This window comes from Cryptomeria japonica, chromosome 6 (genome assembly GCF_030272615.1).
Source record: "Cryptomeria japonica chromosome 6, Sugi_1.0, whole genome shotgun sequence".
Lineage (NCBI taxonomy): Eukaryota > Viridiplantae > Streptophyta > Pinopsida > Cupressales > Cupressaceae > Cryptomeria > Cryptomeria japonica.
Genome location: NC_081410.1, coordinates 229,467,241 through 229,611,419, shown reverse-complemented (window position 1 = coordinate 229,611,419; position 144,179 = coordinate 229,467,241).

Genomic DNA, 144,179 nt, shown 5'->3' with positions numbered 1-144,179 from the left:
ACTAGAAAACTGCATACTCAAGTTATCATCTCCTCCAAAGATATTATCATCAACAAAAACTTCAACAATCAAGATGTTATCATTATCAATCTTAAAATATAGATTACTGTCAGCAAAACCTTTATTAAATCCTAATTTTATCAATTACTTAAATCCAATCTAGCATACTTGGCTCTAGGGGCTTGTTTCAATCCATAAAGAGATTTCTTCAGTTTGCATACCATGTCTTCGTCATCTGATAATGAAAACCCATCAGGTTGCTCAATGTAGACTTCTTCCTCAAGATCACCATTCATAAAAGATGACTTGACATCCATCTGATATACCTTGAAATCCTTATACGCAGCTTATGCAAGCAATAGTCTAACAAGTTCAAGTCTAGCTATAGGAGAAAAAGTCTCCTCATAATCAATCCCTTCCTTTTGTGAATATCCTTTACATACCAAACTTGCTTTATTTCTGACAACTTCACCTTCATTCAATTTTTTCTTGAATACCCATTTAGTACCAATCATATTCTTATCTTTAGGTCAAGGCACAAGTTCCCATGTGTTATTATTTTCAATCGGATTCAATTCTTCTTCCATAGCCCTTATCTAATTGTTATCTTTGCAAGCCTCAACAACATCTTTAGGTTCAATTTTGGAAATCAAACATACCTCTTCAGCAACTAGCCATCTTCTAGTCATCACACCTTTATTTTTATCACCAATAATCTATTTTTAGAGTGATTCAATCTTACATACCTCAAAGTCTTCTAATTATTTTGACTTTTAGGTTCATGTACCTCTCCACTAGTAGCAACAATATCTAGATTAACTATCTCTACCGGATCATTATTCTTGAATTCTTCAGTCTGAATAGGTGTTAGAACAATATTCTGACCATTATAATATCTACATGCTTTGATTTCTTTTCCACAGTTCTCATCAACGTTCACATTTGCACTTTTCACTATCTTTCTCAGTCTCCTATTATAGCAAGGGTAGGATTTTCTCTTTGTTGAATATCCCAAGAAGATTTCTTAATCACTTCTTGCATCAAAATTTCTTATATCCTCATCTCTCTTGATATAACACTTGCTACCAAAAATTATTAAATATCTCATAGTAGGAACATGACCAAACCATAGCTCATAAGGAGTCTTACCGGTATCACCTTTTATATGCACTCGGTTGAATGTGTAAACAAAAATCCTAACAACTTCTCTCCAATAGATCTTTGGAACATTCCCTTCAATAAACATAATCCTTGCAGCATTCGAGACAATTTTGTTCTTCCTTTCAACAACTCCATTTTGCTGTGGGGTTCTAGAAGCAAATAATTGTCTTCTAATCCCATGCTTCTCACAAAATAAATCAAACTCACTAGAACAAAATTCTCCTCCTCTGTCAGATCTCAGACATTTCACCTTCAAAACTATCTCAGTCTCAACCTTTGCTTTGAATATCTTGAATTTGTCCAATGCTTCTGATTTCTCCTTGAAAAAGACAACCCACATGATCCTAGAATAATCATGAATCAGTAACATAAAATATCTGTCACCTTGCACACTTCTAGTATTTGCAGGTACACATAGCTTAGTATGCACAAGATCTAGCAATCCATCAGCTATATATTGCTTACTCTTGAAAGAAATTCTTATTTGCTTACCCATTTGACATTCCTTACATACCAGATTAGCAGGCTTAACAATTTTAGGAAAATCTCTAACAACTTGTGTAGAATGATCTTAATCATTGAATCAAAATTAACATGACACATTCTCCTATTCTACAACCAACTTTCGTCAATCTGAGTAATCAAGCAAATTTTCTCACCAGCATTCAAATGAAAGATATTACCTTTAGTCTTAGTTCCAAATGCAATCTCTATACTAGAGGTATTTAGGATCTTGCATTTTCCATTCTTGAATTGTAAATCATAACCTTTTTCAACCATTTGTCCAACACTAAAAACATTATGCTTCACAAAACTTCAAAATACAAGACATCATCAGTGTTATGCTTACCATCAAAGGAAATATAACCTCTACCACAAATAACACAGGCTTTGTCATCTCCTAATCTCACTATTCCACCATCATATATTTTCATACTCACAAATTTTCCTTTATCACTGGTCATATGATGTGAACAACCACTGTCAATCACTCGTTCATCTTTCTGTTCAATTTTAGCAACTAAAGCTTTCTCCTCAATAGTGCAGCTTGTGGAATCAATAGGTACTAGTCCATCTTCTTTAATGGCAACAAACACAACTTCATCTCCTTCTAATTCTTCATCTATAACACCTTCATCAACAACATAATAATAGTTCTTCTAATGTTTATACTTCCAGTTAGACTTGTAAGTCTTATCATACTTCTCATGCTTCTCATATCTATCATTCCTATCATGCTTATCAAATTTATCATGCCTATCATATTTAGATATTCTCTCTGGGCATCTAGAAGAAAAATGTCCTATCTTATTGCAAGAGAAACATTTCAGAGGCAATTTTCCATCATACTTATCGACTCCTTTAGGTAATCTCCGAGCAATCAATACTTCAAGCTGAACCAATTATCTTTCTTGGTCTTCCATCTCTCTTTTCTCTCTTTCATATCTGTATATTTTGCATTCATCATGATCATACTTATGCTTTCTGGATACAAATGCTCTAAATCTTGTCTCAAACTTTCCATGTGATTCACCAAATTCGCTCAGTTCTAATGCAACAATCTCTCCAACCAACATATCTCTTGTTATAGTAGTTACACTCCGGATCTCATCAATAGAAACTACCTTATGTTTGTAAGTAGGAGGTAATGATCTCAACACCTTAGCAACAATTTCATCTTCTTCAAGGGTTCCACAGGCACATATGATACCTAGGACAAGTTCATTCACCTTAGCCATAAAGGATTTTATGTTCTCATGTTCTCCCATCTTTAGCATCTCATACTTCCCTTTCAAATTCTATAACTTTGACTTGTTTATCTCCTCCATACAGGGTCTCAAGCTTCTCCTAGATCTCATGTGTAGTCTAAAGTCCCATTATATTAGACATCTTTGAATCAATCAGGGTGCTCAACAATGCTTCTTTATCTCTAATGTTATGTTCAGCTTCCTTGATCTCGTCAGCAATAACCAGTCCATTCTGAGGAACATAATAGGCATTCTTTGTAATCTTCCAGTAATCTTCTCCAAGACATCTCAAGTGCACCTCCATCCAGTTCTTCCATATAGAATAGTTACTTCCATCAAATCTTAGACTCTCCTTCTTAAAGATAACACCTCTAGTTGTCATCTCGGATCTCCTCAAGCGATTAAGCTTCTTCTAGAGGATCTAGCTCTGATACCAATTGTTGGAAACAACAATGAAAGAAAACTAAGAAGGGGGGTGGGCGGGTGAATCATTTTTCACTAGATTAACAAACTTAATCACAAATACAAATATGATAAACTATAGCAACAAAAAAGATAAGCAAATTGATAGCACAACACACAATACCAAGATTTGACATGGAAAACCCAATTAAGGGAAAAACCATGGTAGGAATCTACACACAATAAGATGATACTCTGTAGTAGTATGTGAAAATGATTACAATGGGGAATGCATCAACATGCAGGTACACTTCCTAGAGCTCACAACTCAAGATACAATAACTCAAAAGGCTGCAACCCCAGGGAAGTCTCACTAACTTACAACAATATTTAGACTACAATCCAAAAGGAATAAATTGCAATAATAGCATCTGCAAATGCCTCTTGACAATTTTTGTTAAGCACATTTGTCTGCCCTACACCAATCTTTGCTCAATACACCATACCAAAATATGAATCCCTTTGTTCACACATACACCACTCTTTGATAATGTAGACACAACCTCTACACCCAAATTACATGACTGTATTGAACCTATTTATACAATTCATCAACCTTGACAACAAAGTCAACTAAACCCTCAATAACTCACAATTACAAAATTACATCATATGATACAAAGTTCGACCACCGGACCAATATAATTATATACATGATATAACATGGACCTAAACCAAATCTTCAAATACACAACACCACCAGAAATTGCATCAAGATCAACCACAACACACTACACCATCGAGAATACCGCATAACATGAAGAACATCACTGATTCAACAAAATCACCAAAAAATTGCACAATGATCAATGTGGATGATCAAAACAAATAGGAAACAATTAGGAAACACCAGCAAGCATGTTATAATCATTTGTAATAGCTACACCAACACCACTTATCAAATCTTCATCGATCAACATCTGAAACTCAAGAGCAATCAAACAACAACAACAATCATGAAGAAAGATAACTTGCAGAGCACCAAATCATGAACCATATAAAATTAAGATACACAAGATCATCCCAAAAAATCTCCCAAAAGCTTAGCTCAAGAGCTGATTACACCGAAATATATCGAAGGAAATACCAAAAATCTACAAAGTATTGATATGGAAAAACCAAAATGTAAACTGTATCATATGATATGATCAATTAAGCTTCCCGGATCATCAAAATCAATACAGAAAGATATAATGATAGTAGAAATTCTCCATTCACCAAACCATGATCCCAATAAATCATAGGAATATGTTGACATCAATGACAATGACATATCCTAGTAGCAGCAACGTCCAATAGTTGTATCCATTGATCTTTGAAAGGTAGCACATGCATTTATCAAACCAAATGGCATGCATCAATATGCAAAGGTCCCCCACTTAGTGGTGAATGTTGTCTTCATTCGGTCCTCATAGTTGACCAGCACCTAGTTGTAGCCCAAGAAGCCATCCAAGAATGACTTCATCTGCAACCCGTTGACAATATGAAGGACTTCATCATGGGAGGGCAATGGATAGTTATCCTTATGAGATACTTTGTTTAGATTGCAGAAATTCACACACGATTCACCATTCTTCTAGATGGGCACCAAGTTTTGCGACTCATGTCGAGTGCCTAATGAGAAAAATAATCTTCATAGTAAAGAGCTTCTACACATTTAAAAATGAGGGGTTCAATGAGAGGATTGATCAGGCATTGTTTCTGCTTGAAGGGCTTTGCAATGGGTTTCAAGTGAATCATGTGCGTGATGATGGAAGTGTCAAAAGTCTTCAAATCCTCATATTCCCAAGCTATGACATCTATAAATTCTTTCAAAATCTTTATGATTTCCTCCCTCTCAACTTCAATATAGGTTTTGCCGATGAAGACTATCATTTCTTGGCCTTTAGGGCCAATGTTATATGGTTCATATTTTTCAGCCTCTGACTCTGTACTCAACTTTTCTTTCACTCTAGGATCGAAGTCGAAGAGACATTCAAGAGTGACCATCCCTTTGGGAATGAAATTTGAGGTAAGGTTCATTATTCCTTCAACATCTTCATCACCATAAACTTCTTCTCTATCATCTTCATTTATGATATGGTCTTCAAAAGCTCCTTAATTTGCCAAGAAGGCCAAGACATGCTTGTCGTCTTCAAAAACTTGGAAATGTTTGATGTTGTCAGGCACTACGAGAGTGGGAACTAATTCAACCAAAAATATTTTGAGTGGTGACTCATTGACTGGTTCAAGAGTGCATTAGCAGTAGCTGCTAATGCATCTAGTATGAAGTTTTGAATGTGTGGTACCAAATGAATGTCAAAGGCATCAAAGTCCTAAATGAGGCTCCATACTCGATTTTAATAAGCTGTCAATCTCCTCTCATGACATGCATACTAGCTTCTTACTTGTTTAACAATGAGCTTTAAGTCTCCTTATACTCTAATGGCTTTGGCTCCTTTCCTATGGGCGAGTAGTAATTCTATTATCAAGGTTTTGTACTTAGTGACATTGTTGGTGCAGGTGAACTAGAGGTGGTATGAGGCAAAAAATGATCTACCTTTGGGGTTAGTAATCTCAACCCCTGCCTTATTGCCTTCCTTTGATCTAGAGCCTATTGTTCTAAAAAATGAGTAACCCAAGTTCACCTGCAATTTATCTATGAAATACTTCAGGACTTGGACAACATGAGAAGGATCTAAATCCTTCTACTCTTTAGGCTCTACAAAACCTAGGTGGGTGTACCTTTTATGCATAGAATTAGACCCATTACACACATATGACAACATCAATAGAAAGCAGATGAATCTCAAAAGGCTCAACAACAAGGAGGTTACTGCAGATGGGCTAGATCTACATTGACATCTCAACTAAATTGGAGCATGAGATAGGTGGAACATTACCATAGAACAAAAAATAAAAGATATTCTGATTTGATTTTAAAATTGGTGCTCTGACAATCCTTGAACATTACAAAAGACCAGTGCCTTATCCTGGGCATAGAGTCATGCATAAAACTGGAAGATAAATCTTAGATGCAAGCTACTTTCGACATTAAATTTTCATGTATTAATGCATTACATTAATACAATCCTCTGCTCTATCACAAAATCATACTTACATATCCAATATACACATTCAAAATCATTAATGCTAGGTTTCAGGATTTAAATCCTTCCTAGAAGAATACCCAAAAGACAAACATTACACTCTTAGAGAAGACTGAAAGAGACAAATCCAAATTATCCTTATAAGATGAAACTATATAAATCTAAATGCCATTTTGGAGACAATTTTGTGGAAACTCACACATGCTTTTCATATGTGTAAACCTGCAAACTGAAACAAAACCTACAACAAAGACAACACAGAAAACCCAAAAGAAACACATTGTCATTTGCAAAAAATAAAAAATGCCATCACTGGAACCTGCAATTTCGGATTTCTCCCTTCGAGAAAATTTCCAAAAAACTGGGAACACTCACAAATGAGAAGAAACTGAGAATATGAAGAAGAGGGAAAAGACCAAATTTGCATCACAAATTGCCAAGTGTCCTCTTTCCCCAACTGGAAAAAAAAATTTGCATCATGCTCGTGGAAACTACTCTCAAAATATTTGATATGTGTTGAAACTGATTGCAAAAACAAACTATTCATTCTGAGATCTTTCCAATGACATATAGCACTTGCATATATGGGTAAAAAATAACCTCTCAACCATTAATCTCTCTCTGCACAACAATCATTCAAATTTTGAATTTTAACACTATAGTCAAAATTTAACACGATAGTCAAACTATACATTTAACTTTGATTTTTCCCTTCTACTATGCATCCATCTGAGCCACGTGTCATAATCTGATTCACTTGGAATCCACCTGGGCACCACCTAACCTGCCACCTGATTGCCACACCCACCACTGAACCTAGGCTTGTCTTCCTACTTTGTCATTGAGATAGTCAAAACTATACATTTAACTTTGATTTTTCCCTTCTATTGTGCATCCATTCAAGCCATGTGTCATAATTTGATTCACCTGGAATCCACCTGGGCACCACCTAACCTACCACCTGATCGCCACACCCGCCACTAGACTTGGGCCAGCCTTGTCACTGAGAATCCATCCGAGCCACGTGTCACAATCTGATTCGCTTGGAATCCACCTGGACACCACCTAACCTGCCACTTGACCGCCACACCTGCCACTGGACCTGGGCCCACCTTGTCACTAAGATAGTCAGAACCATACACCACCTAACCTGCCACCTAATCGCCACACCCGCCACTGGACCTAAGCTCGCCTTGCCGCTGAGATAGTCAGAATTATACACCACCTAACCTGCCACCTGACCACCACACCCGCCACTGGACCTGGGCCCGCCTTGTCACTGAGATAGTCAGAACTATACACCACCTAACCTGCCACCTGACCACCACACCCGCCACTGAACTTGGGCCCGCCTTGTCACTGAGATAGTCATAACAATACACCACCTAACCAGCCACCTGACCGCCACACCTGCCACTGGACCCACCTTGTCGCTGAGATAGTCAGAACTATACATTTAACTTTGATTTTTCTCTTCTGCTATGCATCCATCTGAGTCACGTGTCACAATCTGATTAGCTTGGAATCCACCTAGGCACCACCTGACTGCCACCTAACCTTGAGCTGAACCCACCACTAGACCTAGGCCCACCTTGTCGCCGAGTCACAATAGGTAACTGTCAAGCAAATTTTCTTTGCGGTCCAGCGACCACCGTTGGATCATCTTCAACCTGATCGATGTTTGATCTCCATTTTGTTGGAGAATTTGGGCACCTCGAGATGCATGCATGTGCATGGGGTCCACTGGGCATTGAACTTTCTCTTCTTGCCTGCCAAAAGCCACTTTCTTTTGACACTTGATATACAAGTGTTCTTGTATTTAAAGATTATTACATTCCATCCCGCCATCAATGTGGGATAAAGGCTTTTGCATATTCCCCTTCTTTTTTCTGGTGCAACACTTGACCTTACACCCGCCAATTGAATTTATTTGAAGGTTCTAACCTTTCCCAACTAGCGCGTGTGGAGGATGCTGGTAATACACCTGCCCATTGCATTTGTTTGGAAATTTCAAATGCCTTTTAACCTTACCACACATAGAGGATGTTGGCCTTACATGCCAACTGCATTTGCTTAATAGTTTCTATGGTAACCACTCCACACAGGAAGGATTTGGAATTAAACTTGCCAACTGCTTTTGTTGAAACTTTCTTAAAGCCTTCACGCCACACTCCAACTCATGGCAGGGAGGACTGGCAAAGGTCGTGGAGTTTGGTTTTATGCCTGCCAACATACATTTGCCTGAAATTTTTTAAGCCTTCTCCACCATTTTCCACCTTGTCTGCCATGTAGGGGGGAGGTTGGCTTTGAGCTTGCCAATTGTAGTTTCTTGAAGGTTTCTAACATCATTTCAACTTCCACGCCATCTGCAGGGAGAAGAATGATTTGGCCATGCACCTGCCAATATGCATTCGCTGAAAGTTACTAAGCCTTTTCAACAACACCATTCCACATTCCACTTGCATTTATTTAAAACTTTGTAAAGCCTTTTCTACGCTATTCCCATGCAAGTAGGATTTCGCTTTAGGCGTGCCAATATGCATTTGCTTGAAATTAGTAACCCTTGCTCCATACCATGCACCTCACGTGCAGGCAGGGAAGACTTGGCCATGCACCATCTGCCACACAGAGGAAGGTTGGCTTTGGTCTTGCCAACTACATTTGCCGGAAGGTTTTTTATTGCCTTTCAACATCTCCACGTTCTCTTTCCACGCAACCCTTTCTCCTTCACTACTTCTATAGTGGAATCATCATCATAAACTTCTAATGGCTGGGGCATTGTTATTTTATTTCTTTCACATGCCTCTATTATGAGTGGCCTTCAATGCTAAGCATATAGTACCATTTGATTGCAAATTCTCTTCAGTTGCATTTAATTTTTTCCCATCCATATGTTCAAGAACAAAATTCTTTATATTAACATCAAGTTAAAACTCAAACCACCATTTATGGTCTAGTGAGAAGCTAGGGTCCATACCAATTAAATTAAATGTAATCACATACAATGGAAAAGAGATTTATTTTAATGATTCAAAGATCCAATCTCAAATAGAATATATAGGTAACACTGAAAAGCATGTCAAAACCATGATATCTTGTATGAATCTCACAACAGTTCAACACAACTTGACAATTAGATATCGACAAAAAGTATTTGAGATGCTTCCTGATGACCTTTGAAATGCCTCAGGACACCCTTCATATACCTTTGAAATTAATCAGCATAGTTTTATGATCACTGAAACTCAACTTGCAACTTTTAGGTGCTTGTGTCACATTTTCACATTTAAACCCAAAGAGGCATTTCAAAAACTGGTTAGAACACCTTTCTGGACTTCACAAACTGATAGGTGTGTACTTTGATATGTTAACTTTCATTCTGCAAAAAAATTCCTCATGACAAATCCTGGGTGGTGAGATATTAATGCACAAAGTTGATTAAATGGCTATGTCAGTATTTGAACCTAATAAAATCAATGTGCAGGGACTTCAAAGTGCCCTTACTAAAAATATCAAATGATCTCCGTAGATCTCCAAATCTTGGGCATAGACACCTTGAAGTACAGAGAAGACCATGGAATGTTCAATGTGACTGGGAAGCTATTAGGGTGTAAGATATAATCTCATGAAAATGGCAACTTTAACAGATGCAACAACGAAAGTGCAAAAAATTGAATAAAATGGCTCAAGAAACCATCTTGGAAAACTGATCAAACGGATTGGTAGGAGCTTCAAACTGGAAACATAGCTTGTCTTTCATACTAGCAGTACCCTAGAAGAAATATTCTGACATGAAATTCATCTGGGAATCTTTTACACATATGCAAAGTGGTGCTCTGACTAGCTGTTAAAATAGGGACTTATGCAAACAGTACAAACTGCAAATGGATTGAGCTTGCCAAACTGAGCAAATGGATTCATAGGGACTTGAAATTTGGCATGGAGGAACACCTATATGTATAGAATTCATGGGTATACTCCTTTTAACATGATAATCAACTGGTCATGAAATGCAAAGCCTCAAAGTAGGTCATTTGATAAAATATGCATTTGCACCTATGAACAACTTTCAGCTTACCCCTTGAAATGGGTACTTGATAAACTGATCTACACTGAAATATGAAAGTTGTAGAACACTGCATAGGCCAAATGAAAGGTATACAACAAATTTCCAAAGCTTTACCTCTTGATAATCAACTGGCTCCATTTTACATGCCCTCAAAGTAGGCATCTCAGGTTGATTCATTAGGTGGTCATTTGAAAGTGTAGATGCAAAATTTTGAAATGGGCCTCTCAAATTCCTCAAAAATTTACAAGTCCCAACAGTGGCTCTGACTGGGGAAGGTTGACTGCAAGATCAACACAAGAATCTAGATTCTTCGGTAGAGCAGACCATGCAAAAACATATCACTTCTCTTCTTCTCAAAAATAGGGGTTCCTTATTCTACCCAAACAACAAGGTTCCTTTATTGAAAACCACACAACCAAAAGCAAAGCGACTATATAAAATGTACAAACATACTTACAACTGATTATAACCTTGCTCCAAAAAAATCTTTGTACTTGCCTCTGTCAAAAATTTGATTCTTATCACCTGATATCATGATCCAAACAAATGAACCTTTTAACAACAACTGAGCATAATTCTCATAATCAACCCCTTTCATCTCATTACTACAATAGCTGGTGTGCACACCTTTTGCCTGATTTTGAACTTTATAGCCACACACTACTTCAACAAAAGTAAAATCAGTCAAATCACTATAAAGTCCTTCCCACAAGCTACCATACATTTCACTATTCCAATCAACTCTATCCTTTGCAATGGTATCATCATGTTGAATTTAAAAAATAAAACATTCATTTTCAACATTGTATTTCTCATCAGCACATGCCTTGTTATCATTTAGATTCATAGAGTGTGAGACATTAATAACCGATTGATGCAAACAAAGAATATAAACATTTTCTTCCAGATGTGGTACTTCACTATGCTGATCACACTTTATATTATCCTTGTTCATCAAACTCAATACATCAACATTCTCAATATCCCATTCATAAAAAAGAATGCATACCTCTGGATGAAACACATCCTCAGCTAAGTCTTTGTCATTCAGACTTACATCCACCTGAAAAATTCCATTTGTGGTCTGAATTAATCATCACACAGCCCATGCCTCTTATCTTCATCATGAAATAATTTTTCACAACACATGCTATTGCTATTGGCAACTTCATCAGCATCAGAAACTTGTTCAATACAAGGGGAAACTTCAGCATTTTCATCAATGACATCAGCACTATGAACATTTATATCAAAGGCAAAGAACTCCATATCTGGTTCAAGCATACCATCAACATTCACATCCTCTTCATGGTATGTCAAACCTTGAAAACATTCACATATAGGTTCATTTAAATTGAAAATGAAACATTATTTGCACTTTCACATATGTTTTTATCTTCAAAAATACTTTCATTTTCAGATTCATGACTGAGATACATAACTTGATCTCCTCTTATATCATCTTCACAAGATGAATAATAAGAATTCTCATAGGTTTCCTCAGCTGCATGACTGGCATTCATTTGCTGATCATAAGAAAATGAATAACTTGTGTCAAGATCACTCTTATTCTGAAATTAATCTTCATTGTTCATTTGTATATCTTCAAAGTGTTGAAAAATCAAACTCACTGTCCTCATGATCAACAACATCACTCCATTCAGAAACACATTCATCACTGGGTATGCTTGTATTGAGAACACCACTGGCATCATTCGCAATTTCATTTTCAGCTTTGTTCAACTCAATCAAATCCCGGCTTACATCATATTGCACATCCTTTTGTGATAAAATCATGAATCGATTGATAACTTCTTTATTTGAACACATTGTGTCATTATCATCCTCACTTGCATAATCAACAACACTTGGTGATACCTTAGTATTTAGTACTTCAACATCAAATACATTAGTAGTATGTAAAGATCAATGGTCATCACCGTCATTGTTTTCATTATCATTATCCCTGCCCGAGATGCATGATTAACTTCATAATTTGCAGCCACATAATCAGAATAATCGACATAAAAATCAAATGGTGCATATCCTTTATATATATCTATCTCTATAACAACATTATCACAAAACTTCCCACTGATCATTCCATCACTACTGTAAGAGACAACCAAAATTGACAACAAATATTCTTGACTCTCATTTAACTTTGAATCACATATATCAACAAGACCATTTTGAACAACAAAGCTTGACACACTGTGATAAATAATGTTTTTCTTAGCTTGACATTTACTTTCACCATTGAAGATGTTTTGACAAGAAGCAGCAGCAGACAAAAATTTCCTTGAGATCCCAAATTTTAAATTGTTTTCAATGTCCCTAGTCGTGTTAAAAGCTTCATGCAAAGTTTTGGGTTCCTTGTCTCTTAATAGGAAACTCATCTTCTTGTCAAAAGAACTCATGTAGATCTCCAAGCATGCTCCATCATTAAACTTATACTTGATGGAAATTTTAGACAATGTTTGTGAAAAATTGTTATTAAATGCCGATACCAATTCATCTTCCCTAATTTGTATGTACATGAATCCTCTCAGCACATCATAATCACTCACCTTTTCAACAAATTGAGTATAAAGTCAGTTGTTAGTTCATCCCATGAGGAAATACAATTTGCTGGCACAAAAGAGAACCAATCTCTTGCATCCTCTTTCAGTGACTAGACAAATAATTTCATGCACACATCTTCTTGACAAACTTCAAAATCTCCTATCAAGTCTGAAAATCTTTTTAAATGTTGACGTGTTGATTCTGATTTCTTCCCACTGAACGTTGGCAAATGCTTTCTAATTTCTATGGGTATAAGATTTGGGTAACCCAGAATATCTTTGAAATTTAGAGCAACATAATAGTTCATTTTAAAACTTCTCTTATAACATGGCTGTGACATTTCACTAGGCATGGCTATATGTGGAGGTGTACAAGGCTGAAAAACTTCACTACACATTTCTACTTACTCCCACAAATAATTATACAACCTTGAATAGAATAATGAAACACTTCAAACATATATCATCATATTGATCTATTCATAACATTGCTTGACACAAAGTTTCTCCAAATTTGCATAATACAACAGAACATATATGCTGAAAACTACAACAAAATAGTTATGCAAATAGACTTGTAATTCATCTTTTCCCTCTTTACTAGTGCTGTTCACTTAATGGGAAAACTATTTTACTCATTCAAATCTTCAAAAGAAATTATTCTGTATTGAAACTTCTGAAAGTACTTGGATATTTGCAGCTACTGTTCACTTTACTCCTGACTGAAGATATGAAGGGGACCTCCACATCTTAGGTTCATTCTTACATAGTCACCACCTCCCAAAGGAGGAATAAAATTTAAACCATTGATCTTCACTCTTAAACACTTTCAGATTTCTGGGTCATACCACACAACAGAATCACATAATATATTTTTTAAAATTTCACTACAATAAAATTTCCAAGATACACATTTTCAAATCTAAAAATCATTCTTAGGTTTTTTTAAACTTCTAAAACCCTTCCCCAAATGAATTTTGGCTAGACTCATGGGTTTGACTTGACAAAATTTTTACATCATTCTCCCCAGCAGAGTCACCATTTTTGTTGTTCTAAAAAATGAATAACCCAAGTTCACCTGCAATTTATTTATGAAATAGCCAATTTCAATCTATGAAATACTTCAGGACTTGGACAGCATGACAAGGATCTAAATCTTTCTACTCTTTAGGCTCTGCAAAATCTAGGTGGGTGTACCTTTGATGCGTAGAATTAGACCCATTACACACATATGGAAACATCAATAGAAAGCAGATGAATCTCAAAAGGCTCAACAACAAGGAGGTTACTGTAGATGGGCTAGATCTACATTGACATCTCAACTAAATTGGAGCATGAGATAGGTGGAACATTACCATAGAAAAAAAAGAAAAATATATTCTGATTTGATTTTAAAATTGGTGTTCTAACAATCCTTCAACATTACCAAAAACCAGTGCCTTATCCTGGCCATAGAGTCATGCATAAAACTGGAAGAGAAATCTCAAATGCAAGCTACTTTCGACATTGAATTTTTCATGTATTAATGTATTACATTAATACAATCCTCTACTCTATTACAAAATCATACTTACATATCCAATATACACATTCAAAATCATTAATGCTGGGTTTTAGGATTTAAATCCTTCCTAGAAGAATACGCAAAAGACAAACATTACACTCTCAGAGAAGACTGAAAGAGACAAATCCAAATTATCCTTGATAAGATGAAATTGTATAAATCTAAATGCCATTTTAGAGACAATTTTGTGGAAACTCACACATGCCTTGCATATGTATAAACCTGCAAACTGAAACAAAACCTACAACAAAGACAACATTGAAAACCCAAAAGAAACACACTGTCATTTGCCAAAACTGGAACCTGCAATTTCAGATTTCTCCCTTGGGGAAAATTTCCAAAAAACTAGGAAGCCTCACAAATGAGAAGAAACTGAGAATATGAAGAAGAGGGAAAAGACCAAATTTGCATCACAAATTGCCAAGTGTCATCTTTCCCCAACTGAAAAAAATCTTTGCATCATTCTCGTGGAAACTACTCTCAAAATATTTGATATGTGTTGAAACTGATTGCAGAAACGAACTCCTCATTTGGAGATCTTTCCAATGACATATAACACTTGCATATTTGGGTAAAAAATAACCCCTTAACCATTAATCTCTCTCTGCACAACAACCATTTAAATTTTGAATTTTAACACTATAGTCAAAACTATACATTTAAATTTGATTTTTCCCTTTTGCTATGCATCCATCCGAGCCACATGTCACAATCTGATTTGCTTGGAATCCACCTGGGTGCCACCTAACCTACCACCTGACCGCCACCTCACCTTGAGCTGAACTCGCCACTGGACCTGGGCCCGCCTTGTCACTGAGTCACGATGGGTAACTATCGAGCAACTTTTCTTTGCGGTCCAGCAACCACTGTTGGATCATGAACTATACATTTAACTTTGATTTTTCCCTTCTGTTGTGCATCCATCCGAGCCACGTGTCACAATCTGATTCATCTAGAATCCACCTGGGTGCCACCTAACCTGCCACCTGACCACCACCTCACCTTGAGATGAACCTGCCATTGGACCTAGGCCCGCCTTGTCACTGAGTCGCAATGGGTAACTGTCGAGCAAATTTTCTTTGCGGTCCAACGATCACCATTGGATCATCTTCAACCTGCTCGACCTTTAATCTCCATTTTGTTACAAAATTTGGGCATCTCAAGATATGTGCATGTGCATGGAGTCCATTGGGTGTTGAAATTTCTCTTCTTACCTACCAAAAGCCACTTTCTTTTGACACTTGATACATAAGTGTTCTTGTATTTAAAGATTATTACATTCTATCCCGCCATCAATGTGGGATAAAGGCTTTTGCATATTCCCCTTCTTTATTCTGGTACAACACTTGACCTTACACCTGCCAATTGAATTTGTTTGAAGGTTCTAACCTTTCCCAACTAGCGCGTGTGGAGGATGCTGGTAATACACCTATCCATTGCATTTGTTTGGAAATTTCAAATGCCTTTTAACCTTACCACACAGAGAGGATGTTGACCTTATGTGCCAATTGCATTTGCTTAATAGTTTCTATGGTAGCCACGCCATGTAGGAAGGATTTGGCATTAAACATTCCAATTGATTTTGCTGAAACTTTCTTAAAGCCTTCACGCCACACTCTAGCTCATGGCGAGGAGGATTGGCAAATGTCGTGGAGTTTGGTTTTACACCTACCAACATACATTTGCCTGAAAGTTTTTAAGCCTTCCCCACCATTTTCCACCTTGTCTGTCACGCAAGGGGGAGGTTTGCTTTGAGCCTACCAATTGCAGTCGCTTGAAGGTTTCTAATGCCATTTCAACTTCCATGCCATCTGTAGGGAGAAGAATGATTTGGCCATGCATTCGCTGAAAGTTACTGCCTTTTCAACAATGCCATTCCACATTACACTTGAATTTATTTGGAACTTTCTAAAGCCTTTTCTACGCTATTCCCACACAAGAGGGATTTGGCTTTAGGCATGCCAATATGCATTTGCTTGAAATTACTAACGCCTGCTCCATACCACGCACCTCATGCTCAGGTAGGGAAGACTTGGCCATGCACCATCTGCCATGTAGGGGAAGGTTGGCTTTGGGCCTACCACCTGCATTGGCCTGAAGGTTTTTTTATTGCCTTTCAACATATCCATGTTCTCTTTCCACGTAGCCCTTTCTCCTTCACTACTTCTACAACGAAATCATCATCATAGACTTCTAATGGCTGGGGCATTGTTATTTTATTTCTTTCACATGCCTCTATTATGAGTGGCCTTCAATGCTAAGCATATAGTACCATTTGATTGCAACTTCTCTTCAGTTGCATTTGATTTTTTCCCATCCATATGTTCAAGAATAAAACTCTTTATATTAACATCAGGCTGAAACTCAAACCACCATTTATGGTCCAGTGAGAAGCTAGGGTCCATACCAATTAAATTAAATGTAATCACATACAATGGCAAAAAGATTTATTTTCATGATTCAAAGATCCAATCTCAAATAGAATATATAGGTAAAATTGAAAAAGTATGTAAAAACCGCGATATCTTGTCTGAATCTCACAACAGTTCAACATAGCTTGACAATTAGATATTGACAACAAGTGTTTGAGATGCTTCCTAATAACCTTTGAAATGCCTTAGGACACCCTTCATATACCTCTGAAATTGATCGGCATAGTTTTATGATCACTGAAACTCAACTTGCAACTTTCAGGCGCTTGTGTCACATTTTCACATTTAAACCCAAAGAGGCATTTCAAAAACTGGTTAGAATACCTTTCTAGACTTCATAAACTGATAGGAATGTACTCTGATATGTTAAGTTTCATCCTACAAAACCATTCCTCATGACGAATCCCGAGTGGTGAGATATTAATGCACAAAGTTGATTAAATGGCTCCATCAACATCTGAACCTGATAAAATCAATGTGCAGGGACTTCAAAGTGTCCTTACTAAAAATATCAAATGATCTTTGTAGATCTCCAAATCTAGGGCATAGATACCTTGAAGTATGGAGAAGACCATGGAATATTCAGTCTAACTAGGAAGCTATTAGGGTGTAAGATATAAGCTCATGAAAATGGCAACTTTAACAGATGCAACAACGAAAGTGTAGGAAACTGAATTAAATGGCTCAATAAACCATCTTGGAAAACTGATCAAACGGATTGGTAGGAGCTTCAAACTGGAAAAATAGCTTGTCTTTCATACAAGAAGTACCCTGGAAGAAATATTCTGATATGACATTCATCTGGGCATCTTTTATACATATACAAAGTGGTGCTCTAACTAGCTGTTAAAACAGGGACTTATGCAAACAATACAAACTGCAAATGGATTCATAGGGACTTGAAATTTGGCATGAAGGCACACCTATATGTATAGAATTCAGGGGTATACTCCTTTTAAGATGAAAATAAACTGATTATGAAATGCAAATCCTCAAAGTAGGTCATTCGATAAAATCCGCATTTGCACCTATGAACAACTTTCAGCTTACCCCTTGAAAAGGGTACTTGATAAACTGATCTACACTGAAATCTGAAAGTTGTAGAACATTGTATAGGACAAATGAAAGGTGTGCAACAAGTTTCTAAAGCTTTACCTCTTGATAATCAACTGTCTCCATTTTACATGCACTCAAAGTAGGCCTCTCAGGTTGATTCATTAGGTGATCATTTGAAAGTGCAGATGCGAAATTTCAAAATGGGCCTCTCAAATTCCTCAAAAATTTATGAGTCCCAATAGTGGCTCTGACTGGGTATGGTTGATTACAAAGATCAACTCAAGAATCTAGAATCTTTGGTAGAGCAGACCACCCAAAAACATATCACTTCTCTTCTTCTCAAAAACATGGGTTCCTTATTCTACTCAAACAACAGGGCTCCTTTATTGAAAACCACACTACCAAAAGAAAAACGACTATACAAAATGTACAAACATACTTACAACTGATTATAACCTTGCTCCAAAAAATCTTTGTACTTGCCTCTGTAAAAAATTTGATTCTCATCACCTGATATCATGATCCAAACAAAGGCACCTTTTAACAATAACTAAGCATAATTCTTATAATCAACCCCTTTCATCTCATTTCTACAATAGCTAGTGTGCACACCTTTTGCCCGATTTTGAACTTTATAGCCACACACCTTCAACAAAAGTAAAATCATGAGACAAATCACTATAAAGGCCTTCCCACAAGCTGCCATACATTTCACTATCCCAATCAACTCTATCCTTTGCAAGGGTATCGTCATGCTTAATTTCAAAAATAAAACATTCATTTTCAACATTGTAGTTCTCATTAACACATGCATTGTTATCAATTAGATTCATAGAATGCGCGACATTAATAACTGATTGATGCAAACAAAGAATATAAACATTTTGGTCCAGATGTGGTACTTCACTATGCTGATCACACTTTATATTATCCTTGTTCACCAAACTCAATACATTAGCATTATCAATATCCCATTCATGGAAAAGAATGCATACCTTTGGCTGAAACAAATCCTCAGCTAAGTCTTTCTCATTTGAAAGTGCAGATGCAAAATTTCTAAATGGGCCTCTCAAATTCCTCAAAATTTTATGAGTCCCAACAGAGCCATCAAATTTTAGCAGCCAAATATTAGTGTTTGGATTGCATTTATTCAAGTCTTAGGCTTGACCAGAGTGGGAGAATGAGATGTAGTCTTCTGCTGACGTTGAACTGGAGGAGAGGCTTCTGGTGAGAGCAGTGTTAGAGGTTCTTCACAAGGGGCCAGTGTCTCATTGGATGTTGATGTCTCTTCTTCTAAACTATCATCTTCACTTGGGTGTTGGTGAGTTTCCATGGGGTGGATTCCTTGATCCGACTCAATCGTAGTTTCTCATTCCTCTATGGCAGTATCATAGTTCGTGTCACCAATGGGTTCAGATCCCATTATTTTTATGATTTCATTTTTGCAGGGGATGCAATATACCTTTGAGTTCTCATCACGATGAATTATAAATAATTTAGGTAACAAAAGATCTTCAAGATGGAGATCATTTCCCTAGAGACGCATTCCTTATTGCATCCTTGCAACAAATTTTCTGATTTTGGTGTGATGTTGAGACTCTTATTCTTGGGATGGATTAGCAGCAAGCATTGTAGTCAAGGTCATAATTTCATTTACTTTGTACACACCTGAGCTCACTTCTAGGTGAGCTACTTCATTGGTGGCCTCGTAATCAGTAATCATCTTCTTAAGTCTTCGTTCACTGTCGATTCAGACCTGATTATTGACTCCCTTCCATGAAAGCTATAGGTAAGTAAAACATTAGGAGAAATAGCCTCCTAGTTTCTTTGGCCAATCTCTACTCAACAACATTCCATAGACCTCATGAATATCAACCACTTGGATGTCGATGTATCGGGAGATTCAAGGATCAACAAAGAGTTGTATGTATACATCTTTGAATTCCCCAATCTCATTGACTTTAGTCTTATCCAGTTGGATGATCTTATTGTTGGTAAGAAAAGGATTGAGTCCAAACTTCTAACATATAGAGTATGGCATGACATTCCTTGAAGCATCGAAGTCTACTAAGCAATTGTGCAGGTTCTTACCGCAAATCTTGAGACTGAGGAGAAAAGGAGAGTTCTCAATGGTTTCAAGATGGTAAGCTGCATTGATGTCTCATGTCTCGACCATCTTTACTTTGTTGGCATTAGACTCTAATTCTTCCAATTTCTTTAAAAGTGCTTGCTTTTTCTTGGGACAATACAACAACACATCTATGAGGGACATGGTGGTGGTAGTTTTCTTCATCTCCTTGGTTACGTCATAGGGGTGTCTACCAATACATTCTCTATTCACCTCAACCTTATAATGTGCAGCTCAAGGGCCCTTAGGTGGTTGGGGATTGTTGTTTGCATTAGGGTTTGGAGGGACCTACCCATATTTAGACAAAGTTGGTTCGATTAGGGGTTCTCTAGTCTGGCTCCTCAAGTTGCAGGGGTTTCTATTAATTTGAAAAGCTTGGGCATCATATACTGGTGGCTCAGGATCTGCTTCAGCCTCTTCTCCAAAGAGGAAGGTATTTTATAGCATATCAGTGTTAATCTTATTTGGTTCATTAAGCTCTACTTGGCCTTTGGGTTGTGCATCAGCTTGAGCTATGTGGATTAATTTCTCCATTTGAGCATGGTTCACCTTGGAGTGCAATGCAGTGTCATGGAGTATACACCAGCTATTCATCAGGTTCGTGTTTGCCAAGTTGACACTTTTAACTTAGTTGGAGTTATTGCCCATGTCCAGATGGTCAAAAGGTACTCCACCATTATTTGGGCCGGTGTTCCATGGTCAGTTATAAGTCTTCTGATTGTATCTCTAGTTCTGACCCTATTGTTGGCAACTCCTTTGATTATTATAGGGTTGAGATTGATTTTGCACTACTAGAGGGTTCACTTTGAGGAGTCCAAACTCAGTAGTAACTTGATAGATCATCTTCTTAAGGGCCTCGACTTCTATGAAGAGATGATTAGTTTTCCCAAGTCAAGATGTTCTCGGCTCCTGATTCGCGACATCAGCGTTATTGACCCATTTATTCCATAAGGTTGCTCATTCATCTGACCGTGTGAGGTATTAAACCAAGGCAAGGTGGGTGTAGCTTGCAATTGCATTGCAAATTGTTGGGGTGCATACAATGAGACTGGATTCATCGTAGGTGCTCTAATGACTGTAGATGGTTTGGGTGTGAGAAGCTTATTATATCCTCATTACGATTGGCTCAAAGGGAGGTTGTGACAAATTCCTCTAGGGGTTTGGTTCAACTCTTGGTTCACCTTTAGAGCGAGGGCATTAACCTTAGCAAAAGTGTCATGGTTCTGCTACCCTACGGTTTGATTGATGAACATAGAAATCCAGGGATCAATTGCATGGAAATATTCTTCGAAGGCTACATATTGGGTAATTTGATATGGATCCCACAATCTCTTGTAGGATCTCTATAATTTGGTATTAAAGATAGTCAAAGGTTCATTGGGTAACTTTCCCAAGGAGGCAAATTGGTGATAAAGGTAGCAGGGTCTATGTAGACTCTGAGCTACAAAAGAAAGGCTTCTTCAAGGGAATTCCAACTGGTCATGGAGTTTGTAGGCATCGTAAGGTACCAGTGATACTCATTGTCTCCTAATGAATAGGGAAAGAGGCAACATACTACATCCTCATGTTGGATGTTGTTTCGTACCAAGGCATCTTTAAAGACCTCAATGTGTTCCTCCACCATCTTAGTGTTGGACACAATGGATCACTGAGAGGGGGGTGAATCAGTGATTTAAACTCTTTTTCTTTATCAAAGAGATACTGGTAAAGTAGAGGACAAGCTGAATGCTAACCGATAACTTAAACAATGCAGGTAGAGTGTGTGAAAGGACTAACTAAAACATTAACATCACACATGAACAAGAATACATCACACAACACCAGATATATACGAGGAAAACCCAATGTGGGAAAACCTCATTGAGAATAGTTGCTAGAGATCTTCTGCTCCAATCCAGCCTCACAATGAAACTCTAATTACAATATTTAGGGCACCAACCGAAGGAGCACCAACCCCATGATTTATGAGCACCAACTCAAAGGAGCATCAACCCCTGCATAAATTATAGGCTACAACCTAAAGGAGCCACAACCCCTGTACTAAGCTACAACTTAGTGAAAACATTATACAAATGAAATCACTATTGCAAATGAAAATTTGCAACCTTAAAATATACTCCTCTATCGGTTTCACCCTTACTGGTCTGTATTCTCTCAACCCTCTCTGCAACTTGACTTTGCTAGTCACCTTTCTCAATCCTCTCCCATAATGTCTTCCTCCTCTCAACTCTCAATAAATCACTCTTAATCAGACTCAGCTTCTGCCGGTTTGTCACCTTTGAGTTCAATGCACTCTCCATCGGTTGTTCCTTATACCGGTTTGCTTTGATTCTCCTTATAGATCTATGCTTCGCTCATACACACTTCAAGTGTTTTTCTCTTCGTCTCTCAGAAAATAATTTCACACTTGTCCTCTTACTGCAACAACAACTACAACAGTCTCAAGTCATCGTATTTAAACTTGAGCTTTCCCGCCAAGAAACAATTCAAACTCAGAGCGGTTAGGGTTTCCTTTGCCCGACACAATCAGCATGAGATCCGATCCAGCCTGTCTTAGATCGATCACCTATATACCAGAGATGCATCTGTACATGTTTTCTATAATCCAAAGAATAATTACTAAAGATAGCAATCTCGTACATGATTTTCTACCTTGAAATCTGTCGGCTCTTAAAAAGATCAATTATTTCCTTCTCAAGATCTTCTTGCAATCTAATTTCTTTGCTTTGATCCAAGCACCAAATAATCCCTGATCTTTCTTTGTTATTCTGTCTTCCTCGAGCCACATTAGTTAGTTACAATCCCGTGATTTTGGGTTGTATCATTAATGTTGACTAGCTATTTCAACAACCATGACAATGGAGGGCTTCACTGACCTCTGCACGTTTGCCACCTCAACTCCACATGACATCACAATGGTCAATCATTGAGCTCACTGACACATAGTCAGTTCATACTTGAACATTTAGCAAACTCATACTAGTACATGCCTTTACCGGTGAGACCTTCTTTTCCTGATAACTAGTAGCACATCTTCACCTCTAGTGATTTGTGATTACTTTAATAGTATGCCTCTTCATCATAAATAGGTAGCCAAACTCTAGACTGGTTATCACTCATCATTCACACACACACATGCATCTCACCTCATACCGGTGTAGTCATTGATAGTCTCAACAATTACTTGTCTTTCACCATACTGGTACAATCTTCTTCATACCAGATGACATACCTCTACCAGTAGCCTTCCTACAATACTAGTTGACACTAATGACAACTCAATTCCAACAATAGTTAGGTATGTTTGTCGTTGTGCCAAAAGCTTGAGCTATCAATGCCCGCTACAAACGCTAGATATACCCAAATCCACGGTAGGCAGGTTAAAGCCTTGTCATGAATCCGTTGGGCAAGTTGAACGCCTCACTGGCTGGGGAGGCAGGGAGACGACTTACAATCCCCCTCAATGAGACCAACAGGATTCGAACCCGTGACCAACAACTCTCATACTAGTTTGGTATGTTTGCCATTACACCAAAAAGTCAAGCTATCAATGCCCGCTACAAATGCCAGATATACCCAGATCCACGGGAGGTGGGAGAAAGCCTTGTCATGAATCTCAAGGGAAATTTGAATGCCTCACTGACTAGGGGAGCAGCAAGACGACTTACACTTATCTCCTCCAAACTCAAACTTCATATAGAATTTGTTAGTATTCTTGGGTAATTCATCAATTCAACCAGGAATGGCTCCCAGGGGTGATTGTGCCTGATTGAGAAATGCCACAGGTGGTGGCGATGGTGGAACTTAGTTCATGAAAGGTATTGCAATCAACTATGGACTTGGGATAAGTTCAGTAGGCGAGTTGACTAGAGGAGGTTGTTGGGAAGGGGTGTGTAGAAGATTTTCCTTTCCCTTGTCTTTTCGTTGTCTAGTGGGTGCTCCTAAATCAACGAACCTTTTGGGACTTGTAGAACTCCACAAAATTCTCTCAAACTTCTTAGGTGAGAAGAAAGAGATACACTCTAGTTTGGTTTTTCTTAGTTTTGACGGGGTTGAGGAGGAGGTGCGTGGGGTGCTTGATATCGTTGGGCCTGGTTTCTCTGTGCAATGAGTTTTCTTTGGGTGTTGACTTCTATGCATCTATCCTTCTATCATTCTTTGTCAAGGACTCCATGCATGTGCAACTCCTCTTACTCTTCTAGGCAAGGGAATACAATTCAGAGATGACTTCTTGCTGGTAACCTAGGTTTGGTTGTCGAAATGAGATGAGACCGTCCCCTGGAAGTACCATGTTAATGATTTGCAACAACTCACAATCTTCTGTCGAAGGTTCTCCTTCTAGCACCACTTTCTATTGATGGGCCTTTTATACTCACTTAACATGTAGGATTCATGAAGCGGAGCCTCTCTTAAAAAGAGCTAAGATTACGAAATCCCTGGTCCCCAAAGTCCTATTTTTTGGGTCACAATGATGTAAAGGTAACTCAAGGTTCATTTGACTTGTTCAATCAAGGTGGTATTGTTGGTTATAGAAGACACGTACATGAATTGCTTAGAAACAAAATGCAAAAGATATAAAGGGAACAAGGAGAGACAAAAATAACCATGCGAGTTCGTTAATCAAAGATGAGTACTTTCAAACAATCAGATGTTATCAATAACAAAATAGATAGCATCATGTGAATTTTCCATCCACATGTGAGGTCTACGATCTTACATGCAAATGGAGCTAATTAAACAACTTCACATACCGTAACAATAAAATCCATGAAATTCAAAACATTCATGTTATCTAAGATGAGAAGATATTAGATCATAGAAATACTAACTTTGTTCAACACAATTCATGGAACAGGTGATCCACAAAGCAACTTGCATTGATTACTTATGAAAGAATAATGGTATCAACGAGCACTGATACTTAGTAAGTTTAACAAAATTTGAAACTTAGAATGATGGAAATGAAAGTATTGCAAATAAAACCCTAAACTAGGGCCTCCAATTTTAATTTTTGGACCCTTGAAATGGCCTGATTAGTTTCATTTATAGTGCCATTCCCCCTATTTCCTAGGAATAAAACATACCTACAACCTAGTTACAAAATGGTGGGAGTTACAGTCAACATGAAAGTCACTGCCCTTGAACTCCACTCAGCTAGTGCTAAATGCATGTGAATCGAGAGTCCTCTTGAGGTGCAATTGTTTCTTGCAGTCTCCACATGTGCAGTGTCCTTTTGGAGGTGATGCTTGAGCATGACAGGTGTGACCCAGGAACTGTAGTTATCATCAAGGTTGCAACCTTTTCCTTTGTAGTAATAGGGATGAACTAATAGCCAACTTCTTGTTTGTCGCCTATTCATCTTGTAACTATGGTAGTTTCTCATGTAGCAGTCTATCGAAGCAGAAGGAGGATCAGACACATGCTCAATTTGGAACTTTGAAACCCTTAGAATTTCCTTAATCTTCTCCATCTTATCAACTATTTTATCCATTATTTGTGTGGTCTGGGAGCACTGGAACACCAAATACATATATTTATCCATAGTTGTAACATTGAATTCAGTAGTAGGTGAGAAGTAATCAGTTGCATATGCATACCATTGTCTAAGGACTGTTTCTTGGTGAAGCGTATCGGTCTGCATTAGGTTGATTCCATACTTGCCCAATAACTTTGTTATGTGTTTCTCGTACTGCTCTAGAAGATCAAAGAGGAGCGGGTGTTCCTTGAGCACCTTGGCTCTGCACTGATCTATCATCTCTACCTTTAGCTCCAAAATATCAACACATGATCATAGGTTGTTGATATCCTTTCCTCCTAACAAGTCTTCCTTTTCTATTACATCTTCACCTAGCCTCTTAATCCTCTTAAGTATTTTGGGTTGTTTTGAAAATTTATCAAGTTGTGCTTCCCATTGTTTGAAGCGGAGAATAAGTGCCTTTTCAATGAGTTGAGCATCTTCGTATATCTCCATGGTGTCTTGTAAAAACACCCTTACCTTGCTCAATTGGTCTTGTGTCCAAGTCTTTACCATGTTTACTACCTTCCTCATTTCATACAATGCTCTAACTTCTTCCTGTGGGAGAGTTGAGGTAGATGGTACAACATCATTAGACCTTGAATCCTATGGTCTCATCATTTCAACAAGCAACTATTTGTACTACCAGAATTGGGCTTTGAGCTCCTTATATTTATATTCCTTTTCTATTCTTGTCCCTATAAAGGCGGTAGCTGCATCTAAGGAAGTTATTTCCCCCCATTTGGTCTGCTTACCAAGGTTAACTTGAGAAATTTGATATTTTGGGGAGACTTGGTCACCTTCTTGTTCTTCTTGTGTTGGAGCAGCGATGCTAGCTACAACATCACCAGAGTCAATCCTTGAGAGATGATGGAGGGTTTTAACCCTTTTGGTTCTCCTAGGTGACTCAACAATTGCTTCTTGTAAGTTAATAATAGGAAGAATAACATTTTCTTTCTTTTGGAAACTAAAGCTTAACCATTGAGGCATAATAGAGTCCAACTGGTCACCTTGCATGGTGACTTGAGAAGTTACCGTATGGACTTTTAATTGTTGTTTTTGTTCCTCCTCCTCTTATTGTTCCTCATTTATATTGTGAGGCTACTCATGTGGCTATTGTTGCACAAGCTCTTCATGTTGTGGTGGAGGTTGTGAAATTTGTTGCGTGGGGTTTGCTTGAAGCACCTATTCATAACCTTCTTGTTGTTTCTTAGAAAACTCTTCCAACTTCTCACCCACTTCTTGTTCAAAAGATTCTTTATTAGTCTCATCTTGTTGTTTTTGTTGATCTCCTTCTAATTGCTCGAGGATCAATTCTTGGTCCTACGAAGTGAGTACCATCCGCTCATCATGTTCATCAACATCCATAGTTTCTTTATGGTTCCCATATACCTATGTTTTGGTAATTTCCACCTCTTGGCCTTTAGGTTCAATTGCATGTTCTTGAATATGTTGTTCACCTTGCGGGGCACTGAGCATCTGTTGCAATATTGTTCCTCCTGAAGCCTATTCAGAGGGGATTTGTCTCTACATTGTATGTTCCTTCTTCCTACGTGCAATCATAGAAATAGATTCATTATCTTCTTTGAATTTTGAATCAACATTGTGAATGACTACTCGTTTATGAGTTGGTTAGGCAACTATTTTAGTAGCTTGAGAGGAAGGGGCAGGTTGGCTATCTTTGCCTTGAGATGTACCTTCTTCGAGAGCAATACCAATGACGGGTGTGATAGGTGTAATGGAAGCCTGTGGTACGATGAGTAGCCCAATTGTTATACCCTGTTCAATATTTCTTTTGAGGAGCCGTGATTCCTTCATCTTGGCATCCAATTGTTTCATTAATTATTCCTTGCCTATGGTGGGGGCCATAATCTCTAGATCTATAGGAGTATTCTTTCTTGATTTAGATCTTGTTCTTCTCACACTCTTTGGTGGTCTTCGACTGGGGATTACCTATTGCCTTCCCCTTCTTCTTGTCCTTGGACATGCTAGGGTGGATCCTAAGACTCAACCATTGCCTCATTTTCTCAACCACCTTCTCAGTAGCACTACCAATATCTACCTTTTCTTGCTCTGACCACCTGATTGGAGAAAGGGGATTTTTGTCAACCATGGTTTCATCATAGGCCAGGTCGAGTATCACTCAATCATCTTTGAGCTCATTAGGGATATTGGTCTCCATCTTGAATTCCTTAATTTGGGGATTTGTCAGTCTATGGAACCCCCTTTTCCTTGCTTCAAACTTGACTTGCATGCCTGCCAAAAAATACTTTAATGCAGGTAGGTGACCATCATATGACATTGATATCATAGCTTTGAGTTTTCAAAATGGGTCATACCTTTTGTGGGCATAATAAAATTCCTTAAGGCTAAGAGCCCATAGCTCATGAATAGTTGTTTTGGAAGTTTGTATGCTATGTAACTTGTATTACTTAAGAGCAATTAGAAAAGTGACCCCATTTTTATGCTTGAGAGTAAAAAAGGATTGAAGCCCTACAATCTGCCTTGCATATTCAAGGATGATGATGTGGTTGTTGCAGTATCGTGGGAGAAGAAGGGGTTTTCTTGTGAATCCACTTACATAAATATAAGTGGAGCATTGGTTATGGAGGAAATTTTTTTCCCATTCTTGTATCATTTCCATGGCTTCAAGAGATAGTTGGTATCTAACATCACCTGTTAGTCTGCAAATTACCGCATAGATGAAAGAATTATTGATTTTTCTGAAGTAGAATTTTGCTTGCTGGATGGGTAGTTGAGTATAATACTCCCATACTCTCTTTTGTCTAGGTGCTTCCCCTAATCTACCACTTGTGTTTAATATAGGATAGATACCACTTCTGGCCACCATCCAAATTACATGCGAAGTCATGAAGAATTTCTTCATATCCAACACATTACACATTTTCTCGTGAATGTTATGTAACACAATTTGTGCCCAATCAAAGTATTCCTTCCTTATAAGGATCATGTGAATATAGTGGAACATCCATAAATGATAATGTCTGTAGACCTCTTTTCCAAAGGCTTGACTAGGCTAAGCAAGAAGGATAGGCATGTTAAAAAGGCCAAGAATGAATCGGGTCTTGGGAGATCACGATGACCACGAGGGGTCACCATGGGTGCTTAGGGTTACCATGCCTATAAATAGGAGGTTTGGATAGGGATCACCTCATTTGCATCCATCACTTTCATAAATTAAGGTGCGAAGTGAAGGAGAGAGGGAAAGCACTATAGCAGAGACATTGTAGAGCAATATCATAGATTTGAGTGACTCTAACGACACAAGTAGACAAAGGAGTATGGAGAGTCGGTGTATACCTTGTCACCTTTTTGATTTCATGCATCTATGACCTCAAAAATAGGTCTAGGATGTAGGTCACCAAAAATGTGGCACTAGGGAAAAAGCCAAAAATGCATATATGTCATGTCTTAGTGCATCTATGTCCAATTCTAGTACGTCTGTGTTAAAAATGCATATATGCAAAACTACGTTTTTGTCAAAAATGCATATAGGGTCAATAATGTTTTGTATGTGTCAAATGCTGGCACATTTTAGTTGCTAGAAAGTATGTGTCAAGGGTAATTAATTTTTTGATGCATATGTATCAAACAATGATGCATATATGTGTCAAATTGTGTTTATGCATGATCAAAATGCATTTTTGGTTTGCTAGCGTGTATGTGATAAACATTAGCTCATATATGGTCAAAATAGGGGCAAAGTGGGCTGTCACTATGATAAATAGAAATGACCAATAGGATAGACAGTCCAATTAATGTAATCTAGAAATTTCCCCATCAAGATAGATTGTAAAGCGACTGATGAAGCTGATAAAGCTAATGAAGTCATGAGATAATATTGACAAAGATTGACTGTAGCTGATAAGTTTTTGACACTAATGCAAATGTGTTTGTGATTGCATGCAAATTTAGTCCCTTTAGATTTGTGCAAGAGATTTCCTCAGACTCAAAGATTGAGACCACAATTATCAAAGGATGACCACTTGACATTGTTAGTTTTGCAATTGTGGCATCTGACCTTTATGCCCAAGATTCAAACGAATCTTGATTTGTTGTCTACACTAGCTAAGCAATGGTACAGTGTGCATTGTACCTTCCATTTTCCTACTGGGGAGATGTTTGTTACTTTGGAGGATGTCTATCAGATCTTTTGGATTCCTATCCATGGTGATTGGTTGTATATGTTTGAGAGGGTAGCGACATAGATGCTCTACATTGAGTGTTCAATTGTGAGGATTTGGAGGTCCATGACAGTCATATCAAATACAATGAGATGTATGAGGTGGGACTGATGAGAGTAATTTGAGCGATAGTTATTGGTGAAGTTATCAGTGAGTATATTTTTCTAGATCAGATGACCCATGTCATGTCCATTGGATGGGAAAAATCCATGGAGATGATGTTGACTTAGGGTGCTTGGTTTTCTTGGGGGATTTATTGCCCAATCTATACCATGATTTGCATCAGTTTGTGTGCTTGGGAGGTTGTGGCATTTCCATAGGGTTCACATTTTTGTAAATTTAAGCTTTCAAAGACATAGTAATGACCAATCCTATTTGCTACAAAGGATGTGGTACAAGCCAGCCCTATGTTTATATGTATAAAATGTTTGTTTCCCAGTCATGGCTTGGGAACATGGAGTACTGACATTGTGTGATAGATGATATTGATACAATGATCTGGTGATCATACTTGGACTGCAAGCCATGCGAGGAGGATTGCAGAGAGCTCCCATATTGTTTCCAAACTTAGTGTTTGATTGGCCATGCAACATACATTATTGAGAGGCACCTACTAGATAGCTTGGTGTCTCAATAGTTTGGTCAAGTACAAACACAATGACTTGAGTCCATAGAGTTTTATCGAACACGATGAGAGATTCCTTGCTAGGGACCCTGTTTATCCTTTGAGGTCATTGTGGCCGAGTTTCAGGCACTTATAAATGTACCATGCGATCCATGACTTGATGTGGTAGATATAGGGATGATAGTTTATTATGAGGCATATTTTTTAGCACATCCATTTCCACAACTCAGTTGGCCAAGAGAGACAATAACCCAATTGGAGGATGATACAGATGGGGAGAGGTTTGTGAGGAGATGGAGGAGGAGAGGGAGGGGGAGAAACTTTGAGGTAGATGATGAGAGTGATGGTGGTAGGGGAAAATAACTACCCAAGCTATCATAGGGGAGATGAGGATAGGGCCAATTAAAGCCACGAGTGAGATAGGTACAGGTACAAGTACTAGGGGTACAAGTAAAGGCATAGGTTTAGGCACCTCGGGTACATGTTCAGGCTATATCTCCCTAGGCTGAGAGGGAGGACGGATAGGGAGGAAATGTTGATAGATAGGACCAACCATAATAGGAATGGGAGTGGAAGGGCAGATATGAGCAGCCTAGAGGAGAAAATGGATATAGAATGGAGGAGCCAAATGATTGGAGCCTTGAAAGATCGCATTCATATTTTGGAGGACCAAGTACAATTATAGGTGGGATAGATTGCCTCCTTACAAGAGTAGGTACAGACAATTATGTCCAAGCAGGATGCACCGATAGATTGATACGACCAAGAAGAGGAGGCCATAGAGAGGGCAAGGACAATAGGTCAGGGCGATGTTACCTCAAGAATGTATTTTGTGTTTAGAGTGGCACAAGAGATCACATATTAGTGGAACCTATATGATTCTGTAGTACCAACTAACCAAAGAGAAGACAAATTTTCTATGATGCCTAAGGCAAGGAGCCAAGATCGAAGGTAGACATTTGAGAGTGGAGGGATGATGATGCCACCTAGAGCAGGGACTGCCATAGGTTGAGTGTAAGGAAATTTGCAGCCAACTTTATGAAAAATTCCACATAACCCATTTAAGATTTTAATCAAATTAACACATAGAAGCCATATGCAAAGAATAGACAAAATACCCATGAAAATGTGACACAAGATATATCCTGGGAAAACCCTCATGAGGGAAAAACCCAGCCTCCAAAAGAATCATCCACCATGTATTATCAACAATGCATCCATTACAATACAACTATGGAAAGCCTTCAAAAACCCAACCATAACCAATCACTCTATGTGACCAAGCATGAATCCACACATCCCATGCCATGCTTCCTCCTTCACAAATGCTAACCTGGCTAATTGACCAAACTAAACAACTATCCTTGTGGTTTATTTTATAAATACAAGCTCCCACAAAACCACTAAGTGGTATTACATCAAAACCATGTGACAATAAAATATAATATTTTTCCCACCTACCCTTGACCCACATTTAATATTGGGTACTTCATCACAATTACATTCCCCATTATTAAATAAATATAATATAATAATACCAATGTGTCATTTTGAAAGGAAATACAAGATCAAGGAAAGAAAAACAAAATCTAAGTAAGTTTATTGATGAAGTAAATGTTACCAAGAGAAATGCAAAAACCTCGGAGCAATCACCCAAATGTGAAGAAGGAGGCACAAGAACTTTTGAAAGGGAAAAATAAAAGAAAAACCCATTGTGATATTATGAATGAGGCAATGCCTAAAATAAGAGAGAGAGAGAGAGAGAGAGAGAGAGAGAGAGAGAGAGAGAGAGAGAGAGAGAGAGAGAGAGAGAGAGAGAGAGCATGAAGCTCTTTACAATAATGCCATAAAGAAGAAATGAGAGAGGAGACATCTCTTAAATAGAGATGAGAGGAGTTACAAAGTAACTCTGAAATCTATGAATGCCACCATTCATAAAATGTGTGTGCCATGTGTCCACATCCTCTTATGGAGGAAATCTAATATTCCTTAATAAAAGAAAATAAAAGAAATGACTTGTCCTCACACATGTACTAGAGGACAAATTACATCTAGGAATTCCAAAGGAATATCCTAAACTAAATACAAATAAACCTAAGCCAAGTAAAGATTAAATATTCTAACACCCCCCTTAAGCTTTACTTGGGGATTTTACATCAAACCCTTCAATGGGTTGCAATCCAAGATTTTGACAATGAAATTAGAACTTTTCTTTACAAAGTGGCTTGGTCAAAATATCTACAACTTGGTCTTCCCTCTTGCAATAGAGGAGTGAAACTTGCTTGTCTTCAATTTGTTCCCTAATAAAGTGGTGTTGGAGAGCAATGTGCTTTGTCCTTGCACGGAAAACTGGATTTTTAGCCAAGGCAATGGCACTTTGGTTGTCACAATACAATGGAGTTGGTTCGTGTTGAGGTAGACCCAAATCTTCAAGTAGTCTTCAAAGCCACAAGGCTTCTTTGCAAGCATTAGTGCATCCTTTGTACTCAACTTCAATGGATCCAAGAGAGGTAGATTGTTGCTTTTTACAATTCCAAGAAATTGCTCCTGAACCAACAAAAAAATAATAACCACAAGTAGATTTCCCATGATTGGGATCTCCACCTAGATCGGAATCAGTAAAACCGTTTAAAGTAAAATCAAAATTTGTATCATAAAACAAACCTACATTAATAGTTCCTTTAATATATCTTCAAATTCTTTTAGCAAGTTTAAAGTGTGTTTGTTTAGGTTTAGACATGAATCTTGAAACCAAAAAAACACTATAAGCAATATCCGGCCTAGTAAGAGTTAAATAATTCAAACTTCCAACTAATTATCTATACAAAGTAGGATCAACAAGAGGAGTTTGCATATCAAGCATTAACTTAGTGCCTAATTCAATAGGATTGAAACATGGTGAGCATCATTCATTTTAAATTTATCTATGAGACCTTGAGCATATTTACTTTGAGATAAGAAAATTCCTTTAGAGGTTTGCCAAATTTGCATTCCTAAGAAATAATGTAAAAGACTTGAATCAATCATTTGAAATTTTTGATTAATTTGAAACTTCATATTAGAAATCAAAGCATTGGAACTTGACGTAAGAATCAAATCATCTACATATAAGATAATAATGACAATATCATCTTCACTATGTTTAATATACACGTTAGGATAATTTTTACTTTTAATAAAGCCTTGAGAAAGAAAGAATGCATTAATCTTTGAATACCACTCCCTAGGAGATTTCTTTAATCCATAAATTGATTTCTTTAATTTACAAACTAAGTGTGCATTACCTTCTTTAATAAAACTAGGAGGTTGAGACATATAAATTTCCTCATGTAAATCACCATTAAGAAAAACACTTTTAACATCCATTTGGTGAACAGGCCAATTCACTCTAGAAGTTAAAGCAAGCACAAGTTTAATTGTAGGCATTTTAGGAATAGGGGTGAAAGTTTCAGTATAATCTAAGCCTTCAATTTGAGAAAAACCTCTAGCAACTAATCTAGCTTTAAGTTTACTAACTTGATTATTAGCATTCAATTTAGTTTTATAAAGCCACTTGCAAGAAACAAGATTTTTACCATGAGGCAAGGGAACTAAATCCCAAGTTTGGTTAGAAATTAAAATATCATATTCTTTCTTCATTGCTTTTTGCCAATGTGGTTGATTTTTAGCTTGATCAAATGTTTTAAGATCATTAGAATTCATAATAGTAGTCATTAAAGCATAATTACAATAATTAACCCTTCTAGCTTGAATTCTATCCATTCTAGCTAAGTATTCATCACTATCTTGAATTAAAAATTTAAACCATTTAGTTCTTTTAGAAGTAATGGATTCATCACTAGAAGAAGATTCATGAGGAGTAGAGTTATTATTATCATCATCACTATCAAACTAGAAGGAATAAAAAGATATGCATTAGGAGTAGGGTTAAGAGAAGGAGGTTGGTCCTCCACAAGAACAACTTTGCTTTGAGCAAGTTCATCATCCTCCACTTTAGAACAATCATGAAAGCCTTTTTTCTGCAATACAAACATCTCTTGCAACTTTTAACTTGTTAGTAATAGGATTGTAAACTCTACAACCTTTAGTATTTTCATCATAACCAATAAAAATAAAAGGAGAATATTTAGCATCTAATTTTTTTCTTTTCTCCTTAGCTTTGTGAACATAAGTTGTGGAACCAAAAAATTCTTAAATTCTGCAAATTGGGCTTTCTACCAGACCAAGCTTCCTCAGGAGTTTTATCCTTTAAGGCTTTGATAGGTGTTCTATTAATTAAATAAGTTTCACAAGCCATAGCTTCAACCCAAAACTTGTAATCCATATTTTTTGCATGCAATAAACATCTAGCCATTTCAACAATGGTCCTATGCTTCCATTCTGGCACACCATTTTGTTGTGGTGTATAAGGAATGGTAAGCTCATGTTTAATTCCAAAAGATTTCAAATAAGCATTAATGCATTATTGACATATTCTCTTCCATTGTCACTACAAAGAATCTTAATTTTAGAACCAAATTGCCTTTCTACAAATATATGAAATCCAGTAAACACATCAAGCACTTGATCCTTACTATGAAGGGAATATATCCATGTTCTCCTTGAAAAATCATCAAGAAAGTTAAGAGCATACCTTGAACCTTGGATGGAGGGATTCTCCATGGGACCCAAGAGATCACTATGAACTAGATGCAATGTAGTAAATGCCCTCCAAGATTGACCATGAGGAAAGGGTTCCCTATGCATCTTACCACTCATGCAACCATTGCAAACAATTTGAGAAGGAACAATAGTAGGCAATCCATCAACCATATTTTCTTTTTGCATCAATGAAATATAATCAGAATTGAGATGGCCAAGTCTTTCATGCCATATAGTAAAATCAACAGTAGTAAGCAAGGAATACTTTGTACGAGCAAATTCATAGAACTTGAATAAGTTATCACTATCCATTTTAGCAGTAGCAATAACATGAGTAATTTTTGGATCAATGATAAAACACATGCCCCTATAAAAGTTAATCTTATAATCTTGACAAAGTTTAGGAACTGAAAGCAAATTTGATTTTAATTCAGGAACATAAAGAACATCATGTAATTTCCCATTAGGGACATTCACATCACCAATAGCTTCAACTTTGCAACTATGATTATTAGCTAATTGAATAGGAATATTGGAAGTATCAGGATGCAAAGATTCAAAACATTCTTTATGAGAAGTAACAAGCTGAGATGCACCAGAATCAATAATCCACTCAAGTGGTTGAGAACCATTATAAGTACATGTAAATGCATGATGAGATGAATTACCATTATTATTACCTTTCTTATAATGAGGTTTATGTTGTTGATTATTTTGATTATTTTGGTTCATGGGCTTTTTACCATTTTGCTTCTTAAAACAATTATTAGTAATATGTCCATCTTTCCCACAATATGTGCAATGGGGTCTTGTTTGAGAATTATTCCTTTGATTATTGTACATATTATTATGAGAATTGTTATGATAGGATTTAGAATGAAATTGATAACTAGAAGATTTGTGATTATTATTATGATTATGATTATTATTATTAGATCTAAAATTATTATTATTATTTTGATTTTTAGACCAAAAAGAATGTTCACTACTTTTAAGAGTACCGAATTGAATTAATTTAGCTTCCTCTTGACGTAATAAATTATGAAAAATATCATAAGTTAATTGAGTAGCTAAACTAGGAATAGCAAGTTGAGCATAAATATTCGTAATGAATTGTTGAAATTGACAAAGAAGAGATTTTTTAAGAATAAGATGAATTAAACATAAATCAGCTAGCGTAACTCCTAAACCAGTTAATTGACTATTAATAGAATCAAACTTTAATAAGAATTCATCCATGGTTTTAAAATTCGTATACCTGAGATCTTAGAGTTGATCTTGAAGCTGAATTTTTCGGGATTCATTTGAGCTATCATAAGTTCTTTTTAAAATTTCCCAAGCTTCATATGCTTTTGTACAATTTCCAATTAGAACATACAAATCAAGAACCATTGAAATACCAATTAAACCAAGTGCATCCTCATTTTGAGCCTTCCACATGTCTTGGTCGGCTTGAAGAGCAGTTGTAGTGGGCTCAAAACTTTTATCAGTTGCAACATCCAAAAGGTGTTTGAAACGAAATATAAAAAAAAATGTGTTTTCCATGAATGATAATCATTACTATTTAACTTAATTTTAGGAATTAGAGTAGACATGATAGCAAAATAAACATGAACAAATAATGATTAGTTAAAAATAAAAAAAATTACCCCCTTTGATTAAATACGAAAAAAAACTCGATTAAAAATTGAACAAAATTTTAATAATTTAAAAAAAAATAACAACTTTGATAAAAAATTTTATAAAAAAATATTATCTTTAAATCTTGAATAACAAATTTAAATTTTTTCAAAAACTTTAATTTATTTAAAGAAAGTTTATATTATTAAAAAATTAACATTTAAATAAAAGAAAATTATTTATAATAACAAAAAACTTTATTTCAAAAAACTTTATATATTAAAAACTTTATTGAAAAAAAAATTCATTCACTTTTTAAATTTTTAATGTATTAAAAACTTTATAGACTTATCAAAGAAAGTTATTTTATACGAACTTTTTATCTTTTAATAGGAATGACTTTATAAAATTTTTAAATCTATTAATATACGAAATGATTAAGAACTTAAAACTTTTAATAAATTAAGAAACATTATAGTTAGAACGAAACAGAGATGATAGGATAGAAATATCAAAATAAATTGATACATTTAAAAGCATAGAGACGTTATGATGCAGAGGTGATAAAAAAAGATCGACTTGGATTGGAGAAGGAGAATTGCAGGTGCACAAAGACGTTACTTCTGTTCTCGCAATTAGATCTTTTCCAAAACTGATAAAATGGAGAACACTATCCAGCGTATGCTTATCAAGTTTGGTGTAGCTAGATTGGTAGCTAATTTGAGGCAAAATATGTCAAAGCTGTCGGAAATCACATCTCTTGTTCTGCTTGATATGGAAGAACTAGAAACTGTAGATTTAGGATATACCAGAAAATATGGATTGATATAATATTCACAAAACATGTGAAAGAGGGAAAATAAATTGAATGAACCTGCACTAACAAATGTTAGACTGCTCAAATTTTCTTGCAAAGATTGGGGCTTAAATGAAATACACAGAATGATTTAAGAAGATCAAATAATAGACGTTAAACTCATAATGATTTAAGAAGATCAAATATAATACAATAGAATATTAAACTTCTAGAATAAAAAAACCTACAATACACAAAACTGGAGAAAATAATATGAAAAATAGAGGTAGTTATTATACAAAGATCGATATGAAATTTTTTTAACAAAATCTTGCAGACATGATAAATGTTAGAAGTTGCAAACAAATCAGAGATGCAACTCAATAATAAAACCATTTTGGTGACAAGCCTTCGAAAACCACAACTTTAAAACATAAAGAAGAAACTTTGGTGGCAAGCCTTCCAAAGCTTATTTAAAAAAAAACAAAACTAGAATCTAAGAAGATTAAACTTGCAGGCAAACTTGTTAACAAGTTTGAAAAAAAAAATTAAAACTGAAACCAAAACCTGCACAATAGAAAATATTAGAGAAAGAACTTTTTCTCCTCTCAAGAATGCCTCCAAGAAGGTGAACTCAACATAATGGTAACCTTCATCAATCTCAACTTGAAACAAGGATTAGAAACCTGCTCTGATACCATGAAAGGAAATACAAGAGCAAGGAAAAAAAAACAAAATCCAAGTAAGTTTATTGATGAGGTAAATGTTACCAAGAGAAATGTAAAAACCTTGGAGCAATCACTCAAATGTGAAGAGGAGGTGTATGCGGGAAAAGTGGTTCGATGAAATGAATATTACGACTTCAAGACTAGTCCACACACCAATGGGACTCTTGGTGCAAGTTATGGAGCTATATGAAATAGCTCAACTTCCCAAGGGATGTTCCATTGTTCTCTATCTCACAAGACCCCTTAAGCCAATGCCTTTGCTCTCAGATCACTGAGCAAAGTGACTTAGGGATGACAATCATGAGAATGAGGGATGTTTGATCAATCTAACATGAGTGCAATCCTAATTTGCATGATATTAACAAAAGATGAACTAAACTAGCATGTATATGACGATAAGATGAAAGGATTAGTAAAAGAACTATCCTAAAATGATGCACTAGCTTAATATGATTATTATGATAAAGAGAAATACTTCTAAAATGCTTATTAGATTATTTCTATTCAAAGAGGGATTAAGATGCTTGATAAAAATGAGTATAGATTAGATGCATAAAACTTGGATGATAGAATGACAGAAGAATGACTCTATTTATAGGGAAAATAGGGCAATGAAGGGTCAAGATTGGATGATCCTATCAAGGGTCAGGATTGAAAGTTATCAATCCATGTTTACAATTCTCACCAATGAAATGGTGACAATCATCAACATAAGACTGCTTGAGAGGAGATGCAAAAAGCATTAAATGCTTGAGAAGACCTCATGGTTACCTTAGAAGGTAAGGGTTAAGGTTAGGTTAAGATTACCCATTGGATACAACTTTTACCCAAAGGATAAACTCTCATGCAAGGGTTAAAGGGATAACCAAGGTTAAGGCCATCAATGCTTGATGAGACCCTTGGGTTAGATGAGGGTTGAGTTAGGCAAAAAGTTTCCAACCATGTAAGAAGGTTGAGTTAACCATTAATGGTTTGGAAGACTTTGGAGGTTAAGTTGTTGAGGACATAAAGCCTTTAATGGTTATTGAAGACTTTAAGGGTTTGAGAAGTGACTTCCCTTTGCTTAGGGATGTGACAATATTTAGTAGATGGGTTAGGCTAATTTAGAAGTGATTAGAAGAATTTAGAAGAGGTTTTTAGAGAAGCAAGTGGGAGATGTAGGAGAATGCAAGTGGATAGAGAGTAATTTTAATTAAAATAAATTCTTTTATTTCAACAAAATAGATGCAAGTGGGGGGATTTAAATAAATTAGATTTATTTATTTGAAGTGAATAATTTAATTAAATGTAAATTTAATTAAAAAGAGTAGAAGGGGGTTTTAATTAAATAAAGTGTTTTATTTAATTAAATGATATGAAAGGCCTAGGTGAATTTAATTAAATAAATTTAATAACTTATTTAATCAAATATACGAATGTGAGTGCTTTAATTAAATTTAATTTAATTAAATAGAAGAATGAGAATAAAATGAACATTAAATATTTATTTAGGAAAGTGATCATTTTTATACGTCTATAGGAGGCACAAGAACTTTTGAAAGGGGAAAAGCAAAGAAAAACCCCTTGTGATATTATGAATGAGGCAATGCCTAAAATGAGAGAGAGAGAGAGAAGTTCTTTACAATAATGTCATTAAGAAGAAATGAGAGAGGAGACATCTCTTAAATAGAGATGAGAGGAGTTACAAAGTAACTCCCAAATCTATGAATGCCACCATTCATAAAATGTGTGTGCCATATGTCCACATCCTCTTATGGAGGAAATCTAACATTCCTTAATAAAGGACAATAAAAGAAATGACTTGTCCTCACACATGTACTAGAGGACAAATTACATGTAGTAATTTCAAATGAATATCCTAAACTATATACAAATAAACCTAAGCCAAGTAAAGATTAAATATTCTAACACATTTCAACTCATCAAGTGGTTACAAGAATATTCCAAGGGAATCTCTACATGTTGCACGTCCATCTAGGTGCGCCTAGGTGCAACAATACAATATGATACTACAATATAATTCCATGTCCACCTTACACAATAATAAAATAATACAACAATGAAATATTAGTATGGAAGGTGTACAACACCAATTTCCTAACACTGAGGAGGGGCCAAACCTTCATTACAAGCTTAGCGTCCGCATAGACCATCAAGGTTAGAGGGCGTGAGTTCCTCATAGCTTCTTCTGATCCAATATTGTATCAGTGTTCATTTTTGTATGATGATATAGGCACCTACAGGTGATTTTGTAGCCATTTCGAGATTTTGACATCATTGTAACATATCATGACACTATCATTATATTTTATATATGAGATGAGACCTATTTATGGCAATGGTTCTATGCATGTCTATATGTGATGATTTATGATGATTACTTATCATGTTTTTATGTATATTATATGATAGTTCTATGATGCTTTATGATTCTATGTGATGATATCATGATGATGCAGTTATTATATGTGATGTATTATGTATGTGATGTAGCTACGTTACTATGGTTATGTAATGTTATGATGAGATGATTTTATCTTATGATGCACTTATACATGATGATGTATGTTTATATATGATGGATACGTGATGCACTATGACTTATGTATGCCCCTATTTTGATTATGATGTATATCCTAAATTATGATGTCATTATGATGATGTTATGCATCTATGATGGCTATGTACTAATTTATGTGGATGCAGGATGCATGTGTATAATTATGAGATGATGTATGATACACAATACTAACAATGTGATGATGTTATATGTGATACATGACTTTATTTTTGTGTGTCATTATACTCAGTGAGATGATGTGTGGCTACATGGGATTAGGGATATGAGAGGATTAGGGTGTGAAAGGTAGAAGATATGAGAGTGGAATGAGTTTCTTGTGTGTTTATGATCATTGAGCTTATCATGGGAAATGTTTGTGACCATCCAAATATAGGTTCAACCTAGATAGTCACTGTATCATTTGCATGCAGATCAAATAGTCACAAACAAGGAATGTCTTGTTCACACTAGACCCATAAGTTCCTCATATCCTTGGACAAGTCATAGTGCTACTAAGAAACAATCCACAAGCAGCAAACAAGTGCCTTTGCCCCATCTTGGCCACTCTAGTCCGTAAACATCCTTGAGAAGCATAGGAAATATGACACCCCCCAAAAGTTAAAGAAAACCAAAGACTTAAAACTAATAGATACTAAAATCTTCATTTCACAGATGTTTCCTTCCACACATGTTAAAATGTTTGATATGGTCACAATGTTGTTATACTGATAAATGACAAATAGCATCGAAGAACCTATTAGAGTCATAGTTTTCCAAAAGATTGTGGTGCAAGGAACCTAATGCCCTTCATGCCTCCATGAGGCAAATTTTGGGTTTTGATTCACTTTTAGTGTTTCAATAGTGTTATAAGGTCTAAAGGACCATTTTAAATGTGTTTGTAGTGATTTGGAGTCTTAGAGAGTCTTTTGGGGTCAATTTTGTAAAAGTTACAAAATCTTAACAATGTTGTTGTAGGGATACCAAGAGTTGGTAAATGACTCCCAATGAAATTTTATCATTTTATTAAGGTCTACTAGACCTCTTTAAACATACGTGTAATGGTTTAGAGTCTTAGGAATTCATTGGAGGTCAATGATCATAAATCACAAAGTTTTACCACAAAAAGTTGTTAAGCAACTTTCATAGCAAATGTTGTCATTTTGTAAAAAAAGGTGGTTTTGGGTAGTTGGAGTTTGAAATATGGTTTGCAACTATTGGGGGGGATTCTTAGACATTTATTTAACCTTTCCCCATTGACCATGGGTTGATTGGATGTGATTTTTCTTGATTGAAGTAATAAAATCTATCTCTACTCTTCAATTCACATTTTTTTTCAGATTTTTATTGCTGCTCTTTTGTTTGGTACGACCTATACAGACGTGATGAGGGGTTGATCCTTATATGGTTGGAAACATAATTTAATTACAATTTTTTTTCATTCTTACCAGGTCAAAAGAAAAGGTTGAATCTTTCCAGTCACCCTGTTTAGAAACTAGGTTTTTCCAACGTAGAAGTCCTATTTTGAGACACATATTCCAAAACATCCATATCTTTGTTATACATATATTTTATAACTTCCAAATGGGTATCCAAAATAGGTTTTATATTTTAGATATGAGGTTTGGTTTTCATGTTATCACCATTTTATCAGTTTCAGAAATTGTTGGACATTGTTGCTGCTAGGATATGTTGTTGTCATTGATATCAACATATTACTGTGACTTATTGTTCTAGTGGTTGCAGATTAGTTTATTGGGATTTTGGTTTGATGTATGTAGTATTTAATGTATCGTTATATCTTTTTGTATTGTTTTTTGTGATATGGAATCTTAATTGATCATATCATATGATCCGGTTTACAGTTTGGTTTTTCTTATCAATGCTTTGCAGAGTTCGGTATTCCCTCTGGTATATTCCAGTATGATCAAATCTTGAGTTGAGTTTTTGGTAGATTGTTTAGGATGTTCTTGTGTATCTTCATTTTAGATGGTTCATTATTCAGTGCTCTGCAAGTTATCTTTCCTCATGGCAGTTGCCGATTGTTTGAGTGTTCTTGAGTTTTAGATCTTGATCGATGAAGATATGATAAGTGGTGTTGGTGCAGCTATTGTAGATGATTCTAATGTTATTGATAGTTTTTCCTAATTGTTTCCTATTTGTTTTGGTGGTCTGCATTGATCCTTGTATGCGTTTTTGGTGATTTTCATGATCCAGTGACATTCTTCATGTTATGCAGTATTCTTGGTGGTGTAGCATCTTGCGGTTGATCTTGGCATGATTTACGGTGGTGTTGCATGTTTGAGCATTTGATTTAGGTCCATTTTATATCATGTATATAATAATATTGGTCTGGTGGTTGATCTTTGTATCGTGTGATATAATTTTATAATTGTGAGTTGAGGGTTTGGTCAACTTTGTAGTCAAGGTTGATGAATTGTATAAATAGGTGGTTAAGTCATGTAAATTAGGTATCGATGTGGTGTCTACATCATCAGAAAGTGGTAAGGGTGCGAACAAGAGAATACATCCTTCAGTACTATGATTGAGCAGAGATTGGAGTGTTGCAAAGCAGACAAATGTGCTTAACCGGAACTGTCATCGGGCATTTGCAGATGCTATTCTTTCAGTTCATTTGATTCTGGATTGTTATTCGAATATTTTTTAAGTTAGTGAGACTTCCTTGTTAGGAAGTGAGCCTTCCCTGAGGGTTGTAGCCTTCTGGGTTATTATATTTTGAGCAGTGATCTCTAGGTAGCGAGCTTGAATGCATGTGCATTCCCCATTGTAATTATTTTCACATACTACTGCAGAGTATCATCTTATTGTGGGTAGGTTCCCACCGTGGTTTTTCCCTTGATCGGGTTTTTTGTGTCAAAATATTGGTGTATTGTGTTGTGGTATCAATTTTCTTATCTTTTTTGTTGCTGCAGTTAATCAAATTTGTAGTTAAGGTTAACTTTGTTAATCTGGTGAACACTAATTCACCCCCCCACCCCCCCCCCCCCCCCCCCAACCTCTCAATTTTCCTTCATTGTTGTTGGCAACAATTGGTATTAGAGCCTGATCCTCTGAAAGTAGCTTGACCACTTGAGGAAATCCAGGATGGAAAGTAGAGGTAATATTTTTAAGGAGAGTTTGAGATTTGATGGGAGTAACTATTCTATATGGAAGAACTGGATGGAGGTGCACTTGAGATGTCTTGGAGAGGATTACTGGAAGATCACAAAGGATGCTTGTTATGTTCCTTAGAATGGACCGATTACTACTGCTAAGATCAAGGCTGCTGAAAATAACATTAGAGATAAGGAAAAATTGATGAGTCATAATGGATTCTAAGATGACCAATGTGATGGGACTTCAGACTGCACATGAGATCTAAGAGAAGCTTGAGACCCTATATGAAGGAGATGAACAAGTCAAAGTTGCTATTGGTGAAGGAGCACCTAGGACTTAGACTATTTAGTTTTCTCAATTTTGGCTTATACTGACCCTAGCCAAGTCAGCTAGTGAATAAGGACTCTAGGAGGGTCCAAGAGTTAATGTTTAGAGTTAATGTAGGCTTAGGTTGAGTTAATTCTTCTTAGGTTTGCATTTTGTGCATAAATAGTGGTTTGAGTAGGTAGTTGACCTTCTTGATGGTCAAAAGTGTCAAAAATTGGTATAGGCATTAGGGAGGGTTAAATTTCTCTTAAAAATGTTTTAAAATTCACGAGTGTTGACTTAGAATAGGTCTCATAGGTTGAGAAGACCAAAAAGTGCAAAAATGCAAAGTTGCAAAAAGTTGTCATGACAACTTTTGTCCTGAATTTGTTAGCGATGGAGTTAGGGATTTAGGGATTTTCCAATGCCTTAGAAAGACTCCACACATGGGAAATTATATAATAACCCTCTCTTGCATGGTTACCAAAGTTAGAGAATGTGTTTTGTAAGTTCAACAATCTGAAACTACTCATTTTCAGACTAGTTGGCAGCATTTTGGCTTTTTTTTACTCATTTTGTAAATGCAAATGGATTGAATCGATTGATCTAGCACTGGATTGAGTTTTTTTAGTGTGTTACAGTGTTGTTGGTTCCATTTCAAGCTTTGTACTTAAGTTGTGTTGGTGTTTTCTTGCTTTGGTTTGCAAACAACTAGTTTTGGCTTATATATAGTAGTTCTTTGTAAAATGGTTGCCCCATGAATTCCACACGTGCTACCATCATGGCCTGTTGGGAAATGAAGGGAAACCACTTTTAAAGTGTACATATGTAGGGACAAGTGCTGGAGATGAGTTTCAATATGACTATCACCTTGTTCTAGGCGAGTCCAGGAGCAACCTGGCTAGAGGAAACAAGGTGAAATTGAAGTGCTAAGTGTAGGGTTTGAATGCCAAACCACCATCTAAGATTTTGGAGGGGTCCATGAAGTTGGGAAAGAGCTTCCAATGCAATGATAAGCCTTGAAAAAGTCATTTGATGCCCAAACACCAACTTGACCAGTCATTGCTGGCTAGAAGGCCTAGAAACCCTTCAAAACCCTCATTTTGGGGTTAGCATATTGTATGGTGGAGCAAGGACCCAAACCCACAAAAATAACTTGGGGTTAGGTGAAACATTTGATAGTTCTGATAGTTAATATAAGTACAGATCCAATAGCCAACAAGATGAAAGGGGGGTGGGTGAATCATACAAACTTAATCATCAATGAAAATATCAGATTCAACCTCGGTAACATATATCAGTCATATAATAAAAAACTGTCAAACATGCAAACTCAAAAGCATATGAACAATATAAACCTCATAACACCAGATTTAACGTGGAAACCCAAAATAGGGAAAAACCACTGTGGTATTTCAGACCTACTAAGAAATATACTCTTCTAGAGTATGCTCGGTTAAAAGCCAATCCTGTTAAAGATTACAAAACACATTGCTAGATGTGACCCGGTTAAGGGATTTCCCTCAGATCTGTTAGGATCTTCACTTTGTTAGAAGTGACCTTGTCAAAGGATTTCAAACACTCATTTAGAATGTCACCTTGTTAGAGGATTTACATATAAGACTGTTAAGTCCACTCGGTTAAGAGATTTCCTGTCACTTTCACAAAATAACAGTAATACAATCTATCTGCAACTTCACATCTAAAATGCTAAAGCAGATTCTTATTTGTTCAATACAATCTAGACATAGAACTAATCTTGTCTATCTGCTGGGCATCAATACTCTGTTATTCTAATAGGTCTTCAAGCTTCTGTGCTCGGTAATCACTATGTAGCATCCCTTGTGCATAATCTCCTATTTATAAACAATCTTCTAACCGCTTAATCTACTTGATCACATTTCCCGTGATCAATCATAGCCATTAGATCTTCAATCTTGTAGCATACATTGTTTATCAACAGTTCCTTATTTATAAACAATCTTCTAACCGCTTAATCTCCTTGATCACATTTCCCATGATCAATCATAGCCATCAGATCTTCAATCTTGTCCAGGTTCATTGTATCTTTTGATCTGAAAACATTTTACCCCGCCTTGGAACTTGCACATTCATCTTGGAACTTGTGTTCGGGTAATGCGGTTCAATCTGAGCTGTAGATCTTCTTGCTGACTTTCCATTGCTTTAGATCTGTTAATAAAATTTTTCTACGGCTTGCTAATCATTTATCCGCTCTAGCTCATCAGCATCTTTCATTAAATATCACATGTAAACATTTAATGCCTTCTATAATAGCTCGGTTACAACTCGGTGAATACTAAACTTTACTCAGTAGACATTCTATCTTCATTAACCAACTGCGATAACCTTAGGGTTTACTGACTAGGCTCCTTAGGGTTTACCGACTAGGTTCCTTAGGGTTTACCGACTAGGTTCCTTGCTTGATAACATAGTATAGTATTGACCTTTACACTTTACAACATATGTATGATGTTAGAACAATCTAAAACATCAAGATCTCATCATTGTCTGACTCGGTAGAGTTGCCCATTGAATAACTTATCCCTTTATTCATCATATTCTTTCTTGTGTCTTTACCGACTTCTTTATAATCTTCATATCATATTTCTTAAGATATGGCAACATCATACTGAATTAGAAAATCAATTTCTTGACATCAATGACAAAATAATAATATCAAGATAGTAAAACATCTTTAATCAGTTATGTCCATAATCATCAACAACCTTCTCAATATCCTTGTAATATTGCCAACAACATTGAAGAAAAATCAAACTTTCTAGGGGGTCTTTTGGACCTTTTTCACTCAAGCCCTAGAAAACCGGATTTTGGAGGCCTAATAGGGCTAACTCCTTGTAGCCCTTTTCTAGGCAAAATTTTGAAATCGGTAAGAAAGCTAATGGTTGCAAACCTCAAATGGACCCAAAAGATATTCAAAACATGTTAGAAGACACCTCCACACCTCTACATCAAATCACAAAAATAGGAGGTCAATTTGACAAGTTGAAGCCAAGAAGCCATAATTGAGCACATGGGAAGCATTGTAACTTGGTAGGGTTCCTAGCTAAAACACTTGAAGAAAACACCTTGGAATGGCTAAGAAGCAAGCCCTAGAAGAGACTGAGAAGGACTTGGAGGTCTAGAGAGCAAATAGGCCTGGTGAGTTGGTGGAATTGAGCAACACCAACTAGGTGAAGTGTTAGCAAACTAGGTGAACCCCATCAAATTGGTATCAGAGCCTATAAGATTTGGGCTAGGTGAGTAGATGTCCTCAGTGGAATATGTAGGAGATAACAACATGGTGACCAATGCAAAGTTGGCAAAGAAAGTGGATGATTAGGAGGAAGAGAATAGACTCCTGAAGGAGAAGTTGCTAGAATTGGAGAGTAAGCTTGGTGAGGTAGAAACCAATGCAGATGAAGTGTTGGTAAAGGTAGAAGGAGCAGATTGGAAGGGTAAAGAAGTGTCAGAGATAGACAAAATACCTGAACTTGATCCTATCTTAGAGAAAGAATCTTTCCTGAAGGAATTGAAGGCCTTGAGTGGTAAATCAGTGGAAGGATTGCCATTGTTCACTTGTAAGATGGAGGCAGAAGTGGTCCAATAATAGATAGAAGGCATGGAGAACCATTTTTAATGTAAGGCATAACTGAAGCCCAGAGAATCAAGGTAGCCAAGTCAAGGATGAGAGGAGCTGCTCTCACATGGTGGAAATTTATGCAAGATGAGAGGAAGAAAATGGGCAAAGCACCCATCTCTTCTTGGAAAGGGATATTATTTAAAATCAAAGAAGTCTATCTCCCTAATGACTATGAAGTGCAAATTCATAGGAAGAGGCAAAACTTAAGAAAAAAAGATGTTGATGTCAGTAGCTATAGGGAGGAGTTTCACAAACTTTGCCTTAGATCTCATGCAGTGGAAGAAGAGAGTCTCAAAGTTTCTAGGTACCTAAATGGTCTACGATGGAACATCCAAGAAGAAATCAGTTTAATGAGCCCAAAAAAGTCCATCAAACCTATCAACTTTCCCTTAAGGTGGAGGAAAAACTGAAAAGAAGACATGACTCAAGCAACAATAGGGGAAAGGGTAGAGGAAAAGACAATAGAGGCCATAGAGGAGGCTTTGGAGGAAGAAATTCTGAACAAAGAACACAAGGAGAGTCTAAACTCATCAAGCAACAAGAGAGTGGCACTAATAGAGGAGGATTCAATAAAGGAAGGGGATCCAACTATGGTTTTAGAGGAAGATCTAGTGGCCAAGGTAGAGGTTCCTCATATTTTGTGACAATGAAGTGTTACCATTGCAACCAACTTGGTCATCCAACATATAGGTATCCAGAGAAGGGATCATCATCACATGGTAGTGAAAGAAGAGTGAACTATCTTCAAGAAGAGTCTTCAAGTAGGAAGACTTCAAAGGTTGCCTTAGAGTTAGAGGTAGGTGACAACTTGATGATAAGGAGAAATTTGTTCAAAGAACTGGTCAGAAAAGAGCCAAGCCAAAGAAGGTCCTTATTTAGGATCAAATTCAAGATTATGGACAAAGTTTGCAAAGTGATCATTGCTTCAAGGTCAACGAATAATATTGTGTCAGAAGAGGTAGTGAGTAAGCTCAAATTGCAAAGGATACCTCACAACAATACTTATAGAGTCACTTGGTTGAACGAAGGCCAACATGTCCTGGTTAATGAGCAAGCATGGGTGGATTTTACCATTGGGAGGTATAAGGACAAGGTGTTATGTGATGTCCTACCCATGGATGCATGCAATATTATATTGGGAAGACAATGGCAATTTGATAGACAAGCTATCCACGATGGAGCCAAGAATGCATACTCATTCAAGAAAGATGGAGTCACATTCAAGATTCAGTCTATCCTTGAGGAAGGTGAAAAGAGGGCAGCCGGTCCTAATGTTCTTTTGGTAAGTGAAAAGAAATTATTGAAGACACTTGAGGAAGGTGAAGGTATAGGGTTTGAACTAGTAATGAAGCCCAAAGAGGAAGACAAGAAAGAGCAGCTAGATTTGCCAATAGAGGTGCAAGATTTGTTGAAGAAATTCAAGGGCATAGTAAGTGATCGACAGGCAACCACCTTACCTCCTAAAAGAACCATAAGCCATCAAATAGAATTCATTCCCGGAGCATCCTTGCCTAACAAGGAAGCTTATAAAATGACTCCTCAACAAAATGTTGAGATCACCAAGTAAATCCAAGATCTCTTAGACCAAGGCCTAATTAGGAAAAGTATTAGCCCTTGTGTTGTCCCTACCATGTTAGCCCCAAAGAAAGGTGGTACTTGGAGATTGTGTACTGATTCTAGAGCTATAAATAGGATCACCATCAGATATAGGTTCCCTATTCCTAGAATAGAAGACCTCATGGATTATTTAGTGGAAGCCAAGTACTTTACCAAGATTGACCTTAAAAGTGGATATCACCAAATTAGGATTAAGGAGGGTGATGAATGGAAAACTGCCTTTAAGACAACAAAGGGTCTTTATGAGTGGCTTGTAATGCCATTTGGCTTATCCAATGCTCCAAGCACCTTCATGAGACTCATGAATGAGGTGATGACAAACTTGATAGGTAAATTTGTGGTGGTATATCTAGATGATATTCTCATTTTCAGTAAGGATAGGGTAGATCATATGAATCATTTGCAAGATGTATTACAAAGATTGTATGATGAAAAGCTAACCATTAACTTGGATAAGTGTGAGTTTGTTAAGCAGGAGTTGGTTTATCTTGGGTTTGTGTTGTCTCAAGGAAACCTCAAGATGGATCCCAACAAGGTTGAAGCCATTGTAAATTGGCCTACTCCTAAGTCAACAATAGAGGTGAGAAGCTTCCATGGACTAGCTCAGTTCTATAGGAAGTTCATTAGGAAATTTAGTGCTATATATGCACCAATGTTAGACACCATTAGAGGTGGAATGAAGGAAAAGTTTCAGTGGGGTGAACAAGCAAACAAAGGTTTTGAAACCTTGAGTGAGAAGATAGCTACTCAACCGGTGCTAGTGTTGCCTAGTTTTGAGAAACTTTTCATAGTGGAATGTGATGCAAGCAATGTTGCAGTAGGTGCTGTCCTAAGCCAAGAAGAAAGACCAGTAGCCTTCCATAGTGAGAGGCTAAGTGATGCCAAGAGGAAATACTCCTCTTATTATCTTGAGTTATATGCTTTAGTGCAGGCTTTGAGGAAGTGGAGACACTATCTCTTTCCTAAGGAATTTGTAGTCTATACAAACAACCAAGCATTGAGTTTTCTAAACTCACAAGACAAACTTAGTCATAAACACATGAAATGGGTGGAGTACATGCAGACCTACACATTCACCATTAAGCATAAGAAAGGGCAGTTAAACTGGGTAGCTAATGCATTAAGTAGGAGACTTTTGACAGTCCAAGAAATTCAATTGAGAAGCATAGGTGCTGGCAGTTTTAAAGGCTTGTACCCGGAGGATGAAGACTTCTCAAATGCCTACAAGGTGTGTAAGGAGTATCAAAATCACTTCCATAGTGAGTATTCTGATTTTACTTTGCAAAATGGACTATTGTTTAAAGGTGGGCAACTTTGTGTGCCTAGAGGCTCAATGAGAGAAAATCTCATTCAAGAGAAGCATAATGGAAGCCTTAGTGGACATTTTGGAGTCAATAAGACTCAAGAGTTGGTTCAAAGGTATTACTATTATCCAAGGATGAATCAAGATGTGAAGAAATATGTGGAGACTTGCATAATTTGCCAAAAGGCCAAAGGTACTTCTATAAATGCCGGTTTATACCAACCTCTTCCCATACCAAGTAGACCTTGGGAATGCATTAGTATGGACTTTGTAGTAGGTTTACCAAGGACAAAGAAGGGATATGAGAACATTTATGTCATTGTGGATTGATTTAGCAAAATGGCTCACTTTGTGCCTTGCAAGACTACTCATGATGCATGCCAAATAGCTCATTTGTTCTTCAAAAAGGTAGTGAGGATACATGGTTTACCCATGAGCATTGTTTCAGATAGGGACTCAAAGTTCATGAGTCATTTTTGGAAGACACTTTGGCAAAAGCTTGGCACCAACCTCTCTTTTGGATCAGCCTACCATCCTCAAACAGATGGGCAGACCCAAGTGGTGAATAGAAGCTTGGGAAACTTATTAAGGTTCCTTACTAAGGAATATGGTCATACATGGGATCAAGTACTCTCACAAGCTGAATATGCATATAATGACAACATGAATAGGAATACTGGAAAGAGCTCTTTTGAAGCGGTCTATGGTGTGCACCCAAGAGGTATTTTGGAGTTGAGAGACTTAGGTAGTGAAACAACAAGAAGTGGATATGCAGAAGACTTTGCTCAATCAATGAAGAAGGTACACAAATCAGTCAAGCAAGCCTTAATGGAGAACACAAGCAAAATCAAACAAAAAGTTGATGAAAGAATGAAGAACCTCCAATTTCAAGTGGGAGATCTTTTCATGGTGCACCTAAACAAAGAAAGGCTACAACAAGGAGTGCCCAACAAGTTGCAAATGAGAAGGATAGGTCCATGTGCCATTCTAGCCAAGTATGGAGAAAATGCATACAAGGTGGATCTACTTAGTGACATAGGATTGTCACCGGTTTTCAACATAGCAGACTTAGTTACATACAAGGGGCCAATTCAAGGTTCAAATTGTAGTCACTCATAGGTATCAGATGATGTGAACAACCTTCAGTTACCAGCTAAACCAAATCCAAAGGCCGAGAAGGTTTTGAGTTCAAGGATCACCAAGAAGACAAGGCATTAAGCCTATTGGGAGCACCTAATCAAATGGTAGGGTATGGATGATGCTAAAGCTACATGGGTTCTTGAGAAAGAGTTTAAGAAGCTAGGAATTGTTCAAATTCTGATTCCCAAGGAGGTGACATGATTTTCTTTTGTTTGGGAGAATGGTGCAGGAGCACCTAGAACTTAGACTATTTAGTTTTCTCAATTTTGGCTTGTACTGACCCTAGCCAAGTTAGTTAGTGAATAAGGACTCTGGGAGGGTCCAATAGTTAGTGTTTAGAGTCAATGTAGGCCTAGGTTGAGTTAATTCTTCTTAGGTTTGCATTTTGTGCATAAATAGTGGTTTAAGTAGGTAGTTGACCTTCTTGATGGTCAAAAGTGTCAAAAATTGGTATAGGAATTAGGGAGGGTTAAATTAGTATTAAAAATGTTTTAAAAGTCATGAGTGATGACTTAGAATAGGTCTCATAGGTTGAGAAGACCAAAAAGTGTAAAAATGCAAAGCTGCAAAAAGTTATCATGACAACTTTTGTCTTGAATTGGTTAGTGATGGAGTTAGGGATTGTCTAATGCCTTAGAAAGACTCAAAATATAGGAAATGATATAATAACCCTCTCTTGCATGGTTACCAAGGTTAGAGAGCATGTTTTGTAAGTTCAACAATATGAAACTACTCATTTTCAGACTAGTTGGCAGCATTTTGGCTTGTTTTTACTCATTTTGTAAATGCAAATGGATTGAATCCATTGATATAGAAATGGATTGAGTTTCTTTAGTGTGTTATATTGTTGTTGGTTCCATTTCAAGCTTTGTAATTAGTTTGTGTTAGTGTTTTCTTGCTTTGGTTTGCAAACAACCAGTTTTGGCTTATATATAGTAGTTTTGTGTAAAATGGTTGCCCCATGAATTCAACACGTGCTACCATCACAACCTATTGGGAAATGAATGGAAACCACTTATACAGTGTACATATGTAGGGAAAAGTTTTGGAGATGATTTTCAATATGACTGTTACCTTGTTCTAGGCGAGTCCAGGAGCAACCCGACTAGAGGAAACAAGGTGAAATTGAAGTGCTAAGTGTAGGGGTGAATGCCAAACCACCATCTAATATTTTGGAGGGGTCCATGAAGTTGGGAAAGAGTTTAAAATTCAAGGATAAGCCTCGAAAAAGTCATTTGATGCCCAAATACCAACTTGACCAGTCACTATCGGCTAGAAGGCCTAGAAACCCTTCAAAACCCTCATTTTGGGGTTAGCATATTGTACGGTGGAGTAAGGACACAAAACAAAAAAAATAACTTGGGGTTAGGTGAAAAATTGAAGAAAAACCAAAATTTATAGGGGGTCTTTTGGACCGTTTTCACTCAAGCCCTAGAAAACTGGATTTTGGAGGCCTAATAGGGCTAATTCCTTGTAGCCCTTTTCTAGGCAAAATTTTGAAATCAGTAAGAAAGCTAATGGTTGCAAACCTCAAATGGACCCAAAATCTATTCAAAACATGTTAGAAGACACCTTCACACCTCTGCATCAACTCACAATAGTAGGAGGTCAATTTGACAAGTTGAAGCCAAGAAGCCATAATTGAGCACATGGGAAGCATTGTAACTTGGTAGGGTTCCTAGCTAAAACACTTGAAGAAAACACCTTGGAATGGTTAAGAATCAAGCCCTAAAAGAGACTGAGAAGGACTTGGAGGTCTAGAGAGAAAATAGGCCTGGTGATTTGGTGGAATTGAGTAACACCAACTAGGTGAAGTGTTAGCAAACTAGGTGAACCCCATCACCTATGTTACAGAGATTAAAAGGAAAGTATGAGATGCTGAAGATGGGAGAAGATGAGAACATAAAATATTTCATATCTAAGGCGAATGAACTTGTCCTAGGTATCAGATGTGCTTGTGGAACCCTTGAAGAAGATGAAATTGTTGCTAAGGTGCTGAAATCATTGTCTCCGCTTACAAACATAAGGTAGTTGCTATTGATGAGATCCAGAGTGTGACTACTGTAACAAGAGATATATTGGTTGGAAAGATTACTGCATTTGAATTGAGTGAGTTTGGTGAATCACATGGAAAGTCTAAGACAACATTTAGAGCATTTGTATCCAGAAATCAGAAGTATGGTCTCGATGAATGTAGAATATCCAGATATGAAAGAGAGAGAAGAGAGATGGAAAAGCAAGGAAGAGAATTGGATTACCTTGAAGCATTGATTGCCTGGAGATTTCCTAAAGGAGTTGGTAAGTATGATGGAAAATTGCCTCTGAAATGTTTTTCTCTTGCAATAACAAAGGACATTTTGCTTCTATATTCCCCGAGAGAATGTCTAAATATGATAGGCATGATAAATTTGATAAACATGATAGGAATGACAGATATGAGAAGCATGAGAAGTATAATAAGAATTACAAGTCTAACCAGAAGTATAAGCATCAAAATAATTGTTATTATGTTGCTGATGAAGGTGTTACAGATGAAGAATCAAGAGGAGATGAAATTGTGTTTATTGCTTTATTAAAGAAGATGGACCGATACCTGTTGATTCCACAAGCTGCACTATTGAGGAGAAAGATTTAGCTACTAAAATTGAAAAGAAATATGAATGGGTGATTGACAATGGTTGTTAACATCATATGACCGGTGATAAAATAAAATTTTTGAATATGGAAAGGTATGATGGTGGAATAGTAAGATTTCGAGATGACAAATCCTGTGTGATCTGTGGTAGAGGTTCTATTTCCTTTGATGGTAAGCATAGCACTGATGATGTCTTGTATGTTGAAGGTTTGAAGAATAATCTTCTAAGTGTTGGAGTTTATTAGAGATGTTTTATTTCTTTGCATTTATTGTTTTTCACATTCATATGTTTCCATCAATGCCAAAGGGGGAGATTGTTGGACATTCTTGCTGCTAGGAAATGTTGTTGTCGTTGATGTCAACATATTCCTATGATTTATAGCTTCGGTGACTGGAGATTGGTTTATTGGGATCATGGTTTGGTGTATGGAGTATTTCTAGTATCATTATATCTTTTTATATTGATTTTGGTGATCCGAGAAGCTTAATTGATCATATCATATGATCCGGTTTGCAGTGTGGTGTTTCTGATTAGTGCTCTGTAGAGTTTGGTATTTCCTTCGGTATATTCCAGTGTGATCAGATCTTGAGTTGAGTTTTTAGGAGATTGTTTGGGATGGTGTTTTGTATCTTCATTTAAGATGGTTCATGATTTGGTGCTCTAAAAGTTATCTTTCTTTGTGACAGTTGTTGTTGTTTGATTGCTCTTGAGTTTCAGATGTTGATCGATGCAGATTTGATAAGTGGTGTTGGTGCAACTGTTACATATGATTATAATGTTCTTTTTAGTGTTTCCTAACTGTGTCCTATTTTTTTTGATGATCAATATTGATTATTGTGCAATTTTTTGGTGATTTTGCTGAACTAGTGATGTTCTTCGTGTTATGCAGTATTCCTGGTGGTGTAGCTTGTTGCGGTTGATCTTTGCACGATTTTCGGTGGTGTTGCATATTTGGAGATTCGGTTTAGGCCCATTTTATATCATGTATATTATTATATTGGTCTGGTGGTTGATCTTTGTATCGTACAATATAATTTTGCAATTGTGAGTTGAGGGTTTAGCTTACCTTGTTGTCAAGGTTGATGAATTGTATAAATAGGTGATATAGTTATGTAATTTGGGTGTAGAGGTTGTGTCTGCATTATTAGAGAGTGGTGTATGTGCGAACAAAGGGATTCATATTGTGGTATTGTGTATTGAGTAGAGATTGGTGTCGGGCAAACAAATGTGCTTAACTAGAACTATCATCAGGCATTTGTAGATGCTATTATAGCAATTCATTCCTTCCAGATTGTAGTCTAAATCTTGTTGTAAGTCAGTGAGACTTCACCGAGAGTTGTAGCCTTCTGGGTTATTATATCCTAAGCTACGAGCTCTAGACAGTGTTCCTGAATGCTGGTGCATTCCCCATTGTAATCGTTTTCACATACTACTGCAGAGTATCATCTTATTGTGGGTAGGTTCCCACCATGGTTTTTCCCTTACCCGGGGTTTCCACGTCAAAATCTTGGTGTTGTGTGTTGTTCTCTCAAAGAGCTGATTGGAAAGTACATTATTAAATACATGAATGACCTTACTATATTTTCCAAAAGTTGTGAAGACCATCCTAATCACATGCACAATATATTTGAAAGGTGCTGAAAGTATGGGATATCCCTCAATCCCAAGAAGTGCAAATGTGGAGTCTCTGAAGGATATTTGTTGGGTCACGTGATATACAAAAGAGGGATATCAACTGCAGTTCTTGAACAACACCTTGGTCACACCTGACACGCACAAGCACCACCTCTAGAAGGACACTACACATGTAAAGATTACAAGACACAATTGCCCCTCAAGAGGACTCACTATTCACATGCATTTAACACTAGTTGAGTGGAGTTCAAGGGTAATGACTTGCATGTCGAATGAAACTCCCACCATTTTGTAACTAGGTTGTAGGCATGTTTTATCCCTATGAAATAGGGGGCATGACACTCTAAATGGAACTAATCAGGTCATTTCAAGGGTCCAAAAATTGAAGATTGGAGGCCCTAGTTTAGGATTTTATTTGCAATACTTTCATTTCCAACATTCTAAGTTTTAAACTTTGTTAAAATTACTAAGTATCAGTGATTGCTAATAATATTATTCTTTCATAAGTAATCAATGCAAGTTGCTTTGTGGATCGCCTGTTTCATGAACTGTGTTGAATGAAGTTAGTATTTCAATGATCTGATATCTTCTCTCATTTCAGATAGCATGAATGTTTTGAATTTTGTGGATTTCATTGTTATAATATGTGAATTTGTTTAATTAGCTCCATCTGAATGTAAGATCGTAGACCTCACATGTGCATGGAAATTTCACCGATTGTTACCTATTTTGTTATTGATAATATCTAATTGTTTGAAAGTACTCATCTTTGATTAATGAACTCGCATGATTATTTCTATCTCTCCTTGTTCCCTTTATATCTTTTGAATTTTATTTCTGAGAAATTTGTGTGTCTTCTGTAACTATAAATACCACCTTGATTGAACAAGTTACATGAACCTTGAGTTACCTTTGCATCGTTGTGACCCAACAAATAGGACCTTGGGGAGAAGGGATTTTATAATCATAGTTGTTTTCAGGAGAGGCTCCACTTTGTGAAGCCTGCATGTTAGGTGAGTATAAAAGACCCATCAACACTTTCCTCATTTAAATAGACATTTTTATTTATTTAAATTATCCTTTCCCTAAATTAAATAGATATTTTATTTATTTATTCCACCTCTTCTTTTAATTAAATAAATTTCTATTTATTTAATAATTCATTAGCTTTTTCCCTCCATGACACTTGACATTCATCTCTTAATTTACCTTTAACCATCCCTCTAATATTTTCTTATTTTCTATACCTACTCTCTGATCTGAGTCAACCATTTATCCTTCCACCTCTTAATCCTAGCCCTCCATTTCTAGGATGCTCTCTATAAAAAAGATCCCTTTCCCTCTCTTTCCAAGGAACCAATCAAGTGAATTACCTATACTTTGTCGAGTTGCATACACAACCACAACCATTTTCTATTGAGCTCTTGTGCACACAAAATCTAAGAGAAACCATAATATCAAAGAAGATCAATGGAGATAGGAGGACAATGGAGATTAAACCCATGGAACATGTGAATGGTATAATTTAATTTATTTTATGTTTTGCATGTTTATGGTTCGTTATTGATTTTATGTTGGATTCCATTGTAGAACTAAGTTTTAGTGGTTGAATCTATTAGGTTTTACAATAATTTTAATATCCAATTTCAACATAAACATATACTAATCTACTTTTTTTCAATACAATTATTCTATGTTCATCTTTACAATATTTGAATTGTCTTATTGTTTTATTTTTATAAATAATAGTTTAGATTATCATCTTCTTAATATAAACTTGACATTAGTTTTTTGTGTGTGTATTGTGGGATTAGAGACCACTCCCAATATGATAATAAACAAAAGAATGAAGACCATTCCAAACCTACGAATGAGGAGCACAAAGAATCATGATCTGGTTGTAGCAACCTAAAGAGGGCTCCAGAAACCAAAACAATGCTCAAATTAGAAAATAAAATAGAGAAATACCATCCACCAAAAAGGATCTCTTCATCTATCCTTTCTAGCTTTCCCTTTCCTCATGTAAGGTCAGACTGTTAATCTGAATAATGTTGCTGCCGATGGAGAAGAACATGAACCTAAAAATCAGAGTAATCAGAAGACTCTAGTGTATGTAAGATTGAATCATTCTGAAAATTAAATAATTGGCGATAAAAATAAAGGCGTAATGACTAGAAGAAGACTAGCTACTAAAGATGTATGTTTGATTTTTAAAATTGAACCTAAAGATGTTTTTGAGGCTTGCAAATTAAGATAAAAATTGGATGAGGGATATGAAAGAAGAATTGAATTAGATTGAAAAGAATAAGACATGGGAACTTGTGCCTAGGCCTAAAGACAAGAATGTGATTGGTACTAAATGGGTATTCAGGAACAAATTGAATGAAGTTGGTAAAGTTGTAAGAAATAAAGAAAGATTGGTATGCAAAGGTTATTCACAAAAGCAAGGAATTGATTATGAGAAAACTTTTTCTTCGGTAGCTAGACTTGAAGCTATTAGACTATTGTTTGCATATGCTTCTTATAAGGATTTCAATTTATATCAGATGGATATCAAGTCAGCCTTTTTGAATGGTGATCTTGAGGAAGAAGTCTACATTGAGCACTTTATGGTTTTTCATTATCAGATGATGGAGACATGGTATGCAAACTGAAGAAAGCTCTTTGTGGATAAAACAAGCCCCTAGAGCCAAGTATGCTAGATTGGATAAGTATTTATTGAAATTAGGATTTAATAAAGGTACTGCTGATAGTAATCTATATTTCAAGATTGAGAATGATAACATTTTGATTGTTGATGACATTATCTTTGGAGAAGATGATGAAATGAGTATGAAGTTTGCCGGTGATATGCCGAAAGAATTTGAGATGACCATGATAGGAGAAATGGAATTTTTGTTAGGCTAGTAGATTTCATAGAGTGGAAAATGTATTTTTATATCTCAAACTAAATATGTGAAGGAATTACTGAAGAAGTTTGGGTTAGAATATTCTAAACTAGTTGGAACTCCTATTGTGACTGGCTGTAAATTATCTAAAAATGATTAATCTTTGAAAGCTAATCAGACCTTGTACAAATCTATGGTTGGTGGACTACTATACTTGACTCAAACTAAACCTGACATTACACATGTTGTGTACATGGCTGCTAGATATCATGTTGATCCGAAACAGAGTCATGTCACTGTTGTAAAGCAGATATTCAGATACTTAAAAGGACTTGTGGATTATGGTTTATGGTATCCAAGGAATGATGATTTCATGTTATGTTCTTACACTAATGCTGATTGGGTTGGTGATGTTGATGACCGAAAAAGTACCTCTATTGGTGCATTCTTTTTGGGTAAGAAATTGGTTTCATGGGTGAGTAAGAAACAAGATTCAGTTTCCCTATGTACTATTGAAGCTGAATACATTGTTGTTGTTAGTAACTGCACTCAGGTAGTTTGGATGAAATAAATGTTGAAGGATATCAGAGTTATCTATGACTATGACGAGCCTACTGTCATATATTGTGATTATTCCAATGCTATTAATATGTCAAATAACCCGGTGCAACATTCAAAGACTAAACATGTATCAATCAAGTATCATTTCTTGAGAGAAAAAGTCAGTGAAGAGGAAGTGAAGCTAGAGTATGTGTCTACAAAGGAACAAATTTCTGATATTTTCACTAAGCCTTTGCCTATAGATACATTTGTCTATTTGAGAGACAAGTTAGGGGTATCCACCCCTCCTGATGGGAACTAGATGCATTGATTTTGCATTAATCCGATGGACTTCATAGTCTTATATTCTTGTTCGGATTGATGAGTTTATGCTGCTCCTCTGGTAGAGTAGTCTATTTGTGATTTAGTTGTATCAATCAAGTATCATTTCTTGAGAGAAAAAGTCAGTGTAGAGGAAGTGAAGCTAGAGTATGTGTCTACAAAGGAACAAATTGCTGATATTTTCACTAAGCCTTTGCCAATAGATACATTTGTCTATTTGAGAGACAAGTTAGGGGTATCCACTCCTCCTAATGGGAACTAGATGCATTGATTTTATATTAATCCGATGGACTTCATACTCTTATATTCATGTCTGGATTGATGAGTTTATGTTGCTCTTCGGGTGGAGTAGTCTATTTGTGATTTAGTTGAGCTGATTTGTTTATCTAAGGGGGTGTGTTTGGTTTTATGTTTTTAGAACCTTTGTCATTGATGTCAAAGGTGGAGAGAAAGAATTTAAAAAATTGTTTTATCTGCTTGATCTTAGGGGGAGTTTGGTGGAGATTTTTTCTTTATTTGCATTTATTGTTTTTTCCATCCATATGTTACCTTTAATGTGAAAGGGGGAGATTGTTGGACATTGTTGTTGCTAGGATATGTTGTTGTCATTGATATCAACATATTCCTATGACTTATTGTTCTGGTGGTTATAGATTAGTTTATTGGGATCATGGTTCAATGTATGGAGTATTTCATGTATCATTATATCTTTTTGTATCGGTTTCTATGATCTGAAAGCTTAATTTATCATATCATATGATTTGGTTTATAGTTTGGTTTTTCTAATCATTGCTTTGTAGAGTTCGGTATTCCTTCTGGTATATTTTGGTGTGATCAAACCTTGAGTTGAGTTTTTGGGAGATTGTTTGGGATGTTCTTGTGTATATTCATTTCAGATGGTTCATGATTTGGTGCTCTACAAGTTATCTTTCCTCGTGACAGTTGTTGATTGTTTGAGTGTTCTTGAGTTTCAGATGTTGATCGATGAAGATCTGATAAGTGGTGTTGGTGCAACTATTGCAGATGATTCTAACATGCTTGTTGGTGTTTCCTAATTGTGTCTTATTTGTTTTGGTGGTCTGCATTGATCCTTGTGCACATTTTTGGTGATTTTCATGATCCTGTGATATTCTTCATGTTATGCAGTATTCTTGGTGGTGTAGCGCGTTGTGGTTGATTTTGGCGTGATTTACGATGGTGTTGCGTGTTTGAGCATTTGGTTTAGGTCCATGTTATATCATAATATTGGTCCAGTGGCCTATCTTTGTATCATGTGATATAATTTTGTAATTGTGAGTTGAGGGTTTGGCTGACCTTGTAGTCAAGGTTGATGAATTGTATAAATAGGTGATAAAGTCATGTAAATTAGGCATCGGTGTGGTGTTTGCATTATCAAAAAGTGGTAAGGGTGCAAAAAAGTGAATACATCCTTTAGAATTGTGATTGAGTAGAGATTGGAGTGTTGCAGAGCAGACAAATGTGCTTAACCAAAACTGTCATCAGGCATTTGCAGATGCTATTCTTTTAGTTCATTTGATTCCAGATTGTTGTCTAAATATTTTGTAAGTCAATGAGATTTCCTTGTAAGGTAGTAAGCCTTCCCTGAGGGTTGTAGTCTTTTGGGTTATTGTATTTTGAGTAGTGAGATCTAGGCAGTGAGCCTAAATGCATGTGTGTTCCCCATTGTAATTATTTTCACATACTACTGTAGAGTATCATCTTATTGTGGGTAGGTTCCCATGGTGGTTTTTCCCTTAACCGAGTTTTCCACATCAAAATATTGGTGTTGTGTGTTGTGGTATCAATTTTCTTATCTTTGTTGTTGCTACAGTTAATCTGATTTGTAGTTGAGGTTAAGTTTTTTAATCCGGTGAAAATTGATTCACCCTACCCTCCCTCTCAGTTTTCCTTCATTGTTGTTCCCAATAGAAGCCTAGTAGAATTGGGTGATCTTATAAAAAAACCCATAGAAGTTGGTTAGATCTCTACTCTTGGAAGCCATGGAGGGTTTGTATAGGTCATATGGAAATTTTCAAGGTTGTCTCAAAGGTTTGGTAAGTGTTTTGAGTGTTGGTTACCAAAATTGAAGGTTTTTTAGCCTTGTGTAGGCTTAAGGGTTTTGTAGGCTTTGAAGAATAAGAACCCATAATCTTGAAACATGATAAAAAATCATTGATGCCTACTCTTTCCTCTACATCAAAGTTGTATTAGAGCTTAGGGAGTAGATATCTTAGAGGAGATAGATTGAAGTTTGCATAGAAGAAGGTCAAAAATTAAAAGGACAACATGGAAAAAGAGAAGATGTTGCAAAGCAAGGCAATTCTTAGGACCAGATGCAAGTGTAATGGCAAGTTATCTAATGTAATGGTAGATTCTAGTAGTTTGGATAATATGGTATTACAAGAGATGGTTGAAAAATTGGATTTCGAAAGGTTACCTCATGAGAATCTTTATTATGTTTCTTGGTTGAATGGTGAACATTCTCTTTTGGTTAAGGAGTAAGATTTTGTTGAGTTTCAGATTGGTAACTATAGAGATCCACTTCTATGTGATGTAGTAGCTATGAGTGCATGTCATTTGTTGTTAGGGATACCATGACAATATGAGAGGTATGCCCTATGTGATGGAAGACAAAATACATATCAGATTGAGAAGGACGAGGTTTCTTTTACATTTTTTCCATTGATGGAAAATGAAAAGGGACATAGTGATGCAACAAGGATGCTTATGTGTGGTAAGAAACAATTTGTGCAAGTAGAGGATGAAGGGGAGATAGAGGTTGAATCCACTTTAAGGCTTGAAGATGCCAAGACAATAGTGTTGCAAAATGATGCAACAGTAGATGAGAAAGAGGATAAAGTAAGAAAGGGTGAGCTGCCTATGGAAAGGAAAGATGGGCTCATGAAGCAAGCTGAGATCATTGTGGGGGCAGTGTTTTTTCCCTTAATAACAAAAGATGTGATGTTTATAGAGAAAGGCCAAGAGAAGGCCCAAGGTAGAGTGTATGAAAAGACTCCAAGTGAGTTGGAGAAGTATGATGAAAGTATGGATGGGACAATGTTATGTCCTTTGAATAAAAGAGGGGTAGGTAGTAAACTTGTAGCAAGGAATACTAGGGATCAGGTTGATGATAATATTGTTGATAAAATAATTCAAATAACTCCATTAGATGGTGTCATGTAGAAAGAGGCACCAAGGAGATATGAGAAACCAAACAAAGATTTTATGTATACTAATCAAATCATTTTTACCCATTAAGTAGCTATTATATTTCTCTCAGTACAGGCATCAAGAATATCATATTGGAAAGGGAATTGATTACCCTTTGACAGGTCCAAATACCTCAACAATAGAATGAGCAGACCAAGAGTGAAGATGAGGCAGAATGTTGGTGTAAGATCAAGAATTGATGCATGTTTTGAGTACCTAGTTCATTAGAAAGGTACAACAAATGTGGGAAACATTTGGAGATAAGAGAAGGTGGAGATCAAACATGATCTTGTTGCAAGTCCTCACTCAAGGGACTTGAGTTTCATTTCCATGGGGAGTATGGTGAAGGGCACCCAATTTCCTTCATGCCTCCATGAGGCAAATTTTGGGTTTTGATTCACTTTTATTGTTTCAACATTGCAATAAGGTCTGAAGGACCATTTTAAATGTGTTTGTAGTGATTTGGAGTCTTAGAGAGTCTTTTGGGGTCAATTTTGTAAAAGTTTCAAAATCTTATCAATGTTGTCGTAGGGATACCATGAGTTGGTAAATGACTCCCAATAGAATTTTATCATTCTATTAAGGTCTATTAGACCTATTTAAATATATGTGTAATTTTTTAGAGTCATGGAAATCATTGGAGGTCAATGATCATAAATCACAAAGTTGCACCACAAAAAGTTGTTAAGCAACTTTCATAGCAAATGTTGTCATTTTGTGAAAAAGGTGGTTTTGGGTAGTGAGTTTTAAATATGGTTTTTAGTTGTTGGCGGGGATGTTTAGACATGTATTTAATCTTTCCCCATTGAACATGGGTTTATTGGATGTGATTTGTCTTGATCGAAGTAATACAATCTATCTCTACTCTTGCATTGACAATTTTTTTTAGATTTTTATTGTTGTTCTTTTGTTTGGTACATCCTATATAGATGTGATGAGGGGTTTATCCTTATATGGTTGGAAAGATAATTTAATTAAAAAACCTTTTCACTGTTACCAATTCAAAAGAAAAGGTCGTTTAAGTTGTCTAATGGTTGAATCTTTCTAGTCATCTTGTTCAGAAACTAGGTTTTTCCAGTGTAGCAGTCCTATTTTGAGACACATGTTACAAAACAACCATATCTCTATTTTACATATAGTTTATAAAATTCAAATGGGTATCCAAAAAAAGATTTTAGATTTTAAATATGAGATCTTGTTTGCAAGTTATCACCATTTTATCAGTTTCAGAACCTACTAGAATTGGATGACCTTATTAATGAAATCATAGAAGTTGGTTATATCTCTTCTCTTGGAAGCCATGGATGATTTTTATAGGTAATGTGGACATATTAAATTTTATCTTAAAGGTTTGGTAAGGGTTTTGAGTGTTGGTTACCAAAATTGAATGTTTTAGCCTTGAGTAGGCTTAAGGGTTTTGTAGGATTTGAAGGAATAAGAACCCATAATAATAAAACATGATGAAAATCCATTGATGACTATTCTTTCATTGGAATCATATTTATTTTTTGAAAGCCCAATATTTATTTGCATCTCATTTGAAAATAACTTATTCCATCAAACTGATACCTTATTGCAAATATGAATGAAAACTTTATTGTGAATTGGTGAAGAAGGAAGGTATGAAAAGGAGATTCTCCTCACAACATGCAATTAAAAGGATCCACTTCCATTACTAGGTCAAGGATATTGCCCCTAGTTACAAATAGGACCTGATTATTATGGGTGAAGCAAAACATGAAAAGGTTTATTATGAATGGTAGACCAATCCTAGGTAGATCAATGACAAGCCACGATGGGGATGGAAAAATTTATTATAGATTGATAAGATGTGAGTGTGTGCAAAGTGATAAGGTGATGTTGAGTCTTGAAGGAGGGAGGAGCAAAAATTCCCTACACATGGCACTGGTAACCCAATTTTCACCATGCTACTTGCCTAGGGTGCCACTGAATTGGTTTTCACCATTGGATGAATTTATTTTTGTCACACAACATGCCTATTTTTTATGTTTCCAACAAGGTGGTAATTTTTTCAATTTTTTTTTAAATTTTTGATAGGATTCTTTGAAAAAGCTTTGTATAGTGTCATGCCCAAAATTTAGGGCAAAAATGGAACAATTTTTTTTTTTTAAAACATACTAATTTAATTAACAAGTTCACTCTCGCGACAAGCGTTAATGAAATTTCCATTATTAAATTCAAGCTAATTCTGAAACGAACTAAGCATCGATAAAATTGTTTAATTTTAATTGCGGAAAACTAACTAGTTTAATTTTATTTCCAAGAGATACCTAGTCATTAGGTTTATTAAATTAATCAACCTATAGGAAATAGGAGAGGAAAATTAATCAAATCTCCAAATCTGACTATAAAGTCCAATCAACCTTTTAAAATTTCCTCTTTATTACTTGCTTCGAATTATAACCAAAATTATATAAAATAAATAAATATATATTTATATATACATATACATATATTTATAATTAGATACTTAATCCAAAATATGATCAAAATTTATATATATACACATATATATATATATAGATATATATATATATATATATATATATATATATATATATATATATGTTAAACATATAAATTCTAATTCAAAATCACATTAACTTCCTATATATTAGTCCAATTTTTTCCAACCCTATTTAGGTTTCCATTATCTTACTTAGGTTTCCATTATCTTATATATATTTTTTCAAGTCTAATTTATCATGTTATTCTTAAAACCCATTTGCCCTAGCCCCACCTGGGCTAGGGTTTATCCCATATTTTTTTTTACAGGGAATTATCTTGCTGGGCTGAAACCCTTGGCGGCCATGAAATTCCTTTTTTTTGTGCAGGTCGCGGGTGTTGGAAGGTCGGTATGGCCGCGCGCCACTGTGTGAGCGCACAGTGGGTGCCGCGGCACCACTGTGTGCCCACACAGTGGGCGCTGCTAGCGGCGCCCCACTGTGTGGCCACACAGTGGGAGCCGAAGCGGCTCCACTATGTGTGCACACAGTGGGCGCCGCGCGGCCCTCACTGTGCGTACACACAGTGGGATCCGCGAGGACCCAATACAATTTTTTTTTTAATTTTTTTTTAAAAAAATATAATATATAAATATATATATATATATATTTATATTTACATAACTTTTATAATCATAGTTAAAAAAAAAAGGTGAAATTTATTTCAATATAAATATATATATATTTTTAAAAGAGATTTACATGCAAAATTTTAAACTAATATAATAAAGGGAAAAGCATTAAGATAAATCAGAAATATATATATATAAAATAAGCTTTTCAATCAATGCTAACTAAAATACAATTTAGAATACTATTCAAAAGATACAATATACTTTTTCTGGAATAAAAAGAATCTCATTGATTTTTTTTTTTCCTCTAATAAAATATTTACATAAAACAACCTTTTTCATTAAAATACTTAAAATCTTTCAGCATCAATAAACTTCTATTTTGCCACAAGTAAAATATAGATAAAATTTAAATGAAAACAATTCTTTTTTTTTCATAATTCAAAGAAGCTTTTGCATGCAACACAAATTAACTTTTCTTTTTCTAAAAACCAGAAGTAGAAATAACAAGCTTTTCTTTTTTAAAACATCTCTAAGATATTCTACCAATTTTCAGGATGTTTCTCTGAATAGTCACAACAATAAAACTTCAAGTCTACTTTCACAAATTACAACTTGCTTCTCTTTACTATGAATGAGGCATATTTCTATAACAACTTTAAACAAACATCTGCAACTGAATTTAAGTATCTTCCATAATAATCTTCAGTGTCTTTTCATGGTTCCTATTCTCTTTCCTCTGATTTTCCTGCATAATAGAAAACACAAATATGACCACGGAGTGCTCACCTCCCAGCCTAGGCTAACTGGTAGCCACCCCCGAGCTCGGAGAACCAATTCCTAGACGGGTAACAAATAGGTAAACACATAGAAAGCATTGCATACAGATTCTTTTCAGACACATTCCCAACTTGGCTTTCACAGCACCACACTTTGGTGATGAACATTTTCAAAGGGTGGTAGTGGACCAATACCCTGAGGAGAACTGCAAGTATGAAATAAACAAGAAGCCACCTCATGGCACAATAAAAATATCAAGAATCTCAACCCCTTATTCCTTATGCCCCCCAAAGGCATTCTAGCCTTATATCCCTCCTTATGACCCCCATTGCACAAACAGGCCATGCAACAAGGGTCACACAAAGATCCCTTGTGATCACTCTCAAAAGAGAGTCTCTCACTCGAGGGTTGTCACTACTACCACCCTCAAGATCCTCTTCTCTCCCAAGAGTAAGAGATCTTGAGAAAACTCCCAAAACACAACATTTTCATAAAGCAAAATTACCAAGAGTTTTTCAAACATAAACTTTCAAGAACACAGATTTCTTATACAAACAACTTCCATACATAAACAAGAAGAAGACATTACAAATAATAATTGAAACCAACCTTAATCTGCCCAAAGGTTATTATGATATCTGATGAAGAGCTGCCCAATCCACAAATCTTTTTCCTTCTACCCTTATTCAATTTCTCTATTCCATAACATTATTTTCTTTCCAAATTTTCTTCTGTCTCCAAAAATGGAGAGTGGGTGATTACCCTCCAATTCTCAAAAATCTTCCTTAAGAAGCTCACTCTCTGAGTTCTCACAGGATTCTAAAAAAAAACAAAAAGAAGAAAGAAAGCAAAATGCAAAAAGACTCTCCTTCCAAAAGGAAAAATCTTGATTTGATTTAACTTCAATTTTCAATCTTCGCTCAACTTAGAAAAGCCAATTTTTAAAGCGTTAAAAAGATCATTATAAAGTAGAAACTTGCCTAAAATTACCCCTAACCCCTAGGTATACCTTATGGGCTTTAGGAAACCCTATTAAACTACCCCTAGGTGTTCATTTAACCCATTTTAAACCCCTCTGAAGTTTATTTTCGGGTCAAACATAAGTTGACCACTCCAAATATTATATTCCCAAAGTATTTATGACAACACATTAATTTATTAAGAAAACTATAATTAAACATTTTCCCACCAAGAGACAAAATAAAACATTTAAATTTAAATACACACATGTCAAGTGACACAAATAAAACACTTCTACAAAAAATAAAACATGAAATTGTCTCTTGAGGCTTTTACACAATAAAATTAAATAACACTTAACACTCATGCAGCATATACTGTTACGAATAAAATACAACACAAACGGGGTGTTGTCTCTCCAAATAGACAAACCTTGGCTTACGAACATACATAAGTCTAGGTTTGATTCTCTGTAATTTTCCATGGTAGATCAATGACAAGCCACGATGGGGATGGAAAAATTTATTATAGATTGATAAGATGCGAGTGTGTGCAAAGTGATAAGGTGATGTTGAGTCTTGAAGGAGGGAGGAGCAAAAATTCCCTACACATGGCACCGGTAACCCAATTTTCACCATGCTACTTGCCTAGGGTGCCACTGAATTGGTTTTCACCATTGGATGAATTTATTTTTGTCACACAACATGCCTATTTTTTATGTTTCCAACAAGGTGGTAATTTTTTCAATTTTATTTTTTATTTTTGATAGGATTCTCTGAAAAAGCTTTGTATAGAACCTTGAAAAGGTGCATGTTGTTGATAGGATCATCCAATGTTTCTCCTTCAAATATTGATAACTAATATACAATTGAGCCTTAAATTGCAGTGATAATGTAGGGTCCAAGACAATTTGATTCAAACTTACCCCATTTTTCTCAATCTTATTGATTTTTGGTTTTTTTGGAAGGAACAAGTCACCCACCTCAAATGTGCAAGGTTTCACCTCATGATTATAACTATGACTCATGCACTGTTGATATGCCTTAAGGTGATTGGATACATTCTGTCTATGCTCATCTAGCAACTCTAAGTCTTGCAAGCATGAAACCCTATAGTCTTCATCACTAATAAGATCATGTAAGGAGACCCTTAAAGATTGTAACTCAACCTTAATGGGCAAGATGGCTTTGACACCATAGACAAACAAGTAAGGGGTATGGATACTTGTGCGATAGGCCCATAAGGAGGGATTGAGTTGGATGTGCCAATTAAAGCCAGTGATATCAACTGTCTTCTTGAGGATTCTGAGAATGGTTTTTTTACACTTCAACTTGACCATTGCCTTTGGGGTAATATGGAGTGGAAAAGAAATATGGAAACAGTCACAAAGTTCACGAACATCCATATTTTTTAAAGGATGTCTATTATCTATGATGATGGAAAGGGGAACATCGTATCGACATTTGATATTGTTAAGGATGAATGTCGCAATATGCTTACTAGTAATTTGGGTGAGGGGAACGACCTCAATCCACTTTGTGAAATACTTAGTGGCTCTGATGATAAATTTATGGTCATTGGATGGTGGAGGGTGAATCTTTCCCTCAAGATTGAGTCCCCATTGACAAAGGGCCATGGTGTGGCAATTGGTTGAAGTTATTATACTGATGCATGTATCAGGTCTCCATGAATATGTCATTGTTGCACTTTCTAAAAAACTGATATGCATCCTTTTCCATTATAGACCAATAGTAACCAGTCCTTGTAAGTTTATTGGCTAAGGTTGGACCACTAGAATGAACCCCACATATACCTTCGCAGACCTCTCGTCACACAATTTAAACTTCCCCTCTTTCTAAATGTCAAAGTAGGGTACCATCAAGACCCTATCGATAAAGTGTGTTGGCAATAATGACATAGTGGGAGGTTTGTCAAATGAAAATATGATGTTGGTTGTTGGAAAGGTTGGGCGGAAGGGTGTTATCACAGAGGTATGTGAAAACGTCATTGTACCAAGGGGAATTGGGACCAATAATGCATATTAGTTTAGATGGAGGGATCTCATATGCAAGGACCAAAAGATTATTTACCAATAACTCACAACAAGTGGTATTGTGTGGAATGTCAATCAAAGAGGTTATGGTTGCCATGACATCTACAACTCTATTAATTTCTCTAGGTTTTTTCTCAAAGACTATCTCGACAAAGTACTTAAATTCATCCATGATTTTCTTGTAAGGAATTAATTTCCGATCTTTGGTTTGATAGTCATCATTTATTTAACAAATCACAAGTCGAGAATCACCAAAAACATGGAATTCCTAGATCTTCTACTGTATTGCAACCCGTAGACCTATAGTTAATACCTCATATTCTGCAATATTGTTCGTACAAGGAAAAGATAACTAATATGAGTTTGAAATATAATCTCCTTCAGGTGTGATGAAGAGTATGCATGCTCTTGCTCCATGCTACATGAAGGACAAATCAAAATAAATTTGCCATAATCTTGACTATGTCACTATTAAGATGGATTCATCTGGAAATTCTAATATGAGAGGAGAATCATCAATCATTGGTGCATCTGCAAGTTGATATGCAATGAATTGTGCTTTGATGGATTTTCTATCGACACACTCAATGTGAAATTCACTTGATCATCATCCATTTAGCCAATCTACCTATAAGAGTCACTTTGTTGAATAGGTATTTGAGTGGATCAATTCTTGATACAAGCTTGGTTTCATGAAATAGCATATAATGTTGCAATTTCTATGAAGCAAAAACTATGACAAGACACACATGCTCAATTGGAGTGTAATTAAGCTCCTACCCTACAAAAGTGCAACTGATGTAGTTGATACACTGTTCTTTTCCTTCACAGTACTATTGTGCCAAAAGTTCCCCCAGTGCTATCATTGTTACTAATATGTAGAGTAACAAAGGTTTTCCTTGAATTGGTGGTATGAGCACTGGTGGATTGATGAGAGAATCCTTAAGCAATTGAAAAGCTCATTGGCACTTGTCATCCCATTGTACTTGATGTTCTTATGAAGAAGATGTTGGAAAGGATGATATTTATCTACAAAATGAGCAAAGCACCTATGGATTGGTTGGAGATTTCATTGTTATAACCTCGGTTGGATAATATTCTTAAGAGGAGGCATTTCTAAAATTGCTTTGACTTTGGCTAGATCTACTTCAATGCCTCATTGTGACATTATGTATACTAGGAGTTTCTTGAAGGTCACCCCAAAGACACATTTCTCGGGATTTAGCCTAACTTTATATTTATCTAATCGATCAAATACTATAGCTAGAACATTCAAATGATCTTCTCTAGTGATTTACTTGCCCAAAAGGTCATCCACATAGTCCTCCATGAAAACATGCATGATTTCATGAAAAATTATGGTTATAGCTCTTTGATATATAACACCTGTGTTCTCTATTCCAAAGGGCATGACGTTCCAAGAAAAGGTTCCCCAAGGACATGCAAAATTAGTCTCATGTTGATCTTCAGGTGCAATTTTGATTTGATTGTATTTGGTGAATCCATCCATAAGTGACAACATTGTGTGCCCAGTTGTCAAATCAACAATTAAATCAATGTTTAGCAAAGGAAAGTCATCTCTGGGACAAGCTTCATTGATATCTTGTAGGTCTATGCATATCCTGATATGACCATATATTTTTCCCATAGGTACAAGGTTGGATATCCATTCAGTGTAGTCAATAGTTATGATAAAATTGACTTCCAAAAACTTCTCAAGTTCAGTAATTACTAATAATGTCACTTGCATATGCATCTTTCTCAACTTTTGCTTGACAATTTTTGCACCTGGTGTTACTATTAAATTATGCGTGAAAAGGTCAGGATCTAACCCCAACATATCTATGTAAGACCATGCAAAATTGATTTTTTAGATTTGTGAAGAACTTGATAAAATTAGGTCATTCTTGTTCTATCAATGACTTCATAAGATAAATTTTATGTTATTCTTTTGATGTACCAAGTTTTGTTTATATTGTTTTCTCTATCAACATAGATGATCACTTGTAATATTATGCTATGCGGAATGCGTCCAACATTCTATCCTTTGGTGCCTCATGGAGGTTTTCACCATTGGATGCAACCTTTCTTTTCACTTTTTCATGATCTAAAAGTGCCACAAAATGGTTTTCACTAGAATACCCTTCATTTGTTTTTATCATTATATTTTTGTAACTAGAAGGTTTGGCACCCTCTCCAAAGTATGCCACATTGTTGAGTTCAATGGTGTATCCTACTTTGTGCTCCCCAAGAGGGAGATCATCTCTTATGCCAAGATAGTCAATAAAGTCCTCATCATTTTAGAATGTGTCAAATTGTGGAGGTCCTTATTGGTCCCAATCTATGAGTTGGGGGTGAATTAAGGAAATGCCGTCAGTATGTTCAAAATATAAAAGTGTAAAGGTAAAGACACAAGAGACTTCATCACGTCAATGAAGTCATTAGGATAATCACTAGTACTCTCCTCATCAGTCTTGATAGTAAGGAAAGCTAAATTGACGTCACTATTGTCGGCAATTGACACTAATCTGGTGGATACCGATGATTGATTATTGGTTTAAGGGTTGTCATTGATGGAAACTCTTCATGGAATTCTATCTGGTAGCTATAGATCTTGACGTCTGGAAGTGGATGTGAGCTGGTAACCTGTTAGCTAGTAAATCAAGTTGAGCAGAGCAGTTTTGGTGTGGTGATTCTGGTGTTATGAATCGTGCATGGGATGATCGGGTCTGTTAGACACAATATACCACTGAGAGTGGGGTGAATCAGTGGTTCTCAAACTTTTCCCTTTAACTATCCTATGTGAGTATACCGGTTATCAACTCTAACTCAATGCAGACTTATCGGTTAGAGGGGAGATCAATCCAAATGCAATTACACACAAAGGAGACATCACATAACACCAACATATACGAGGAAAACCCAAGATGGGAAAAACCTCAGTGATAAATACTATTGGAGACTGCTGCTCCAATCCAGCCTCACAATGAATCTTTGATTACAATGTTTAGGGCACCAACCCAAGGAGCTACAACCCTTGCATCAAGATCCAATGTCAATGATTAGAAAAACATATATTTATGCCAAAGTTATCTTCTTGTTACAAATGGATTTTGTAACTCTTCTTCAAAACTCTCTACTAGATCTTCTATCTAGTTCACTGTCAGTTGTCTCTTCTCTCAGCTACTCTGCTACACTACTTCTCTCCACCAACGGTCTTGATAAATTAGTCAAATGTCTACTATTTGAAACCTTCCAGTTCTCAGCTTCCCTTCTGTGCAATCTGCTATGTCTCTTCTCTATCGGTTTAGTCACCACCGGTATACTTCTCTCACAGACTCATTTGTAGACTACCGGTTGCCTCACTGTTGTTGGTTGATCCTTTCAACCTAATTCTCTCTCACACTCAGTCTCTCCTTTGATTCTCGATGAGCACTTGACTATTTTTCTCTCTTCTATAGAAGCAACACTCTCTCATTTAGTAGCAACAACAATATCTTTGGCTCGCATACTTATAGCCACATTTTCTTGCCAAGAGGTGAGTTTGAATAATGGCACGGTTAGGGTTTTTGCCATGCACTAAATCTGCATCTGATCTGATCTTTGATCATCATGACATATCAAATCCAATTTGATATCATGTCCTTGATCAATTTTCAACACCCAATCAATGATCATCGCCCATCTGTCTACCCTGCGAAACACGTCGTCTCGCTTTTGTCATTTGAAGCATGTTTTTTGACCTTTTCTTTGATTAATCACATGTGTGATGCGGTTTCCTTCACCCTCTTTAATCTGCAAGATCAATCTTCTCTGGATCTCTACTGTTTCCTTCATCTCAAGCCGTAATCCTATGCTTTTCTTCCTTGAGCCTCACAGTCATCATAAATGTTGGACCAGTCACCAATGACCTCATCGACACATCACACCGACCTGTGCATGCATGCCACATCACCTCCATGTGGCCCCTTTGTCATTATTCACATTTTCTAAGTCTTCTATGTTGCTCCAATCAAGATCACCGATCAACCACACAACCGGGTTCATCTACCGGCTCACAAACCCTATCGGTTATACCCTAATCAGTTTGCCTTCAAACTTGCACTGTGCTTCTATTCCAGTGAAGCACCAAAACCGGTTAGCACATATTCAAACCTACCTCATGATCACGTTCATCAAATGGAGCCTTTTTCATCTGCACTTTGTCAACATTATTGGTGGACATACTTATCGGTAAACACCTTGATGACACCATGTCATCAACCTTCAACTGACTCTGTCTTCAATCCGACCATTGTCCTCTGTCTGCAGCTGCTCAGACTTGCCTTCTTCTTCATTAGCCCAAACCATATCTCAACTGGTTTGTCAATGTGACAAACCCATCACACTTCACCTATCTCGATAGCTAAACATGCCTTCTCTATTGGTCCAGTGCATATCCTTGTTTTCATGCACTTGAGACATTCCTTTGATTCATCAGTAGATCCGATGTGAGCCTTCAAACACCTGGCTTTACCTCTTGTCTTATCTCACAAGACTATGATGCATTCCATGCATAATAGAAGATAAGCTCCCCTTACCGGTGGTAGTGGATCCTTGTCATCTACATCCTACAATGCACTCATGTGGCTTCCTTGTTTGTGTAACATATCTTCAAATAGACACATGTGATCTGGTGTGAGCACATTCACTGTCAGTCATCTCTTCACATGGTGACTATATCTTCATCCGGTGGGAGTCCTATTGTTCTGCATCCACACATCATACCAGTAACCTGTACATCCTTCCACTAATACATTTGGCCTCAAATTTTGATGAAGGTTTCCGATAGACAAGACTTTTTGTGATCAAATGTGATTTTAAAAAAAAAATGCCCGATAACGTCAAAATACCGATGATGATGCAGATGATGTTTTTCGACGATGCCTGTGTTAGGTGGAATTTCGACGACCAAAGGCATTATTAAAAAAGAAGAAGTGTGGGTTCATTTGAAAACCATGCGCAATGGATTGAATTAACTCTCGACTTCCTCTGCCTCTGTCAATTCCTTTGTTTCTTTTTCCTCTTCCTCTTCCTCTGCCTTTGCCTCTGCAAATCGGGTTCAATGTTTCCTTTGCCTCTTTTGCCTTTGCCTCTTTCTCTGCCTTTGCCACTATAATTTGGGTTGTCTAGCAGGTGAAAATGAAGGATTGAATTAAATCATTTGGAGGGTATCGAACTATTGGAGATGGTAACATTCCTATAGATTTCCGCATGTCGTTAAATTTCTGTGGAGTTGCAGGTTGTGTGTTTGAATCATATAAAGATAGTTGTAGACAAGTTCATTTTAGAGTGTGTGTCTCATAAATTTGAGCTTGTAATCCTACCTGTATGTTCTCATTTATCTATTTTTCTTTACTTTCCTAATGATGCAGTTCCTAGTTATTGAAAAGTCTTCCAATTATCGATTATGTTAGATAAAGGCTAAAAGCATTGTATAAAAATTAAAAAATTTGTAAACCCTATTTGCTATACTAGAATCAATCTACTTGCTTGCTTTTAAATGAATGTTTTCTATCCCTAGTTATTGAAAAGTCTTCCAATTATCGATTATGTTAGATAAAGACTAAAAGTATTGTATAAAAATTAAAAAATAAGTAAACCCTATTTACTATACCAGAATCAATTTGCTTGCTTGCTTGTAAATGAATATTTTCCATTTGCTTTCTTGTATATAAATGTTTATAAAGTAGTGACTGTATGAATTATAAATATGATTCCTTAATTAAACTTGCTTTGGAAATACTTGACTCAAATATATAAAATCAATAAAAGACTAGTGCCTTGACTTCTTACTAGTTTCATATTATTTCAAATGAAAAATCCTATGTTTAACCTTAGAGACAGTTTTAATAACTTTTCGATGTAACAAGACCATCATCTCAAAGGCTTCCATATGAATTGAAATTAAAATGTGACATCCAGATAGTCTTACTGAATTTAACTTTACTTTGAAAGACCAATAAGACAATTTGAAGTTTGCCAACCAATCCTTCAAGCTGATATTCAAATTGAAAATCAATCTTAATTACAACAACATAAGATTGCACAATGAAACAATCTATGTAAATAGATTTATCCAAGGAGCTGATCAATCCATTGAAAATATAGATACCATCATGAATGAGAAACACTTGAATATTTATATTAAAAATAAAATACTTAAACCAGTTGATTTCAGTGCATATCCTCCATCAACTTGGTACTTCCAGACAACGAGTTCATAAGAAAATGCATAGAGATTGTCTTGATAAAAAACTATAAACTTGTGATATCTGTCTCTCCTAAAAAATCCTCCACATATAGATGAGGATTTGGTTTGAAAAATGAAAGGGCATACCCTTTCATTAAACGAAAATTAACAAAAACCTAACTAGAAACTAACTACCTAAAAACTGCCCTAACAAACTAAAACTATTAAATACAAAGTCACATCTTTAAACATATTTTGATATCTATGGCTGGTCTCCAAGCATCTGATCGCACATATGAATGTGCTTCAAATATCCCTTTGATTTGTAGGTATCTGTATCGTAGATAATATCTCTGACCACAATCTCAAAAGTGATGAAGTTTTCCATCTGCTCGATTGTGTCTGTCATGTCAAGTACATCAGATCAGACAATGTTAAGGGAAGCACTGAGAAGACTTTGGAACTCCACAATCCATTTATCCTTATCCTTAAATTGTCCATTTTGATCTTCAATTTTTGAAAAACCATGTTGTACTATTTCCTTACATTCATTGAATTCTTTTTGCAATTCTGTGTCAAAGTCTTCATGCTTTTTCAACAACTTTTGTATTCCTTTAATGACTTTAGCATCTATATTGGCCATTGTCTTATCATGCAACAGAGTGCCTAGACTGTTATAAATCTGGTTGTGAGATATTGCATTATCCATATTCTTTTGATAAACAACCCAGAAATCTTCAAGGAAACCCTGCAATTTTTCAAATCTCTTAGTCAATAAAAGAGAGGATATGTCAGCCCTCACACTCTGCATTTGCCTTTTCAACTTTTTATTTTCCAGTTGCACTTCCTCACATTTCTTTTTCCACTGAGACCCATCATGGATTTGTGGCACAGGATGTCCTCTTTTTAGCAATTCTTCATATAATCCCTTGTACTGATCTCTTTCTTTGATCACTTTGACCAATTGTGCTTTATTAAATTTTGAAATATCAATACCCATATCAACAGTAACAATGGGATATACTTCACCAACTTTCAATTTCATCATGTGACCAAAGGCTTTATCCACATCAATGATTTTTGGCCTCTTATTTGGAAGGTTAAGAGACAATCAAAGAAAAGCCTCTTCATTCCGGTGAAATCTAGAGCCAACATACACATCATTTACCCCTTGAATATCCAATTTAAAATCCTTATTCTCAAAATGTAACATGTTATCAAAAATAAATGATACACTCATGTCCCATCCTGGAAAGATGATGATTCCTGCTTCACTAAGAATTTGTCTTCCCCTTTAAAGGGTTATAGTGGTCAATTTTAAACTAATTTCTTCCTTTAGTTTCCCCAGCAATTCTGATTCTTTTTCAGGGGTTACATTTGGGATAGAGTCTCTCAATTTTTTCCCTTTGAAATTATATAAAAAGGATTTAAATTATTTTCTTAATAAAAAAATCATCAGACACAAAGGCATAATACTCATCGTATCTTGCATCACTATGGATGTTTAGCCTGGTAACAATTATCTCTTGCAAGTCTGGCTCTTGTACTGTGTCTGGTGCTTGATGCCTAGATACCACCTCAACTTCTTCAGACTTACCTTCACTCTCTTCTTCTTTAGTTTCCATTTCTTGCAATCTCTGTCTTTTCTTCCAACTTCTTGTTTAATTCATTAATGATCATCTGGGCCTCTTCCTCTGCCATGTTTCTAGACATGTCCTCTACTTCCAAGTAAACATGAATATAATCTCCTAGATTTTGAATTTTCTTGCAATTGTGAATATATCCCTCAGGTTCATAATTGACCCTAGTAGTATATTTGAACAAATTGTATTCTTCAATTAGTTTCCTATCAATGGCTTCATAAGACTTTGTTGATACAATGGTAAAATCCCCAAAACTAAGAGTCCCAGGTAGGAAAGTCTTCTTATGCATACCTCCAAAATGTTTGGCATTCGAAACACTTAAGTGTCTCACAATCTCTAGATAAGCAATTCTGTCTAGTACAATTTTTAGCAATAGATATGGGGTTCCTTCAAAACCATAAATCCTGAAGTAAGTAAAATCCTTGTGAACAAACCAATCACTCCAGTTGTGATTGACAATACCTCTTTCATAAAAAACAACAGGTCTAAGAAATCTTTTAACTTCAATGGAAATAGATTCTTCACACGGGACACCATACATTTGGTATAATGGCTTTACTATTAGCTCTTCAAAATTGATGTAGTTTGATTTCACATATCATGAATCCCAAACTGATGTCCACATCTGTATTGGTTGTTCTTTACCTACTCTCTCCACTGTATTCAATTTTAAATTCATTGGCCACATACCCCTAAATCTTCCATAAAATAAAATCAAATGCATTAAAAATGAGCAAAACTTGAAAGTGGGCTCCCTATTATCTCTGAGGTTCAAGAAACCTTCATGTAATTTTTCTACAACATAAGTAGCATAATCAAAAGGTCTTGACTCATACATCTATACATTAACAGCAACAACCCAATATTAGCTACATCAGGGACCTCTATACCTCCAACCTATCCGTATGACATATAGGTGTACTATAAGTAGTGTTTGAAAATATCCATATTGAATGGGGGACCATCCTCTTTGGTTAGAATTCCCTTCTAAACCTTGTGGAAAGCTAAGTTCGACCCTTTATAAGTAGTATCCATTTTAACAAATTACTCCTCTAGTTCTTCAAACAAAAAGGGTACATCAGGGTTAGGGTCTAAGATAAAAACTTCATCTATGGTGCCATGAATAAATCTGATAAACACTTCACCATTTGGAAATGAAATACATCTCTTCACAGAATTGTAATTTTTGACCAAGAGTTCCATCAATCTAATATTTACGAAAATATTTGGAACAACTAGTTTACCTAAGTTGGTTATCCACGGGTTACAAATTGGCACTTCTTTGTCCTTTCTTAGTAAATGAAACAAGAAGAGTTCATAACCTCTCACCTTTGTCCACACATCTCCAAACCCTTTAAACCTATCCTCAAGCTGGTCTTTTCTAGGCAAATGTTATTTTGACCTCCTTGATTTTGGGCTTGGGGACTGCAATTGATCAATGATATCTTGATTCAGTTTCCGTGTAGGAGGGACTTCCGTTGTTTTGGATATTTTAGATGTGGATTTAGAGCCCTTAGCACTCCTCTTTCTTCCTAATGAACTTGCAGCCTCCATGATGCGTGATGAAATGTGAGCAATAATTCTCACCTTGTGTGTTTTTTACTAAGACACAACCTGCATTTGGTTCTTAATTTGCCTCATGTGAGCCATCAATCTACACAATTGCATGCATTAAATACAGGCTCTTTTGGTTTCAGTTTTGAATTGTATCTATAATGACACATCAATATATGCTTTCTTGATGAATTAATCCCTTGGTGTCATCGATAATATTTCATTCCTTAAGTCGCTATTTTTTTTATCGGTGTGTCTTCGTGAGCCCTCCATTGGGTATCGACATAACCTTGAATAGTCTTTGCCGATAGTTACTTTTTCCTTGATGAATCTCCTACTTTATTGTTTCCATCGAGCATTGGGATAGCTTGAAATGCTACACCCTGATCTCTTTAATTTGTATCGATGACTAAGGCTTCTCTCCCTACCAGTGTAAGTCTTACCAATAGCCTAATCGGCTATCAACAAGACAACAATTTACATGTTCCGATAGCGAAAGTCATGTTGATGATACTTTAGTAATGACTCGGTCGGTGTATATCCTCCCGATGTGTCTATCAGGTATCGGGATAACTCCTATCCCCTTTTAGTGATAGTTAATCACTTCTCGATGACCTTTGGCTTTGCTAGGATTCTTTCTTTGGGGTAGGCTACACCGATGGTTTGATCTGCAAACTTGTGGAGTTCTAATGGACTTCTTCCATTTCTCTTCCACTTCTAGACATCCATACTTAAAGACATCCATACTCTCTTGTTGCTTAAATAAAATGGAGAACTAAATGGTACTAAGATTAATAAGCCACATACTCGTCATGAGTAATGAGAAATAAAAAAGCTTGTCAAGCTTGAAATCAATGTGTAAGGATAACTGTGCCATTTTGTCAAAAGTTGTCAAATAGTCCTATTAGGTCTTGATTGTTCAAATAATGTAAATGTACCCATGGAAGAGTAATAAAGGTTTAATATGTTGTTTTGAGTCCATTCTAAGGTGTTCAAAGTATCTAAGTAATGTTTAGTGGTCATTCATGTCAAAAGGCAAAAGTTGTCAAGGTGTCACTAAAAAATTGTAATGCAACAATGCATAAAATGTTGTCAAATTATACATTTCGGTCTTAGGGGTGGTTGGAATAGTTATAGAACCATGAGAGGCTATTTGGATTAAGTGTGTGTGACAGAGTTGGAGGAAAGTCTTGAAAGGCTAGATCAAATAAAGCATCTGACTGTCACTTAATTTTGCAGGGTTGTGACAGTTACATGGTTGTATATCAGTTTCAAAGTAAAAATTCCATGTAATTGTTTGTTGGATAAATATGAAGGAAGTATATTTCTAAAAATTATTTATTGGAAAATGTTTTTGATGAAGATTCAATTGGAAAATTGATATTTTGTTCAATACTTTTAACTATTGTTTTTTACAGTCAGATTATTTGCTCCTTTAGATGTTTTTCCTAATAAGATTTGGATTGAATCCGGCCCCTAATAACCTATTTGAGGTTGTAGAATGAAGAGTTATCTTTAATTCAAGACAGGTTCTAAGGTCATCCATGGATTATAAAGAAAGTTCTAATGGTTTTTTTCAAAACTGTCATAAAACCTTTGTTGACAGGGTTGCAACAAAAGAATTGATTATAACTCTTAATGTAACCACTCAAGTTTCTTCATATTTTGGATTCTAATAGTCAATTCAATTCTCTTTCATATGAAGTTGGTTTCATGTTGACTTCTTCATAAATTCATCATTCCTAAGTTGTTTCTATTAGATGACACAATAAAAAGGTTTCTCTTTTTTTTTAAACTCAAATATTTTTCATCAACTTGCCAAAATCAAGCTTCTTTTTTAGCCAAGAAAACTATCAAAATAAAGTAGTCTTCATAATTGAAGAGAGTCTAACTTTAAGTAACATTTCAACTTCTATATAACTAGTTCTAATAAGACTTTTGAACTTGCGATATCCTTTTGTGTAGTTTATGAAGGTTACACACTGAAGTTTCAATAGACCAAATTTTTTGCATGTGAAGAAAGACCATGTCAAAAAATATCAATGAAGAACAAAATAAGGAGACAATTGCTTGATTGTGGTCTAACTTGAAAAGAAAAGGTGATAGAAAATTTTATTGTCCCTGCAAAATTTGTAAGGGCTTAAAGACTAGAAGACTTCTAATCAAAACAACTAAGAAACATTGTAGGCAACATGGTCACATTGAAGGGGAACATGATTATCATCCATTGGTAAGCTATTCATTATATCATTTTAACAATTTATATACATAAGAAATCACTTCATGATAAGATAATTATCATGGTTTATTTATGTTGATCATTTTTATATAGGTTGAGCTCCCCAGGGCAAATCATATGGACCAACACAACCCAGAGAATATGTTTTTCTAAGTGAAGGAACATGGAGGTGTGAATATCAAAGCTGAAGATAATGATCCCATGGAGGATGACGATCATGCACCAGAAAACACAATTGAAGATGATGGTACAAATACATTGATCCATGACACATTTAGTATTGGCGCAACCGATCATGATGATCAAGATGACTTTGATGTTGTTCATGTTTTACCTATACTTGAGAAGGCATACAAGCCCCTTTATGAAGGCTCCCAAACAACTCTTCTCTTCGTTGTATTATTGTTGGTGAACTTCAAGGTTATGAATGGTTTATCCAACATAACAAAACACGTATGTTAAGGTATGTCGTATATGTCATTATAATTAATAAAGGGTGAATCATGTACCATTAATATTCTTTATATTAATAAATTAATATTCTATAGATTGATAGGTGAGTTTTTGTTATCACCATCAAATATTCTACCTCTCTCATACCGAGAATTATCTTCCGATCTGAAAGATATTGGAATGGAGTATCAAACAATATATGCTTGTCCCAATGATCATATTATATATCATAAACAACATTAATTTGCAACAGAATGTCCTGAATGTCATATCAGTAGATATCAAAAAAATCAAATAACAAAAAAGGTGCCTCGCAAGGTTCTTCGTTATATTCCCATTATCCCACGTATGCAATGATTATTTAGGTGCACTAGCTTGGCACAATTTATGGATTACCATGCATGCAATAGAAGTTGAGATGACATTATTCAAATGCCTGTGGATGGTTCAACATTTATGGACATAGAGGAAAAGTGGCCACACTTTAAAGAAGAACCTCGTAATCTCAAGCTTTCATTGGCAGCGGATGGTGTCAATCCATTTGGAGAGATGAGATCTATTTACTCAGTGTGACCACTTTTTGTTATCAACAATAACATTCCTCCATGGATGTCAATAAAGAGGGAGCACATAATGTTGGTGATGATTGTTCTAGGTATTTTATCATTTAATAGTCATCTACATTTAATTATAAATATTGCAGTAAAATGGTCATAATAATTATGTAATGTTTTTGTTCATTCAACTAGGTAAGTACCAAGTTAAAGATATGAATGTGTGTATTGAGCCTCTTATTGATGAGTTGATAGAGTTATGGAATGGTATCACTATGTATGACGTTTCTAGACCAATAAGACAAAGACAATTTCAATTACATGCAATGCTTGTATGGACAATACATGATGCCCCGGGGCTAACACATTTTTGTGGTATGTTACAGTGTTCAAGTTGCGCATTATAATTATAATTATAAAAATTAACATATTTAATCCAATTATACATTATCTTGTAGGTATTCAAACAAAGGGAAAATTTGCATGTCCAGTTTGTGATCCAAAGATGAAATCCCGTCATCCAAAAAATTTAGGAAAGAAGGTGTTTGATGAGTATAGGAACTTCCTCCACATAAATCATAAGTATCCAAATACTAAAAAACATCTTTTCAATGGGAAAGAAGATACTACATCAAAGCCACAAAGAATGTCACCTTGCCTATGAAAGTTGGAATATAATAGAGATAATCGTCAAGGTAATGCCATTCCATCTAATGGTTTATGTTTAGAATTTATATTTTTCTATTGTGTTTTGTTTACTAGATGATGTAATTGATGATTGTGAAGGTCGTCAAGGCATTAATGACCACCTTCCAAAGGGACTAAAAAGTTATCCAAGACAATTTAGTAGGTTGCCCTACTACAAGCAACTACAAATTGTGCATTTGTTTGATACTATGCATATTTTAAAGAATATAACAAATACATTATGGAAAATATTGGAGGGAAGGTGTGACAAAGAATTTTTTTTCAAAATTTGTAGTGACATTCAGGAATCCAGTCATGCAATGAAAAATGTCATTCAATCAAATATCTATGGATACCAGATTAATATAAGTGGCCTTCCTTGGTTATTAACAGACTAGCAAAGCAATGCTCTAAAAGAAGTCATACAAAAAATTCGATTTCCTACAGGATTTGAAGCAAACATAAACAATCTCATATCAAAGAAAAATGAATTTGGGCCAGGGATGAAAACACATGATTGGTATACCTTCATTAAGGTAATTCATGTTCTTGTGTATTTACTAAATATTTGTATACTATGCATGTACTTTTCATTGTATTATTTTAGAAAACAATGAAAATATCATTTGATAATTGTTGCAGTACGTTCTACCTCTATCTCTCCCAGACAACTTTGACAATAATGTAAAACAAGTCATATATGATCTTGGAAAATACATGAGGTAAGTAGTGATCTTTGTTAAATTTGTTGTATAGATAATATATTTGCGATTTGTTTTACTTGTTATGTAATATATTATATATTATTTTATAAAGTCTCATTTATATATTTTTGCGCCTTTAATCTCTTCTAGGTGGTTGTCATCTAAATAAATACATAAAGAAGATATAAAATATTGGAAGAGAAAAATTCCTCATTTAATGTGTGAAAAGAAAAAGTGTCTACCTTCAACGTTTTTCAATGCACGAGAACACTACCTCATACACCAAGTTGAAGAGATTGAATTGTGTGGACCTGTACACACTAGGTCAATGTGGATGGTTGAGAGGCACTTGAAATTTTTGAAGGCTTTGGTTTGACAAAGAGCACATCCCGAGGGTTCTATGGTGGAGGTCTATATGGTATACCAAACTATGGTGTACATTTCTTAATATCTTCCTTAGCTTGCAGTAGACATCCACGTAGATCGCATTTGGGATCCCAATCCCATTAACAAATTCAAGGGGAGTAGTTAATGGGGAAAGGTAGATTGAGGAAAGTGAGAGGTAATTATAAGATGTTATTGTAGTTAATTAATTAATAATCTTCTAAATAAATTGGTTCTTAGTCGTCTATTAATTATTTGTGCAGTTGGTCGGGAGTGGGATGCGCTACATTTGTATATTACAAACAATCTTGATTGGATGACGGTTTGGATTGAATGATGTCAACATTCTGGTCACACATTAACATTCTGGTCATTTATAAATTATTTATATTGAAAATAGATAATCAAACCAGTTTATTTCAATATGTATCATCCATCAACTTTGATATTTCCAGAAAACAAACTGCATAAGTGTTGTATAAAATTGTCTTGATAAGATCATAAAACTTGAGGTATCTCCACCACTTGTTCTAAAATATCATCCATTTATAGATGATGATGCAGTTTGAAAGTGAAAGGGCATACCCTTTCATTAAAACTAAAACTAACAAAAACTAACTAAAAACTCACTTCCTAAAAATTATCTTTACAATATGAACATGTTATAAAAACATAGAAAAACATGACTCTGTGCTCCAACTTAGACATCAGGTCTAGTCTCCCAACATCTTGCCGCAGTTCTGGATATGCTCCAAGTACTTCTCTGACTTATATGTGTCTACATCCTAGATGATATCCCTGACAATGACTCCCAGCGTGACAAAGTTTTCCATCTATTTCAAAGTCTCTTTCAATTCAATTCCATCAATTTGGGAAATATCAAGGGCGACATTGAGAAGACTACGACATTCTGATATCGATACATCTTTATCCTTTAGCTCACCCTTGCGATCATTTAACTGTGGGAAACCGTGCTGAACAATGTCTTTGCATTCATCATATTCAAATTGTAATTTTTCATCAAATTTATTGTGTTTAGCCAACAACCTCTTTATTTTTTCAATTTCTTTTGTTTCCGCTTTGGCCATTGTTTTATCATTCAACCTTGTTCCCAATCTATTTGAAATTTTGTTGTGTGAAACTGCATTGTCCATGTTATTTTGAAACACTATCCATAATTCTTTCAGAAAGCCTTGTAAAACCTCAAATTTTTCAGTTAGTAATACACCAATAGTATTTTCCCTCACACTTTCCATCTATTTTAATCTCCTTTTATTTTCTTGCTACAACTCCTCGCATTTTTTTGTCCATTGAGAGCTATCCGGAGTAATAACCATTGGCACTTGTTTCCCACTTCTCTTCATACAATGCCTTGTACTAGTTCCTCTCCCTCACTACTCTGACCATCTGTGCTTAATTGAATGAAATATCCACTCCAATATCAACAGAAACAATTGGATCAATTTTATCAACTTTTAGTTTCATCATGTAGCTAGACACTCTTAAGGAACAATCAAGGAATAATGGTAAAGAAATTGAAAGACAGATTGTTTCCCGAAGAGATGAACTTCCTACTACAAATGAATACAAAGACAAATTCAATACTAGCTTAGCAAGGATTGATGAGATGTTGGAAAGTCAGAGATATGGAAAGGACATGTGAGGACTTGTATTTGAGAAAGGCAAATCCTCTGGATCTAGACATTTTAAGCAATGCAAAACCTAATCAGAAGAAGAGCAAAAATCCTCCGATAAGACAACCAAATGCTCATAAATTCAATGGTAAATGTTTTACTTGCAATTAATTTGGTCATATGGCGAATCAATGCAGAAGTAGGATGAATAATGGAATGAACAATATGAACAATGGTCCTACCTTTGCTGATCAGTGTTTCATATGCATTAATTTTGGTTACAAGTCAAATATGTGCAGAGTAGTAATGAATAATTTTCAAAACAAGAGCTGCTATGCTTGTGGGATGTTTGGACTATTGGAATTGTGTTGTCATTGATGTCAACCGACATGGGATGACCACTGGTAGAAGAGATGTATGTGCAACACTATTATGAAGGAGTACATGATATGATATCTTGGATATCACCTTGTGTTGCTGAACATCGGTAAAGATAAGGAAGATGACCTTAGAGGCCATCAGTACACAAGCTAGTACCTGACTTGTGTGAAGAGGTGGAGAAGTGTTGTGAGTGGTTACTTGGGATGAAGAGGCAAAATGTTATCTGAATCACTTCAACACTTGAAGAGAAGAATGAACCAGTATGTTGTGAGGTTGTAGAACAACAGGACTCCCACTGAAAGAAGTTGCAATCATCTTGAGAAGAGTCAGAGGAAGTCTGAAGTGTTTGTCACCCTGACAAACCGGTAGAGGAAGGAACATCCTTGATCAGGAAGAAAAGATGTGTAAATGTAAGTATAGGAATCTGATCTCTTTGAAAGAAGATAGGAGTCTTGTGAAGGTTAATGACATGATGTCATCAAGAGTGGTAACTAGTATATGAGTTCATTGGTTATATATGTAAAGTGTTGTCGCAGAAGATTTCCCATTTGTGGAAATGAGCATACGTAGGACTTACCAATCTGGAAACAGGTTTGAGAGTTCCATCAATAGCTCAAGATGAGAGCAGATATGACAAAGTAACCGATAGAATGGTTGAGAGAAGAAGGGTTAGAAAATCGGTTGAAGTGAGGAACCGGTAAGGTGGTTGGTCGGTGATCCTACTTGGACCGACCTGAAGTGCTTAGTTGGCAAACAGTCAACACAGAGTCAACATGGCAAACCTGTGATTGGATAAATATAGAATGTACAATGATAAGGTTGTTGCAGGGTTGGTCAGCTTTAATGAAAGACCCCACAAATCACGGACATATCACAGAAAGATTGCAGGGGTTTGAGGATCAAGGTCTAAAAGACAACTATGAGCCAACTAAGAGATTGAGAAGATCGAGGTGATGAAGGAAACAACCTGACAGATCTCTTGTGACTAACCGAAGAATTTGATAAGAAGGTAAAAAGAAAACCACCAGGATTAAAGGGCGTGATTGAGGAAACACGACTATGGTGGAGATATGCATTCAAATGTCAGAAAGCTCAGATCTTGCAAGATTTGATTGGATTTGGTATATCTCAAAGATGGTGAAGAAACCCTAACCACCTGAGTTTGGAATTGGTGTTTGGCAGAAAATATGGGCTATAAGTAAAAAGGTCTAAGAGATTGTTAGTTGTTGTTGTATAGAGAGAATATTGTACTATTGCGAAGTTGTAGACTTCTGCAAGTAAAGACACAATCAACCAAGTGCTCAATAAGCAAGAGAGGGAGAGTGAGCCTGGTTGAAGCTTTCAACTGATTGGAGAGAAGAGCTGGTAGTGACTACACCAGTAGAGTGTGAAACCGATGATGGGCAGAGAGTGAGGTGTAAATCCAGTAGAGTAGCAGCAGGTGCAGAGCAGGAAGAAGAGTGAGTCGGTAGAAGAGAGAAGTACTTCACCGACAAAGTAAGACATTTGATAAGGTTACAAGACTCACTTGTAACATGATAATAACTTATGTATTTGAAGTTTGCTTTATGAAAACTGAGTTGTAGCTTGGTGCAGGGGTTGGTGCTCCTTTGGGTTGTAGCTCCTTAGGTTGGTGCCCTAAAGTCAAGGGTTGTAGCTCCTTGGGTTGGTGCCCTGAACTGTGTAACCGTGAGGTTGGATTGGAGCAGTAGACTCCAACAACATTACTCACCGAGGTTTTTCCCACATTGGGTTTTCCTCGTATATACTGGTGTTATGTGATGTCTCCTTGTGTGTGTGTGTATTTGAGTTAGTCTCATTACTAACCAGTAAGTCTGCATTGTGCTTGATTCACAAACCGGTGTTGCTCACAAAAGAAAGCCAAAAGGAAAAATTTTGAGAACCACTAATTCACCCCCTCCCCCTCTCAGTGGTGCATTGTGTCTAACAATTGGTATTAGAGCATAGGTTCCCAGTTAGAAGAGTGTTCTCCAACTTGGGTAGATTCCGACCTAAGGACACAATGGTTTGTTTAGTATCTACTTCTGCTCCAGTATTTGATGGTTCATTTTTTTCTATTTGGAGTTGCAGAATGGAAGTCTTCTTATCCTCTTTAGGGTTCAATGTATGGATGTCAGTAGTTGATGGTCTTCCTAGAAAAATTAGTTTTCCTACTGGATGTGTAGAAGAAAGAAGAAACCAGTGCAATGAAGAAGCCATGCAGGCTATTATCAGTGCACTCACCGATGATGTCTCTTCACAGGTGTAAGACAACAATATGGGAAAGATTGAAGAACCTCTATGGAAATGAACCCTCAATAGTAGATCCTGCATTTGAAGAAAATATGAGAAATCCATCTCATATTTATCTGGATGAGGATGATAGATCTTCCAGCAGCCACCGCAGTGAAGATGAAGGAGCTCAACTTCTTGTGGCCCAAGAATCTGAAAGTGGTTGGGCAATCACCTCTCCTCAATAAGATGTGTTGAGTAGTGATGATGATGAAGATGAAGACATGATAGATAGATCTTTCCATCAAGATCCTTTTGATGATGAAGAAGCGGGTGAAGTTGACCTTGAAGGAGAGCTTGTAAATACACTTGAAGAACTCAATAGAGTTAAAAGAGAATACAAGCTATTCAAGAATGTTGCTATTGTGAAATAGAACTGGTTGGTCAAATGCCTTGAAGAATCAGAGAAATGCATCTCAGAGTTGAAGAATCAGGCAAAGGACATAAAGGTATGCCGGTGTGAAGATCTAGCATGCCAGATCTCTCCAGTTAGAGGTGCTCCTCGAAAGAAGGTTGACCTAACCACAACTAGTGTGGACTTGCAGACAAAAGTAAAGATCAATGTTGCAAGGAGGAATCTTCATACAGATCCCAAAAGTAAGGGGAAGATGGGAGAAGAAAACCTCATCGGAAGCATGAAGATGAGAAAGCAGCTAAGGAGACCTACCATAGGCAAAGGGCAAAGAAATGCTACCACCCATAGGGGAATCATGTGTGGGAGAAGAAGAAGGGATCAAATGGAAGTGCTCCTTAGAATGGACAACAATGGGTCTCTTCTTGAAAAGGGGAAGATGGGGATGCAAAACCGACAAGATCCTCTCATGCATGGTAGAACAAATATGTAAGTCATATGCCATCTTTTACCGATTGTTGTCTTGCATGTAATGTTTATGACCATAAGGAAAAGGAGATTAGAATGAGATTTAGAAAGAATAATGTAGGATCTCAGAGAAAACATGCTGATAGGAAGAATGTATCTAGAAGAAGATACATGCATGTTCCTTCTCTAGGTTATGCAAAGATTGGTTGTCACAATTATAATGGATCTGGCCATAGAGAGCTTGAGTGCAGGAAGAAGAACTTGCAAATACATAGAGGCTAACAAAATGGCCATGCTCTGTAGAAATGTGAAAAAAGAGCATATGGAAGGCAGAGATCTGCATGGAACCAAAGGAGATATGTCCCTACAGGAGTAAGAGGTCTACCGGTTCCTGTTACTAGTCAAAGTAGCATGAATAGGAGAAGATGCTCAAACTAGTATGATAGAAGATTCCCCAATCATGAAGTCGGGATGGATGTTGTGTGCTACTATAGAACCACTCCTGGTCATGGTGAATAATCAAAAAGAGAAAGGTTCTATCAGTAAAAGAAGGCAAACCATTCTCCCCAAACTGAAAAGGGGAAGAAAAGTGAGACCAGGTAGATATGGAGGCAAAAGACCAGAGACTGGCATGGTGCATTCAATGCATAGGTGGTATCTCCTAAGGCCTAAAGGAGATGCAAGATCTTAGGGGGAGTAATGCACATTGAATTCATCATTCACCCCCTCAGTAATGGATGCAACATGAAAATCATGTTTTTGCCAGCATAAAGGAAGAAGATGACAAGAGTGTGTAGGTGTCTCCTTGACTACACATCGACAGATCAATGATGAATCACCATTGCATGTGTCAAGAAGTAATGGTTAACAATAGGTATCAAGTGTTAACCGACATATGTAGTATGTTACCGGTATGACGTCTAACAGGTACTTGCAGGTTATGTAAGACAATGAAGTTGGAAATTCATTGCATTAGCCCTGGTAGCTTGGAATGTGGAGTTCGTGTCTTAGGCGGTATTGGAAAATACCTGTATGACATATGATTGGCCCGATTATTGATCATTTAGGCTTGCATACTTTTGGGCTAACTATTTTGATTCTTGGCATGATGCTAACATTGTCTGACATTGTGTAAGTCCAGGATCATGTCATAAGATGTGCTGGATAAAATGGAGTTGATGGATCATCTGATGATCACATATGAACAACTAAACTAGTATATGGTGACAATTTGAGTCTTAGTACCATACCTGTCTGAAAAATAATAACCTAGAGATGCAAGACTCAGGGGGAGTTCAAGTGCTTGTGATGAAGAGCTAGCTTGCTTGAACTGGTAAAAATGCTAACTACCCAAACTGAAGGAGATGGGATTTGCAAAGGTGTTGCAGGTTGACCAACAGGAGAGTAATATTCACTGACACATCAACAATTGGTATCAGTCTTTCTTGACTCTAGACCTGTATACTCAATCGGTGCCAGTTGATGGTTAAGTTCCCCATCTCAACTACTGTGACTTGAGAAGATGTAACAACTGGTGACTAGATAACAAGTGGTATCTAAGGAAGTGTTACATCCAGTGAAGATAATGGGGGAGAAAGTATTATGTCAGTAACCTATGGATACAAAGAGAAATAATATCCTGACAGTACCCTTGTCATTGTGTCAAAGGGGGAGAAGAATTATGTAGTATGTCAGATACTACAAATGTTGACATCAATGCCAAAGGGGGAGATTGTTGGCATTGTGTTGTCATTGATGTCAACTGGCATGGGATGACCACCGATAGAAGAGATGTATGTGCAACAATGTTATGAAGGAGTACATGATATGATATCTTGGATATCACCTTGTGTTGCTGAACATCAGTAAAGATAAGGAAGATGACCTCAGAGGCCATCAATACACAAGCTAGTGCCTGACTTATGTGATGAGGTGGAGAAGTGTTGTGAGCGGTTACTTGTGATGAAGAGGCAGAAATGTATCTGAATCACTTCAACACTGGAAGAGAAGAATGAATCGGTATGCTGTGAGGTTACATAACAATAGGACTTCCACTGAAAGAAGTTGTAGTCATCTTGAGAAGAGTCAAAGGAAGTCTAAAGTGTTTGTCACCCTGAAAAACTGGTAGAGGAAGGAACATCCTTGATTGGGAAGAAAATATGTGTAAATGTAAGTATAGGAATCTGATCTCTCTGAAAGAAGATAGGAGTCTTGTGAAGATTAATGACATGATGTCATCAAGAGTGGTAACTAGTATATGAGTCCATCAATTATATATGCAAAGTGTTGTTGCAAAAGATTTCCCGTTTGTGGAAATGAACATACTTAGGACTTACCAGTCTCGAAATTGGTTTGAGAGTTCCATCGATAGCTCAAGATGAGAGCAGATATGACAAAGTAGCCAGTAGAATGGTTGAGACCCGAAGGGTTAGCAAACCAGCCGAAGTGAGGAACTCATAAGGTGGTTGGTCAGTGATCCTACTTGGACCGACCTGAAATGTCAAGCTGGCAGATAGTCGACATGGAGTCAACATGGAAAACCCGCAATTGGATAAAGATAGAATGTACAATGATAAGGTTGTTGTAAGGTTGGTCAACTTTAATGAAAGACCCCACAAATCATGGACATGTCGCATAATGATTGTAGGGGTTTGAGGCTCGAGGTCTGAAAGACAACTACGAGCTAGCTAAGAGATTGAGAAGATCGAGGTGATGAAGGAAACAACCTGACAGATCTCTTGTGACTAACTAAAGGATTTGCTAATAAGGTAAAAGGAATATCACCAGGATTAAAGGGCATGATCAAGGAAACACAAATATGGCGGAGATATGCATTCAGATGTTAGAAAGATCATATCTTGCAAGACCTGATTGGATTTGGTATAGCTCAAAGATGGTGAAGAAACCCTAAATCCCTGAGTTTTGAATTGGCATTTGGCAGGAAATCTAGGCTATAAGTAAAAAGGCCTAAGAGATGGTTAGTTGCTGCTGTATAGAGAGAATATTGTATTATTGCAAAGTTGTAGAATTCTACAAGTAAAGACACAATCAGCTAAGTGCTCAATGAGCAAGAGAGGGAGAGTGAACTTGGTTGAAGCTTTCAACCGGTTGGAGAGAAGAACTGGTAGTGACTACACGAGTAGAGTGTGAAACTGGTGATGGGCAGAGAGTCAAATGTAAATCTAGCAAAGTAGTAGCAAGTGCAGAGTAGGAAGAAGAGTGAGCCAGTAGAAGAGAGAAGTACTTCACCGACAGAGTAAGACATTTGATACGGTTGCAAGATTCACTTGTAACATGATAATAACTTATGTATTTGAGGTTTTCTTTATGAACACTGAGTTGTAGCTCAGTGCAGGGGTTGGTGCTCCTTTGGATTGTAGCCCATAAATCTGTTAGGGGTTGTAGCTCCTTGGGTTGGTGCCCTAAAGTCAGGAGTTGCAACTCCTTGAGTTGGTGCCCTAAACTGTGTAATTGTGTTTAATCGTGAGGTTGGATTGGAGCAGTAGACTCCAACAACATTGCTCACTGAGGTTTTTACCACATTGGGTTTTCCTCATATATACTGGTGTTATGTGATTTCTCCTTGTGTGTGTGTGTATTTGAGTTATTCTCATTACTAACCATTAAGTCTACATTGTGCTTGATTCACAAACCGGTGTTGCTCACAAAAGAAAGCCAATAGGAAAAGTTTTGAGAACCATAGATTCACCCCCTCCCCCTCTCAGTGGTGCATTGTGTCTAACATGGACATATTTCTAACCAGTGCAGGATGAGACCAAACCAGATGAAATTCAGACCTATGTAGAATTATGTTTTTCATGCATGCAATAAAACCGTTCACATTGAAGAATATTGTAGAAGCAAAAATATGAACAAGAGTGCTTTGATAGACAAGAACAAATCTGATGATAAATACAAACGAAAGGTAGAGGAGATCATATACAAGCATGAGAAGATTTGGGTCAGAAAGGATGAATCTAAAGCAGATAATGGATCTGCACTTGAATTCGGTGCAGGATCTTCATCTGGTAACTAAGGCTTTGGCCTTAGGTGGTGGAATTTTCATGCAAAATATTGCAGAACGCCCTTGGAGAGATTTTTGATTGACTTGGGTAGATTGTAGATGTTTGGAGATGATTATCCAGAACTCTTCATGTTGATCCTTGAATCCAGTGAGTTGATTGATGTTGAACAAGGCATCTAGTTGAACCTTATTAGTGCATTTATGTCAACCTGAAATCAGAGTTTGCAAAGTTAAAAAGGGCAAAGGTGAATAATTTCTCACATTGCAAGTGAAGAGTAGAAGAAGAAGAGAAAGGCAAACTAGTTTCTAAGGAGATCAAAATCTTTGAGGCGATTTGATAGAGATTATTTTGCATCTATCAGAACAAGAGGTATTTTTAGAAGTTTATTGTGAACCCTAAATCTTTTGAAATGACATCATCTTCTGTTAATACCCCTTTGGTAGTCGAGTTTCAGAGAGGGAAAGGCCACAATTCAAGAAGCATCCATTTAAATTAGTCAAGGATGATCCAAATGATGCTTTCTCATTTGTGGATGATGTTCTACATGTGGATAATGTAAGAGCTTATATCCACTGCAACATTTAACAAACCGGTAATGAAGCGATTCTAGTACTTTACAACCAACATCTCCAGGATATATTCTGAGCCATGTGCAAGATATCCTTGTGTTTGATGAGGATGAATGGGTTAGATATATTTGAGCCGCATGCAAGATAAATTTTTCTAGTTAGACAAGCCTTACAAGATCACCAAGCAGGCCATCCATGTAGCCACATGTCTGCATCAAATTGGTAACAAGACTAATCTGAGGAAGGTAGGTAACACAACTGTGACAAAGACAACTGATGCACAGTTTGATAACATATTGATGACTATTAATGATATCTAGGAGCATGACGTGAGATTTGTGTTCATGATCATTGGTTAAAAGGTCTATCAGTCTAGTAGGCTGAATTCTATCTCTGGTACAACCATTTATGCAGCATACCATATGGTGAAAGAGGACACTAACTATGATCTTTGTTCAGTCCTTCTTGAGGAGCTCCTCATCAATTTGAAAAAGATAAAATCTGATAAGAAGAATGTATTTAATTTTGTTTCTCTAATTGTCTATCTGGCACTGTACTTCATGAACCAAATTCCTAGTACAGGAAGAGTGCAACGGGAATTTGATTTAGCAGTCACTACTCAAATCAAATAAGGTTTGCAAAGATTGGGAAATAGAGAAAATCAGACAGTAGCCTTATGCAGTTTCTTTAAAACTTTCCAAGGCCAGATGAAAGACAAAGAAAGGATTCCCAAAGAGGTTGTTGAGAAATATGAAATCACTATATGCTTCATGGTGGACAAAGATCAATGTCACATGGAAGGTGTGGAGCTAAGGATAGTCTGGATATTGCTGATGGGATATGAGGTGGATGGTTAGACACTTGAAGCTTATGCTCAACATCTTCTGAGAAAACTGGTGGACCCCAATGAACCAAGGTTTGGCACATTTAAGGAGAAAAACATGGAGCTGCACAAGAAGTTCACCACACCTGCAAGGAAGAGGAAAGTTTCTAAGATGGTTGAGGAGGTAGTTGTATAGATGGGATTTACCAAAGAGGTGGTGAAGCAAGCTAGGGAGAACCATGCTTAGATGAAAGCTAAGGAGGAATCCAAGAAGCCTAAGCTCGAACCGGTTCCCTCTAAAGCTAAACCAAAATAGACCAATTCTACCCCTACTCCGGTAGTATCATCATCAGGACAAAGCTCATCTAGAAAATGAGTTTTGAAGCAAAAGGAGAACCCCAAATGAACTTATGTTGTTGTATCTCTAGTGACATCTGAGACTGAATCAGATGAAGAAGCAGACAAGGATAAGAAGAAAGGATAATTTGTAAGGGTGGTGAGGAAACCACAGTCCAGTGGAGCCCCGCAGAGAAAGAAAGAAAAATATGCACCTACCCTTATTGAAAGACCCAAGAGGGAAAGGAAGCTAAGAACCCATGTGGATGATGATCCTGAAACTAGAAACCTACAAGGTAAATATACATTTGTTTTTCCAATGACAATAGATCAACTGATTGATGAGATAATTGTTGATGGAAATTTGAAGAATATTGGAGCATATTATGAAAATCTAGCCGAGGCACGTCAAAGAAAAGTTGAGGAACCTGTTGTTTTGTATTTGCATAACTTTAGTAAGACTTTGATTGAGTTGGAGCGGAGCATACCTAAAGATCTATATAATATTATTGATGTGAGGAGGCTAACTGCTAGTAAGATAGATAAGGAAATGAAAGAAAGAGAATTGATTAATGTTTGCACCTGTATCTCCCAAGATGAAGCCAAAAGGTTCATTGAGGAAGAAAACAAGAAAGAATTCAGAAGAAGAAATAGGGTGAATAGGTTGATAATTGGAAGAGTTGAAGAGGTGAGGAAGGAGACTGAAGAAATCTGGAGAAAGATCTTAAAGAATAATCCCTTATATAGTGATGCAGTTCAGACTTCCCATCCAGAAGTAAAAGAGGGTGTCTGTGGTGATCAGAAGGATGAAACTTAAATAGAGGTACATCGAGAAGATCAAGGCCATACAACCATTGATGTTGAGATCAATACAAATCCTTCGGTAGTGGAATGTACTGGAGATATTCATGAGGTTCTAAAGGATGACACTGCACTAAGTGGCAACACTGGCGCACAGGATAAAGGGGATGGCGATGAGGGAAAGGAGCTTGAGAAGACAAAGGTGCAGGGTGCTAAGGTAGACAAAGGGAAAGAAGTTGTTGATATGACAATTGACACTCCTCCAATCAAAGGGACAAGGACCCTACCTCAAATCTTTGTCAATCTTGATGGTCCTCTAAATCTTGGACAAATGTCACCTGCTGAGAAGTTGATGGTTGTAGCAGCTATACAAGCTCAAGCCAGTCGGGATCTTGTCAAATTAGAAAATGAAGATAAAAAGCTTATTCTGATGGGGGTTGATGTGTTGCAAAAGATGGTTCTAGGTGTGCAACTAGATCCTAATTCTAGCCTTTCTGGTAAATTACTGCAATTGATTAATAATGTAAATACCAATTTTGATTCTTTGGAGAAGTCTACCACTAAGCGAGTATTAGATAGATTCAAGGAGGCAAGAATGTAGACATTTCAGAAAATGATAGAGGATGATAGAGTAAGATTAAATAAAGGTTTGTAGACTATTTCAAAGGCATTTATAGGAGGCGGTAAAATATATGTCTTGTCTAATTTTGCCAAAGTTCATAGTAGACATAGACAAGAAAATAAGTGTTTGTTAGGGTAAACTTGCTAGTATCTCACAATATTTTGACTCTAATGTAGCCCAAACCAATAGTATAGAAGGGAAGATAATGACTCAATAATCAGATCTTGAGCCTTAATGTGGATAAGGATAGAATTTTGAGGAGAGTTGATGAACTCCAGAATCTGATTTCCCCCTGGCTGCACACCATGTTGAGAAAATAAGGTTGATTGTATGAAAGCTATGGGACAACCTATTCCATCTGAACTAAAGGATGTGGAGATTCATGCATATGTTTTCAATGCATTCATCACAATTTTGGATAACTTGAAGAGTGGGTGGGACATTCAAGATTTTTGAAGACCATTTTTGCTGATATCTTTAAGTACATGTAAAGTCTCTAGTAGATATCTCTCTGTATAAGTTTTGGACAACACCCCATCTTTGGCATTGTTGTCAAAGGGGGAGAGTAAAGGTGAAAAATGTACAGTAGAAGAGTGCAATGTACAAAGCATGTTACAAGTTTTCAGAGTTCTTTGTCTAAGGGAGAGCCTTAGCAATTTTGATCCGATGTATAGGTTTCAACACTTAGTCATTTTTCACAAGTGTTGCCATCAATACCAAAGTGCGAGATTGTTGGCAATTGACACTCATCTAGTGGATACTAATTATTGATTATTGGTTTAAGGGTTATCATTGATGGAAAATCTTCATGGTTTTCTATCTAGTAGCTATAGATCTTGATAACTGGAAGTGGATGTGAACCAGTAACCTGTTAACCGATACTTTAGGTTGAGCAGAGTAGTTTTGGTTTGAAAGCTTTCTGGCGATTTTAGTGTTATAAATCGTGCATGGGATGATAGGTTTGACATAGAGACATCATCTTATCATCTTTTTAGTGATCCAGTTAAGCCGAATCAATTTTACACATTATATCTATAGGCTGATTTGATAATTGTCTATTTTATGATTGCAGATATATTAGACTAGTACAAAAGATCATTTTAGTGAATGACATGATTGTATGCGAGCGAGTGGAGATCAATAATCTCTTTTGGTGCAGTTTCACGTGCACATTCTTGATGTAGTAGCTGACTGAGACAGAGAACAGGACAGAGCAACAAAGGTGATACACCCAGAGTATTTGGCACTTAACCGGAACTCATCCAGGCATTATTAGATGCTATTTTGGAGTTCATTCATTGTGATTTGTCATTGTAGATTATTTGTAAGGCAGTGATATTTCTTGGGTTGTAGCCCTTATTGTAATTGAGTTGTAAGCTCTAGGCAATGTGCTTGAATACATGTGCATTCCCATTTTGTAATAATTTTGCTATTGGCCATAGTGGAATAATATTGTGGGTTCAATTCCCACGATGGTTTTTCCCATTTGGGTTTCCATGTAAAAATCCTGGTGTTATGATTTTGTGGTTGATTGTTTTGTGTTTCTGTATTTCATTTTCATGCTTATGCTTCCGATGGTTTAAGGTTAAATAAAAAAAATTAATAACCGGTAGAACATTGATTCACCCCCCTCTCAGTATTCCTCGATTCCAACAACTATAAGGATACTCAGTAATAGAAGTTCTCACTTTGCGTGGTTTTGACCTAGAGATTTGAGACATAGAGGGTTCGAGATCCCAAAATGTCTTTATCCATGCTTCACCACTACCTTTCTTATCTTGGGGTGTAGAGATTGATGAAGTTTGACCAGCTTTGAATAACTCTTTAAATCTTTCCTCTGTTGTAGGTTTGCCTAATTCTCTGAAAGTCTCTTCAATCTCATAATCACTAGATGATTTATCAGACCCCCATTCTCATTCATTTGAGTTTGTTAAGCAAAAAATTTCCTCAGGTTTATCATTAGTGGAAGTAGGAGGACCAATCTGTAGCGCTTCTTGAGATTCAAGGCCACACAATTGTAAGGGTACAAAATCAAGTCCCTTTGTTCCTTGCTTCTTTAGTACTAACTCCAGTTGTAGTGGTTCCAAAATGCCTCATTTTTACCATCCTAAGGGACCTTTACCATCATACCCCATATTTTGTAAAAACTTGAAGCCTTTTCTATAATTTTCAACTAGTATTCTGATGTGATCTTGATTACGTTGTTTCTCTGGATCTTTGTAAATCATCTTGTAAAGGTATTCTTCTTCCATTTCACCCCATTTAGTGAAAATGGTGGGATCTCATTTTATGATTATTGTTGATATTTGTTTTGATAGTTGTGGTCTACCATATGTTTTAAGAGAGTCCATTAATTATCGAAGTTACATGGTTTAATTTAAGTTATACTCTCTCATTCCTTTATCTTTAAATTTACCCTTAATCTCAACTTTCTTTAAAGTGGAAGCCTTTGGTGACTCAAAATCAATGCTCATTGAAGATCCATTAGCTTCCCAATTTATAGGGACTGTTGCTCCAAGCCTTGGGTGAATATAGTTGCAATACAAGTATTGATTTGGATCACCTTGAACTATGAATTTGATTCTATTATGTAGGAATTTGATACAATGATGGTAAGTTGAAATAACTACTTTCATAGCATGTATTCATGGTCACCCCAAAAGTAAATTATAAATGAGATCAAGGTCAAGAACTTGAAAAACCATAGCTCTCACTACTGGACTCACTTTTAGTGGTTGGGTGATTGTTCCTTTAGATAAGTGCTCTTCATCATCACATGCCTTTATGGTAATCTTCTTTCTTGAGTCCATAGTCTTTTCAGAGAATCCCAATGCCAAGACAATTTTTAAATTGCAAATATTAATACCTTCTCCTCCATCTATGAAGACTCATTTTATACAATGTTTATGTATGAAAGCCTCAATGTGGAGTGGTGTGTTCTTGTTATGGATATGCATCATTTTCTTTAGTGAACGTAAGACAATGAGGGGTAGAAAGGTGTCCTGCCATGGCTTGAAACTAGTCCACGTTTAGATCGGTAAGTATGAATGTCTCTTGCAATGTTCTATCTAATATTGCTTTGTGTGAAGGTGAAATCCAAAAGAGTTCAAGAATAGATATGAGGGTGGTTGTCTTTCGCAATTAATCTAGAAGGTCATATTGATTATTGGATGATGGTTATTTTAGATGTTGCATCTTATAGAGTGATTTTGCCTTGTTGAGTAGTAACATTGCATTTGAGAGCTTTACCTTTTATGGTTATGGTAGATACATGAGGGTCCACTTTAGTGATGTGATTCATGGTGTATCCATAAGCTACTTTGGTGTAATTAGTAGTATTATCCATTTTAGGGGCTTTTCCCTTGTCATGTTTTAGAAATGGATCCTTAAATATCACTCGTTCTTCATTAGAAGAGTGACCTTCGAATTTGATTGCTTCATTATCACTAAGGTCTTGAATAAGATTCTTCAATTTTTGACAATTACTAGTCTTATGGCCCTTTCTCTTATGATATTCCCAAAATTCATTGTCATTCCACTATGAATGTTTTACTCTTGGCTCAAATGGTTGATTATTAAGCAATTTAATGAGCTTATTGGCAACAAGTTTCTTCAATGTAGATTCGATTGGTTCTTCCAAAGGTGTGTATTTCCTTGGGAGTCTTGGTGCCCTTGTGTATTAACTTGATTAATGAACTAGGACCTAGGAAACTCACCTTTGGTTTGACCATATTTGCATTAACAACCTCATCGTCCATGGTGTTCTTATTGTTCCAAAATCGGTATTTTTCATTTACATTACCTTCATCTTTATTTTCTTTAAAGATATTGATAGTGCCTTGCTCAATACGAACCTTTTCAATAGATGGACCTTTTTCAATGATTTCTTGGAATGTAGATAAACATGATTTTTGAAGGTTATATCCAATATCCCAATTTACATTTTGTGTGAATATTTTGACCATTTTCTTTTGTGGAATGTGACAAGAGAACCAACTAGCTAAAATTCTCCATCTTTGTAAAAATGACACAAAGGACTCCTCATTTCACTATTTGGTATTGTATAATGTTGTCACCAATACCTCACATTCAATGTTGTATGAATTTTTTTGGATAAATGCTTCTACCAATTCACCCCATGACTTAATTCCATGTGGTAACTATAAAAACTATTACATGGCTTGTCCACCTACACTTTATGGAAATAAACCCATTAAATAAGAGTCCATATGAGCCAACTCTATGCAAACCATGAAAAAATATCTAATATTTTCTTTAGGATCTCTTTTTCCTTTATATTTTTCAAATTTAGGTACCACAAAGTGTGGAGAAAAAGGTGGCATAAGTGTTCTTCAATCAAAATCATAAGGACAAATGTCCTAAATTGTGTCATTCTTTGTGGTTGTTCACATACTTTCCATTCATTGTTGTAGTTCCTTAATTTATTGTTACAAATCATTTCTAGGTGGTGCCCCATTTCTTTGAGTTATCCCTATGCTTGAGTCACTAGGAGGAGGGATGTATTGCATGTTAAGGGTGATATTGGTCATATATATATTCAAGTGGTGGAGGTGAAGGCATGTAATTTTTATATGATCCACCTGGCATGTGATTTTGATGAGGTGCACTAGGCCTTAGATGAGTGTAAGTATCATGACCATGTGTATAATTGGTATTGTAAGTGCGCTCTTCAGAATGGTCATCAAATATAACATGAGGTCTTCTAGCATATGTATTGTCATCATTAGGACCTTGAGTAGCATCTTGTTGTTGGGTATATGCATTTACATTCCTTCAACCATCGAAATTATGTGCATAAGTTTGTCTAGCATAATAAGCATGAGTATGTGCATTAGGCAAATCAATTTTTTTTAAAAGGGACGAAGATGACTCAAGCACAAGGATATGTTCATGTCTATGTCCACCAATTTTACCTTTATGTTGATTTAGATCTACTTCTAAGATTTGTACAACATCAAAGTCATGGGGTAGTATTGCTCCATCTTCAAGTAAAATGTATAAATATATCTTTGTGGACCCCTCTTCAAAACTATGTCAAGAAATTTATCAAATCTTGTGTTAAACATGTGATCTTGAATTTATGCAGTTGTGAAGGATTCATTATCAAATTCTTGTGAATTATTTTGATTCTCAAAAGGTCATGGATTGTAAAATTATTCATCATAAAACTCATATGTGTCCATATTTTGAGATCCTTAAGCTTCTTTGGCTTATTTTCTAGATCTTTGGGATCAGGTTTCAACCATGAAAATAAATATTTGAATAAGATGGAATGTAAGATAAATGGCAAGGTTTTATTATAAAAGACGAGAATGGAAAAAGAATATAGAGTTGTCTTGCAATATCCTAAGATGTTGTTCCAAGTTGATATGATAATCCACGCAAGGTGTGGCTTCCTAGGAGATGATAAATTCCAACTAGTAAGTTGACCTTAACTCAAGATGCTATGTAATGCTACCCATGATGGGAAATCTAATGTAGGAACCAATTAGTGATATATAAGATATGTTTGCAAGATAATGGTAATTACAAACAACAAAAACAACTTTTTGACTCTTGTTGGAAAATGTGAGGGTCTAAAAATTCCTAAAAATGAATGGAAAGTTGTGAGAATATGATGGTTAAGTGAAAAGGAATCCAATGGATTCAACCTTACAAGCTCTTTGAATCTCAGTAACCATAGATGTAATATTAAATCCGTAGATGAATTAGAATGTCTCAAATACATAGTAATAAAGTCCAAAAATGTGTTTTCACAGTTGTAGTGTTCCTTAGAAAATTGTCCAAATAATGCTTCTTAGATACGCATCAGATGTTGCATAAACATAGTAAGATGTCTCAAAAATGTGTTTTCACAGTTTGAAATGTTGATCAATGTTTTGTCTATATACGCAGCAAAATATTATAGAAACACAATAGAAAGTCTCAAAAATGTGTTGGAGATGAATGCATATGCGACTAGAATGATCATATATGCGCTAGAAAGTACCTCAAACACGTTTCTAGTGAAATAAATTTTTCTCTCAAGTCTACCTAAAGTTTTCAAATTTGTGAAATGTGACCAAAACATAATGTTGATATTTTTGTAGCAAGAAGACTCAACAAGCAAGAAGACACAATGTCTATAAGTGTTTGTCCAAAATATGAACACAATGTGTATGTTCAATAAATCCAAGATCAACCCAATTTACACAAGTTTGAACACAAATGAATACACTTTAAACACTTTTTAGCCCTAAGGTCAAGGTCTCATGGCAATAACTCTAGCCCACAACTTGGAATCTCCATCGACTCAAATGCAGGGACACCTAAAATGGGTGTATACACTCTTGTCTTTGCGAGAGAGGAAAGGTATGGGCCTCCAAGGCTAGAAGGATGACCCAATCACGCTCTCCTCAGAAAGCTACAAGTAGCTTATGCTAAGTTGAGGATTTCTATTTAATCTCAAGGGAGTCATATGGTAAGTATCTTGGGGGAAAAACTAGTTATGCCCTTGCACTATAATTACCACAATGTTTAGTCAAAAATAGGGTAGGCCATTAAAAAAATTTCTAGTCACAATTCAGGGGATCGACACCTTGCGAGCATCCAACAAGCCACTTAAGACTTTAATTAATACTAGGAGTGTAGGATACCTCACATAAATGTGTGGTATGGGGTCTCCTTTCAATTGACATTGTATGACAAAGGCTAATGTCGGTTAGGACTTAAATTTCATCTCAACCAATTTATAGAGCAACCTAAAGGAAAGATCCACTTTAGGGTCATTCCCTTGTTTCTAAGGTAGGCCTCTCTAAGAAAAGAAAATGAGATATTTAATGATTTCTCTTAAACCCAAGATTCACAAAGGTGAGGGGAGAGGATACTTTCATTAAATACCTAGGGTTCTATAATAGATATGTCCAAGCGCACCAAACACTTCAAACACAATTATCTTTAAGAGCACCAATTAAAGTATTTTCTAATATACTAAAAGACAAACACACTCCTACACTACCCCTACAAGCACAAATAAATTAGTAGTTTTTTTTAAAAATAACCCCAACGTGCGAGCAAAGAGATTAGAACATGAAATTAAAGCAAAGAGGCCTTCTACTATTGGTTTTTTATGTTTCAATCCTCAACCAACCATGCAAAACACAAACACAGTAGAACAGAGAAAATACACGATAGGAGTTAGTAGAAATGCAAAAATAATAAAGCCCTATATGCAAAAGAAATAGCCACAGACATGACACAAACTAACAAAAATGTGTTAAAAATCATAGTGCAAAAAATTGATAGAACTAGAAACACAGTCGAAACAGCCAAAAATGTGACAAGACAAGATAGTGTTAAAAAATTAGAAAACCCTAACAAAACATAAACATGAGAGAATTAAGCAAAAGAATGTTAGGACCTAACAAAAGTGTGTTAGCATTAACCAAAAATGCAACAAAATTAAAAGCTAAAAAACCCTAAATTTTTTAAGACCCTAAACACAACAAAAGTTGACAAAAATGTGTTAAGAACCTTCAAAAACACGTCAGAAATTTGAGAAAATCAACAAGACGAAAAACATGATAGAAACTATCATAAACGTGAAATCACTTGAAAATCATCGCAAATTACAGGCCTGCAAATTTGCAAACACTAAAACAACAATAAATGTTAGAAAATAGGGACTAGAGTCCCACCAAACATGCCAAAATGTCTATGTTGAAATTGAATATCAAAATTATTGTAAAACCTAATAGATTCAACCACTAAGACCTAGTTCTATAATGAAATACAACATTAACCAATAAAGAACCACAAATATGCAAAACATAAAATAAACTAAATTATACCATTCACACGTTTCATGGGTTTAATCTCCATTGTCCTCCTATCTCCATTGATCTTGTTTGATATTATGGTTTCTCTTAGATTTTGTATGCACAAGAGCTCAATAGAGAATGAATCTGGTTGTGTATGCAATTCGGTAGAGTATAGATACTTCACTTGATTGATTCCTTGGAAAGAGAGGGAAAGAGATCTCTTTTATAAAGAGCAAACTATAAATGGAGGGTTAGGATTAAGAGGTGGAAGGATAAATTGTTGGCTCAGATTAGAGGGTAGGTATAGAAAATAGGAAAATATTAAAGAGGTGGTTAAAAGTAAATTAAGAGATGAATTACAAGTGTCATCAAGGGAAAACACTAATGAATTTTAATCCTATGAGGATCCGGTTAATACTGAGAGGGGGGTGAATCAATATTAATACCAATTGAAACTTTAAACCAAAAACAAACTTATACCAGATCTGAAATCATTTATCATAATATTTGAACTTCTTTTATCAAATCTAACAACCTCTTTATCGGATTTGCTTACCACATTAATCAAATCATCTACCACATCTATCAATTCTTTCACCACTTAAGCAGTCATATAAATTTGACCATTTACCAACTCATTATCCTCATCTATCAGATCAAACACTTTCTCTACCAACTCTTATCAATACCAGTAACCTTTGATAAACTTTGATAAAACATCATAACCGGTGTACTAAAAAATAGTGCATGAAATGTAACATAAACAAGAACATCACATGAAAATAATTATACACATGATCACCATAATTTTTGACATGAAAATCCAAAAAGGGAAAAACCACTATGGGAGTTGACACCCACAAATATTTGTACTCTTTTGAAGTACGCCCTATCAGGAGCTTACAATACGCCCTGTTAGGAGCATACCCTGTTAGGAGTCACTCGTTTAAGGGATTTTCCTAGCAACATGGTTAGGAGCTTGATGAGTTGTTAGGATCAACCTCGTGAGAGGATTTAACACTCTTTTGAGAGCTGCCCTGTTAGGGGACTTAAATGTTTAAGGCCTATTAGGAGCTACCCAATTAAGGGATTTAACCTACTGCAACTGTTAGGGAACAACAATGAAAAAAGTAATTTGTTACTTGCACTTCTCAACTTGTTGAATTAGATCCAGTTATGCTCAACACTCTGCAACTCTCAGACAGATCTCACACCTCTCTTGGATGGCTTAACACATTCTCTTAAGACCACCGACACAATAAACATCAACAGTGCCATCTAAATAACCATCTCAACTAGGTCGGCCACTAAACCCTAATTACATCATGAATTTACAATAAAAATCATAAGAGATAATCTCAGATAAATATACAAATCATTACATAAAAATACAATGCAATATCAACCATTGGCTGATCGAAACCCATCACGAAAATCTGATCTATACCAAAGTCAAAACCTCAAAACACTCCACTAAGGGTTTCATTGTTTCCCAAGAAATTCTTCCTTAAATAATGCCAAAACAACAATCAAACATTTCACACGGGTTGTGTCATGTTACCACCTTCATGTAGACTCATCGTCGATCACCGTCATAACAAAAATCATTACCGGTTTGATGGTTTCTTCACTAGTCTTAAACCCTACTAAAATCTTAGCAAAAATTCATCAAAAATTTGAAACATGCCTTCTGCTAGACATCACAAGTTTCAGTTCCTGTCAGATACTCCTTTTCATGATACAAGCTCACCATCCAAACCGCAACTCACCAAGCATCGTCGATCGCCCAATTCAACCAAAACATCTCAGCTTTACCGGTTAAAGTCCTATTTCATAGACTTCAGTTCTCTATCGGTAAACCCTATCTTCCTGTAAACCAAATCACTTAGATGACAAAACAAAACATTAGGAACACCAATAATCATCAGTTGCCATCAATGGTAACACAAATAACTGATCAAGTCATCTAATCACAAAATCTCAATCTCTTCATCACAAATAGTCTTCTATCCTTTACCGGTGCAGTCATCCATCTTCAGGTGCATCACCTCATCTGTATCAGTTATTCCGAATGCCAACAATGAATTAATTAAATAAATAAATAATTATTTAATTTAAAGAAAAGATAATTTAAATAAATAAAAATATTTATTTAAATGGGGAAAGGCTAGAAAAGGATTAGCGAATTAATTAAATAGATAAAAATCTATTTAATAAATAAAAGGCTTGGGATAAAATATTTATTTAATTAGGCTAGGACAATTTTAGGTGTCCCTAGTATATATTTTCAAATTTTAAAATAGGTGTACATTGTTTATTATTATTTTTAAACAAAATAATGTTTAGACATTTTTATAATAATTTTAAACTAGAAAATAATATTTTTTATATTTTTATGGTAATAATTAAGGTACATTTAAACAACCTAACTCTAATCCTAGTTTAACCCTAATTCTAAGCCTAACCCTAACCTAAGCTTTATCTTACAATGAAAACCTTAACTTTAACCAACCCTTAACCCTAACCTTAAACTAACCTTAACCCTAATCCTAACTACAATTAAAAGATGGGACATGTTACTCAGTTTTGGTATATATTATTTAATATTAACATTAGATTGAATATTGTAATTCAATTTATAAAAGATGGCAATCTACATATTGTAATAAGATAATTTTCTAAATTTTTCAATCAATTTTTATTGCAAAATAATTTATAAATCATTAATTTTTTTTAATAACTCTTTTTTAATTTAATAATATTGTTAAATATAGCATATTAGTATAGATATCTTAAATACATCTATCTAAATATATATATATATATATATATATATATATATATATATATATATATATATATATATATATATATATATATATATATATATATATATATATATATATATATATATATATATATATATATATATATATATATATATATATATATATCAATTGAAACTATTTGATTTACCTTAAAATTATTTTATTCATTTAAAATTATATTTTTTCTCTGATACAGATTTTTTATTCAATAATTCACATTTAGTTTTTTATATTTAAATTTTAAATTTTTTATCATTGTAAAAAAAAATCATTAAAAATAAAAATTTATAATATATATATATAGTAATTATGAAATGGTAGATTATTTTAATATATCTTTATTTTTATTTAATATTTATATATGAGGGTATATTTTTTTATATATGATATTAATTTAATAAAATATTAAGTTTATAATTAATATTAATATTTTGACATGTGAATATTTCTCAAATTTAAGCTAAAACATAGAAGTTAACATTAACACACTGGCTCCATTTCACTCCACCCCTTGCTGCCATTGTAGAATGCCTATCGACATTAATAAATATAAAGTTTTCTAAAATGACAACAACCAATATAATAAAATGAGAAATATACTACAAAATATAATTAAATATAAAAAATTCAGAGACAAATTAAGGCATGGAAGGTCAATAAAATAAATGATCTATTTTTTATATACATTTGTTTAGTGCATGTGATTAATTGGTAGGGAATTTAGAAAATGATGGTGTCAAATCAACTGTGCATTTACTTATAAGGATCCAAACACAATTGAAATAAAACCTTTGAATAAGAAAGATAACCAATGGTGTCATAGGAAGAGTCCAAAAGAGGGGGAGAGAATTGAACATAAAAAAGGGAAGAGAGATGGAGATGAGATAAAGACAAGGGATTAAAAAGATATAAATGGGTATGAAGATGGATATGGAGAGTGATATTGAGAGTGATATTGAGAGGAGAGGGAGAGATAAAGAGGGGAGAGAGTGATAATTATATTTAATATTTAATATTTAATTATAAATCTATTGTATTACAAAATTATAATATGATCAGCTATTATTATGTGCAAGTGCACCAAACACTTCAAACAAAATTATTTTTAAGAGCACCAATTAAAGTGTTTTTTAATCTACTAAAAGACAAACACACTCCTACACTACCCCGGCAAGCACAAAAAAATTAGTAATTTTTTTCAAGATAACCCCAACCTATGAGCAAAGAGATTAGAACACGAAATTAAAGTAAAGGGGCCTTCTACTATTAGTTTTTTATGTTTCAATCCTCAACCAACCATGCAAAACACAAACACAATAGAACAGAGCAAATACGTGCTAGGAGTTAGAAGAAATGCAAAAATAATAAAGCCTTATATGCAGTAGAAATAGCAACAGAAGTGACAAAAACTGACAAAAACGTGTTAAAAATCATAGTGCGAAAAATTGATAGAACTAGAAACACAGTTGAAATAGCCACAGGCATGCTAAAATTAACCAAAAATATGACAAGACAAGATATTGCTAAAAAAATATAAAACCCTAACAAAACATAAACATGAGAGAATTAGGCAAAAACGTGTTAGGACCTAACAAAAGTGTGTTAGCATTAACCAAAAATGCAACAAAATTAAAAGCTACAAAAAACCCTAAATTTTTTAAGACCTTAGACGCTACAAAAGCTGACAAAAATATGTTAAGAACCTACAAAAACCTATCAAAAACTTGAGAAAATCAACAAGACGAAAAACACGACAAAAACTATCACAAACGAGAAATCACTTGAAAATCGTCGCAAATTATAATCCTGCAAATTTGCAAACACTAAAACAACAATAAATGTTAGAAAATAGGGACTAGAGTCCCACCAAGCATGCCAAAATGTTTATGTTGAAATTGAATATCAAAATTATTGTAAAACCTAGTAGATTCAACCACTAAGACCTAGATCTATAATGAAATACAACATAAACCAATAAAGAACCATAAATATGCAAAACATAAAATAAACTAAATTATACCATTCACATGTTTCACGGGTTTAATCTCCATTGTCCTCCTATCTCCATTGATCTTGTTTGATATTATGGTTTCTCTTAGATTTTGTGTGCACAAGAGCTCAATAGAGAACAAATATGGTTGTGTATGCAATTCGGTAGAGTATAGATACTTCACTTGATTGATTCCTTGGAAAGAGAGGGAAAGAGATCTATTTTATAAATTGAGGGTTGGGATTAAGAGGTGGCAGAATAAATTGTTGGCTCAGATTACAGAGTAGGTATAAAAAATAGGAAAATATTAAAGAGGTGGTTAAAGGTAAATTAAGAGATGAATGACAAGTGCCATGGAGGGAAAAAGCTAATGAATTAATTAAATAAATAAATAATTTTATAATTTAGAGAAAGGATAATTTAAATAAATAAAAATGCTTATTTAAATGGGGAAAGGCTAGAAGAGGATTAGTGAATTAATTAAATAGATGGCTTGGGATAAAATAATTAAATAAATATAACAAATATTTAATTAGGCTAGGACAATTTTAGGTGTCCGAAGTATATATTTTAAAATTTTAAAATAGGTGTACATTGATTATTATTATTTTTAAACAAAATAATGTTTAGACATTTTTATAATAATTTTAAACTAAAAAATAATATTTTTATATTTTTATGGTAATAATTAAGGTACATTTAAACAACCTACCTCTAACCCTATTCCAACCCTAATTGTAACCCTAACCCTAACCTAAGCTTTATCTTAGAATGAAAACCTTAATTATAACCAACCCTTAACCCTAACCTTAAACTAACCTTAACCCTAATCCTAGCTACAATTAAAAGATGGTATCTATTATTTAGTTTTGGTATATATTATTTAATATTAACATTAGATTGAATATTGTAATTCAATTTATAAAAATGGTATTCTACATATTGTAATAAGATAATTTTCTAAATTTTTCAATTATTTTTTATTGCAAAATAATTTTTAAATCATTAAAAAATGTAATGATTTTAATTTAATAATATTGTTAAATATAGCATATTAGTATAAATATCTAAAACAATGTCGATAGATATCTATTGAAACTATTTTATTTACCTTAAAATTATTTTATTCATTTTACATAATTTTTACTACATACCAAGATATTTAAATTATATTGTATTTGCATTGTTATTTTTTGCTAATACAATTTTTTTATTCAATAATTCACGTTTAGTTTTTTATATTTAAATTTTAAACTTTTTATCATTGTTAAAAAAAATCATTAAAAATAAAAATTTATAAAATATATATATTTTTAATATATTGTAATTATGAAATGATAGATTATTTTAAAATGTCTTTGTTTTTATTTTATATTTATATATGAGGGTATATTTTTTATATGGTATTTATTTAAATAAATATTAAGTTTATAATTAATATTAATATTTTGACATGTGAATAGTTCTCAAATTTAAGCTAAAACATACATTAACACACTCGCCTTTGTGTGAATGTGGTTGTTAACAACCCCCTCCCTAATTTCATTGCCCTTAAATCCAAATGGGGTAAATGGACACAATCTATTGTCTATGAGAATGCCTCCCTATATTGTCAAAGGTGTGGGAAACATGGTCATGTTATCACAAACTGTTCAACCCCGCAACCTCTGGAGGAAAAGCTGAAGGAGAAGTTGTCATCCCCGGGTATTGTCATTGAGGAGACAGCTAAGAATGTTAACCCCCCCTAACCGCCCGACTTCTGACAATACTGTGGGTCAAACCAAGGACTTGATGGGAAAGGTGGGTCCTCAAGATACCACTGAGGAGGTCTACCCCTTCTTGGCTGGTATTCTTAATATGATAGTTACCCTTGACTCCAAGAAGGTTCCTCCCCCCTTGAGGAGATGCTTGGGCCCGGAGCTAGAAGGAGAGATCCCCCAATCGAAGATAGAACAATAAGGTCTTAAAGAGGAAGCGAGTATCAATGAGAAGAAAGGGTACAATGAATCCACTCTGTCAGTGATCATGTAGTTGATACCCAACTCATTGGGAAGTTGTGGGAGGAGTATCTGGTGCACTGGTGTTGGGGCCTCGCCTACAACAGGGATTAATCTAGACCCGACCTCTTCTTCATCTACTACCATATCTACTGGGGATATCACTACTCTCTCTCATGGTAGTCACTCTGCCCCATCATCGCCGACAGATAAGGAGAAAGGGGAATGGTGAAACCAAAAAAAAAAACTAGAGGAAATAAGAAGGCGGATGTGGGAAACGACCCCAAACCAAGCAGACCCTCTGAGAGGACCCTCAAAACTAAGGCAATGGCCAGGGAAATTGCCAATGGAAGGCAATTAACTCTGGAGACAGCTCAGAAGGGCAAGGAATGAAGTTCCTTTCATGGAACTTAAGGGATTTAAACAACCCCCAAAAGCAGTATGCCCTTAAGAAAAGCATACTCACCAATAGAGTTGATATTATCTTAATCTAGGAGGTGAAAATGACTTACCAAAATTTTGCTATGCTTGTTGATAGTTTATGGCCGGGTGTTGCCTTTCATTATGAAGAGGTGGAAGGTGCTTCAGAGGGAATTGCTACTCTTTGGAATAAGAGAAAGCTGAATGGGTTCGTGGTTGGCTCTTCTCACAACTTTTTTACCACCAAGCTCACTATGAATAGCTTCTCTTGGTTCTTATTCAACATTTATGCTCCTAATACTAGACACGGTCTGGCTCTGATTTGGGAGGAAATCACTACCTTCTTGACTAATAATAGGGAGGACTTGTTTACGTTAGTTGGGGATTTTAACACCCCCCTTTTTCCCTTTGAAAAGTTAGGAGGTCTAACTGATTACAGTGAGAGTATGCTTGACTTTGCTGATTTCATTAGAAACAATGAGTTACTTGATCTTGACCTTCAAGGGAATCATTTCACATGGTCTAACAACAAAAAAGGCACCAATCTAATTCAGGTTAGGCTGGATAGGTTTCTGATCTTTGCTAAGTGGAACATTGGCATTAATTCCTCACTCTTGTCTCTCCCGTGCACTATCTCTAACCACTCCCCGATCCTCCTCTCTTGGGTTGACAAGAAGACCCCTAGTCCCTCACCCTTTAGGTACGAGATCATGTGGCACTCCCACCCAGGCTTCAAACAATGCATACGAAACTGGTGGAACTCCCCTATTAAAGGTTCGCCTATGTTCAGAATTGCTAAAAAGTTGGAAATTATCAAAAAAGAGGTAAGAGCCTAGAGCATTTCTTCCTTTGGGGATATCTTCAAGAGAAAGAAGGAAGTTGAAACTAATTTGGACCGCCTCTAGAGGACCATTGTAGAGGGGACCTCCTCTATGGACATACATAAAGAGGAGGAGGTTTAGAGACACAAATGGAAAGAGATCATGAACCTTGAAGAAATTTACTAGAAGTAAAGATCCAGGATCCAATGGCTAACTGAGGGGCATAGGAACACCTCCTTCTTTCATAGATCAACTTCAAAGCACAAAAGGAGGAACACTATTCGATCCATTCTCAATAACAGAAATGAGGAATTGGTGGGGAGTAATGAAATTGGTCAATGGGCTTTCCTTTACTTTTCTAATGCCTACATGAATGATAGGGCTAGTGAGCCTACTGAGGTCAACGAAAGGCTCCTCAATCTCATCCCTCAAGTCTTGAATGAGGCTGATAATGAGCCGAGTGTCCAAAGAAGAAGTTAAAGAAGTGGTTTTTTCTATGGCTGCCTTTAAGGCCCCTGGACCTGACAGCTTCCCCCTTGCTTTCTTTCAAGTCTTCTGGGAAATAGTGAAGTATGATCTAACTAAAGCTATCAAGGACTTCATAGGCACTGGAAACCTCTTGAAGAAATTGAAAAACACTTTCATTGTTTTGGTGCCCAAAGTTCCTAACCCGAAGCTTATGACTGACTATAGGCCCATCAGCCTATGTAACTCGGTCTATAAAATTTTCTCTAAAGTTGTTGTCAACAGAATTAAACCCCTTCTTAATAAGTGCATCGACCCCTCTCAAAGAGGTTTTGTTCTAGGTAGGTAAATTCTTGATGCAGTCATTACTACCCATGAGGTCATCCACTCCATGGAGAGAAGTCGCAACCCAGGTATGGCTCTCAAACTTGACATCTCTAAGGCTTATGATAAAGTTAATTAGAAGTTTATGTATGTTGTCCTTTCTAAGATGGGTTTCCAAGAAAGATTCATCAATATTATCAGGGTGGTTGTGGAATGTGTTCACTATTTGATGATTGTGAACGACACCCCTTGGGGTTTCTTTAAGGCTAGGAAGGGGCTAAGGCAGGGGGACCCTGTTCATTATGGTAGTAGAAGTCTTGAGTAGGAATTTCTCCAATTTAATCAAGACTAGAAGAATCTCGGGGGTGAAAGCTTCTTCCACCCTTCCTCCTGTGGTTTTCTAGCAATTTATTGATGACACCTTCCTTTTCGGCCAAACGTTTGTGATAGAAGCTAAAGAATGGAAACATCTGCTGGAGGAGTACGCCCTTGCCTCTGGTCAACTTATCAACTATTGCAAGAGAAAAATTTACTTTTTCAACATGGATAGAAACCTCCAAGGTAAACTTATGCAAATCCTTGGGTGTTGTGCGACTGATCTCCCTGATTCCTACTTGGGTCTCCCCCTCACTATTAAGGAGGTCACCTCCCAATTTTGGGAATCAATCTTAGAAAGAATGTAGAAGAAACTTGCTGGCTGGACCGGAAAAAAATTGAGTAGTGCGGGTAAACTCCAGCTTTTTTCGACCTCTCTTCAAGGTGTCCCAATCTACTTTCTTTCTCTTTTCAAGATTTCCATTGCTATGGCTAAGAAACTCGAGAAAATACAAAGAATTTTTCTATGGACGGGGTTGGAGGAAAAGGCTAGAATCAGCTTAGTCAATTGGGAGATGGTGTGCAAACCTAAGTGCATGGGAGGTCTAGGGATTAGAAAAAATTCTGATCTGAATAAGGCCTTGTTGACTAAAATTGGATGGAACCTTATGAAGGACAAAACTGGCTAGAGCAAGATTATGAGGGCCAAGTACTTCAATCACACCCCCTTCTACTCCCTCCTTTCTTCCAATAAGCTCCCTCCAGGGTCTATGATATGAAACAACATTGTAAAGAACAAGAAGCTTCTCAAACAGGGTCTAAAGTGGCAAGTTGGCAATGGTGAGAAGATCAGATTCTGGGAGGACAACTGAATTGGTGACAGACCCCTAGCCTCCTCTCATTTCAGTTGTCTCATGGACACTCTCAAGGACTCGTTAAGCTCTCTTGTGGTTACAATCCCTTCTTGAGAGGATCAAGATCCCTTGTTTCACTCACACTGATAAACTTGTTTGAGCTGGGAACCCCTTAGGGACTTTCAGTGTTAAATCGGCCTACAATCTCTTGTTGGCCCCGATGAATGATTGCTACAGCTGGACAGAAGTTTGGATCTCTCATCTCATCCCTAAAGTTAACTTCTTCTGGTGAACAACCCTTCACGGGAAGATCCTTACTATTGATAATCTTTAAATGAGGGGATTTATGCTAGCCAATAAGTGTGTCATGTGTAATTGTGTAGAGGAAAGCATAAATCACCTCTTTATCCATTGCCCCTTTGCTTCTATGCTCTAGCACAAAATTTTATAGAAATTTAATTTTGCTGGGACCTTCTTAGAAGCCTTGCAGCAATTTATCAGCAACTGGAAGTGCCCCTCCGCTCACCCATCGATTAGAATTTTTTGGGGACTCATACCTCCCCACATCTATTGGCATATCTGGAAGGAAAGGAATGATTGGATCTTCCGTGATACCAACATCTCGATTGACACAGTGGCTGACATCGCTGAGAAGCTCCTTAGGGAGAACGCCCTAATCTGCAAATGGAAAACTCTGCAATTTGCCCCTATGGTTTTGGATCGCAATTGGATTAGAACATGGAACTGCCAGACAACTTCCTTCGATATGACAATTCAAAAAAAATGGAGAGGCTTAATACCAGATGGTCAACACCTCCCCCCCCCCCTGACTCAAACTTAATTTTGATGGTGCTGCTCACAGTGGTTTTGCGGAAGGAGGTGGAATTATCAAGGACAACATGGGCAACCTGGTTTTGGCCTATGCGGGACATTTTGACTCTGTCTCGAGCAACATGGCTAAAGCCCTTGCTCTCTTCTAGGGGCTTAAGCTGGCTCTCAATATCAATGCTAAAACATTGATCATTGAAGGGGACTCTAAGCTGATTATTGAGGCAACTGAAGGAGTTTCAGGGGTTAGTTGGATGATCAACAGCGTCATCAAGGACATCTGGTCCATGATAGTCTGGCTTGAGGAATTTCAAATTCAACACATCTATAGAGAGGGAAACGCGTTGGTGGACTCTCTGGCTGTGAAAGGCCTAGAGATAAAAGGTATGAGGGGTTGGAGACACCTAGATTCTCTTACTGACAAGCAGAAGGACCTTTTTAGGAAAGAATAAATTGCATCTACCTATCAATGATGTGCCATATCCTTTCTTACAAGGGGTCACTTTGGGCCGGTTGTTATGCTAAGTTGCTGGAGGCAAATTTAAATTCAAATTGGGCAGGCTACGTCAAGCTGGCCTCATGTGGTCCCCACATTCTCCGTTTGGTGCCGACGTGGCATGCCACCAAATTCTACGTCACTGAAGGATTGAAGCGCCAACTTTTAATCATTAACCACAACAAGGAAACCACTTATTACCATAACTGGAACTTAAGATCTCTCCATAATGACGATCTTTGCAAGTTGGCGGAGAAATTAAGAGGTGTCCCTTCACATGCTTCCTGAAGCTGGCAAATGCATGCCTTGGGAAGCACCACTAAAAATAATTATTGCACCTCACACAATACTTTGGCTAATTCTCGATCGATTTCTCTTATCTCCAGCTCTGGTTTTTCCCTTTGCATATCCTTCTTCAGGTCTACATTGCATCTCAACTTCACTCTGGAGGAAGCTATCTTGGGGGAAATTTAGTGCAGGTGGAACCAGACACTATTGACAACTGTTTTCATAATGACCCGTCCATCTGGATGTATGCTAAGGAAGGGGGAATCATCCCGTTCATGGAAGCCATGACGGGGTTTGACGAAAACCTCTGCATGCAGTTTGTCAACAACTGGAATGACATGAGAGTGGTCATGGGGGACATTTCGTTTGAAATCAGTGAGGAAGTTATCGCCCAAGCTAAGGGTCTCTCTACTGAGGGAAGGAAGTGGAACAAAACAAGTAGGGTTGCGGACAAGACCAGCATGAACCGCTTCTTCAAAAAGGGCAAGGAACCAGCCAAAATGCATGGGGGTTTCAACAGGGAATGCTTACCCTACCCATGGGACCAAGTGTGCAAAATTATTATGAAATACTTTACCCTCAAAGGAAGGTATGGCATTTTATACTATTACCATTTCCCATTGCTCAATCACTTTCACAACCATGACACCATTTATTTTCTGTTCTTTCTCCTGCATGCCTTAGAATCTACTATTAAAGATGTCTACCACTGCATGAGTCAAGAGGGTAATTATACCATCCTCCACCAGAGGATGATGTTTTGGCTATACAATTTTCACAGGGCCCTATATCCCCCTAAGCCCATCTCGGTCCAACCTACCCCCTCCATCTATGGTCCCCCCGTTGGTTCTAAAAGAGGCCTCAAAAAGACTTCAAAAAAGTCGATGACACCTTATCAATCCCCCGATCAAGGTCCCCCCTTCCCCCTCAAAATTGGGGAGAAAAACAAAAGCAACCCTTCTACTACAAAACCCACCTCCAAGAAACCCAGGAAGGAGCCTAAAATCCTTCTTGTCGAATCTAATGCGGAGGATGGTATTACCCTGCGAAGGTCCCATAGGTTTGCTAACAAACCCCGAATGAAGCAAATCGTCGTGAGAAAGAACTATGCTAATGAAGAAGGGGATGACTATGAGAGCGGAAAGTGAAAAGGGGGAGGAGGAAATGGAGGCTACGGAGGGCTCGGATTCCTCCAAACTGGGCACAAACATCCTCGAATCGGAGACCATCAAGGAGGATATTAAGAACACCTCCCTTGTTTCTAACACTTTCCCACCACATACCTCTGAGGGGGATGGAAGGAATTCTGAAGGTGAGCAGACTGTTGTAGATGGTGGGGAGAAGGAAGAGGTGGTTCAGTGTACGAGTTGCAATGCTATCTCCGATGACTTAAATGGTGTTAAGAAAAACCTGGAGTATCTGGAGTCCTATGTCAACAAAATAGGAAAATTCGCCGTCAAAGTTATGCACTCTTCGGCTACCTCTATGTGCTTGCTCCACTAGGAAAAGGCTGAACAGGGTGAGCTAGAAGCGACACCACTAAGGAACTGTTCCAATTCCTGGTGGAAGACTGGACCGGGCTTATGCTCTCTAAGCACATGGGTGCTAAAAAACATGATTAATGGTTGAAACTTATTCTTTTTGTTATAGTTTTTATTGCTGGAACGGATGGTTCCATGGTAATCTTGCTACTTTTAACAATTTTAGTAGTTTAAACAATATGTTGGTTTACTGCTGCTTAAGGCGCTTTTTGGACGAGATTGTTTTCAATCTTGGGTTATCCATTAGCGGTAGGCAGTTTATGTTTTTGAGGACTAAAGTAGGGATTGGTTGACTGTTGTTAGGCAGCTGTGTGTGTGCTGGTAGTGTTTTTTTCTGTGTCTTCGGGTCAGCCCCCTTGTTTTGGCTGCTTTATAATAAAAAACATCAACACACTCACTCCTCAAAGCTAACATTAACATGACTACAAGGCCCTCTGGTTTAACATGTTTATTAAGACTTTTATATATCTGATGAACATGCGTAGAATGATTAATGTTTTTGATAAAAGAAAGTTGAGGGGGTTGTTGTTGCTCTGTTGACAGTTGGCTTGCCACTGTTTCTTGTTCTGTACCTGGGTTAGCCCCCTTGTTTTGGTTGCTTTTAATATCAAAAACATTAACACACTCGCTCCATTTCACTCCACCCCTTGTTGCCATTGTAGAATGCCTATCGACATTAATAAATATAAAGTTTTCTAAAATGACAACAACTAATATAATAAAACAAGAAATATATTACAAAATATAATTAAATATAAAAATTCAGAGACAAATTTAGGTGAGGAAGGTCAATAAAATAAATGATCTATTTTTAATATACATTTGTTTAGTTCATGTGATTAGTTGGTAGGGCATTTAGAAAATGATGGTGTCAAATCAACTGTGCATTTACTTATAAGGATCCAAACACAATTGAAATAAAACCTTTGAATATGAAAGATAACCAATGGTGTCATAAGAAGAATCCAAAATAGAAATGGATATGAAGATGGATATGGAGAGTGATATTGAATGGATATGAAGAGTGATATTGATGATAAAAAGAGGAGAGATAAAAAGAAGAGAGAGGTAATTAAATTTAATATTTAATATTTAATTATAAATATATTGCATTACAAAATTATAATATGATTAGCTATTATTATGGATTATATTTTTATATACTATAGATTTTTTAATATATATTTAAGATTAAATAACATCTTAAAAAGTTGCGATCTTAATAAGAGCCCTTTTCCCAAATGAAATGGGTATTCAACAAAGATAACAATAGATATGCAGATTCGGCCCCTCCCCAAAAAAACATATACACTGAAATAATGGCAAGCAACTAACTTCAAGTCTTTGCATTCAATATCCTCTAAGTTTTTGAAAATTGGACAAAAGTTACCACGTCTTGAGGCATTCTTTACGGGGTATGTCAGTGGCAGGAGATTGAGGGTGGATACGCAATATATGTGGAAGATCTCTATCACCACCTTGTTTGGATTCATATCTACATTCTTTCGGGACTGCTTAGAAAATATTGGGTGCTCTTTAGGGACTCTTATGGATATTATGCGAATTAGAACCTCAAATGCAAAAGTGAATACAGTGAAGCCAATTATTAGTAACAAAGTCGATTCATTAGTTGAGACAGATTCAAAGGGAAATAATCAAATTTCAATCACCTCAGAAATCACATTTGAGAAAAAATTCAACGAAAGGGAAAAGAAAATCCAAGTAAGTTATTAAATAATCAGGAGGAGACCCTGAGCATTATTGGAGAAGAAGTAGAATTTGAAGAATTAGTTATAGATGTTGATTTTATGGAAGCAAATGAATTGGAAATTATAGAGCCAGATGCATCAATTAGACTATTGCCAAGGTATTGGGCAAAGTACAAAAAGGAAAAGGAAAGAAATTAAATAATCAAAAGAGAGAAGAAGAAGCATCAAAGAAGGGCTTGCAAAGCATCACCAATTTGTTGTTATCCAATGGAGCGAAGGCCTCCCTTAAAGGATAATGAAGACCTCTTTATGAAATATCAGGGGCTTCAATGCCCCTAACAAGAGACACTTAATCAAGTGTTACTTAGAAAAGATGTCATTAGATATAATACTACTTCAGGATATTAAACTAACTTTAGCTGAGGCAGAGAATTTCTTGAAGTATTGTAGAACCTGGTTGAGATTTTTCACCGCTGACATTGGATCGACTAGTGGTATCAAAATATTATGGTAGAATATTAATATCATAGTGAGTTTAATTCAGACACAAGTCAATTGGATGGAATGTTGGTTACCAATTTCAACTCCACCTTGAATTTCACCCTATTCAATATTTATAGCCCCACAAAGACTAAGAATAAAAAAGAGATCTGGACAACAACTAGCAACAGAGTAAGGCAATTGGGTGATCGACACTATATTTTGGGAGGTGACTTCAATACAATCATTGATCTATTTGAGAAGAGCAGGTGACTCAACAAAGTCAATAGGAATATCTAGGGCTCTAGAGACTTTGTCGGAGATATTTGGGGCATAGATTTCTTAAAATCCAATGGAGTTTACACATGGACTTATCACAAATAAGGTTTTACAAACATCTCAAAAAGATTTGACATATTTTTATTATCAAGTAAATGGTTGGATAACACTCTAACAATGGAAATCTATATCCTCCCAATTTCAGTATAAAATCATTTCCCAATTCTTATGGAGATGAAAATAGGAGATAAGTCAACAAAAACTTATTTCAAGTTTGAAAACATGTGGTGGAGAGATGAGAGTCTCTCACCTTCCCTAGAAGCATGGCACTGCAAAGAATGTAATATTAGAGGCATGCCAAGTTATGTATTTATGAAAAAACTCAAATTCATAAAATTAAAGCTTAAAGAATAGAACAAGAAGGTTTTCAAGGACATATTAAATATGGTATATTTCAGGATGATTTCCATAAGGAGCAACAACTTAAGAGTCACCACAAAGAGATATTGGCACAAGAAGAAGCATACTAAGTTTTTCCATTATTTATCTAAAACATGAATGGCATTTAATAGAACATATGGAATTGTTACTAGGAACAATGATGTTGCTAGCAACTGGAATTCTATAGAATTAGCGGTAATTGCCCTTTTCAAGAAGATGCTTGGAGCATAACATATTCAAACTCATGTGATAGTAAAACAATATTAGAATGTATTCTAAAATATGTTTCAATGGTAAATAACTACATGCAAAATGAGCCAATCTCAATGGAAGAGGTTTGCATAATAACCTCTCAACTTCATCCAGAGAATGTGTGCCCGGTCTGGATGACTATCTGACAAATTATATCATAAAGGTTGGCACTTAATTGGTAAGGATGTCTAGAAGGTAATTGAGGACTTTAGGCTTAAGAAAATATTTGTGAAAGATCTCAACAATATTGTTATTTTCCTCATTACAAAAAAAAGAAATCTGCAAATTTCTTAATGAATATCGTCCAATCTTTTGTGTAATACAATTTACAAAATCCTCACCAAAGTGTTGGTCAACTAATTAAAAAACATTCTCAACTCCATAATTTTAGAGGAGAAAAATGGATTTTGTCCAGGCAAGGAAATTACCACTAGTATCATAGTCGTAGATGAGGTGGTGCACATTATAACATAAAAATAACCAAAGGTATGATGATCAAATTAGATATAAACAAGGCATACGATAGGGTAAAATGATTTTTTCTTAAAGAATTTATCAAGAGGTTTGGATTTAATAATTCTTGGATAAAACTTACATGCTTTTGTATATCAACGATAAGGTACTCAATAAATGTCAATGAATCAATGTGTCTTGTTTCCTACCATAATTTGATTGAGGTAAGGAGATCCTATATCTCTATTTCCCTTTGTCATAATGGAAAAGGCTATGGGAATATCTTTCAAGATGAGAAGGGAATACAATATTTGGAAGGTCATTAAAGTGGCTAAAGAGCTTAATGTAAAAACACATACACGATTTTTCAATGATATAGTTCTATTTGGTGAATTCAACATGAGAGAGGAGGGAGTAATAAAAGAGGCATTGGAAGAATTTTCCAAGATTTTAGGCCAATTAATAAATAAGAAAAAATCTTCAATACTTTTCTTCAGCACTAAGAAGGTTACTCAAAAATTAATTGTGAATCTACTCAAATTCACAACTGCAATAATTCTAGCCAAATACCCTAGAGCACTATTAAATTTTGGTGCTTGATGCTCTCAACATTGGGCAGATGTTATAGAGTAGAAACAAGGCTTCATAATGGAAAAATAAATGGTTATCACTAGCAAGAAGAATAATGATGATCAACTATGTCCTCAAGGTAGTTCTGATATATAAAATGTCATGCTTTATGATAATACACAAAGATCAAATCAAATTTGGAAAGCTTCCTAAAAACAATTTTATGGGAAGGCTCAAAAGATGACAAGAAAATCCCCCTAGTGCATTGGGATAAGGCATGTTTACCAAAATTATTCGGTGGCAACAAATTGAGAAAAATGAAAGCATAAAACATGGCTTTAGGAGCCAAGATCTCTTGAAAAATTTATAGGGAACCAAATCAATTTCTGTGCAAGATTATTCAACACAAATACTTGGATATTTATCATTCAAAGAGGATCCTTACCATGGGGAACTTGGTTGGAAGTTTGATTATTTAGATTGTTTTTGGGGATAGTAGGAAACTTATTACTGAATATTTGACATAGAAGATTGATAATTGGAAGTAAAATAACTTTTGGTCGGAATCCTGGAATGACCACATGTCAATAGATGAGGTGGAGAGAATTAAAGAATACATTAATTTTATTACAGATTCACTTGGTACAAAGGTATGCAATTACATTCGCATGGATACTCCTAAATTTGGTAATTATTATTAATTAATTATGTTGAATCACTATCCATTTCAGTGGAAGTGAAGACAATCTTAAAGCAAGAATTAGAAAAGAGAATATTCATCTTAGTATAGGAGGATGATGAGATTATGTAGTGTGGGGCTAGATCAAGAGAATACACTATCAAAATAGGATATCAAATCCAAAATTCTATCTAAGTTGATCACTCATGGTTGAACACGCTATGTTGGCATCCATCTATATTACCTAAGGGGGTGCATTTTTATGGACTAGACTACACAACTAAATACTCACGACTAAGAGGTTAAGTGCTATTAGTTTTCAAGGACCTAACCAATGTACATTATGCTATAACAATTTTGAAACAATGAACCATCTCCTTCTAGGACATACACGCTAAATGAAATGTTGGGATTGGATTCAAGCTACTCTTGGCCAGAATGGAGCAAGGAAAGAGGATCTTAAGAAATGGTTGTTTAGCTGGCCCAAGGGAAAGAAGGACACAATGTGGGAAAATTTATGGGTAGCTTCTCCATCAATTATTGTATGGCATATATGGAAAGTAAGGAATAAAAAAAAAATTCCAAGAAAAAAACATGGATGAAGAAAAATTAATACAAAAGATCAAAGAAGGTTTATGTGAGCTATTAAATGCAAAATGTATGGTGAAACCTAAGACCGCCTTCACAAGATGAGATGAGAAGCTATGTAATAAGTGGGACAATTTAAAAAGACCCAAAGGACAACTTATAGACAAAACAAAGACTAGAAGAGAGGTTAGTTGGAAGGACTCAATCAAAGGCAAAATCAAAATCAATTTTGATGGATCAATAAAAGGAAATCTTGGACCTACTGGGGCAACTTGAATTATTAGGGATAGTGGAGGGCGGTGTGTATGGGATTTGTCCAAGTAGATTGGACATGTGACAAACAATGAAGCCGAAATGGAATCTTTAGCTCTAGAACTTTTTATGCATAGGAAAAATAATATCAAGAATATATACATTAAAGGTGATTCAATTATATGCATGCAAGAAATTACTAAGTGATACACACCAGACAAGAAACTAAAGGGTTGGATTCCAAAGGTCTAGAAATATTTAGAGTAACTGGGAGATTTTTTTGATCTCGCATGTATATAGAGAAGCAAATAGAGTTGGAGACTTACTTGGCAATTTTGGAGTCAACTAGGATGAATACGTTATTATTGATTCAAATCATAAAATATGGGAGCAACTAGAAAACTTATTGTTAAAATATCAATTAAGGAATAGTCGAGATAATCAAGACCCTACTTAAATTGTGCTACATTGAAAACACTAACTTAAGTAAAAAAATGGCAATAGTCTTTCGAATGAAAAAATTTAAGCCTTGATGGAGATATAAAATACTAATGAACTAAGAGAACAACTCAAAGATTGTGGCATTGATAAGAAGGATGCATAGTTGGTCTTCAATTTGTTGAACAATGTTTCTTCAAAGTATGCAGCTTTTGTTTCTAGTTTACAAACCCATTGGTTGACTATGGGTAGTGCCTACACTACACCATCATTTGATTCGTTCACAAAAATATTGATTCTTGAATAAGACAAGTTGAACACATTGGATATTCTCAAGTCATCCAACTCACATGCTTTGGTGGCTAGTCACGAGAAAGCTTCCAAAAACAAATAGAAGCAATCACACCCTAAGACACATAAGGATAGATCACAATCTTCCTCTCCTCAACAAAGAGATTCAAAATCTTCTTCTAAGGGGGAATAATATAAGAAGGAGAATCCTACTTGAGCATGTTGCAAGAAATCAAGGTATGATGTGCACCAATGTTATCTAAAACAAAGTGATAAGTTGAAGCATCTACTTAAAAAGAATCAAATTGATTTTCCTTCAACAATGTCAGGGGGTTTATCCTATTCTTCTTCTTATTCATAATCTAAGCTAGAGAAACAGAAGGGCAAACACTTGTTGCAGTTGTAGATTCTACTTTAGATAGGTGGATACTTGATTCAAGAGCTTCACATAATATGGCTTCTTCAGAGAGTATGTTCTCTTCATTTGAGTCATGTTTATCACTACACATCATGATGGCTAACACACATATGTGTGTGTTTGTGGGAATGCATCAATTGACATGGATGACACAGAATTCAGTAATGTTCTATGTGTGACTTCATTATTAACCAATATCCTTTCTATCTATCATATCACACATGGTGGAGCGGGAAAGAGTGTTGAGTTTACACCAAATCCTGTCATCATTTGGGATTTGCATGGCAGAGATATTGCTGCAATTGGAGATGTTGATCATCATTCTTGATTCTACACCTCAAATTTTTATCCTATTGTTGATTCAGATGATGTACACACTATAGATCTAGTGTGGACACAATTGAGGAGAGTTAGTATGGTCATTTGAATCTTAGAATTATCTCTACTCCATCTTGAAGAGGGGAAAATGAGCAATGCAAGATTAATGGTTAGTATTCAAATAAAAACACAAAGAATAACCATTTATACCTTACTATTTTACCTCTCCCTCGGATTGAGCCTTTGGTGAAGTTGAATAGCGCCTCTCTTCAACTTGATTGGATGGGCTCCTTCTTGATTGATGTGGAAGTCTCTCCAAATGCTCAACAAGGAAAGTGGATTGTTGGATTGGATTTGGATGATGGATAGAATAATTTGATAATGGAGTATTATGAGGACATGATAGAGGGATGATTAGAAGAGGATGAGAGAAGAAATAGGCAGCATAACAATGCATGAGAAGTGGATGATTTCTGAGGAGAATAGGCTCCAATTTATAGATTGGAGGAGGCCAATGGAGGACCAAGATTGATTTCCTTATGGAGGGTTGAGATTGATTTGAGATAGAAGGCATGGATCAAGGGTGCCTTGGGAAAGTAAACATAAATATTAAATTCCTTGGGAAAAAGGGGGAATAAATTTGAATTTCAAACATGATGAATTAAAAATTCCAAAATAAGGATGCATTGAGGGATTCAAAGAAATTTAAATTTCTTTGAGAGGCTCAATGTTGATGTGGCATGAGTGTGAATTAAAAATTGAGGGATAATGATAAGAATGATTATGAGAGATTCAAGAAGGATTAATTAGGTTGAGTGGGATTAGGAAAAGTGATTTGTAGGAATCACATGACTAGGTTAATTAATTAAAATTAATTAATTGAGTGGGTTTAGAGGAAATAATTATTGGAGGAGACTTTAGAAGAATAGGGGAATAATTGATTTATTTGATAAATTAATTATTGGACAATAGTGACAGGATTAATTAAATTAGATTTAATTGATTCTGAGAGGAATAAGGATAGCACAATTAAATTAATTAATTATGTTGATAGGCTTAAATTAATTAAATATTAATTTAATTAATTTTAGGTGTCTACATTTTGCCCCTCTTTGATATAGCGTCGTGAAATGATGTTATATTAAAGAAGAATAAAACATAGTGGAAGAAAAAGATATGGATTAGTAGCATGATGCCTCAATCATGAGATGAGGAATAATGATAAGGAGGAAGGATGACGAGGAAGCAGTGGTATGCCCCCTCGAGAGGACATGCGAGTTTGAAGAACACAAGTGTGCTCTCGAAAGGAATTAGAAGAATAAGTGATGAAAGGATGAAGATAATGAAAGAGGGAAGTAGGATGAGTTGGAGTGTTGTGAATGAAATGAGACAAAGAAGTGATAATTGGATTGGATTTCTTGTTGAGAAAGTATAGAGAGAAAACCTAGATTTGATATTGCCATGGATAGTCTACACCACTGATTATAAGAACTGGGATGATATGAAGATCTAAGGCATGGACTGATGCTTAGTCAAATAGGAATACCTTGCACACAATCATGCAAGTGTTGATAAACACTAATATAGGGTTGTCGGTTCATACAAGGAAGACCTTCAAACACACCATGCCATGAAAACTATGCCCCATTATACACCATCCAAGACATACCAAGATATAGGATGATCAAGGCAGTCCTGAACAAGTATAGTCCTACGACACAAGATGAAAACAAAGTGAAAATCTCAAGCATTCAAACAATATGCACATGACCAACTGAAATCTCTTGCAAAGAGTAAGACATGGATTTGGATAGATTGCCAAACTAGGGAAGGATACATCCCGATGGGTAGGTGATGAATAGATTGATGAATGACAAAAGACAAGTTGGATGTGCAAGATCTACAGATGAGAGGATTGCTGCTTGGATTTGATTAGAAAAGTATGGATGGGTGCTTGGATTAGGCACAAGCCAGTGCGATCTCAGGTAGATGGGGAAATCTCAGTTTGATGGATTGGATAAGATTGGAAGAAGGATAAATGATTAGATAGGATGAAAAGGGGGATATATGATTGAATAGGATCGGATTGAGGATGCGATTAATGATTGAATTGGAAGAGATGGAGAATATGATTGGATGAGATAGGATTGGATTAGAAATTGAATAGGATGGGGTGGATAGGATTTGATTGACTGGAACCAATGACAAGGGAGAACCAAGGATTGGTAAGAGGATGGATGAATGGAAGGAGGGAGCTATTGTTTGGATAGGAGACAGGTGGATGGAGTGGATGGATATGGATAAGATATAGAGGAATAAAGGATGGAGGGTAGGGTGATGGAGACCCCAAGACTATGTTGCAAAGGAGTGCAATGCCCCACACTAGAGGTAGTGGAATTAAGGATGCAAGGATGGTGGATAAAGATGTAAAAGGTGGAAGGATAATGTGTAATGGATATGGATGGTAGAGGATTAAGGCTTGTGTTTTGCAAAGCATGCATGCATATGCCTTATTTTACCTTTATATGATCAAGACGAAGGATATCAATGGAGGATTCGTTTTGATAGGATGAGGGATATGAGATGGAGGATATGGATAGGATAGTCAGGATCAAAGATAGGAAAGGAGAATGGACTTAGATAAGATGCAGATTGATGGGTCGATTATATGGATGAAGCTTGCCCCCAAGTGTAGAATGAAAGAGGATGAAAGGATTACACATGATGCTTGTTTGCCAAGTTTTCATCATGGTACTTACCCAAGGCGCCACAAGGAGTGGTTTTCACCATTGGATGAAATGATTTTTCTTTACTTTTTTCTGATTTTTTTTTGTTTCTATTTTTCTTGATTTTTTTTTTTTTTTGATTTTGAATTTTTAGAATAGTTTGGATGGAGAAGGATAAGGATGAGTGGATATGGAAGATAGTGAGTGTGTGAAGGAGGAGGGGAGGACTCAAGTCTATAGCTCCATGGATGGTATCCCTTAGTATTGCTTATAGATGTTGATAACAATGAAATGGATAGGGGATGGAAGATAAGGATTTGCAAAGGATTGGACTAACGGAATGGGATTGTGAAAAATGGATGGTGGATAATGGATGGGTTTTTGAAGAATTTGTGGAAGATCAACATTGGCACACACCTTGAAGGGTGGTGGAGTAGAGGAGGAGAGTGTTTTGAATTAGATGGGGGATAAAGTGTGGATTTTGGGAAATGAGGACCCAAAATAGAAGGAGTTGGGATGGTGGATTTTGGGACATAATGACCCAAAATGGATTTTGAAGATGGAGGATTGATGGAATTATGAATGGATGGAGCTTTTGGATCAGCAATTTTGGATGCCGATTTTGATTTTACTTTGGGATGCATTGCTTCTTTAGGAATCCACATAGTTTTTGATTTTTCTTTTTTACGGATCATATTTTTCTTTTGAGCATGTCGTTTTGAGGGGGCATGTTGATCCTTTGATTTTTGTGGATTTTGAGTTGTATTATTTTTACATTGGGCATCCAAATTGCTTCCAAGAGCAATAGGATGGGTGCATGAGGATGAATGACTTAAGGATTTTATGGATGGCGGGATGATGGAAGGAGCGTGTTAGGAGGAATTCAATGATGTGTGCCTTTGTTAATCTTGCTTAGGGATAGTGGATGGAGGGATGTAAGGACCCAAAATGGATGGAAGGAATGGAGGATTTAGCTTTGGAATATAGGGTCCCAAAATGGATGTGGATGAGGGGGGATAACAGGATTTTGATTTGTATGAAGGAAATTTGGGTTTAAGAGGAATAGAGGATGTACCAACATCTTGAGCATTATCTTGAGGACCCTTATTATTTCGGAAATGAGATGAAACTCCATTTTGATGGGGATGAGATGTGGAAGGAAGATTAGGATCTTTAGATGCATTGGGATTATGACATGGAGATGAAGGGATACTTTGATCCTGACTAGGGAGGGTATCATGAGATGGATGAGGATCATGCGATGGAGGGAGAGAGTTGGATAGAGGAATCATATGATCATGAGAAGAAGTGGAGGGGATAGGATCATTAGATGGAGTGGAGGTAAATACATTGTGATATGGAGAGGATTCTATGCTAGCATGCTTTGGAACAAGATTTTGGCATGTTTGGAGTTGTGGGGATTGTGTGATGGAGGAAGGTATGGAAGCTTTGATGTAAGTAGATGGGGAAATGGGGGTATCATGAAGTGCAGAGGATTGGGATTTGTTTTGAGGTGGAGGTGATTGGGGTGACTTGGCCACTTTGCTTCGAGGTGAGGATTTTGTCTCCTTTGCTAGCATGTCTTGGATAAAATTATGGATAATGGATTTGGAGGACGTGGACAATATGGATTTTGGAGGATTAGGATTATATGGAGAATTGGGATTAGATGGGGGATTGGTATTGGGATTGGATGGAGGATTAGGATAATGGATTGGGGAATTGGGATTAATGCTTGGAGGAATATGGAGTAAAGGATTTGGATGGGGAGTGGGATGTAGATGGGGGGGGGGGGAGATGGAGGTATACATATTGGATTAGAGGAGTATGTGGATGAGAGATAATATGGAGATATGAATGGGGAATAAGATGGAGATATGGATGGGGAATAAGATAGATTTCCCTTGTCGAAGGTAGAAGAAGGATAAGAGATATGGTATAGATTGGGATTGGGTGTAATGTGTTGAGATGGGATGGATTAAGGTATGATAGGCGAGTGGGAGATTATGGGATTAACTTGGTAGGCAAATTCATGAACTTCCATGAGCATCTTCTCATACCAAGCTTTGAAATTCTGGGTAGTCATGTTGAGAGTGAAGGATTAGATTGGAATTGGATGAATATGTTTTGGAGGGGAAAGATTATGAAGATGAGGATTAGGACTTGGCTTGGAATTACGATGGATTAAATTTTATTGGATTAGTCCTTGGATTAGAACTTGATTTGATTGGATTGGTCCTTAGATTAGGAATTGGTTTGATTGGATGATTGATTGATTACATTGGTCCTTAGATTAGGACTTGATTTGATTGGATTATTGATTGATTGGATTGGATTGGATTGGATTGAATTGGATTTGATTTGATTTGATTTGATTTGATTTGATTTGATTGGATTTGATTTGATTGGATTTGATTGAATTGGATTTGATTGGATTTGATTTTATTTGATTTGATTGGATTGGATTGGATTGGACTGGATTGGATTGAATTGGATTAGATTGGATTTGATTTGATTTGATTTGGATTGGTCCTTGGATTAGGACTTGATTGGAATTGATGATGAATTGGATTTGATTGGATTAAAGGATTGGATGATTGCTTGATGGAGGATTGGATTAGGAAGATGGATGGATTTAATTAATTGGAATTTTGGAGATTTGATTGGATTAGAGGGATAATGATTATAAAAGAACGTATAGATATAAGGAATAATAAAGGGGGAGGCTAACCAAAGTCGGATGAATGATTTGGACAAAATATTGGTTGAGGAAGGATGATTGTTTGAATGGATGAAAGTGGATTGGGGATTGGAGAATTTCTTAGATAGATAGAAATGGATTAAAGATTTGATGATAAAAAGATGGAATTTGGAAAGAGGGATGATTGATTGGTTGTGGGGGATGCACTTGGAAAGAGATGTCTAGTAAAGAAAACACAATGGTCAAAAGAAGTTAGACTCAAAAGACACTCATGCTCCTTCACAACATAGCCTATGGAAAGTAAGGACAATAGTCAATGGATCCCAATTGGTTTCCCATCTATGCTTACCCAGAGTGGACACTTAGATGCTTGACCCCACTGGCTCCCCTCCATGACACTCACTTCTCTAGGTAGCCAAGTATCCATTCCCATGAAAAATCTTCATGGCAAACTTTGTGTCTCTGCTAAGGGCCATAAATATATGGGTGGCTTCGGAGGTTCGACCTCCTGCACCAATGACTAGAAGTTTTTTGGCCACTATGCACAAGGTGTTTAGTATAGTTTCCTATTAGGAACTACCCTTCGCAGTTGCGCAAGTGCAATTGAGGCCTATAGCCCAATGAATCACCAAGAACTTAGTAGTCACGCAAGCGTGATTGAGATCTCTAGGATCCTACTAAGCCCCCAATGTGAGAGTGAACTCTAAAATAGACCCAACCATTTATTCTTTCGATCTCAATGGCCTATTTATTATAGTGAGTTGGGAACCCCATGTCCGGGTGTACTCACTTTGGTCGTTCCCCTCTCACCGGCTCTAAGAGCAACTCAGGAGGGCAAGCCTGCTAAGGGTAACACAAGCAATATTCCTAGAAAAGACCAAAGGGGTCTAGATTTCTGATTGCCTAGATAGGAAAGAGCATACTCTCCTACCCATTGACTCTTCAAGACAAAGAAAACACAAGATTGTTTTACCCCCTAATTAGATCTAGGTGCGTAATAAAAGATACATAATGTTTGCTTGAACCTCCCAAGCAACCTGCAAAACCACTTGATTAGTAGTTTGAAAATGAAGTCTTTGACAAGCGTCCTACAAAAGACAAAAGAATGACAATTTATATATATATATATATATATATATACATATATATATATATATATACATATATATATATACATATATATATATGTATATATATATATGTATATAAATATATACATATATATATACATATATATATATATACATATATATATATACATATATATATATGTATATATATATATATATATATATTATTATTCCTACGGCCACACTGATTAGTAGACAGTTGCGTTAATGCACGAATGGTCGCACTAACAGACAAAATATTAGTATAAAACAGATAGCAGATAACAGAAGCAAAAAAAATTACAGTCGCGTTCATGTAAGCAGTTGTGCTATTGCGTGGGTGCTCGCATTAAAACAACAAGATTTAGCGCCTAAAAATTCAAATTCAAATTTTTAACAAAATGCTTGCGCTAATTGCAGAGCAGTTGCGCTGAAGCGACAATTGAAAACAAAAATCATAGCTAATCTAGTGCATTTTTTTAGATTTTTTTTATTAGATTTTATAAAATAGAGATAGAAGTGAGAAGAATGGAAAGAATGAAGAAGAGGAGATAGATGAATTTGTGTGTAGATCGTGTTGAAGCTGAGGTGGTCACGCTGAAGCACAGTGAGGCGCTAGAAAAATTTTCAAATTTTATGCGGTCACACTGAAGCTGCAACGATCACACTGATTAGGAGGTAGTCGCATTGATCTAACAAGAAGCAATGCGGATGTGCTCATGCTAAAGCATGAACCTACAAGAAACCCTCACAAAAAACTCAATTTTTTTGTTAAATTCGAGACGTGGATCCCACCGGGCATGCCAAAATGAAGAGGGGAAAATGAGCAATGCAGGATTAATGGTTAGTATTCAAATAAAACACATAAAAACACAAAGAATAACCATTTATACCTTACTATTTTACCTCTCCCTCGGATTGAGCCTTCAGTGAAGTTGAATAGCACCTCTCTTCAACTTGATTGGATTGGCTCCTTCTTGATGGATGTGGAATGCTCTCCAAATTCTCAACAAGGTAAGTGGATTGTTGGATTGGATTTGGATGATGGATAGAATAATTTGATAATGGAGTATTAGAGGACATGATAGAGGGATTATTAGAAGAGGATGAGAGAAGAAATAGGAAGCATAACAATGCATGAGAAGTGGATGATTTGTGAGGAGAATAGGCTCCAATTTATAGATTGGAGGAGGCCAATGGAGGGCCAAGATTTATTTCCTTATGGAGGGATGAGATTTATTTGAGATAGAAGGCATGGATCAAGGGTGCCTTGGGAAAATAAATAGGAATATAAAATTCCTTGGGAAGAAGGGGGGAGAAATTTGAATTTCAAACATGAGGAATTAAAAATTCCAAAATAAGGATGCATTGAGGGATTCAAAGAAATTTGAATTTCTTTGAGGGGCTCAATGTTGATGTGGCATGAGTGGGAATTAAAAATTGAGGGATAATGATAAGCATGATTATGAGATATTCAAGAAGGATTAATTAGGTTGAGTGGGATTAGGAAAAGTGATTTGTAGGAATCACATGACTAGGTTAATTAATTAGAATTAATTAACTGAGTGGGTTTAGAGGAAATAATTATTGGAGGAGACATAGAAGAATAGGGGAATAATTAATTTATTTGATAAATTAATTATTGGACAATAGTGACAGGATTAATTAAATCAGATTTAATTGATTCGGAGAGGAATGAGGATAACATAATTAAATTAATTAATTATGTTGATAGGCCTAAATTAATTAAATATTAATTTAATTAATTTTAGGTGTCTACACATCTTATTCATCAACTATAGTATTTGATGATAATTGAATTGCTACAATTTTGGATCCTTGCAATTCAGTGCAACAAGAGACACTTTGTCTTCCAAACATGACTTCTTAGGATGATCACTTGGTAGACATTGTTGGTTTTATTATGGAGTCCCCAATTGCAGATTTGGGGGACATCATTGATGACATACATCTTATCTTTGATGGACAAGATCCTTCTTCAGTTGTTGTGAGGGATCTCTTTGACCCTCTTATTCATGATCATTCTTTTGAGTTTGATGTGATTGTGGATACTTATGTATAACATATGGAGGAGGTGGATCTTTATCTTTCGAGGAGACACTTGAGTCTCTAGATAATGCTCTACATTCATCTTCACTAGATCTTGTATTGTCTTTTTTAGCAATGTGGCCTTATACACTTGACTTGGAAGGGGAAACTTTCAACATCAAAATGGGGACACTTGAGAAACTTTCAGATACTTCATACATTTTGAGATTTCTTCCCACATCTTCCTTTTAGGATTGGGGAGACTTCATACATACACCTTTGGTTTTGTTTCTTCTGAAGGGGAGGAATGTTTTTTGATGCTTGTGGAGAATTTTCTACATCTAATTTGGATCATCTACCATTGGTGCACATTATACATTAAAGGGAGGCTACATGGTCTCTCTTCTTCTCTCTTATTAGAGGACTTTTTCCTCACATAGGTTATTATCCCTCTCATTTATCATTGAGATCATTTTGTATTTTCATCTCTCTTTTGGGGAGGATTTTTTTCCTACAAGGTTTTCTCCTTTTCTCTGTATGTGAGAGATTGCACTGCATTTGAACATGAGTACCTAACATGGCCTAGGTGCCAAGACTCATCATGCATTGTTATATTTTGTGTACATTATCCCTAAGTTGCACTTAAAGGGGGGTGATATTGTAATTAAGGTGTTGTTCCTTGGTTATTATTCACCTAGGTCCTAAGTACATGCCACTTAAGCTACATAGGGACCAGTACATAAGAGGTTTAAGGAGCATGTACACTTTAGGTGATGTTATCATGTTATCATCACTTTAGGTGATGTTATCATGTTATCGTTCTCCACTTTATGTGGTGTCTCCACCTTTAGTTATTTTATCACATTATCACATCCACCTTTAGTGGTGTTATCACACTATCACTTTTGCACTTTAGGTGGGATACTATGTTTCCACTTTGGTAATCATTTAATAAACAATTCTTATGCATTCCTATGTTCTCACCTTGGCCTATATAACCAAGGGTTCTTCTATGTACTATCAATCCATTTGATCACATTATTTTGTATCATTAATAGGAATATAGTTTATTGTTGACTTATTGATTCTCTCTTGTTCTTGTGCTTTTCATTAGGCCTCTAGATCTTTGGTGGCTATTTCCATAACCAAATATTACAAAATCCTTCTCTATGGACATACTTATCAATCCATGACTCAAAAGAAAATGTTAGAAGTGAATTCCATTTTCAAAAATCTACTCACATGGTTGAAGGGTAGGTCAATGAGAAAGTATGAATTGCAAGGGCAAGTTTGTTTTCCTTGGTATGAGACTTGCATCATGGCATCAAATGGACTAGTCCAAAGAAGGATTAAGAAATATTACAGTCAATTGTCTTACAAAATACAAAGGGATGGAGTGATTATTTATTTGGCTCTATCTATAGCATGTGAACCAATATGATACTAACCTGGGTTGCTCAGCCAAGTAAATCAATATTTGGATCTAAGATGGATTTGTATATCTTACTTGATGTGGGTAGATATGATGAAGGGAATACAAAGAATTCCTTGGCATTTGGGGATTAAATTGGAATAAAAATGAACAACGATGATTGACTTTGTTATGGATTCAACTAATATGATATCTTGTCTATACCAAAATTGGCTGATACAACACAAAATAATGAGCACAATACGATATGTGATGGATTTGAAAGGCTATAATAAGAAGATGAATTGTACTATTTTTGAAGGGGCTTTAAAGATTTGGTAAAAAAACAAGTTGCTATAGGCTAAAGGGGCTATATCGAGATGACTTAATCTCATCGTTACATCCCATCTAAGGAATTGCTCTTGATGTAGCATATGGTTGGATTGGTAACATTGATATCTATGGCTATATCCTTCTATCAAAAACTCAAGTTATGTGTTGGCGCTTGTTCAATTTAACTATAAGCTAAAAGACAAAGGTCAACTAGCCGATGCTACCCATATATAAAGTGCAACTATCAAGTCATTGGAGGTTGCATTAAAATGAATAAATGACGAGACACGAGCAGTTTGGACTAAAGTGCGAATGTAAGGAGGATAATATCAATTAGCAACTTCAAAGATTTTTCAAGGATAAGGAGGACAAACTCAGAAATGCTATTAAATCAATCATGGGGTAGTCAATGGTGCAAGGAAAACATAAACATGATGATGCATCAATGGAGGTTTTCTTCACCAATGTAGCACAAGCCACTAGTTTCATCCATGGGATGACAAGATTCACTGATTCTTTAATTAAAGTAGACATTTGCCTAGATGTAATGCATGATATTAACAAAATTAACAAAGACCCAAAGCAAAGATTCATTGCAAGTGTTTTTGATGCTAAAGCAGTGAAAAAGAAGCAGATCGTGTCTAAAGCCCTTGAGATTTTTAGGGAGTGTCAAGAGAACTAGGATATGATGTAGTGTCCCTCCTAGACTCACATTTTAATTTATGCATCAATATACCTATTTAGACTTATAGTTGATGTTTTGATGATTACTTATGACTCTATTTCTATTTAGATGATACTGATGATGCTAGACACTTTATATGGACATGTGCTATCTAGTGATTCATATGATTGATGATACATTCCAGATTACTTGATGGATGGATTTACATTGGATGGACTATATGCAGTTGATATTTCTATGTGAACTATATGATTTATGATGTCATGATGGTTCTAAATCCTATTTTGTGATTATGGTTTCATGAGATGTATTGATGTTGTTATTCTGTGTTTGTCTTCGTGAAAGGGATGATGCCTTATCACTCATTGCGAGCATGATATGGTGTTGTGATTCTCTTTTCACTTGCCTATTTATCATGATGGATATATGTTATATATGTATCGTACTGTGTGTGATGGTGGTTGCAAGATTGCAAGTACCAGACATCGACTCCACCTTGTCTCATAGGTCTGAGCATGTCCTATCCCAATGGAAAGTTGTTGGAGATGTCATGAGTTTCTTTCACTCACTCTAGGCTTAGTTGTTCACCTTGTCAATTATGTTGTGGCGCAAGTCGATGGTTTAGTCTTGTGGCGATGTTGATCCTTGTGTTGGTTTGCTTGAAGTGAAGTGAATGTATGTTTATTATTTAACTAATAAATGGGATAATGTAATTTATTAATGTTTAAATTAATTTATCCTATAGTATGACTACTGTTTATTTATTTGGTTAATTAATTATTTGATACTCATTTATTGTTGAGGTTTGTTTTTATTTAATTGAGATTAATTTAAATAATCTATTCAATTTATTTGATTTATTGATTAATAATCTATTTATTATTTATTTATTTATTATTTTGATTTATTTGGTAATTAATTTATTGTTGAGATCAATTTATTAATTTATTTGATTTAATGTTTAACTGATTTGTGTTAATTATTTATTATTTTATTACCTATTGATATATTAATTATTTAATGTTTATGTTTTATTATTGATATGATTTTTTATGTTTAATTATTAGTTTCTATTTATAGGAGCCTTTTATTTATTATTATTCCATCTATATTTGTATTGTTACATTAATATTATTTGCATAGCTGGATATAATATATAGTTTACCTACCCTTTATTTTTATTGGTTGATTTTGAATGGGTAAGTAAATAATATTTACCTCGAATCTTGCATGGTAGGTATAATATATTATTTTGTCGAATTTTCTGATTGGTTGAGATTTTTCTATAGTTTGGAGTGGATTTTTATTTATGGGAGTTTTTTGGTATGTTGTTGGGTTATCGTCTGGAAGATTTTGGATTGCATTTTGGTTTTTTAATTCGTTGGAGATTGGATTGAAGGTTGCCTGTTTGGATTGTTTTATTGATTTTCTCTTCATCGGTTCTACCTTTGTTTGGATTATGATCTCCAGGTCGGTTTCTTCATTCTTTGCATTCGATTTATGGGAAGAAAACTCTGTCGGCATTGTGTCTTCCCAAATATTGTATTCAGAAGCTTGTTTAAAGATTTTTTTGGGTATAGAATTTGATATTCAGAGGATTTCATTTGGTTTGGGGAAAGAATTAGGAGTGATTAGTAATTTATAAGAAATTGGAATAATTTGGGAATGCTGCTTGCCAGTAATACCTTCCCTATGTTTTTCCCAGTTTAATTCTTGCTTCCAATTATGTGTGATTTGGTTGTATTTATTATGCTTGGGATTTATGATTGTATCCCTTATTAATTCTCTATATTTTCCTAGATTGTGTTATTTTTGCAATTTTGGGGAAATTGTGGCTTGTCGGGAGTTGATTATTGTTCACCTGTGACTTGTAATTTTGGCTATAATTCATTTGTGGAAGTATAGAGATGTGTATGAGCTTTGGATATCCTTTTTAATGCTTCTTTAATCCTATTATTTTATTATTGCATCTTCCTTTGTGATTATGAAAACAGGGTGTCGTACTGTGCACTTCTGAGTTTATAAGCAACTATTAATTTATGATTAGATTCTATTAGAGAGTCTATTATTCCTTATTTAACTATTTTACCTATGATTCATCATCCTCCTGCACCTTTTGCGAGTGTTAGTTGATCAATTAGCAAGCCCAGGGACCAAAAAGGGCATTTTCATCAAGTTCTGAGTCCATTTTATGTCATTTTTCTTCTATGTTTCAAATGTGCTATTTCAAGTGTCATGTGTTCTATTTCACATGTCATATGTGCTATTCTATGAATTTGATGCACTATTTTGGGTTTTAGATGCGCAATTCTGCTTGCAGTTTACAAGATTTAGGGTTTATGAGTTATGGGTTTTATTGGCGTGATTTTAGGGTCCTTCCAGAGGATTTGCATGATTTTTTTGAGTTACCCAGTGATGTGTATGGTTTCATCTCAATATTTTTATGATATTTAGTGCTTTGGTAAGAGGTTTTATGCCTTACTATTGAGGAGGTTGCATATATGTTTTATTGCTCTAGCAAGGGATAATTTACTTGTTGTTGAGGGGAGATTAATATAGCTCCAGTGGGATGTGTTATTACTCATTGTTGAGGATTTGAAATGGTTTTGGATTGGCCTTTACATCATGATTATGATTTAGTTCATCGATTGCTATGCTTTGGTATAGGTTCTTGCCTTATATGTGGCCATATGTATCCTATTATGTTCTCATAGATGTTGTGACTATTTTTATGTCATTTGTGAGCCTTTATTATATGGACATGATGTTATTTTGATGTATGTTTCACCCTAAGGTATTGGCATGTGGATAGGGAAAGTGGCCTTTCATGTGATGTCTGAGGTCAAGAGAGATAGGTTGCTTTATACCTAGACCGCCAAGGCACATAGAAAATTTTCTTAATATAATCAAGTGATAACATTAACAATCAATTGATTGGGCTAGGATTCACTTAATAAGATAATAGTAATTGTATTGAGTCCATTGAGATGGAAAGCCAATGTCCCTTGTTCTCACATGGGTTGAGATGGATCCACATGCCTATCAAGGATTGGTTTTACCCTTCTATGTGAGAGTAGCTTGTATTTATATCAAGAGTATGGATTACTCTTCTATGTGAGGATAGCATGCACAACTACTATGGGTGTGGATTTACCTTCTTAGTGAGGATAGCATGTAGTGACGTGTCTATCATGGTTTGGCATTAGTCTCTTCTTTGTGAGGATGGCATGTGATGACACTCCACTCCTACATATGACCATGGTCCTTATACCTTGATTTTTTGTTATGCCTCTGGGAGAGTTTTATTGATTTATATTTAGCCTTGTGGTGTGATTTGGTTATCTTACTCTTGTTGTTTACCCTTGTGATGTCATGTTGAGTCCCTTGGTTGTTAGGTGTCAACCTAGGTCTTGAGTGAGAGATGGAACCTCATGTCATCTCCTAGCATGGGGGGTGGTTCTTATTTGGTTACACATGATTAGGTGGTTTGATGCCTTCTCCCATTGGGATGTTCTTCATTGGGTGTTAGCGTACATGGATATGGATTCCATTGTTCTTCAACAAGTGGATGATCTATGGAGCTGATTTCTATGTATTTGGGATAACATTGTGTTTGTGATGGCATTGTAAATGTGAAAGAAGATTATGTACTCTTGTATCTTTTAATATCAAGTAATGTGTTGTCATAAAGACTCTGATCTTGAAATGTAGTGAGATGAGGTATAATCATATAGTTTATATTGTGGAAATATTCATGATGTTTAAAGATTGAGATAGACTTGTTAAATGTAAACTTAAATGAAATCATGTTTTAGAAAATGTTAGTACTTGTGGTTATAATTCATGTGCATGCATGTGGATAGTAATCTTGGTGATATGTAATGTAATTCTTAAGGAAATCATCTAGTCCTATTCATAGAAATGGATATATGGATTCATGATGTGCTAGATGATTAATGTAAGAATGGTAATTAGGAACATTCGGTATAGTAAGTAGATGGTATTCACTAAGTAGTGACGTTGAGATACCCTAGGGGAATGGATGTTATGTTATCATTATTTCCGCTTGCGTTATATGGTGATATGATTATGATTTATGATGTTATATGCATTCTTGTAGATAGTAAATGTTGAATTTGATACGTATATGGTAGTTGTTCATAGTTGCATATGTCGATTTGTAGATGTTTAAAAAAAAATTTATCTCTATTTGTGGTCAAATTTTGTTTATTTCTCTAGGGTATTCTAGTGGGCATTACATATGACCCCCTTTTCTAGTTATGTAAGTGTCCCTAGGTATCTTTTTCTACTCAGCAATTAGAGTGTACTAAAGAACTGGCGGATGGAATTAACACAATTTTGCATGCAATGTAAATTTGTTTTCATATAAATACAAGGAGCTGCCCCCTCTAGTAACACTTTTAAAAAATGTACATTGCTTATTATTTATTTTAAACAAAAAAATATTATGATATTTTTATAATAATTAAATTAAATTTAAATATATATCCTTTTATAATATTATAATTTACTACACAAAAAATCCAAACTAATTATATTTATAAAATAAAAAAAGCAAGATTATTTTAACGTTATTTCTTCTATATGATTTCCATTACGTAATTATGTGTTTAAAATTATTTTAATACAATAAAATAAAAAATAAACAGTAATACATAAAAACTTATCTAAATAATAAAAAAAATAATGTTGATTAAAGAAACTCAATTAAACATTATTCTAAAAACAATGCTAACAAGTATGAAAAATAAGTTTTCAATAAATCATTTGTAGTTCTTAGGTGTATCAAAATATTAAATATTATAAAAGTAGTGTTGACAACAACAAAAAAATTAGAGTTTTTGGGAATTAAATATATGGATGTTGTAATTTGTTTACAAGTTAATCCTAACTAACATTAAACAACATAAAATAACCTTTACCAACAACCATAAAAAATCTCAAGCGTAAGACTTGTGGAATCCGGTGGGAAAATCCCCACCAGTAATAGCCTATTGGCTAATAATATATAGAATAAATATATTACAAGACTAAATCCTATAATCACAAGAGTATTATATCAACAATAGAAATCACACGAAAGAAGAGAAAAAGTGGGGAAATTATAAAGAGGGAAGTAGAGAGCGAGATGTCGATGCAAGTAACATCGCATTCTAGGGTTTTTTCTAGAGGGGTTTTCTACACTAATAATCCTCCACGTAAATGAGCTTGTATTTAAGTTTTTATGGAAAAGGGGTTTTTTGGAAGAAATGGGACTCTTGCAGCTCCCAATTGGTGATGGCATGGAGACATTGGGAATTTTTGAGATCGGAAGGGCTTTATTGCAACTATTAATGGTGTTTTTTAGTGGTGTGAGTAGGGGGATCAATCCCGATTTAGGTCATTTGTAGAGGATGGTTGGTCATCAAGTGCTTTTGACCGAAGGATTTTTCACCCGATGCATACTGGAGCTTCGATGCCTCATGGACAAGATAAACAGAGCTCCTCTGCTATGACTATGGCAAGAACGACTAAGCTAGTTATTATTAATCTATCAAAGGAGATAAAGAATGAATTTGAGCATAATGAAAGAATTTTTTCTAACTTAGGGCTTATTGGGTGTTTTAGAGGCCTTTGGCCGAGTCTTGGTGATCTTCATAAGTGGATCTCTACTCACTGGGAACCCATTGTGGATAGTTGTATGTAGATTTACCCACATGCTTGAGGGTTTTTTCTTGTTGTTTTCCAAAATAAAGCGGATAGGAAGAAAATCCTTGGTTGTAGTCAATGGTGTTGGGAGGACAGTCGTCCGTTGATGCTAAAACCAAGTGGCATCTAACTTTCAATCCTTTGTCAGAATCTTTTGAGAATACTCCTCTTTGGGTCCGACTCATGTTTTGAAGTTGTTGGGAACTCTTTAGAGAAGTTTTTAATGATTGATGAAGGTTCTTTGAATTTGTTGCATACAAATTTTTCTTGAGTTTTGATTGAATTGGATGTTTCTAAGGATCTCCCTTCAAATATTTCCATTACCACTTTGAAAGGCAGCTGGATTCAACCTGTGGACTATGAGGGGGTTCACTTTAGGTGCAAAAGATGCTTTAAGACTAAACATAATGCTAATTCGTGTGATAGGTGTAGGGTGGAGTGACCAACGTCTTGGTGGAAAGAGGTCACTCCTCAATTTTATATGGTATAAAAGGAGGAGGTGAATCTAATTATCCCCCAATATCTGGGGAGTTTGATCAAAGATGCAAGTAATAAAGTGAGACTAATCATAGTTTAGATCTACCAAACATTGAGCATGGTTTGGTTGGGGGCTCAGGTGTTGTGGTGAAGGGTGATGCTCATTTGGGTTGTTGCTCCAATCATGCTAGCAGAGAGGTTGATGTGAAGATGAGGGCTTGTTCTGGCTCTTTAGGGGGTGGTGTCATGGGGAAAATAGATGGGGATCAAATGGTGTAGAATAGTGAGGATAATAGGGGGATAATTGGTGTGGAGGTTTCAGATATTAAATTACTAGAGAATGCAAGAGCCGATGGATGGATCTAGAAGTTAAATGGAAAAAGGATAAGAAGGGAAAAGGGGGGAGTGTTTGTATTGTCTCTTCTTCACACAATGGGGGAGATGTCTTTGGGGAGGTGGCTCCCTAATTGCAGCCCCACCTAGTTCAAACCAGTTCAAATCTTATTTTATTAATAAAATACTTATTATTACCAACCAAAAAATAATAATAGAACTCACATGAATATTTGTTCCTCTCCCCTAATCATTATAGTTTTAGAAAGAAAGAAAAATAATCTAAAATTAAAAGAAAGGCTACATGTTTGTGGCCCTTTATCACACTAAATAAAAAAAGCAATGAATAATAATTAATTGAAATTGAAACTATAAGGTATCTAAAAACCATATTTATATGGGGAAGAATAGTATTATTGTAGTGAATAAAGTGTTTTATTTTGGACAAATGATTAAATAAAAATAAAAATAGAAATGGGATTGATCACTAATAATGTATAAATATTGCAATTAATGAAATAATTAATTAGAATATTTAAAGTGTTTAGTTTTAAATTTGAAGAAAGAATAGTCATTCAACCAATTAATCTAGATCTATTAAATGTTGACCTTAATACAATGAAAGTCTCTCTCAATGGTTAGGCTCAAGGTTTTGCCTAGAAATCTAATCTTTGTGCTTACAAAAATAACCCTAGCATAAAATCTAAACTTCTCTTGTAGAATTTTTTTGTCTGAAATCTATTGATTGAAAGTGATTCATCTCAATAGAAATTGTTTGGGAACTTGTTAAGTGAATATTTATTCTCTTGTGGTCAAAACTTTTAGTAGATTGATTTAATGATGATGAACTAGAAGGCAAACATGTAGTATGCCTATGATGATGCAAGAATATGTATATGTATATGTATATGTATATGTATATGTATATGTATGTGTATGTACATATATATATATGTGTGTGTGTGTGTGTATACATATATGTATATATACATGTGTGTAAACACACACACACACACACACACATACATACATACATACATACATGTTGGCATTTTGATGATGTTGTGATTGTCATTGATGGACACACACTTGTTTTGAGATCACTTTCTTTATGTATGAGTTATGCTCAACTGGTATTTGTTCCAGCCAGTATTATGTATTATAGTCTTTAGACTATTGGTGTTTTCCAAAAGATGTTTCCCAGTCACAAACTGACTGAAGACCTAAAGCGGTATGAAGACCTCAAGCGGTTCAAGGATCTCAAGCGGTACGAAGGAACAAAGCGGTAGTTAACATTTTTCCAGTCTTCAATTTTGACAACTGGTAATCGGTAAATTGTATGAACGGGTATTACTCTGTGATGAGTTACCAATCAGTATTTCTGTGATGAGTTATCATCCACTGACACTTTGGCAGTGATTTTGTGTCATGTTACCAAATGTGTCTAGATGCACTGAACCTAGGAACTTGTAATGTAATCCTATTGGACCGAC